Genomic DNA, 144,179 nt, shown 5'->3' on the forward strand with positions numbered 1-144,179 from the left:
GTAGTGAACCGGCAGGATAGTGACCACACGCCACTAAGAGCTATATAGATATTCTCCAAAAACCTGGTCCCAGGTACTAACTAAAGTCTTCAGGGCAGCAAATGATAAGGTGTTCCCCAATACCTGGGCAACCTCCATTATAGTGCCAATTTTTAAAAAGGGACAACGTAAGGATCCGGGGTGTTATAGACCCATTTCCCTCCTTGATTCGGCCATTAAAATTTTAGGCAGAGTCTTATTGGCTAAACTTAGTGAAAATTTGGAGGCTTGTGGAGGGCTTTCAAACATACAATATGGGTTCAGAGAGAAACGTTGCACCCTGGACCAATGTTTGAATTTGCACCTTTTAATTGCCAAATATGTGGTGGCCGGGGAGGGGTCTCTTTATCTGGCCTTTATGGACCTCTCCTCGGCCTTCGATTTGGTAAACAGGTCAAAACTGTGGTCAATCCTTCTTGAGATGGGGATAGACTCTTCCCTTGTTACTTTTATAGCCTCCTTACACCAGGATTTATTTGCTAAAGTAAGGGTTACAAATGAGGGGAGGTGCACGGGTACTTTTAGGTCAGAGAAAGGGGTTCGCCAAGGGTGTATCCTGGCCCCCCTCCTTTTCACCATTTATATAAATGGGCTGGAAAAACATCTAGAGGAGGGGGGGGCAGACGTTCCGCGTGTGGGAGGGCAGCAGGTCTCGGCCCTCCTATACGCGGACGATGCGGTACTGATTGCCCGTACGGTCATCGGTCTACAGACACTATTGGATTGTTTTGGCTCCTTCATGGAAAATCTTGACCTAAAGGTAAACGCGAAAAAATCTCATTCAATGATAGTGGGTAAGCAGAGAGGGAAATTAAGATCAAAAACCTTCATATGCAAGGGTGAGGTGGTTTCCAGGGTTTTGGTCTTCCCCTACCTGGGGGTCCTTTTTGATGAAAGGGGTTCTTGGGCCCCCCAGATAAAGGCGAAGAGCTTAGCCTTGGCCCGCTCGACAACTGCCCTGTTGGGTTTCACAAAAAGGCTGGGTGCTAGGCCAATGGAAGCCCTTTTGAAGGTTTATAACACCAAGTGTATTCCCATCGCCACCTATGGGGCCGCCTTGTGGGGTCACGTCATTCAAGATAAAATCCAAAGGGTAGAAAATAGGTTAATTAGACTATTGCTCTCAGTTCCAAAATTGACCCCTACGTTTTCCATCCACGAGGAAGTGGGTTTGTGTTACATTACAGATAAGCTGAACCTGGCACCCCTCTTATTTTGGGCAAGGACATGGCTGAACCCAGAATTAACCTTGAACCATCTTATTCTGGAGGACGTCATGTCTTTGGACCATGCCATGGAAATACCTTGGTTGAAGTATTTAAAAAACACATTTTCAGCCTTAGGTAGACCGGAACTTTTTCTATCTCCTTGTAATATTAGGAGAGAGGACGTAAAGTGGATCAAAGTCCATTTTACAGATATGGTCCGCCTTAATAGAGAGGGGAAGGAAATAATGAAACCTTCTGTAAGAGCACACTCTATGTTAATCACTACCCCAACCCTGGAACCATACCTGAATTTTGTTACAAGACCCCTTCATAGATTCTTATTATCTAGATTCAGGTTTAACTTGATTCAATTTTCTTTGGGTTACTATCCATCTTGGAACCATTCGAAAGATGCCCCCCCTTGTGAATGAGATAACTTTTCTGAGCAAGATACCATGCATTTTATGATGTTTTGTGGGTTTTATACTGCTGCTAGGAAAAAACATCTGTTACCTGTGCTGAGGGAGGCGGGCTTCATTCAAGTGAGACCTGCATTAATCTACCTCCAGATGTTGGGCAATATTCACATTACTTTTAGTGTTGCCAGTTTCCTAGCAGAAGCTTTTCGTACCAGGAATAAACGTGTACCACTGAACATTTTATTGTAAATTAGGTATCTTTTTAAAACAGTGTCAGACACAATGTAGTTTAATCAAATATTGGCTTGCCTTGTTTTTGTATAAAATATGAAATGTGATTTTAACGTATATGTACTGTATGTGCTTTTTATGGGTTTTTTAAAATCGAATAAAGCGTGCTTTGACTGACTGACTGTCACTAAGAGCTTCATTCCAGCTGGTCATACCGGCCGCCACCCTCTACCAACCCATTGGGGAGTCAAGTGGGGAGGAGACACACACTGTCCTGCGGAGAATCAAGTGGACAGATAAGACAGAGGGGAAACTTCAATCATGGCTGGGCCAGAAACAGCAAGGGAGTCAGGTTGTATCTGATTCCCCCATAACAGGATGGGAGCTAATCATTGTGGATATACAAAACAAACTTGGTAATTCTAACCCACAAAACTCAATGATAAAAGTGCCCCCCAAGAATCGGAATGCCTGCCCCAAGGAGATTCGGGAATACAAACGACTCCTGCGCAAGGCTTGCGCAGCAAAAAACAGTAGGCCCATCAATATCGGAACTGAGGGCCACCCTAAGGAAGAAGCTATGGGAACTTAAAAAAATAGATAAGGAAAGCAAATGGCTAAATGTTTTCTCCCTCCTCAAACAAAAGAACCATGCACGACTTTGGAGATTCATCAATCAGCTGAGCAATTGAGGGCCAACGAGAGAAAATGGCGTAGCTGAAAAAGACTGGATCCAACATGTGAAACGGCTATACGAAACAGTCCCCAGTAATAAATTCTCATCAACGGACAAGGCGGAGCCAACCGAGGACTCCCCCCCCCAGTCCTTCCTCCAGTCAGAAGCAGCCATCTCAAGCCCAGGCAACACCCCAAGGGGCAGCAGCTCCCCGGCCGACGTCGATGAAACCACATCAACCTGGACAAACATCAGACAGGTCACCAACACCATCAAGCGAATGAGGAATGACAGTGCGCCGGGGCCCAACGGGATACCAGCGCCGGTCTTTAAACAGGCATCAGAGTACTGGGCGACACTCTTAAGCCCGCTCTTCAATTTCACCTACCTGACGGCTACAATCCCCGACTCTTGGAGGGGCTCCATACTATTTCCAATCTTTAAACAAGCATTGGTATAGCTAATAGGTCTCGCCTTTGGGACCTTATAAGTGTTTACAAAGAATATTGTGCTGCATAACTAAATACTTGTAAGGTCCCAAAGGCGAGACCTATTGGCTATGCCAATGCTTGTTTTTTTTAGCTAACTGCTACAAATCGATTCTAACATAACGCCCTTTGGTCAGTGTTAACCTGCGTGGGAGCTCTGGCTCATTGCTAAAGCATTTAATTTATTTATAAAAATATGGATGGAAAATTCTTCTTCCTTTTATCTAAACGTCTGTTCGTCATATTAGAGCTTCTGGTCTCGTTGTAGAATCATCTTCTCTCTGATCCTAGAATCAGGCTAGTGTCACATTACAAATGGAACACTCCGTTTCTACAAATTGGAGAATTGCCACTTCATATCCTGCCGGACCTAGGCGCTCCATTAGGCTGTGACAGCTTTAGGCTGAGCTCCAGGAACGTGGACAGCAACCAAAACGTCTGCTCCAGGTATCAGTAATAAACAGACGGTGACAGAAGCCAAACAGCGCTTGCAGTTCACTGCCAAGAGCTCCCCCCATCCCCTTCCTTTGTACCTCCTAGCCTGCCAGACCAAGACAAAAGTGTTACGGAAGGATACGAGTAAACTCAGCTCAGGTAGACAGTCTAAAGCTACCACAAACACTGAAGAAAAGACACCAAACAAGACAGCTTAGACAGGGGCATGTGTGGATCTCATAGCAAATCAGCACTTCCCAATTCTCTACGTCTCGCTATGATTGGCTGATGTACTCTTGCTATTCCAATCGTAGGACACTTTACATCTCCCACTCACAACTGACTACATTCAGTCGCTTGATTGATTGGCATGCGACCCGGTAGTGCCCACGTGATGGACTAATGACAGAAGCTGAAACATTTGGCGGGTAGAGCAAAGATGGTTTTACAAAACAGCAGACGACGTAGAGAGGAGCCCAGGGGGGATAAAGAAAATCAAAAGTGAGTACTGTCGTAGATTGTTTCTATTTTTATTCAGCCCCATGCCCAACTCTAAAGCGAAACAAGCGTGCGCGCTAAAAGTTGAAAAAAATGCTTCTCACTGTTGGCGTAGCAACAGAAGCTGAAAGATTTGGTGGGTATAGCAAAGATGGTTTTACAAAACAGCGGGCGGCGTAGAGAGGAACCCAGGGGGGATAAAGAAAACTAAAAGTGAGTACTTTCGGTGATTGAATTTATTTTTATTCAGCCCCGTGCCCAACTCAAAAGTGAAACCAAGAGCAGGGACGCGCAGCATTTCCCTTGTGGGAGCAAGCGCAATAATTGCTACCAGATGGCGCTGCTCACTCCCGCAAGGGAATCGCCAAACATGCACGCTTTGCTATTGAAAGCAATGCAACGCGTGCACGTTTTTAGAGCAAAAACAGAATCGATTACATGAGGTCCCCTCCTAAGCAGCGCATGCACACTGCGTAGGCGAGACCTGAAAAACGGACCTCCTGAGCGACGGCACAAAACAGAGCCCGATAGAGACCGTTTCGAGGCCTCCTTAAACAAGCGAGACCTATTGGCAATGCCAATGCTTGTATTTTTAAACTTCCATGGTAGGAATCAAACACCTTCACCAGCAGACACCATAGTCGCCCACATACTCCCTATGCTAACTAAAGGACTTTGCTCCCATCTGGGTTAGTTCCCTAAGCAACAAGGGTGCGAGCAATACCCTTCATAATTGGGCCGACTACCAGAGAAACAGTGCCAGAAGCAGAAGCCCCGCCCCCTTTTGCATGAGCAGGCCACCGCATGACGGCCGACCATGCTTCGATCTTGCTACCCGCCGCAGCCCCCAAGCGCCACAAAGCACAGGACTTGTCCCCCCTGCACAAGCCTGTCACTGAATACCATTGTGGACACCGGCTTAAGAAACAAGAACTTACCATACTATCCTTAGACACTCGGTACAGAGCATACTATTGAGAGTAAGTGAACGTGAATTGGAGAACATAAGCAAAGTTCATGCACGCAAATTACATTTGGTACATGGCATCCACGGCGTGTTATTTATTGGGAATGTAAGTGCATCAAAGCATAAACATGTATTCCCTCTAAAAAGAAACAGGTTTTTAAATAAAAAACGTTTAGTTTTGTGAAAATGCACTGCCATGCGACATGTGAACACATTTTACGATCGCTAATTATTCTAATTTGTTTAAATATTTACAACACTTAATTCAACCTACTAGCCTAACAAAGTCAGTACATGACGTGCCATTTTAGATGACAGGGAAGAACTGTAAGACTGCATAATGCGCTGCACCGATGTACACCATAACAAGTGTTTTTCAACCGAGTGCATGCAACGCGCACGCAGCCACTTTGCATTACCCTTCAATTGGGAATAAGATGTTAAAGAATGAAAAAAACAAGAAGACAGAAAGTCTGGTACACTGTGAAGTGTCAGCTTGATGTACCAGCTGAGAAACGAAACCAGGCAATGATAATTAAGTGCTTGAAGATCGGCACTAAAGATAGTAATCTCTTCGTTCCCAGCATCAATGAGATGCAAATAAGCAAACAGCATGACGCGAAAACTCTTTGTTTCATTCGTTAAAAAAACAAGGAGGGCGTGGGAGAATGGAGGGGGGAGTGAGAGCAGAGATCGGGGTGGAGGAACATGGAGAGAGACAACAATGAAAACATTAAAGCATGGCGCTCGTGAAAGGGCTTCATGCTGATATTGTATGTATGCGTGTAAATTAAATAAAGAAGCATTTGCAAAAAATTACTGGTGGCACGTAATGTAAAATAAGAGTGTCAGGGAAACTGAATATTTAATTGTTGTTGATGGTCCCAAGGCAACAGCGTGAGCAAGGAAGTCACCGCAGCTGCAGCCGGGAAACTGAAAGTACGGGAATGGAGGGGGGGAGTGAGAGCAAAGATCGGGGTGGAGGAACATGGAGAGAGACAACAATGAAAACATTAAAGCATGGCGCTCGTGAAAGGGCTTCATGCTGATATTGTATGTATGCGTGTAAATTAAATAAAGAAGCATTTGCAAAAAATTACTGGTGGCACGTAATGTAAAATAAGAGTGTCAGGGAAACTGAATATTTAATTGTTGTTGATGGTCCCAAGGCAACAGCGTGAGCAAGGAAGTCACCGCAGCTGCGGCCGGGAAACTGAAAGCACGGGAATGGAGGGGGGAGTGAGAGCAGAGATCGGGGTGGAGGAACATGGAGAGAGACAACAATGAAAACATTAAAGCATGGCGCTCGTGAAAGGGCTTCATGCTGATATTGTATGTATGCGTGTAAATTAAATAAAGAAGCATTTGCAAAAAATTACTGGTGGCACGTAATGTACAAAAATAAGAGTGTCAGGGAAACTGAATATTTAATTGTTGTTGATGGTCCCAAGGCAACAGCGTGAGCAAGGAAGTCACCGCAGCTGCGGCCGGGAAACTGAAAGTACGGCCGGCCGGCCAGCCATGATTAATTAGTTAGGGGAGGAGAAGCCGCAGAGCGCACGCTGGGCAAAGCCCTTTGATGTGCTGTGCGGCCGTGAATGCGCGTGCTTGTTTGCTCACGTGATTCACGTGAACTTAATGAAAACCGCAGCGCAAGAAGCCCTTGGTTTCACTAGGATTTCGAGCACTTGAATTCTCGCTCCGCTCAATGCGCTTGCGCGCATTGATAGGTCGCGAGACCTAAAAAGGTGACCGCACAGAGCCCTCGAACTACAGACTCATCGCCCTGCTCGACTTGGAGGCCAAGGCATATGCACACCTACTACTCTGTGACCTAGAAAAATGGGCAGAAGAGGAAAACATAATACCTACGTATCAGACTGGCTTCAGGTCCAAGGCATCTACCATGGATAATGTCCTGGCGTTAGCACATCTATCAGCCAAGGAAACCTTGAAGAACCATCCCCCACTATTCTGCTGCTTTGTGGATTACAGTACAGCATTTGACAAAGTGGACAGAAAACGCCTATGGTGGAAATTAGAAAAGTGGGGGATAACATCGAGACTTTTGAAGGAAATCATGTCATTATATGAGGCCACCTGGGTGCGGGTGAAAACAAGCACTCGCACTGTCACTCGCAAAATTGCCACAGCAAACGGGCTGAAACAAGGGTGCGTGCTGGACCCCATCCCATTCAATCTATATACTGCGGATCTGGGTGAGGCCCTAAAAGGTGCCAGTCTAGTAGCCCCCAGATTAGGAAGACTGAGGCTACCAGTCTTACAGCACGCCGATGATACAGCCATAAAAGATCATACGAAGATAGGCCTACAAAGAGCTCTAATTGCCCTAAACAGCTTCAACATCGCCAACAGCCTGACAATCAACAAAGGGAAAACTAAGGTCATAATCTTCGGATCCTTCCCCCAGAAACGGCAAGCACTGTGGCATTTGGGAAATGCTAAAATATACTCTGTGGCCTCCTATAACTACCTGGGGGTTTGGTTCTCGGAACGAGCCAAAGCAAACGTCCATCTCAATCAGCTGGGTTCCAAAGCCAACAAGGTAATACATTTGCTAAGACAACTAAGCAAGAACCTTATCAGCACCTCTGCAAGTCCAATACTGATAGCCTTAAGGGCAAAGCTTCTTCCCGCAATCTCCTACGGACACCTGGCCTTCCCTGGGAAGCTGGATGCCCTTCTTAACTCTGCCCAAGTTAAGGCCTACAAGTCGTTGCTACAAATACCAAGGTCTGCAAGAAGAACCAGGCTGAGACTGGAGCTTGGCCTAGCAAGGCCTGACGTGATCGGCCAGGGGGAGCTTATCAAGCTGTACCTAAGGATACTAAAGGCCCCAGCTAACTCCTTGAAACAGCACTTGATCTGTATCTTTGAAGACCCAGTATCGACCTGGCACACCTGGCTGGGAAATGCAACTAAATCTCTTAAATTAGTGGAAGAAAATCTCGCGCGGCAGGACATCCCGCTGAATGTCTGGAAGCGGGCCATTAATAAACAAGTCCATGAAATCTCCTTTGAACTTGATTACAAATCCCTTCACCGAAGCTCCAATTTGGAACCCCTAAATAACTCATACACAGTGGGCAAAGCACAACCTTATCTAAGCGAGGCCATTACAACGCAGGCCCGAAGCAAAATTCTATCCATGAGGCTGATTACGCTCGTGATAGTAGATTTCAACCCCGCTTGGGCCCAAAGAGGGGAATCCATATCCTGTAGGCTATGTGCGTACAAAAGGGAATCCTGGCTGCACCTTCTCTGCTGCTGCCCTCACTTCAAGAACCAACGCCGGCGACTGCTGCGCCCGATCTGCCTTAATCGGAGTATAACAACCTGCTCGGAAGCATCAGCCCTGTGTTTGTCAACCACTACTACTATGACACTAGCGAGATTGGCCAAATTTGTTCACCAAATCAGACTAGCACTAAAAACCTACAACGATAAAATGTTATCATCTGGGAGGTCACCCCTAATACAACGGATCAGAGTTGAAGTGTACCTGTCACGTAGCATTATTGATAGTGCCACCTGCACGTCCCCCTATGAAAGAAAGCGAAGATTCATTCCTACACTTTCAATGCTGGGAAAGGCCAATCAAATGGGACTAAGACTGGTGGAGCTGTACCCTTTTTTTTTTTTTTTTTTCTCTCGCTCTACTTTGTTTGTTTCTATACAATTCTTTTAACCAGTACAGGCGTACATCGTTTGTTTCAAATAATGCAAAGAAGTTTTAGAATTACTGTTTTCTGTACTTTATTTTTTACTGTAAAGATTTTAATTAATCGCACAGTTAATAAAAAAACCTTGAAACATGTTCCTCCACCATCGGGTCACGCACTAACACCGCCGGTCCCCGACCATTCAGCGCTGAATAATGCCAGAATCGCGGGTTGTTTACGCTGTCACTCGTCCGTATAGCACAATTCTTCCTTGTTCGACATACCGCATCCTACTATAAATCACCATTTTGGTCGATTATGTCTACTTCATTGGAACCCTTTTAATAAGATAATTTCACTCGCATGGACCATTATGGCTACTTCACTGAAACTTTTTTAATATGAGTAATTCTCCCGCATGGACCACTTCATGTAGCATCAACAATTGCTCGACCTCTTCACGTGCCCTTCCATGGAGCACTACAAATGTGCCAATCTTGTCACAAAGTAATAACACATGGATATAAAGGAAATGTCCAGACATGCCTGTGATATATGTTTATATGTATAACCCCTTGTAAATATAACATTAACTCCTTGTGTATATTTCCCCTCTCTCTCTTCCTCCCTAATTGTGTTTTCCCTCGCACTGTTGGGCTTGATTTTATGATACGATGTTAGAACTGTACTTAAGCCATGGATCACAATGTCCTGAAGATGATCCTACCATTATAATAAGGATCGAAACGCCGTCGACACCTTGCACTACATGCTAGACTATATTATATATAAAGTCATAATAGTGTATTCAAGAATTATCAGTCTGCCAAATGTGATTTGTATGAGGACTTTTTCCTCTTGCCTAAATTGACACCCCCTGTGTATGTCACAATTGTCCTAGTGTGGTAGTTGGACACAGGTCGTGTCCCACTTGATACTACATGGATTAATGACTATACGAATATACTTGTTGTTAAACACTATCCGGCTGGACAGACAAATAGAACCGATTCTTGCTTTATATTTATTACCTCACGTTACCTTAACTGTCTAGGGACCATTGTCTTTGTAAACACCCAAGGTCCCTGACAATTGCTCTTTTGGGTTTCCCTTGTTCTTTATAACCCCTAATTATAATTTCAAACACATACTAAACCTTAAAGTCTAACCACCACCAAAAGCAAAATTCAAAAGGAAAGGAAAAAAACAATAGTAACACCCAAAGTGTGCATAAAGACGAAGAAAAAAAGGGATACTATCCCATAAATGATGTCATCCTTAAACATCATTCTGATGTGTGCCACTTAGACATATGCTGGAATTTATGCCGCATAGGCCCATCATACCAATTACAAAATTCATGCACATATGAACCAATCAACCATGTTCCTAAACACCATTATGAAATAAGAACTCACCCTAGACTGAACTTCTCGTTATTTGAAAATGTACTCAAACTTTCCTACTCCTTAGTACAAAATAGTCACACGAGAATATATAAACAGGCTCTTCATGGCCCATTATCTCATTACAACTATACTTCCCTGAACCCTAAAAATACCCTTGTAACCCAAAACCCAAACCTAGCCCTGAACCCTAAAAATACCCCTGCACCTAAAAACCCAATCCTAGCCCTGAACCCTAAAAATACCCCTGTACCCCAAAACCCAAACCTAGCCACGAACCCTAAAAATACCACTGTACCCCTAAACCCAGACCTAGCCCTGAACCCTAAAACTAACCCTGTACCCAAAACCCAAACCTAGCCCTGAACCCTAAAAATATCCCTGTACCCCAAAACCCAAACCTAGCCCTGAACCCTAAAAATACCCCTGTACCCCAAACCCCAAACCTAGCCTGAGCCCTATAAATACCCCTGTACCCGATAACCCAAACCTACCCTGAACCCTAAATATACCCGCCACTGACCCCCGCCGACTCCGCCCCCCCTGCCCATTGGCAGCCCCGCTCCCGCCACCCAGCTGACCCGCCCTCCCGGCTCCTCTCTTATGACGCCCCCAGAACAAACGCGCAGCGGAAGCGCGCAGCGGGAGCACCGATTGAGCGCCGAAGGTGCGCCAAAGGTAAGCCCGTCTGCGCCCGTCCGCGTCCGGACCGCGCCCAGCGCCAGGACCCCTGGCCCCCGCCGACCCCCGCCCACCCGCCGGACGAACGACGCCGCCACCCTCAACGCACTCAACGCCGGCCGAATCCCGGGATGCTACCGAGCCACCCCAAGACGCACCCACGGACCCTTCTGCTGCAACTCCTGCAAGTTCACCTGCATCCGAACCTGCACCACTCCAGCAGGGCCCAAGACCTCGACGAGCAACAGCAGCAGCCACCTGAAGTGCATCCTGCTCAACACCCGCTCCATCCACAGACACGCCGTCGAGCTCTGGAACCTGCTCGACACCACAGCCCCAGACGTCGCCTTCCTCACGGAAACCTGGATGAACGCCTCCTCAGCGCCCGACATCGCCATCGCCATCTCAGACGGCTACAAGATCATCCGGAGGGACCGCGTCAACCAGACAGGGGGAGGCATCGCCATCATCCACAGGAACTCCATCCGCATCACAACCAACACCAACGACATCCTCGCACCCGCCGAGCACCTGCACTTCCAGATCCACATCAACCCCAAGACCACCCTCAGAGGCACCCTCATCTACAGACCCCCGGGACCACGCACACAATTCAGCGAGGACATCGCCGACTTCGTCAGCCCGCACGCCCTCCCCTCCACCGGCTACATCCTCCTCGGGGACCTCAACTTCCACCTGGAGAACAACAACGACCGCAACACCACCACCCTACTGGACAACCTCGCCAACCTCGGACTCAAGCAACTGGTGACCACCCCCACCCACGACGCCGGACACACACTCGACCCCGTCTTCTCTTCCAGCAAGGACATCGCCTTCAGCCACGCCACCGCACTTCACTGGACGGACCACAGCTGCATCCACTTCAGCTTCAAAAGGACCACGATCCACCACCAACAGCAACAGGTTGCACGCAGAAGCTGGAACAAGATCACTGCCGACCAGCTCGCGACCTCCCTGAGCAAGAACCCACCCACCAGCGCAACAAACCCCAGCCAAGCGGCCACCAACCTCACGAAGTGGATCAGCGACTGCGCAGACGACCTCGCCCCTCTGAGGACCCCGCCTAGCAGACCCGGCAGCAAGAAAGCCCCATGGTTCACCGACGAACTCAAGAGCTCCAAGAGGAACTGCAGAGCCCTTGAGAAAGCCTGGCGCAGAGACCCAACTCCGGACAACATAACTGCCCTCAAGCTCGCCACCTGAAAACACCACCAATGGATCCACACCACCAAGAAAACTGCATTCAAGGAACGACTGGACAACAACGCACACAACAGAAGGAACTCTTCAACATCGTTAAAGAGCTCTCCAACCCCAACGCCAGATACAACGACATCACCCCTTCGCAAGACCTCTGCAACTCCCTCGCCTCCTACTTCCACAACAAGATCGCGGACATACACAACAGCTTCAGCACCCAACCGACGCACGCCACGTCCGAACCACCGCCCCCCACCACCACCCTCCGCGCCTGGACCCCGATCAGCATCGAAGACACCGTCCGCACAATGAACTCCATCCACTTCGGATCTCCGACCGACCCCTGCCCTTACCACGTCTTCAACAAGGCCGACGCTGTCATCGCACCCCACCTGCGGGACACCATCAACAGCTCCTTCGACACCGCTACCTTCCCGGAGAGTTGGAAGCACGCCGAACTCAGCGCCCTACTAAAGAAGCCATCAGCCGACCCCACCGACCTCAAGAACTACCGACCCATCTCGCTGCTCCCGTTTCCCGCAAAAGTCATCAAGAAGACTGTCAACAAGCAGCTGGCCGCCTTCCTCGAGACGAACGGATCCCTCGACCTCTCGCAGTCTGGCTTCCGGGCGAACCACAGCACCGAGACCGCCCTGATCGCAGCAACCGATGACATCAGAGCCCTGCTCGACAACGGAGAAACAGCGGCCCTCATCCTCCTAGACCTCTCCGCGGCCTTCGACACTGTCTGCCACCGTACCCTAGTACAGCGCCTCAGCAACATCGGAGTCCAGGAGAAGGCACTGGAGTGGATCATCTCCTTCCTCGCCGGAAGGACACAGAGAGTCCACCTTCCCCCGTTCAGATCAGAAGCTACCGAAGTCATCTGCGGCGTTCCTCAAGGCTCCTCGCTCAGCCCAACCCTCTTCAACGTCTACATGAGTCCCCTCGCAGCCATCGCACGCCAGCACAACCTCAACATCATCTCCTACGCCGACGACACCCAGCTGATCCTCTCCCTCACCAACGACCCCGCCACCGCCAGAGCCAACCTACACGAAGGGATGAAAGAGGTAGCCGAATGGATGAAGGACAGCTGCCTGAAACTGAACGCGGACAAGACGGAAGTCCTCATCCTGGGATCCTCACCCTCCGCCTGGGACAACTCCTGGTGGCCTCCAGCCCTTGGCAGCGCACCCAAACCAACAGACCACGCTTGTAACCTGGGCTTCATCCTGGACTCCTCCCTCTCCATGACCAGACAAGTCAACGCCGTCTCCTCGTCGTGCTTCAACATCCTACGCATGCTACGCAAGATCTTCCGATGGATCCCCACCGAGACCAGGAAGACGGTCACCCAGGCCCTCGTCACCAGCCGACTGGACTACGGCAACTCCCTCTACGCCGGAACCACCGCCAAACTCCAGAAGAGACTCCAGCGGATCCAGAACGCCTCAGCACGACTCATCCTGGACATCCCCCGCCACAACCACATCTCCGGACACCTGAGAGACCTGCACTGGCTCCCGGTCAACAAGAGAATCACCTTCCGCCTCCTCACCCACGCACACAAAGCCCTGCACAACCAAGGCCCAGGATACCTCAGCAACCGCCTCAACTTCTACGCTCCCAAATGCCAGCTTCGATCAACCGGCCACGCCCTCGCCGCCGTCCCCCGCATCCGAAGAGCCACTACAGGGGGAAGATCCTTCTCCTACCTCGCCACCAAGACTTGGAACTCCCTCCCGACCCACCTCCGCCTGACCCAGGACCACCTCGCCTTCAGGAAGCAGCTCAAGACCTGGCTGCTCGAACAGTAGCAGACCCCCCCTCCCCAGCGCCTTGAGACCCTCCGGGTGAGTAGTGCGCTATACAAATGCTTTGATTGATTGATTGATTGAACCCCTAAAACATATACCCCAACACCCCCAAACTAAAACCATATAATTATCTTAAACTTAAATATTAAAAACATATGCTTTTACCATTCATGCTTTTACAACGAATTTCTTTGTAAAAGCATGCGTGGTAAAAGCATATAAGATGTAATGGCATGCGTTAAAATAGTATTGCGGAGTAATGGTACTTTCGTTGTAATGGTATGCGGAGTGAAGGTATGCGGAATTAAAGTTGCGTTGTAAAGGTGTTTTACCCTCATAGTCAGGTGCAATTTATTCATGGGTAAACAGCACAACTACACACAATTGGACCAGGGAATGCAACAACTGTGGTTGCAACAGGCCTCACTGAGCAGGGATGACCGGTGGGCTGGAATTTGGAGCCCAATGCGTACCCAGCGTAGGAGCAGGTACAGATGGGTCCCAACATACCAGAGAGTGGGCCATTTGTGGGGTAGGTCACAAGCAAATAAATGCAGCATTCAGCCAGGTGTGTCACAAGCAGGCACAGCCACAGACTGTCATGAGCAGCAGCATTAACAAAGAGGGAGCATGCAATGCGATAGGGTGCACTTGCATCAGGACCGGTGATTAATGAGGCACAGAGCTATGCAGCAGCTTGGAGAGGCAAAGTTCACACAGAAGCATGGTTCTTGAGGGCATAGTCCCAACCTTGGTAGATCAACCAGCAGGTGGATTCAAGAGGCCAACGCCAGGCAAGCAACCGAGAATGTCCAAGATGGCGCCGGTGGGTAAGGAGAGTTCCTGGCATAATGAGTAAATTGACGATTCACACTACTAGAGGTGCAACAGATGGGTTCTGATTTAATTGTCCAGGAGACGGAGAAAGTGGATAAAAAAAGAGGAACAGATTCAGAAAGGAGAGGAATATTAAGAATTGCCTGGAAGCTTTCATGGTAATTGCATGCATTATCATAGATGATTTCTCACATGGAGCAAACACATGCTGGCTCTATGAGAATACATGAAGCATAGAGGAAGGTTCAAGAGATGCAACATGATTAAAAGTTCAGGCAGGAGATGCAGCCCGAGCCATACATGGGATGGGATGATGAGGACCTAGAGGAGTGTGCACACAAGATTGCAGCAGCCAGAGCAGGAGTGAGCAGCCCTTTACCCAACCCATCATCAAGGTTAGGCAAGAGAGGCAATGTGGAGGTAGCAAGGCCAAGGGGCAGAGGAGCAACAAAGGCCACAAAGCCGCTGCAGCCATCTGCTGAGAATTCGTAAACTGAGACCGCTTATGGAGAGCAGCAAGTCAGTTAAGGCAATGAATGTGGTACACCAAAGGGGGGCAGCTGAGATGACAGAGGCTTCTAAAAAAACAAAGGAAGATCCACCCATCTGAGGCGGGTGGGTGGACTGGGACAGATTGGGGTTGCAGGCACAAGGAATCGGTGGAGGGAAATGAAGGGCCCCCCACAACTGACAGCGACTCCAATACTGAAGGGGTCACTAACAGTACTTGTCGGTGGTCGGAGTAGCTGCCGGGTGGTGAAGTGGGGAGGGGGAAGGGCAGGGTAGTAAACTATGGATTTCGGCTGATTACAGGTAAGTAAACATATAAATAAATAAAACTAATTTCGTTGCCCACACTGCATCGCATTTGGGGATGTTTGCCATGTTTGCCATATAAAGAAAAGGTGATCAAGGCAGCCTTTGGGCTGTCTTTCTTTGGGGCTGTGCGAGTGAGTGAGGTAGCATCCCGATCAAAGCCGGGTGCAGAGAAACACCTGTCTGCAGAAGCAGGATGTGCACATGCATGAGAGGCACATTGTGATCCGGCTGAAGAGGTCCAAGTCACACCAGGAGGGGAAGGGAACATTCTTCTGCTTGAAAAGAATTGAGGGGAGCTGCCCAGGGGACTGGTAAACTTAACAGCAGGAACAAGGGACATAAAAGGGTGCCTGGTAACCCGGCAGGTCCTGGAATGCCAAACAGCAGTGCTACTTGGGAAGGAAGTGGGGACAATGACACAGCATCTGCTGCCCAGTCAGTGGACCACCAGGTCTGTGAACAGGCAATTGGTAGCGGGATTAAGGTTCAGAAGTGCACACAGGGCTCCCCATCCAAGCTATGTACTGAATATAGATATGATCCAACTGTCTGGTACTTCTTTAACTTTGTTGGTCTATGGGCGGACGCAGCAAGGATCATGTTAAAATGTGTAATAAAGGATGGCTCCCTCTTTTCTCCAAACAGCGACTACGCATGGTCTATAGGAACTGGGGGTCGCCGTGGGGGATATCAGAAGAGGCTGAGCGACAAGAGTGGTCAGGTTATGAACATTGTTCTGTAACACATTTCATGGGTTGCTTAAAGACCGGGTTGAGGTCCTTCATATGGGTTATGTAGGGAGCTCTGTACGTGGTGTTCCCTCCTCTATACAGACCCATAATAGGGACTAATAGGGTACTCCTGTTCACCACTAAAGGATTCACTGTGCCTGGGGCTGTCTTAGTGAGGGCAGAATATTACTCCCTACCCTTTGACCCTTGAGCAGCAGTGAAGGACGGGGATGTACTATGAGTTAGACTGTGGCAGTATGCTGATACCACCATTATTGCAACTTCAGCTAATGCAGCTGCTCGGGGTGTTTTTTTTCTCTTTCACCTATGGTTGAGATTCTGTATTTTTGAAATTCTTCCAGTGGGAATGGCCGCAGCAGACACCAGCCATTACCCATGAACCAGGAGCATCATCTGGGTGTGAGGGACATATACAACTATAATCAATTATTGTACCAATTAATGCAGTAAGGCGATTAGGAGTTATGGAGTCTTTTTTTGTATATTTGAAGGTGAAAACTCAGCATTACGAAAATAAACACCACCCCTCTCAATACCTCCCGTATACCTTGTCATGCAAAGGAATGATGAGACCAACACACCTGAGAAAACAAAACAGCGGGGCAATGAGGACTACTGAAAGGAATGCTGGGACTTCAGATTCAGCATATTAGACCTAGTGCACTAACAAAGGGTATAAGTACGTAAGAAGATGCATACGTTAGAGAGCAAACAAGCAGTATGTTTCTACACATTTCAGAGGTCATGCCCCTACCCTCTGTTTTGAAGTTTAAGGCCCTAATGTACTAAACAATTTTGCAGTCACAACGCAAACAAACGCAAGGGCATGAACAAACCACCTTTTAAAGTCCTGTTAATGCCTTTCTAATTCACAAGAAGGGTTCTGCGGCCCATTACAAATCACAAATAGAAGGTGGCATGAAAGGGGGTTCCTCTCCTGTTTGGGAAACTGCATGGAAGGTATCAAGGCTTTGTGCGACTGCAGTTGGACTTGTTTTTGCCCCTATGGTGGCCACAATGCATTGCAGGAGAAGCGCATTATGCTGCTTCTAGCTCAAGTAGTTCAGAAGTTACTAAAACCCCTGCCTCGTGAATGGCCACACAGCGCAAAGGTTCAGTGGCGGCTCCTCTGATGAATAAAGGAAAAACAAAATTATAACTTATTGTTATCATTGTATTTGTTCATGCTGCTGCAGCTTTGCAGGCGGGGCGGGCTGCTCTGCTCTTAGAGCAGTGGGAGGAGTGGTGGCACTTTATCTAAGTGCACATTAATATTTGGCCAGCCATCTTGGGCTGGCCCGTCATGCGCACTTTGTATGTTCCGCACCCAGGCTGCATTACAGCATGGGTGAAGAACATGCCCAGGCTCCCAGTCCCTGCTTGAGCGCCGAACCGCGGTACACAGACCAATCACAATGCTGCATTACAGCGTGGATTGGCTTAGGGGAGCCTGGGTGTTTCCTGGGGGCTCTATTCCTGAGCTGGAAGAGAAAAGGGTGGAGAGACGCTTCGAGGAGGTACTTTTTTATTCTTTACCTCCTCTCCCTCTCCCGCCTGCCACCCTTATATGTGCCATTTGCCACTGCAAAGGTTAACTGGTCATCTTTCAATTGATGACTGCTGCATCTAGGTAGTACACTGATACCGTTGAAGTTAAACGTTTACCCACATAGCGTTGATGTGAAAAAATGCCAATCATGTAGTAAACCTGCCACAAATTGTGCCACATTGCATGTCATAATTTGCGTTTTCCTGACACATAATTTTGTCACCCCTGCTGCATAATTTGCTCCTCCTCTGCTGCATAATTCCAGTGAACTTTCTCCTACTGCTTGTCAGTGCTCTCTGATCACCGAGAATTGTGTCAGTTCTGAGTGTTCTATGTTAGTAAATCTCTCAGACTTGTACCTCAGTTGTCTGACTCCAGGCTGGCTCCGTGCCAAGTTCCCAGAGTGCCAACTTGCTAACCAGGAAGACATGCATGTCTGAGTTAACAGCATCGATCCTACTATTCTACAGAGACTAATGCAGCCTCTTCATTCCACCCTTAATCTCCCACAGCTTCTAACATGTCTGAATGATCTATATAACTGTCAATCCTCCAAATACCAAGACTTGTTAGGTTTGTACTTGATATGCAAAACGTTTAGCTGCAATTCCCATAATCCAAAGTGCTGTTGGCTAAATAGCCTCAAGTGGGTAAAGGCAGGGTTACTGGAATTATGTGTCAGGGTTGATTAAATTATGCGGCAAGAAATGGCAATTTATGCAGCACATTTTGGATAGGTTACTTCATTATTTTTCCATTATTTACACACTGTACCACTGCCTGGGCAAATATTAGCCCTTATTAGTACCAGTTAACACCAAATAGCTTATGTTACATTAATGGTAGTCATTAGGATGCTAATCACACATGAGGGTATCCAGGCATTCCGTAGCAGGTGTGTGAGGTCAGCCATGGAAGGCTTACTCAAAAAGCCAGGCATTTAGCTTCTTGCAAATGTCAGATAGAAAGGAGAAGGCTATGATGTGTTGCAGAAGTGTGTTCCAGGCTTTAGGAGCCAGGTATAAGAAGGTGCGCCCCTTCTCTTATTTTGTGAATGCATGAGGTGTGTGCTAATGAGAAACCAGCAGAGCGGAGGTGTCTGGAAGGTTGGTGAAAGTGAATGCTGCTGTTCAAGTAGGGTGGGCCGGTGTTGTGGAGTGCTTTGTAGGTTTGGGTGAGGAGTTTAAAGTGTGCACACTTGTGTACCAATGTGGGCTTGGTTCAGGAGGTTAGGTATTATTTTGGCTGATGTGTTTTGGATGGTCGGCAGTCTCCTTGTAAATTGGTTGGATATCTCTGTGTACAGGGCATTCCCATAGTCTATTCTGCTGGAGATGAGTGCTTGAGTGATCGTTTACCTAGTTTGTCCAGTACCCGCGTGAAGCTTTTCTTCAGCATATTTAGGGTGTTGAAGTAGTACGAGACCATTCAGTTGACGTGAGATGTTGTGTCCAGTTTTTTGTCTAAGATGAGTCAGAGGTTTCTTGCTTGAGAGCAAGGCATGCGGTGGGTCCAAGGACTGTGGGCCACCAGGTGGAGTTCCACGGCAAAGTGTTGTTCCTGAAGACCACCACTTTGGTCTTGTCCGAGTTCAGCTTGAGATAATTGGATTTCATTCAAGTGGCCACTTTGGTCTTGCATGTGGGGAACTTGTTCCTGGTGATGGGTGTTTTGTCCGAGAGGGACAGCATCAGTTGTGTCATCAGCATAAGTGAGAATGCGTATGTTGTGGGCTTGTATGACATCAGCCGAGGAATCATAAGCAATAAGCAATTAAAAGAGGAACAGTCAACTTTTGTGAAGGGTGTTGCACTGCACAGGGACACATTGCACATTTTTAGCAAATGATACATTTGGGCTAGTACACATTTTTGTTTTTATTACAATCTACAGATTATGCAGCAGGTGCTGGATTATGTGGCAAATGCAGAAAATCCATAATTATGTGGAAAACGCAGTGAACGCAAAATTGCATACTTCTAGTGGCTCTGGCTAAAGCCATTAGGCAATTGGTTGCACTGCCAACCTATGGTAAAGGCCCTGGTCTGAAGGCAAGTTCAAGGCATTCCTTGTATTTCATGCTGCAGAAATCAAGGTGTCTTTGCAGAACAGAAGAGCGACCTCTACTAAAATGATGGAGCATTGCTCACTTGCATGCTCCTATTCTGATAATGTTGCAGGTATTCTGCTCTGGAGCAGAATTTTTCTTGGAACCATAGAACGTCAACATGTAGGGACTGAGTCACCATACCGCCTCAGTATCTATGAGCCCAAGTCCGACTAGCTATAGTGCCTGACTTGACCTTCTAACCTTCTCTGGGATTACTGGCATACCCCATACCTTAGCTTACACAGATGGATGCTCTACATCTCAGCAGACGCAGTGCTCTTGTTTTAGAAATCTCGTTCAATGTATACGTTTTTGTCTCATGTGCTCATCTACATGATAGGACATGTGTGCACACAAACAGCTGCATTCTTGTGTTATGTCTAGGTGCTAGTGTTTGGCCGGAAAGATTAACAATGGACAGTGTTATTTTACTTTGTCTATGGAGTTCAGACTAAATCCCAGAAAAATAACAGAACGCAAAAACATATGCATGTTCTGTGTGAAAATACCTGTCACAAAAGTAAGCGTGTTTATCCGGTAAAGTGTGCAAAGAAAAAGTGAGGCCTACAACGTGTACAGGTAGGCTAACAAAGGGAAAACTACAATGGGCAATGCAGGAAACACACAACGCCCTACCTTTGGACAGGATAATAGCACTTAGAAAGATACGGGATATGACAAACATAGTTTTAAAGTAAACACAAAGTCTTGATTCAGAAGTGTGAATGATTAAAGATTATAAAAGACAAAAATAGTAAATTAAGAAAGATCATCTAATTAAGGTGCTTCGGAGGAATCCATAATGTTACTCGCCATCTCATAGGTCAAAGACTCCATAAAGGAATCCCACTCCACACATAATGATTGGTCAACAGCCTAGGTCATGTCATAAGTTCCAAAGAAGAAACAGGCTCACCTGTCTCAGCCGATACTGAGACAGGCACCTGGCAACCTGAAGTCATGTTAACAGAACCTGTACCTTGCGATACATGCACCAATGCACATGGTTCCTTGTAGGCCAAAGGGTCAGACTTTGCTTTGTGTAGAAGTCGCAAGCTCAAAGGACAGTTCTGCGAAGGGGTCGCTAAGGTACTCAATAGCTGTCCAAAGTCCAAAGAAGCGGTGGTCTGAGAAGCCAGACATAAGTCCAGTGCCCATTCGAAGGGACACCAATTGTAATGGAACGTGGGTTGCATGCAGGTTAAACAGGCATTTCAAAAACATGATTCATGCACTCACTGTAGTGTTGGAGCAATTCCAGTTCCAGAGCCCCTCCAAAAGGAGCATCCACTATGGAGAAGCAGGAACTGGATGAAAATGCTGCAAATGAAGAATAACAGGTCCCGGAATTAGCCAAACACACTAGAGAAAATGGAGTGGATAAAAGCCGCATTCCTCCAAAGATGGTCTGGAAAGAGCAAACCAGGCCCGAGCCTACAACTTTAAAAAAAGTGTGCAAGGCCGGCCGTACTAGAGGCATTAAAGATTTGATGCACTAATTCTCCAAAATGCAGGGGAAGGTTAGTGTTTAACAATGACTGTATTTCACTAGAAGTTCTAGCCACCTGCAATTCAAAGGTCTCGCAAGCAGATGTAAGAGCTACTTCTTGATGAAACATTAATACTTTGAGTCTGCTTAGTTTGTTGAAGTCTGTCTTCGAAGTTGGAACGGAAGGCAGTAGTGAGCTATTACAATCCCATGCAGAGAGAGAAACAAGACATTGTTGAAACAAGGGACTAACTAGGAAACAGAAAAAATATACAGGACTCCAGCCCGCAGGCTTGATCACTAAGCATGAGATAACTCCAGTTAGAGAGTACTGTAATGAAAGGAAGGATTGCGGGATCTGGGATTTCCTTTGGAATAACAAGCCAAATTTGGTGCTGAAGTGTTACATGGCCATGAATTTTTACATGTTTACAAACAAGTGAACGTCCCATTCTTCACCAGTGATAAAAACTTCGTTGTCACTACGTTCACAACGATAAGCAAAGGGGAGTGACAATACTTCATGTATGTTACTGTTACCTATGGGTTCGTATATACCCACAGGAAAATGTTTCAAGCAAGCTGGGAATTGAAATGTCAAAATCGGTAGTACCGTCAGGGGCCAAGGACAACAGGTCCGCAACAGGTCAACACGGGCTCCTTGCTGCATATCAAGCCTGGGCGCAGGGTTGCTTTGGAAGGCAGGAGACTCCCAGCCGCCCCAGGCCGCCTGCTGCAGAACGTGGAGAGCTTCGTGCCAATGCCATACTCGAGAGCGGCACCAGGGGCATTGCGCTCCCTTTCCGTCCGGCCGCCTGGTGAAGAGCATGGGCCAGTGGACCCATCACACTAGCCAGCGTAAGCATCAAGAGAAAGTGTGCTCGTGCCGACATGCAGATCTCCTCCCAGGCTGATCCCCAGGAGGGAGATCCTTTGGCGCCCTTTTGCTCTGTAGGGTGCCCCGGTACTTCCTGCCATTCTCCTGCTTCTAATGGAACCAGTGGAGGGTTTCCAGGTGGAGAGTGAAGTCTGGTGGACACAAGCAGCCATAGGTGGTGCGCTCGCCCCGTCATGCAAGGGAGAATCCATTGGCCTTTTTCGTGCTTCTAGTGCGCCTCACTGCTTTCTGCATTTGTTAGACTGGGGATGCTGACTCTAGTGACAACACGTGCAACAAATTGGTGTAGGCTTGATTGCACAAATGGTAATGCTGGACATTATATCATTAGTGTGGTGTTTACGACATGTGCCCTTATAGGGGTCTTTTACTCCAGTGCTCCGTTGGGCTTATGACCATTGCCTTATGGCAAGATGATTTATGTATCTTGATGACCAGTGACTAGGGCACCGTGATCAATGTAAAAGGGGTCTAACATGTTTTACTTACTATTAAGTGATTTATGACCTCATGTGCCCCTTTACGACAAGTGCCTAGTGTCCCAGTGTTTTATGTTATGTGGTCTAAATGCATTTTCCATTTACTCAGTGATTTGTGGTCTAATGTGCTTTGTGTATGTGTAAATAATACAAAGGCTATTTTTATATATATTCGTGTATGCAGTCTCTTTTGTTGTGTGCCTAGTGTGTCACTGGTATGTGTGTTAGCAGCGCACACGCTTTACGCATTGCCTCTGGGATATGCCTGACTGCTCTGCCAAGATACCAAGGGTGTGAGCGGGGGTTATCTTGGGTGTGTAACTTCTTTACCCTGACTAGAGTGGTGGGTTCTGCCTCACTTAGGTGTATACCTTAGCCAACCAGAACCCCATTTCTAACAAAAGGGATTTTGGACCCAAAAGAAAATCCGATAAATTAATTCCAGTGTGAAATGTTTCAACGATTGTTGACATTACTTTCTTCTGAATAGGTGGTAACACTAGCAGAATGTGTTGACTGAGAGTATCGGGGATCAGGTCTACTTGATTTAAACCCTGGTGTGGAATTGGAAAAACGATACTGACAGCCATTTATGTACACTGGCCACAACAACCACCCGCCAGGACTCCAAAACAATGAATTAAATGTACCATTTTGCTCCATGCTATTTAATTGTTCTTCAGTGTAATTTGTAAAACTCTCCCAATTATCAGAACAGGCAACAAACTGAATAGTCAGGGCATTCATTTCTTTAATTTTAGCCAATCGAAGACAAGTCGTTTGCTGGATTGTTTTGTTCAGGAAAATCGTTTGCGTGGGAATCAAACAGGCTCGAAATGTTTGCGTGCCCTGAACCTGCCAAAATCTCATACCACAAATCGATTTCAAATCAATGGTGTCCTTCCAGTAATCATGACCTTTAAGGGTCAAATGATTTATGAACAAAGTAGTATATATAAGCTTAGTTTGAGTAAGCATATAATTCTTTGGTGGTGTTAGAGTTAATAAAAAAAAATATGACATGGTGTCTGAAGCGACATGTCCCGTAAAATAAGTTTTATCTTTTTGCTTTTTGGCACTTTCTGGAGGGGGAGTTGGATAATGTTCCCATTGGCTATAGTTAAAATTGGTGTTCTGTCTTCCAGTTCTATGTTAGAAATGGTGTCCATAATGATGGGAGCAGAACATCTCAGCGTAATTGGGAAGAGGAGTTGGCCTAACGGCTAGGGCGGTCAATCTCAATTCTGGGGAACCGGGTTCAAGCCTCGACAAGGACGCGCAACATCCTGTGATCCTGGGCAAATCACTTAATTTCCCCGTGCCTAACAGAAATGAATATGTCCTCATGTAACACAGCTGGTGCTTGTGTAAAGAGCTCTGATCCTTGATACCTTTGAGTCACGTTTGCGCTACATAAAACTTCATAAAAATAAAATGGCAGAGTTAAGGTATAAATTAGCAGATTCAAAAACAGTATAATAGTCTAATTCAGCAAGCATTGAATTTTTAGTATAATCATCCCAATCATCTTAATGTAACCCAGGTACTAATACATCACCCATAGGAACACATATGGTATCTGCAGGATCTCTGTTGGACTGAATATGTTGAAAGGAACGTTGTCCCAAACAATTCCATCAGTCACAGGAACGGCTGAAATGTTAACGTGGGACAAGTCTCCTTTCATTTTATGCGATGAAGAATGGGGAGTAAACATCCTGTCAGCCAGTTCTGTAGCAGAATGTTCCAGGAGGTAATGTCTGTTGATCAGTAAGAAGAAAACAGTCAAAAATGGTATCCACAAGAACAAGTAAACCAAGGAAAGTATGATCCAGACATATATGCAAGGAGGGACTAGATAAATGCGTTTTAACCTTGAAATAAAAACACAAATCCAGCTGGAGGCATGTACAAAACAGAAGAACAGTCAGAAGAAAAATTATCCTAGGCCAAATAGTTTGTGGAAGTACTCAGCTGAAAAACAGGAGGGTGGGACTCAGAAGTAGGACTTGAAAAGGCCAACTCAGGTGGACTTGCCAATGGTGGATCATTAATAAATGACATCTGTTGTAGAAGACATGATATTAGAAGCATGCATCATGTCAGGGAACGTTTCAGTGGAGGATTCAGCCTCCCCTCCCTCAGCCGGGGAGTATCAATATCAGTGGTGCTCACAGGCTGCAAAGAAAAGTCTTGCAGAAAAGAACTGATATTCCATGGCATACTATGAAGTATCGGCCACATGGTGTAGATTGACATTTTAAATGGACATAAAAAGATTGTCTTTATATGCAGGAAGAGATGACAAAATCACAGTTCGGGTACCTTGAAGTCCATGGACTGGAACAGGTGCATGGTACGTTGGGTCGAATTCCTTTTTGATGGCTACCTTCTCTCGAACCACATCACCAATTTTTGGAAGCCAGAGAGAAACTGGAAGATCAGCTTCAGAAACAGAAGGATGAGATGCAGGAGAATGTTTGCATGAGTTAGCATCACAAAACTCTTATAGGTCCTGTAAGACAGCACAATGGTTATCTACATCAAAGGTTGCGGCAGCTGCCACCAAGGTCTAGAACATATATCTTGATGCCAAAAAGTACTGTGGACGGAGTCTGCCCACCCAGAGATCTTTTAGGGAGGTTATTTAATTCTTGTTGAACCATTCCCAGTACCTAATACTCTAGCCTTTCAGGACTGCTTTAAGTCATGGTTCATTCTCTCCACAACAGAATTAGCTTTGGATCTATATGGAGAAGAAAAAAGCACTTGCACACCCATGGACTTCCTTGAATCACAGTATGCTTTAGAAGAGCATGCTGGACTTTGGTCTAAGTGGAATGTGCAGCAGGGATATGTCCCCATAAAGTCTTGCAAGTCTTCAATAACAGTTCGAGCGTCAGCTGAGCCCTGCAGCCAAACCCAGAGAAATCTACACGAAGAATCAAATGCAGTCAAAATATATTCAGAAATGAGAGGACTGCAGTGATTTAAATAAATACAGCCAACAGGTGAGCAAAAATAAACAGTTGCATCTGTGGTGGATGAGACACAGTAAAACAGTTAACTCGTTGACATATGTCACAACGTAAAACATATTTTTTGGTTTGTTGCTATAAACCCTGACACCAATATCTTTGATGTAAAAGTGAAATGGTGGAAGCCACACCAGCGTGCACATAAGCTATACCTTCATGTGCAGCCACAATTTAATCCTGTCTCCGGTCCGCATTGCGACTCACACAATCACCAACACCAGGAATGTTTACAGTAGGAGCATTTTGTCATTTAAATGACAGGAATATTTAAAACAAAAGCCATTCAGTAAAGGGGTGCAGTTTTTAAAAGCACTCACGGCAGCCAAGGTATCATTGTCGATACAAGTTTTAGAGCGGATTACTGCTGCAATTTTAGCTGTGGCTACTGCAGATTTGGCTGCTTCATCAGCCAGAGAATTCCCTATGGCATGTGCTCCCACATGTTGATGACTCAAAATATGTATTGCATGAGTTTGTGGCAACAGATCCTCAGAATCTGCCACCTTAACCCAAAACACTTTGTACTTCCTTTATAATCTCTGAAATAATTTTGTTTTCAAAAATGTAAATTATCATTAAAAGATTATACGCTATCATACGTATCACACACTATAAGTGTGGGGAATTTAGGATCCGTATTTTCAAGTGCAAGAAGTAATGCTTCTAATTCAGCCACCTGCTCCGAGCAATCTCCAAGAGACCACGTGCGAATATTCAGAGGTTGAAAGATTCCATCAGAAATAGTGCCTAGAATGATGGTGCATGCGGCAGTATATTGCTGCTTTAAACCTATGGCAGGTTGTGCAGAACCATCAGTATAAATGATGGACTTATGTCGGTAAAGAGGCAGAATTTAAAAAGGCAAAGGATAAACATGCTCATATTGCAAAAATGCTTGTGTTTGCAAAGAAGGGTCTAAGACAAAGTCTACATCCACAGCTGTTACGGACGCAGCCCATTGTATCCAATAAAGGTGGAGGGCTTTTGAATTAGGAACACTGGCTTTCGTGACAGCCTCCAAGTCAGGCACAGGAAAAACACCAATAATGTGTCTACCTTGAGCAAGTGGCTGTTTCTTCAGAATGGGTCAGACTGATTTGCATATGGCCATGTCTGAACTGGGGTGGCTGAGTGAGCTAAAGAATGGTGATGGATTAAACCCAGATCAGTTGACTGGGGGTGAGTGTTTGATTTGCTCAAACGCTCCATCCATCATCCCCTTTTGTATCGCTTTGTTCCTTCAGGATGGCCATTTGTCAGCAGTTAGAATTTTTTAGTAGAAGCAAAACGTAGTTCTGCAGCAGGATACACATGTGATTTATATGCAATGGGTACTGTTTCACCTTCATTAAAGTTGATGTAAGTAAATACAATCACACCCAGCAAAGCCCTGATGACTAAGTTTGTAGCATTAGTTAAAAATAAAATTTCCTTGACTTTAAGTGAAATTATCAATACAGTAGTCAAATTAATTAATACGACTACTGTAATGATAATTTCCCTTTAAAGACAAGGGAATTTTCTATTTTAACTTAGATTGGTACCTTATTTCCCTTGACATTAGTAAGGGGTCCCTCTCTCATTTTTCTAAGTTCATAGCATTAGCACGTGTATGTAAATGGTGTGTTTCAAGCAAGTCAGACAGTAAAGATCTGAGTGTGGCAGTATGCTCAGACGTATAGCAGGAAGTCTTGCCAAAATTCAAAAATCCCAGCAGAGACAACAATTTTTTTTGTGTACCCTGAGGTTGCAAATGAGCACACTTTTCCAGAAAATGGGGGCAAGACTTTTTCCCTCATTTGATAGTTCCTAATCTAAAGAAAGGACACTGAGAAAAGCGAAGATTTCTTGAAGTTAAACTTATAACTAAGGTCTGCAGACAGAGATATTATGCAGTCTACCCTAGCTAAATGAGGGTTTCGTTTGTCGTCCATTAAGTAGATATCAACCACGTAGGACAAGGTGTCAGGGTCAATATAATGAAGAATTGACATAATTTGTTTCGCAAAGACTCCCGGACTGTTCCTGTATCCCATAGGAAGTCAGGCCTAGCTCCTCTGAAAACCAAGTGCACTAAATGCAGACCATTTGTAGCTCTCTGGAGCTAAATTGTGTGAAAAGAACATTGGAAATATCCAAGGTAATATTATATTTTTACGGACCACATTATTAATGAGTGCATTATTATGTGTATTTTGTACTGCAAAAGTGTGCATGTCTATTTAAATGTCTATAATGCAATGTGGATGATCTGACTTTAGAAAAGAAAAAAGAGGATTGTTCATTTGAGATACACAGTATGCATTTGTTTTTGAATTGTGGCATGAATACTGCATTTCAGAGAACAAAAGTTTAAATAAATATTCTAAACTTCCTTGTTCCTAGTTATTTTATTGTGGACAAGTACGAATGAGAGAGCGAAAATGTGTAGTCAAACTTATGTGCTTGTCTTGTGTTCCTGTGAGGGAAAACAAAGCTTTGAGTTTATCTATTTTTTTAGGTAATCCAGAAGGGTATTTCTTCACAATTTGAGGGTTGTTTACCCAGAACTGAATGAAGAATTACGAGACTGATAACATGACATGCAGTCACCTGAGGTTGTCCCTGTAGAGCAACCCTAACTGTTCCAGCCAGAAAGGCATCTGCAATAAATTGGGCGCTCCTAACCTAGAGAAACAAGTGAATTGACACCCCAGAACACAACACCCTTGACCCTCTCAGGGATTACAGTAACAGGACACACCCTTTCGCTCTCTCATTCGTACTTGTCCACAATAAAATAACTAGGAACAAGGAAGTTTAGAATATTAATTTAAACTTTTGTTCTCTGAAATGCAGTATTCATGCCACAATTCAAAAACAAATGCATACTAAAAATACAGTTAGCATGGTCACTAATCCATATATCATGGAAAGTCCTGTCATTTTATGAGACAGAGTAAGCTAACCCCCCCCTCCCCCTGCAACTAAAGCTGGATGATTATATATAAAAGATATCTTGGATTACTGGCAGACCCCGTACCTTAGCTTACACAGTTGGACGTACTACATCTCAGCAGGCGCAGTGCTCTTATCTCAGAACTCTCATTCCATGTGTGTGTTTTGGGCTCATGTGCTCATCTATATGATAGGATGTGTGCACTTAAACAACAGCTGCATTCTTGTGTTATGTCTGAACTGTAGCTTTATTCGATTTCAAGTATAAAATCATAAAAGCACATTACAAAATGTATGCACAATTATATTTCAAATCATATCAGAGTAAATAACCTCATAAAATAAAATCTTTAAAATCAAATCAATAGTATATCACATCAGAGACTGGTTATTGAAAACCCCTCACCCCGGAGCAGTTTTGGCCCACCCAAAGGTTAGTCTCTTCGATGATCCTGTATGAGGGTGAAGTGATTCTCTGGGATAGAAGTCAGATAAGCCCCAGGTGTGTATGAGTCCATCTCCTATCTGTGGTTTCCAAGACTGGAGGTAGGGGACAACATTGCTGTTTATGAACTTTATCAGCACCAGATCACCGGATCTCTCTTTTTGAAGCGGACCCAACCAACCCACCCTTCTGACACATTGTATTCTACCGTCGATGTCTGGGGGTAGGGGTCTATTCTTTGTTAGCCAAAATAGTGCCTTATTTCTCAGCTCCTGTTCACTTTCCGTTTTTCCCTTTATGAGTTCGGGCACCCCAGAAAGGACACCCACAAACGGGGCAGCCTCCGGTGGTAAATGGATGTGATTTGTTTTTCTTTGCGTGTTCATTCTCTTGGGGAGTGGCCCTTTAGGAGGTATGGTTACTTTGTTCAGCCCCGATTTAAAGGAACAACTGTGTGTAGGTTTTAATTTGGTGGGAGCTTTCTCGCTAGGTTGGGTTAGCATGCCTGGTGTTACCCGTCGGAGTTGAAGAACACTACTTTGTGGAGTTGGTAAAGGCTTTACAATGTCGTTTAAAGTTTGTGATTGATTAGGGTCTGCCATGTTTTTTAGGAGTAACGAGTTTGTCATGGTCATCTCCTCTATTGCCGTGATCCTTTCCCCAAGATCGGTCATTCTTTCTATTAAGGGGTGTAATGCGGCGTTAAACATAGATTGTATCTGAGCCAAAAATGTTGATGAAATTGGGGGTGCTAGCAATTTATTGTCCATGACTTGAATGCCTGTATGATTGTCCGCTGGTCGATTTCTTTCACCAGGAAAGTCCTGGAAGAATATTGTGGAGTTCGTGTTACCTGTTTCGGGTGGGCAGAGGGGTGTAGCCAAGAGGTTTCCATAGGGTGAGGATGATGAACTGGGGTGGGGGCTTGTGATGACTATAGGGCAAAAAGAGGCATTAGTGTGCTCAGATGTCGACTTAACGGCCGCGTACTTCGATTTGCATAAGCTGTTAAGTTCCTCCAGGAATGATAGGTTTGGTGATGCGACGGCAGACTGAGGGGGAAGGATGTCACTATAGGAACAGTCAGTAGACAATTGCTCTCGTGGTAATCTTACAGGTTGTTGGACAGTGGACGGTGTTGTCTTGGTTAAGTAATGGACCATCGACCCCTTGACCAGGTCCCTAGACCCAGTACGAATTTTCGGGCCCCCTTAGAAGACATGTTGTAAGTAGCAGCAGGTACCTACAGGGACTTGGAATGACTTAACACAAGATGTCTTACCTATTTTAGATGCACGGCCAGGGGGGGTGGCCCGTCCCGGCCTCCTCTGGCCTATGATGGCCTTAGATGGTCCCGCCCTTGTCCCGGGCTTCTCCCGGCGAGCTCCCGCGCGCGACTCGCGGGGCGGGAGGCGTTCCGGTGTTTTCTAGCGCCTCGGGGCGCATCCGCGGTGACCCTGTTGCGCCGGGGCAGCTGGGAGCTGTAGTTCTCCCTCAGCTGCTGCTGGATCCGGCGTGTGCCCCAAGATGCGGTGTCCACCCGTGCCGTTGCCCTCACGGCGGAGTCAGGTGAGTGGTATGGCCGTTGCCCTTCCGGCGTGCCTGCAGTGACTTTAGTTTGGCCCCCCCAACGAGCGCTCGGCGCTCCGGTGTTTTCTAGCGCCTCCGGGCGCGTCCGCGGTGACCCTGTTGCGCCGGGGCAGCTGGGAGCTGTAGTTCTCCCTCAGCTGCTGCTGGATCCGGCGTGTGCCCCAAGATGCGGTGTCCACCCGTGCCGTTGCCCTCACGGCGGAGTCAGGTGAGTGGTATGGCCGTTGCCCTCACGGCGTGCCTGCAGTGACTTTAGTTTGGCCCCCCAACGAGCGCTCGGCGCTCCGGTGTTTTCTAGCGCCTCCGGGCGCGTCCGCGGTGACCCTGTTGCGCCGGGGAAGCTGGGAGCTGTAGTTCTCCCTCAGCTGCTGCTGGATCCGGCGTGTGCCCCAAGATGCGGTGTCCACCCGTGCCGTTGCCCTCACGGCGGAGTCAGGTGAGTGGTATGGCCGTTGCCCTCACGGCGTGCCTGCAGTGACTTTAGTTTGGCCCCCCCGTTTGACTGGGGGTTAGTGGTTGATTTGCTCAAAGGCTCCGTCCATCATCCCCTTTTGTATCGCTTTGTTCGCCCTAAGAGTGGCAGGGTATGCTCAGACGTGAGTCCCTTGCTCACTTGGCCACTGGATTCAAGATAGCCTGGCTGATGAGGATTATAAATCCGAAACCGGGCCCAGGATGCTTGTTTCCGGTCTAGGGAAGACATGGCTTGGCAGTTCGGGCTGGACTGTTCCCATGAGGCACAGGGTCAGACTGATTTGCATATAGCCATGTCTGAACTGGGGTGGCTGAGTGGGCTAAAGAATGGTGATGGATTAAACCCAGATCAGTTGACTGGGGGGGAGTGTTTGATTTGCTCAAATGCTCCGTCCATCATCCCCTTTTGTATCGCTTTGTTCGCCCTAAGTGTGGCAGGGTATGCTCAGACGTGAGTCCCTTGCTCACTTGGCCACGGGATTCAAGATAGCCTGGCTGATGAGGATTATGAATCCAAAACCGTTCCCAGGATGCTATTTTCCGGCCCAGGGAAGACATGGCTTGGCAGTTCGGGCTGGACTGTTCCCATGAGGCACAGGGTCAGACTGATTTGCATATAGCCATGTCTGAACTTGGGTGGCTGAGTGGGCTAAAGAATGGTGATGGATTAATCCCAGATCGGTTGACTGGAGGTGAGTGTTTGGTTTGCTCAAATGCTCCGTCCATCATCCCCTTTTGTATCGCTTTGTTCGCCCTAAGTGTGGCAGGGTATGCTCAGACGTGAGTCCCTTGCTCACTTGGCCACTGGATTCAAGATAGCCTGGCTGATGAGGATTATGAATCCGAAACCGGTCCCAGGATGCTATTTTCCGGTCCAGGGAAGACATGGCTTGGCAGTTCGGGCTGGACTGTTCCCATGAGGCACAGGGTCAGACTGATTTGCATATAGCCATGTCTGAACTTGGGTGGCTGAGTGGGCTAAAGAATGGTGATGGATTAAACCCAGATCGGTTGACTGGGGGTGAGTGTTTGATTTGCTCAAATGCTCCGTCCATCATCCCCTTTTGTATCGCTTTGTTCGCCTTAAGTGTGGCAGGGTATGCTCAGACGGGAGTCCCTTGCTCACTTGGCCACTGGATTCAAGATAGCCTGGCTGATGAGGATTATGAATCCGAAACCAGTCCCAGGATGCTTGTTCCCAGTCCAGGGAAGACATGGCTTGGCAGTTCGGGCTGGAATGTTCCCATGAGGCACAGGGTCAGACTGATTTGCATATAGCCATGTCTGAACTGGGGTGGCTGAGTGGGCTAAAGAATGGTGATGGATTAAACCCAGGGGTGGCTGAGTGGGCTAAAGAATGGTGATGGATTAAACCCAGATCAGTTGACTGGGGGTGAGTGTTTGATTTGCTCAAATGCTCCGTCCATCATCCCCTTTTGTATCGCTTTGTTCGCCCTAAGTGTGGCAGGGTATGCTAAGACGTGAGTCCCTTGCTCACTTGGCCACGGGATTCAAGATAGCCTGGCTGATGAGGATTATGAATCCGAAACCGGTCCAGGGAAGACATGGCTTGGCAGTTCGGGCTGGACTGTTCCCATGAGGCACAGGGTCAGACTGATTTGCATATAGCCATGTCTGAACTGGAGTGGCTGAGTGGGCTAAAGAATGGTGATGGATTAAACCCAGATCAGTTGACTGGGGATGACTGTTTGATTTGCTCAAATGCTCCGTTCATCATCCCCTTTTGTATCGCTTTGTTTGCCCTAAGAGTGGCAGGGTATGCTCAGACATGAGTCCCTTCCTCACTTGGCCACTGGATTCAAGATAGCCTGGCTGATGAGGATTATGAATCCGAAACCGGTCCCAGGATGCTATTTTCCGGTCCAGGGAAGACATGGCTTGGCAGATCGGGCTGGACTGTTCCCATGAGGCACAGGGTCAGACTGATTTGCATATAGCCATGTCTGAACTGGGGTGGCTGAGTGGGCTAAAGAATGGTGATGGATTAAACCCAGATCAGTTGACTGCGGGTTAGTGTTTGATTTGCTCAAATGCTCCGTCCATCATCCCCTTTTGTATCGCTTTGTTCGCCCTAAGTGTGGCAGGGAATGCTCAGACGGGAGTCCCTTGCTCACTTGGCCACTGGATTCAAGATAGCCTGGCTGATGAGGATTATGAATCCGAAACCGGCCCCAGGATGCTTGTTTCCGGTCCAGGGAAGACATGGCTTGGCAGTTCGGGCTGGACTGTTCCCATGAGGCACAGGGTCAGACTGATTTGCATATAGCCATGTCTGTACTGGGGTGGCTGAGTGGGCTAAAGAATGGTGATGGATTAAACCCAGATCAGTTGACTGGGGGTGACTGTTTGATTTGCTCAAATGCTCAATCCATCATCCCCTTTTGTATCGCTTTGTTCGCCCTAAGTGTGGCAGGGTATGCTCAGACGTGAGTCCCTTGCTCACTTGGCCACGGGATTCAAGATAGCCTGGCTGATGAGGATTATGAATCCGAAACCGGTCCAGGGAAGACATGGCTTGGCAGTTCGGGCTGGACTGTTCCCATTAAGGCACAGGGTCAGACTGATTTGCATATAGCCTTGTCTGAACTGGGGTGGCTGAGTGGGCTAAAGAATGGTGATGGATTAAACCAAGATCAGTTGACTGGGGGTGAGTGTTTGATTTGCTCAAATGCTCCGTCCATCATCCCCTTTTGTATCGCTTTGTTCGCCCTAAGTGTGGCAGGGTATGCTCAGACGTGAGTCCCTTGCTCACTTGGCCACTGGATTCAAGATAGCCTGGCTGATGAGGATTATGAATCCGAAACCGGTCCCAGGATGCTATTTTCCGGCCCAGGGAAGACATGGCTTGGCAGTTCGGGCTGGACTGTTCCCATGAGGCACAGGGTCAGACTGATTTGCATATAGCCATGTCTGAACAGGGGTGGCTGAGTGGGCTAAAGAATGGTGATGGATTAAACCCAGATCAGTTGACTGGGGGTGAGTGTTTGATTTGCTCAAATGCTCCGTCCATCATCCCCTTTTGTATCGCTTTGTTCGCCCTAAGTGTGGCAGGGTATGCTCAGACGTGAGTCCCTTGCTCACTTGGCCACGGGATTCAAGATAGCCTGGCTGATGAGGATTATGAATCCGAAACCGTTCCCAGGATGCTATTTTCCGGTCCAGGGAAGACATGGCTTGGCAGTTCGGGCTGGACTGTTCCCATGAGGCACAGGGTCAGACTGATTTGCATATAGCCATGTCTGAACTTGGGTGGCTGAGTGGGCTAAAGAATGGTGATGGATTAAACCCAGATCGGTTGACTGGGGGTGAGTGTTTGATTTGCTCAAATGCTCCGTCCATCATCCCCTTTTGTATCGCTTTGTTCGCCCTAAGTGTGGCAGGGTATGCTCAGACGGGAGTCCCTTGCTCACTTGGCCACTGGATTCAAGATAGCCTGGCTGATGAGGATTATGAATCCGAAACCGGTCCCAGGATGCTTGTTCCCAATCCAGGGAAGACATGGCTTGGCAGTTCGGGCTGGACTGTTCCCATGAGGCACAGGGTCAGACTGATTTGCAAATAGCCATGTCTGAACTGGGGTGGCTGAGTGGGCTAAAGAATGGTGATGGATTAAACCCACATCGGTTGACTGGGGGTGAGTGTTTGATTTGCTCAAATGCTCCGTCCATTATCCCCTTTTGTATCGCTTTGTTCGCCCTAAGTGTGGCAGGGTATGCTCAGACGGGAGTCCCTTGCTCACTTGGCCACTGGATTCAAGATAGCCTAGCTGATGAGGATTATGAATCCGAAACCGGTCCCAGGATGCTTGTTTCCGGTCCAGGGAAGACATGGCTTGGCAGTTCGGGCTGGACTGTTCCCATGAGGCACAGGGTCAGACTGATTTGCATATAGCCATGTCTGAACTGGGGTGGCTGAGTGGGCTAAAGAATGGTGATGGATTAAACCCAGATCAGTTGACTGCGGGTTAGTGTTTGATTTGCTCAAATGCTCCGTCCATCATCCCCTTTTGTATCGCTTTGTTCACCCTAAGTGTGGCAGGGTATGCTCAGACGGGAGTCCCTTGCTCACTTGGCCACTGGATTCAAGATAGCCTGGCTGATGAGGATTATGAATCCGAAACTGGTCCAGGGAAGACATGGCTTGGCAGTTCGGGCTGGACTGTTCCCATGAGGCACAGGGTCAGACTGATTTGCATATAGCCATGTCTGTACTGGGGTGGCTGAGTGGGCTAAAGAATGTTGATGGATTAAACCCAGATCAGTTGACTGGGGGTGACTGTTTGATTTGCTCAAATGCTCCATCCATCATCCCCTTTTGTATCGCTTTGTTCACCCTAAGTGTGGCAGGGTATGCTCAGACGTGAGTCCCTTGCTCACTTGGCCACGGGATTCAAGATAGCCTGGCTGATGAGGATTATGAATCCGAAACCGGTCCAGGGAAGACATGGCTTGGCAGTTCGGGCTGGACTGTTCCCATTAAGGCACAGGGTCAGACTGATTTGCATATAGCCTTGTCTGAACTGGGGTGGCTGAGTGGGCTAAAGAATGGTGATGGATTAAACCAAGATCAGTTGACTGGGGGTGAATGTTTGATTTGCTCAAATGCTCCGTCCATCATCCCCTTTTGTATCGCTTTGTTCGCCCTAAGTGTGGCAGGGTATGCTCAGACGTGAGTCCCTTGCTCACTTGGCCACTGGATTCAAGATAGCCTGGCTGATGAGGATTATGAATCCGAAACCGGTCCCAGGATGCTATTTTCCGGCCCAAGGAAGACATGGCTTGGCAGTTCGGGCTGGACTGTTCCCATGAGGCACAGGGTCAGACTGATTTGCATATAGCCATGTCTGAACTGGGGTGGCTGAGTGGGCTAAAGAATGGTGATGGATTAAACCCAGATCAGTTGACTGGGGGTGAGTGTTTGATTTGCTCAAATGCTCCGTCCATCATCCCCTTTTGTATCGCTTTGTTCGCCCTAAGTGTGGCAGGGTATGCTCAGATGTGAGTCCCTTGCTCACTTGGCCACGGGATTCAAGATAACCTGGCTGATGAGGATTATGAATCCGAAACCGTTCCCAGGATGCTATTTTCCGGTCCAGGGAAGACATGGCTTGGCAGTTCGGGCTGGACTGTTCCCATTAGGCACAGGGTCAGACTGATTTGCATATAGCCATGTCTGAACTTGGGTGGCTGAGTGGGCTAAAGAATGGTGATGGATTAAACCCAGATCGGTTGACTGGGGGTGAGTGTTTGATTTGCTCAAATGCTCCGTCCATCATCCCCTTTTGTATCGCTTTGTTCGCCCTAAGTGTGGCAGGGTATGCTCAGACGGGAGTCCCTTGCTCACTTGGCCACTGGATTCAAGATAGCCTGGCTGATGAGGATTATGAATCCGAAACCGGTCCCAGGATGCTTGTTCCCAGTCCAGGGAAGACATGGCTTGGCAGTTCGGGCTGGACTGTTCCCATTAAGGCACAGGGTCAGACTGATTTGCATATAGCCTTGTCTGAACTGGGGTGGCTGAGTGGGCTAAAGAATGGTGATGGATTAAACCAAGATCAGTTGACTGGGGGTGAGTGTTTGATTTGCTCAAATGCTCCGTCCATCATCCCCTTTTGTATCGCTTTGTTCGCCCTAAGTGTGGCAGGGTATGCTCAGACGTGAGTCCCTTGCTCACTTGGCCACTGGATTCAAGATAGCCTGGCTGATGAGGATTATGAATCCGAAACCGGTCCCAGGATGCTATTTTCCGGCCGAGGGAAGACATGGCTTGGCAGTTCGGGCTGGACTGTTCCCATGAGGCACAGGGTCAGACTGATTTGCATATAGCCATGTCTGAACTTGGGTGGCTAAGTGGGCTAAAGAATGGTGATGGATTGAACCCAGATCGGTTGACTGGGGGTGAGTGTTTGATTTGCTCAAATGCTCCGTCCATCATCCCCTTTTGTATCGCTTTGTTCGCCCTAAGTGTGGCAGGGTATGCTCAGACGGGAGTCCCTTGCTCACTTGGCCACTGGATTCAAGATAGCCTGGCTGATGAGGATTATGAATCCGAAACCGGTCCCAGGATGCTTGTTTCCAGTCCAGGGAAGACATGGCTTGGCAGTTCGGGCTGGACTGTTCCCATGAGGCACAGGGCCAGACTGATTTGCATATAGCCATGTCTGAACTGGGGTGGCTGAGTGGGCTAAAGAATGGTGATGGATTAAACCCAGATCAGTTGACTGGGGGTTAGTGTTTGATTTGCTCAAATGCTCCGTCCATCATCCCCTTATGTATCGCTTTGTTCACCCTAAGTGTGGCAGGGTATGCTCAGACGTGAGTCCCTTGCTCACTTAGCCACTGGATTCAAGATAGCCTGGCTGATGAGGATTATGAATCCGAAACCGGTCCCAGGATGCTTGTTTCCGGTCCAAGGAAGACATGGCTTGGCAGTTCGGGCTGGACTGTTCCCATGAGGCACAGGGTCAGACTGATTTGCATATAGCCATGTCTGAACTGGGGTGGTTGAGTGGGCTAAAGAATGGTGATGGATTTAACCCAGATCAGTTGACTGGGGGTGAGTGTTTGATTTGCTCAAATGCTCCGTCCATCATGCCCTTTTGTATCGCTTTGTTCGCCCTAAGTGTGGCAGGGTATGCTCAGACGTGAGTACCTCGCTCACTTGGCCACTGGATTCAAGATAGCATGGCTGATGAGGATTATGAATCCGAAACCGGTCCCAGGATGCTTGTTTCCGGTCCAGGGAAGACATGGCTTGGCAGTTCGGGCTGGCCGGTCCCCGTGAGGCACAGGGTCAGACTGATTTGCATATAGCCATGTCTGAACTGGGGTGGCTGAGTGGGCTAAAGAATGGTGATGGATTAAACCCAGATCAGTTGACTGGGGGTGAGTGTTTGATTTGCTCAAATGCTCCGTCCATCATCCCCTTTTGTATCGCTTTGTTCGCCCTAAGTGTGGCAGGGTATGCTCAGACGTGAGTCCCTTGCTCACTTGGCCACTGGACTCAAGATAGCCTGGCTGATGAGGATTATGAATCCGAAACCGTTCCCAGGATGCTATTTTCCGGTCCAGGGAAGACATGGCTTGGCAGTTCGGGCTGGACTGTTCCCATGAGGCACAGGGTCAGACTGATTTGCATATAGCCATGTCTGAACTTGGGTGGCTGAGTGGGCTAAAGAATGGTGATGGATTAAACCCAGATCGGTTGACTGGGGGTGAGTGTTTGATTTGCTCAAATGCTCCGTCCGTCATCCCCTTTTGTATCGCTTTGTTCGCCCTAAGTGTGGCAGGGTATGCTCAGACTTGAGTCCCTTGCTCACTTGGCCACTGGATTCAAGATAGCCTGGCTGATGAGGATTATGAAACCGAAACCGGTCCCAGGACGCCTGTTTCCGGTCTAGGGAAGACATGGCTTGGGAGTTCGGGCTGGACTGTTCCCATGAGGCACAGGGTCAGACTGATTTGCATATAGCCATGTCTGAACTGGGGTGGCTGAGTGGGCTGAAGAATGGTGATGGATTAAATCCAGATCAGTTGACTGGGGGTGAGTGTTTGATTTGCTCAAATGCTCCGTCCATCATCCCCTTTTGTATCGCTTTGTTCGCCCTATGTGTGGCAGGGTATGCTCAGACGTGAGTCCCTTGCTCACTTGGCCACTGGATTCAAGATAGCCTGGCTGATGAGGATTATGAATCCGAAACCGTTCCCAGGATGCTATTTTCCGGTCCAGGGAAGACATGGCTTGGCAGTTCGGGCTGGACTGTTCCCATGAGGCGCAGGGTCAGACTGATTTGCATATAGCCATGTCTGAACTTGGGTGGCTGAGTGGGCTAAAGAATGGTGATGGATTAAACCCAGATCGGTTGACTGGGAGTGAGTGTTTGATTTGCTCAAATGCTCCGTCCATCATCCCCTTTTGTATCGCTTTGTTCGCCCTAAGTGTGGCAGGGTATGCTCAGACGTGAGTCCCTTGCTCACTTGGCCACTGGATTCAAGATAGCCTGGCTATTGAGGATGATGAATCCAAAACCGGTCCCAGGATGCTTGTTTTCGGTCCAGGGAAGACATGGCTTGGCAGTTCGGGCTGGACTGTTCCCATGAGGCACAGGGTCGGACTGATTTGCATATAGCCATGTCTGAACTGGGGTGGCTGAGTGGGCTAAAGAATGGTGATGGATTAAACCCAGATCAGTTGACTGGGGGTGAGTGTTTGATTTGCTCAAATGCTCCGTCCATCATCCCCTTTTGTATCGCTTTGTTCGCCCTAAGTGTGGCAGGGTATGCTCAGACGTGAGTCCCTTGCTCACTTGGCCACTGGATTCAAGATAGCCTGGCTGATGAGGATTATGAATCCGAAACCGGTCCCAGGATGCTTGTTTTCGGTCCAGGGAAGACCTGGCTTGGCAGTTCGGGCTGGACTGTTCCCATGAGGCACAGGGTCAGACTGATTTGCATATAGCCTTGTCTGAACTGGGGTGGCTGAGTGGGCTAAAGAATGGTGATGGATTAAACCCAGATCAGTTGACTGGGGGGTGAGTGTTTGATTTGCTCAAATGCTCCGTACATCATCCCCTTTTGTATCGCTTTGTTCGCCCTAAGTGTGGCAGGGTATGCTCAGACGTGAGTCCCTTGCTCACTTGGCCATTGAATTCAAGATAGCCTGGCTGATGAGGATTATGAATCCGAAACCGGTCCCAGGATGCTTGTTTTCGGTCCAGGGAAGACATGGCTTGGCAGTTCGGGCTGGACTGTTCCCATGAGGCACAGGGTCAGACTGATTTGCATATAGCCATGTCTGAACTGGGGTGGCTGAGTGGGCTAAAGAATGGTGATGGATTAAACCCAGATCAGTTGACTGGGGGTGAGTGTTTGATTTGCTCAAATGCTCCGTCCATCATCCCCTTTTGTATCGCTTTGTTCGCCCTAAGTGTGGCAGGGTATGCTCAGACGCGAGTCCCTTGCTCACTTGGCCACTGGATTCAAGATAGCCTGGCTGATGAGGATTATGAATCCGAAACCGGTCCCAGGATGCTTGTTTTCGGTCCAGGGAAGACCTGGCTTGGCAGTTCAGGCTGGGCTGTTCCCATGAGGCACAGGGTCAGACTGATTTGCATATAGCCATGTCTGAACTGGGGTGGCTGAGTGGGCTAAAGAATGGTGATGGATTAAACCCAGATCCGTTGACTGGGGGTGAGTGTTTGATTTGCTCAAGTGATCCGTCCATCATCCCCTTTTGCATCGCTTTGTTCGCCCTAAGTGTGGCAGGGTATGCTCAGACGTGAGTCCCTTGCTCACTTGGCCACTGGATTCAAGATAGCCTGGCTGATGAGGATTATGAATCCGAAACCGTTCCCAGGATGCTATTTTCCGGTCCAGGGAAGACATGGCTTGGCAGTTCGGGCTGGACTGTTCCCATGAGGCACAGGGTCAGACTGATTTGCATATAGCCATGTCTGAACTTGGGTGGCTGAGTGGGCTAAAGAATGGTGATTGATTAAACCCAGATCGGTTGACTGGGGGTGAGTGTTTGATTTGCTCAAATGCTCCGTCCATCATCCCCTTTTGTATCGCTTTGTTCGCCCTAAGTGTGGCAGGGTATGCTCAGACGGGAGCCCCTTGCTCACTTGGCCACTGGATTCAAGATAGCCTGGCTGATGAGGATTATGAATCCGAAACCGGTCCCAGGATGCTTGTTTCCGGTCCAGGGAAGACATGGCTTGGCAGTTCGGGGTGGACTGTTCCCATGAGGCACAGGGTCAGACTGATTTGCATATAGCCTTGTCTGAACTGGGGTGGCTGAGTGGGCTAAAGAATGGTGATGGATTAAACCCAGATCAGTTGACTGGGGGGTGAGTGTTTGATTTGCTCAAATGCTCCGTACATCATCCCCTTTTGTATCGCTTTGTTCGCCCTAAGTGTGGCAGGGTATGCTCAGACGTGAGTCCCTTGATCACTTGGCCACTGGATTCAAGATAGCCTGGCTGATGAGGATTATGAATCCGAAACCGGTCCCAGGATGCTTGTTTTCGGTCCAGGGAAGACATGGCTTGGGAGTTCGGGCTGGACTGTTCCCATGAGGCACAGGGTCAGACTGATTTGCATATAGCCATGTCTGAACTGGGGTGGCTGAGTGGGCTGAAGAATGGTGATGGATTAAACCCAGATCAGTTGACTGGGGGTGAGTGTTTGATTTGCTGAAATGCTCCGTCCATCATCCCCTTTTGTATCGCTTTGTTCGCCCTATGTGTGGCAGGGTATGCTCAGACGTGAGTCCCTTGCTCACTTGGCCACTGGATTCAAGATAGCCTGGCTGATGAGGATTATGAATCCGAAACCGTTCCCAGGATGCTATTTTCCGGTCCAGGGAAGACATGGCTTGGCAGTTCGGGCTGGACTGTTCCCATGAGGCACAGGGTCAGACTGATTTGCATATAGCCATGTCTGAACTTGGGTGGCTGAGTGGGCTAAAGAATGGTGATGGATTAAACCCAGATCGGTTGACTGGGGGTGAGTGTTTGATTTGCTCAAATGCTCCATCCATCATCCCCTTTTGTATCGCTTTGTTCGCCCTAAGTGTGGCAGGGTATGCTCAGACGGGAGCCCCTTGCTCACTTGGCCACTGGATTCAAGATAGCCTGGCTGATGAGGATTATGAATCCGAAACCGGTCCCAGGATGCTTGTTTCCGGTCCAGGGAAGACATGGCTTGGGAGTTCGGGCTGGACTGTTCCCATGAGGCACAGGGTCAGACTGATTTGCATATAGCCATGTCTGAACTGGGGTGGCTGAGTGGGCTGAAGAATGGTGATGGATTAAATCCAGATCAGTTGACTGGGGGTGAGTGTTTGATTTGCTCAAATGCTCCATCCATCATCCCCTTTTGTATCGCTTTGTTCGCCCTATGTGTGGCAGGGTATGCTCAGACGTGAGTCCCTTGCTCACTTGGCCACTGGATTCAAGATAGCCTGGCTGATGAGGATTATGAATCCGAAACCGTTCCCAGGATGCTATTTTCCGGTCCAGGGAAGACATGGCTTGGCAGTTCGGGCTGGATTGTTCCCATGAGGCGCAGGGTCAGACTGATTTGCATATAGCCATGTCTGAACTTGGGTGGCTGAGTGGGCTAAAGAATGGTGATGGATTAAACCCAGATCGGTTGACTGGGAGTGAGTGTTTGATTTGCTCAAATGCTCCGTCCATCATCCCCTTTTGTATCGCTTTGTTCGCCCTAAGTGTGGCACGGTATACTCAGACGGGAGCCCCATGCTCACTCGGCCACTGGATTCAAGATAGCCTGGCTGATGAGGATTATGAATCCGAAACCGGTCCCAGGATGCTTGTTTCCGGTCCAGGGAAGACATGGCTTGGCAGTGCGGGCTGGACTGTTCCCATGAGGCACAGGGTCAGACTGATTTGCATATAGCCTTGTCTGAACTGGGGTGGCTGAGTGGGCTAAAGAATGGTAATGGATTAAACCCAGATGAGTTGACTGGGGGGTGAGTGTTTGATTTGCTCAAATGCTCCGTACATCATCCCCTTTTGTATCGCTTTGTTCGCCCTAAGTGTGGCAGGGTATGCTCAGACGTGAGTCCCTTGCTCACTTGGCCACTGGATTCAAGATAGCCTGGCTATTGAGGATGATGAATCCAAAACCGGTCCCAGGATGCTTGTTTTCGGTCCAGGGAAGACATGGCTTGGCAGTGCGGGCTGGACTGTTCCCATGAGGCACAGGGTCGGACTGATTTGCATATAGCCATGTCTGAACTGGGGTGGCTGAGTGGGCTAAAGAATGGTGATGGATTAAACCCAGATCAGTTGACTGGGGGTGAGTGTTTGATTTGCTCAAATGCTCCGTCCATCATCCCCTTTTGTATCGCTTTGTTCGCCCTAAGTGTGGCAGGGTATGCTCAGACGTGAGTCCCTTGCTCACTTGGCCACTGGATTCAAGATAGCCTGGCTGATGAGGATTATGAATCCGAAACCGTTCCCAGGATGCTATTTTCCGGTCCAGGGAAGACATGGTTTGGCAGTTCGGGCTGGACTGTTCCCATGAGGCACAGGGTCAGACTGATTTGCATATAGCCATGTCTGAACTTGGGTGGCTGAGTGGGCTAAAGAATGGTGATGGATTTAACCCAGATCAGTTGACTGGGGGTGAGTGTTTGATTTGCTCAAATGATCCGTCCATCATGCCCTTTTGTATCGCTTTGTTCGCCCTAAGTGTGGCAGGGTATGCTCAGACGTGAGTACCTTGCTCACTTGGCCACTGGATTCAAGATAGCATGGCTGATGAGGATTATGAATCCGAAACCGGTCCCAGGATGCTTGTTTCCGGTCCAGGGAAGACATGGCTTGGCAGTTCGGGCTGGCCGGTACCCGTGAGGCACAGGGTCAGACTGATTTGCATATAGCCATGTCTGAACTGGGGTGGCTGAGTGGGCTAAAGAATGGTGATGGATTAAACCCAGATCAGTTGACTGGGGGTGAGTGTTTGATTTGCTCAAATGCTCCGTCCATCATCCCCTTTTGTATCGCTTTGTTCGCCCTAAGTGTGGCAGGGTATGCTCAGACGTGAGTCCCTTGCTCACTTGGCCACTGGACTCAAGATAGCCTGGCTGATGAGGATTATGAATCCGAAACCGTTCCCAGGATGCTATTTTCCGGTCCAGGGAAGACATGGCTTGGCAGTTCGGGCTGGACTGTTCCCATGAGGCACAGGGTCAGACTGATTTGCATATAGCCATGTCTGAACTTGGGTGGCTGAGTGGGCTAAAGAATGGTGATGGATTAAACCCAGATCGGTTGACTGGGGGTGAGTGTTTGATTTGCTCAAATGCTCCGTCCATCATCCCCTTTTGTATCGCTTTGTTCGCCATAAGTGTGGCAGGGTATGCTCAGTCGTGAGTCCCTTGCTCACTTGGCCCCTGGATTCAAGATAGCCTGGCTGATGAGGATTATGAATCCGAAACCGGTCCCAGGATGCTTGTTTTCGGTCCAGGGAAGACATGGCTTGGCAGCTCAGGTTGGGCTGTTCCCATGAGGCACAGGGTCAGACTGATTTGCATATAGCCATGTCTGAACTGGGGTGGCTGAGTGGGCTAAAGAATGGTGATGGATTAAACCCAGATCCTTTGACTGGGGGTGAGTGTTTGATTTGCTCAAGTGCTCCGTCCATCATCCCCTTTTGCATCGCTTTGTTCGCCCTATATGTGGCAGGGTATGCTCAGACGTGAGTCCCTTGCTCACTTGGCCACTGGATTCAAGATAGCCTGGCTGATGAGGATTATGAATCCGAAACCGTTCCCAGGATGCTATTTTCCGGTCCAGGGAAGACATGGCTTGGCAGTTCGGGCTGGACTGTTCCCATGAGGCACAGGGTCAGACTGATTTGCATATAGCCATGTCTGAACTTGGGTGGCTGAGTGGGCTAAAGAATGGTGATGGATTAAACCCAGATCGGTTGACTGGGGGTGAGTGTTTGATTTGCTCAAATGCTCCGTCCATCATCCCCTTTTGTATCGCTTTGTTCGCCCTAAGTGTGGCAGGGTATGCTCAGACGTGAGTCCCTTGATCACTTGGCCACTGGATTCAAGATAGCCTGGCTGATGAGGATTATGAATCCGAAACCGGTCCCAGGATGCTTGTTTTCGGTCCAGGGAAGACATGGCTTGGGAGTTCGGGCTGGACTGTTCCCATGAGGCACAGGGTCAGACTGATTTGCATATAGCCATGTCTGAACTGGGGTGGCTGAGTGGGCTGAAGAATGGTGATGGATTAAACCCAGATCAGTTGACTGGGGGTGAGTGTTTGATTTGCTCAAGTGCTCCGTCCATCATCCCCTTTTGTATCGCTTTGTTCGCCTTAAGTGTGGCAGGGTATGCTCAGACGTGAGTCCCTTGCTCACTTGGCCACTGGATTCAAGATAGCCTGGCTGATGAGGATTATGAATCCGAAACCGGTCCCAGGATGCTTGTTTCCGGTCCAGGGAAGACATGGCTTGGCAGTTCGGGCTGGCCGGTCCCCGTGAGGCACAGGGTCAGACTGATTTGCATATAGCCATGTCTGATCTGGGGTGGCTGAGTGGGCTAAAGAATGGTGATGGATTAAACCCAGATCAGTTGACTGGGGGTGAGTGTTTGATTTGCTCAAATGCTCCGTCCATCATCCCCTTTTGTATCGCTTTGTTCGCCCTAAGTGTGGCAGGGTATGCTCAGACGGGAGCCCCTTGCTCACTTGGCCACTGGATTCAAGATAGCCTGGCTAATGAGGATTATGAATCCGAAACCGGTCCCAGGATGCTTGTTTCCGGTCCAGGGAAGACATGGCTTGGCAGTTCGGGCCGGACTGTTCCCATGAGGCACAGGGTCAGACTGATTTGCATATAGCCTTGTCTGAACTGGGGTGGCTGAGTGGGCTAAAGAATGGTGATGGATTAAACCCAGATCAGTTGACTGGGGGGTGAGTGTTTGATTTGCTCAAATGCTCCGTACATCATCCCCTTTTGTATCGCTTTGTTCGCCCTAAGTGTGGCAGGGTATGCTCAGACGTGAGTCCCTTGCTCACTTGGCCACTGGATTCAAGATAGCCTGGCTGATGAGGATTATGAATCCGAAAACGGTCCCAGGATGCTTGTTTTCGGTCCAGGGAAGAAATGGCTAGGCAGTTCGGGCTGGACTGTTCCCATGAGGCACAGGGTCAGACTGATTTGCATATAGCCATGTCTGAACTGGGGTGGCTGAGTGGGCTAAAGAATGGTGATGGATTAAACCCAGATCAGTTGACTGGGGGTGAGTGTTTGATTTGCTCAAATGCTCCGTCCATCATCCCCTTTTGTATCGCTTTGTTCGCCCTAAGTGTGGCAGGGTATGCTCAGACGTGAGTCCCTTGCTCACTTGGCCACTGGACTCAAGATAGCCTGGCTGATGAGGATTATGAATCCGAAACCGTTCCCAGGATGCTATTTTCCGGTCCAGGGAAGACATGGCTTGGCAGTTCGGGCTGGACTGTTCCCATGAGGCACAGGGTCAGACTGATTTGCATATAGCCATGTCTGAACTTGGGTGGCTGAGTGGGCTAAAGAATGGTGATGGATTAAACCCAGATCGGTTGACTGGGGGTGAGTGTTTGATTTGCTCAAATGCTCCGTCCATCATCCCCTTTTGTATCGCTTTGTTCGCCCTAAGTGTGGCAGGGTATGCTCAGACGTGAGTCCCTTGCTCACTTGGCCCCTGGATTCAAGATAGCCTGGCTGATGAGGATTATGAATCCGAAACCGGTCCCAGGATGCTTGTTTTCGGTCCAGGGAAGACATGGCTTGGCAGCTCAGGTTGGGCTGTTCCCATGAGGCACAGGGTCAGACTGATTTGCATATAGCCATGTCTGAACTGGGGTGGCTGAGTGGGCTAAAGAATGGTGATGGATTAAACCCAGATCCTTTGACTGGGGGTGAGTGTTTGATTTGCTCAAGTGCTCCGTCCATCATCCCCTTTTGCATCGCTTTGTTCGCCCTAAGTGTGGCAGGGTATGCTCAGACGTGAGTCCCTTGCTCACTTGGCCACTGGATTCAAGATAGCCTGGCTGATGAGGATTATGAATCCGAAACCGTTCCCAGGATGCTATTTTCCGGTCCAGGGAAGACATGGCTTGGCAGTTCGGGCTGGACTGTTCCCATGAGGCACAGGGTCAGACTGATTTGCATATAGCCATGTCTGAACTTGGGTGGCTGAGTGGGCTAAAGAATGGTGATGGATTAAACCCAGATCGGTTGACTGGGGGTGAGTGTTTGATTTGCTCAAATGCTCCGTCCATCATCCCCTTTTGTATCGCTTTGTTCGCCCTAAGTGTGGCAGGGTATGCTCAGACGTGAGTCCCTTGATCACTTGGCCACTGGATTCAAGATAGCCTGGCTGATGAGGATTATGAATCCGAAACCGGTCCCAGGATGCTTGTTTTCGGTCCAGGGAAGACATGGCTTGGGAGTTCGGGCTGGACTGTTCCCATGAGGCACAGGGTCAGACTGATTTGCATATAGCCATGTCTGAACTGGGGTGGCTGAGTGGGCTGAAGAATGGTGATGGATTAAACCCAGATCAGTTGACTGGGGGTGAGTGTTTGATTTGCTCAAGTGCTCCGTCCATCATCCCCTTTTGTATCGCTTTGTTCGCCTTAAGTGTGGCAGGGTATGCTCAGACGTGAGTCCCTTGCTCACTTGGCCACTGGATTCAAGATAGCCTGGCTGATGAGGATTATGAATCCGAAACCGGTCCCAGGATGCTTGTTTCCGGTCCAGGGAAGACATGGCTTGGCAGTTCGGGCTGGCCGGTCCCCGTGAGGCACAGGGTCAGACTGATTTGCATATAGCCATGTCTGATCTGGGGTGGCTGAGTGGGCTAAAGAATGGTGATGGATTAAACCCAGATCAGTTGACTGGGGGTGAGTGTTTGATTTGCTCAAATGCTCCGTCCATCATCCCCTTTTGTATCGCTTTGTTCGCCCTAAGTGTGGCAGGGTATGCTCAGACGGGAGCCCCTTGCTCACTTGGCCACTGGATTCAAGATAGCCTGGCTAATGAGGATTATGAATCCGAAACCGGTCCCAGGATGCTTGTTTCCGGTCCAGGGAAGACATGGCTTGGCAGTTCGGGCCGGACTGTTCCCATGAGGCACAGGGTCAGACTGATTTGCATATAGCCTTGTCTGAACTGGGGTGGCTGAGTGGGCTAAAGAATGGTGATGGATTAAACCCAGATCAGTTGACTGGGGGGTGAGTGTTTGATTTGCTCAAATGCTCCGTACATCATCCCCTTTTGTATCGCTTTGTTCGCCCTAAGTGTGGCAGGGTATGCTCAGACGTGAGTCCCTTGCTCACTTGGCCACTGGATTCAAGATAGCCTGGCTGATGAGGATTATGAATCCGAAAACGGTCCCAGGATGCTTGTTTTCGGTCCAGGGAAGAAATGGCTAGGCAGTTCGGGCTGGACTGTTCCCATGAGGCACAGGGTCAGACTGATTTGCATATAGCCATGTCTGAACTGGGGTGGCTGAGTGGGCTAAAGAATGGTGATGGATTAAACCCAGATCAGTTGACTGGGGGTGAGTGTTTGATTTGCTCAAATGCTCCGTCCATCATCCCCTTTTGTATCGCTTTGTTCGCCCTAAGTGTGGCAGGGTATGCTCAGACGTGAGTCCCTTGCTCACTTGGCCACTGGATTCAAGATAGCCTGGCTGATGAGGATTATGAATCCGAAACCGGTCCCAGGATGCTTGTTTCCGGTCCAGGGAAGACATGGCTTGGCAGTTCGGGCTGGACTGTTCCCATGAGGCACAGGGTCAGACTGATTTGCATATAGCCATGTCTGAACTGGGGTGGCTGAGTGGGCTAAAGAATGGTGATGGATTTAACCCAGATCAGTTTACTGGGGGTGAGTGTTTGATTTGCTCAAATGCTCCGTCCATCATGCCCTCTTGTATCGCTTTGTTCACCCTAAGTGTGGCAGGGTATGCTCAGACGTGAGTACCTTGCTCACTTGGCCACTGGATTCAAGATAGCATGGCTGATGAGGATTATGAATCCGAAACCGGTCCCAGGATGCTTGTTTCCGGTCCAGGGAAGATATGGCTTGGCAGTTCGGGCTGGCCGGTCCCCGTGAGGCACAGGGTCAGACTGATTTGCATATAGCCATGTCTGATCTGGGGTGGCTGAGTGGGCTAAAGAATGGTGATGGATTAAACCCAGATCAGTTTACTGGGGGTGAGTGTATGATTTGCTCAAATGCTCTGTCCATCATACCCTTTTGTATCGCTTTGTTCGCCCTAAGTGTGGCAGGGTATGCTCAGACGGGAGCCCCTTGCTCACTTGGCCACTGGATTCAAGATAGCCTGGCTGATGAGGATTATGAATCCGAAACCGGTCCCAGGATGCTTGTTTCCGGTCCAGGGAAGACATGGCTTGGCAGTTCGGGCTGGACTGTTCCCATGAGGCACAGGGTCAGACTGATTTGCATATATCCATGTCTGAACTGGGGTGGCTGAGTGGGTTAAAGAATGGTGATGGATTAAACCCTGATCGGTTGACTGGGGGTGAGTGTTTGATTTGCTCAAATGCTCCGTCCATCATCCCCTTTTGTATCGCTTTGTTCGGCCTAAGTGTGGCAGGGTATGCTCAGACGTGAGTGCCTTGCTCACTTGGCCACTGGATTCAAGATAGCCCGGCTGATGAGGATTATGAATCCGAAACCGGTCCCAGGATGCTTGTTTTCGGTCCAGGGAAGACATGGCTTGGCAGTTCGGGCTGGGCTGTTCCTATGAGGCACAGGGTCAGACTGATTTGCATATAGCCATGTCTGAACTGGGGTGGCTGAGTGGGTTAAAGAATGGTGATGGATTAAACCCTGATCGGTTGACTGGGGGTGAGTGTTTGATTTGCTCAAATGCTCCGTCCATCATCCCCTTTTGTATCGCTTTGTTCGGCCTAAGTGTGGCAGGGTATGCTCAGACGGGAGCCCCTTGCTCACTTGGCCACTGGATTCAAGATAGCCTGGCTGATGAGGATTATGAATCCGAAACCGGTCCCAGGATGCTTGTTTCTGGTCCAGGGAAGACATGGCTTGGCAGTTCGGGCTGGACTGTTCCCATGAGGCACAGGGTCAGACTGATTTGCATATAGCCTTGTCTGAACTGGGGTGGCTGAGTGGGCTAAAGAATGGTGATGGATTAAACCCAGATCAGTTGACTGGGGGGTGAGTGTTTGATTTGCTCAAATGCTCCGTACATCATCCCCTTTTGTATCGCTTTGTTCGCCCTAAGTGTGGCAGGGTATGCTCAGACGTGAGTCCCTTGCTCACTTGGCCATTGAATTCAAGATAGCCTGGCTGATGAGGATTATGAATCCGAAACCGGTCCCAGGATGCTTGTTTTCGGTCCAGGGAAGACATGGCTTGGCAGTTCGGGCTGGACTGTTCCCATGAGGCACAGGGTCAGACTGATTTGCATATAGCCATGTCTGAACTGGGGTGGCTGAGTGGGCTAAAGAATGGTGATGGATTAAACCCAGATCAGTTGACTGGGGGTGAGTGTTTGATTTGCTCAAATGCTCCGTCCATCATCCCCTTTTGTATCGCTTTGTTCGCCCTATGTGTGGCAGGGTATGCTCAGACGTGAGTCCCTTGCTCACTTGGCCACTGGATTCAAGATAGCCTGGCTGATGAGGATTATGAATCCGAAACCGGTCCCAGGATGCTTGTTTTCGGTCCAGGGAAGACATGGCTTGGCAGTTCGGGCTGGACTGTTCCCATGAGGCACAGGGTCAGACTGATTTGCATATAGCCTTGTCTGAACTGGGGTGGCTGAGTGGGCTAAAGAATGGTGATGGATTAAACCCAGATCAGTTGCCTGGGGGTGAGTGTTTGATTTGCTCAAATGCTCCGTCCATCATCCCCTTTTGTATCGCTTTGTTCGCCCTAAGTGTGGCAGGGTATGCTCAGACGTGAGTCCCTTGCTCACTTGGCCACTGGATTCAAGATAGCCTGGCTGATGAGGATTATGAATCCGAAACCGGTCCCAGGATGCTTGTTTTCGGTCCAGGGAAGACATGGCTTGGCAGTTCGGGCTGGACTGTTCCCATGAGGCACAGGGTCAACCTGATTTGCATATAGCCATGTCTGAACTGGGGTGGCTGAGTGGGCTAAAGAATGGTGATGGATTAAACCCAGATCAGTTGACTGGGGGTGAGTGTTTGATTTGCTCAAATGCTCCGTCCATCATCCCCTTTTGTATTGCTTTGTTCGCCCTAAGTGTGGCAGGGTATGCTCAGACGTGAGTCCCTTGCTCACTTGGCCACTGGATTCAAGATAGCCTGGCTGATGAGGATTATGAATCCGAAACCGGTCCCAGCATGCTATTTCCGGTCCAGGGAAGACATGGCTTGGCAGTTCTGGCTGGACTGTTCCCATGAGGCACAGGGTCAGACTGATTTGCATATAGCCATGTCTGAACTTGGGTGGCTGAGTGGGCTAAAGAATGGTGATGGATTAAACCCAGATCGGTTGACTGGGGGTGAGTGTTTGATTTGCTCAAATGCTCCAGCCATCATCCCCTTTTTTATCGCTTTGTACGCCCTAAGTGTGGCAGGGATGCTCAGACGGGAGTCCCGTGCTCACTTGGCCACTGGATTCAAGATAGCCTGGCTGATGAGGATTATGAATCCAAAACCGGTCCCAGGATGCTTGTTACCGGTCCAGGGAAGACATGGCTTGGCAGTTCGGGCTGGACTGTTCCCATGAGGCACAGGGTCAGACTGATTTGCATATAGCCATTTCTGAACTGGGGTGGCTGAGTGGGCTAAAGAATGGTGATGAATTAAACCCAGATCAGTTGACTGGGGGTGAGTGTTTGATTTGCTAAAATGCTCCGTCCATCATCCCCTTTTGTATCGCTGAATTCCTGACACTGTCCCATTCAAATGCAAAAAGAACCCTTGATGGACAGACTACAGTACAATCGCATACGTTCACCCCAGTACAGAGATCTGGGCCTAAACCATTGTTTTTTTGCTCATCATGTCATTCCAGTTTGGACCCAGACATATGCAAATCAGTCTTGACCCTGTGCCCAATGGGAATAGTCCAGCCCGAAAGGCCAGGCCAGGTCCTCCCTGAACTGGAAACAAGCATCCTAGGATTGGTTTCGGGCTTTCAGCCCTCATCAGCCAGGATAGCTTGACTCAAGTGGCATGGAGAGCATGGGACCCACGTCTGGGCATACCCGTCCCACTCAGGGTGACAAATGCAAAAAGAACACTTGATGGACAGAATGCAGAACAATGTCATACATTCACCCCAGCACAGAGATCTGGGCCTAAATCCATAGTTTTTTTGCTCACCATGCCATTCCAGTTTGGACCCAGGCATATGCAAATCTGTCTTGACCCTGTGCCCAATGGGAACAGTCCAGCCTGAACTGCCAGGCCAGGTCCTCCCTGAACTGGAAACAAGCATCCTAGGACCAGTTTCAGGCTTTCAGCCCTCATCAGCCAGGATAGCTTGACTCTAGTGGCATGGAGAGCACGGGACATAAGTGCGCCAGGTATGCCCAGACGTAGGTTCTGAGCTCACTGTGCCACTGGAATCAAGCAATCCTGGCTGATGAGGGGTGAAATCCCGAAACTGGTCCTAGGAGGTTTCAGGTCCAGGGAGGACCTGGCTTTGCAGCTCGGGCTTGACTGTTCCCATGAGGCACAGGGTCAAGACTGATTTGCATATGGCCAGGTATGATGGATTTAACCCAGATCTTTTGACTGGGGGTGAATGTTTTGATTTGTTCTGCATTCCGTCCATCAATTGTGTGTCTTTTCCTGTCCCATTCAAGGCATGGCAGCCATATTGCAAATTATTGGACTTTTTATGGTGGCAACTTGATACGTTCCTGAATACATTTCAGCTTATTAGCCTTTCACCTGCCTCACTGATGACCAAACACCTCTGCCCTGGCCCTAGAAATACTCAGCCTCCCATGTTGACCTCACGTTGAAGTAAATGTTTCCAATTTCCACCACCAGTGGCTTCAGCAGTTACAATGCAGTGGAAGATGTTGCCTTCATTCATAACCCGCAGGTGCTTGTGTGGTTGAGGATGGTACCAACACAAATGTATTGGGGGGTTAGAGGGGTTAGGTAGGATGTGGACAGGTGCTGTTTGCTTCATGCAAAGCAGACGGTTCTTTTTTTCCTGGGCAGATGGATCTTTTTCTCCATTTTAATTTCACTTTGCGGCACCTGCCCAAAGACGATGCCACACTGAGGTAGCAGCAGAGAGAGAGATAGAGAGAGAGGCCAGCACGGAGCCAGTATCTGCAGTACCTCCATTCACTGCTGGTGGCTTGGGCTCTGGTTTGCGCCTTCCTGTCCGGCTGTAGCTCCTGTGACTAGAGATGGTGCCATCACCACATATCCAGGCCACAAGCCCAGGGCTGGACAAGCCGTAATGGGCACTGGGTTTTTCCCCGGTGCGCCACCAGGGTGGGGGCAGTTTTAGGCCCTGGGGGGGCGTGTTTGTTACCGGGGGCCAGCAATATCACCCCCTGTAACAAAATCGGCTGAAACCGGCCGTAGCAAGCAGCTCAGCCGCACCCCCCTTCCTCCACCACAAGGGGTCCGGCTGAGCAGTTGGCCAGGGCCGGTTTTGGTTCCCAGTCCGGCCCTGCACAGGCCTCCCCCGGAGCCCTTGAGGTACTCCCAAAAAGCATACACCAGCCCAGTTTACCTGTCCTGCTGCAGCAGTGGCGAGGGTCTCTTCTGCGGGGTCAGGTCTATGAGGGTGAGTGGGCTTGCTTGTGTTGGTGCTCATGTGCCAGTTATCAGGCGGGTGATTTTAAACACATTGGGGCATATTATCAAGGGGGTTTATCTCCGCTTTTTTGGCTTTAAAAGCCAAGAAAGCGGAGATAAAATTATCTCCCTATTACCTAGCTGTCGCTAACACCAGTTAGCGACAGCTAGTAGGAGATAGCGACCATCTTGGGCCCCGCTTTGCATGTCAGTGAAATTTATCACTAATGACATGCAAACTGGGCGTGCCAAGATGTTAGCGACTGGAAACAGTCGCTAACATCGCTATCTCCTATTACCAACTTTTGGAGATATTCGCGCTAAGCGCGAATATCTCGAAAAGCTAACACCTGCCCCATAGCAGTTCTTAGCCATGTTATCCAATGGTAGGTGGATAACATGGCTAAGAGCATTAGCTCGGTAATTCATGAATATCGCTGACTTTTCAGCGATATTCATGCATTTCGGCCGATTTTTATCGCTTAGGAGATAAACGTTGATAATAGCAAGGTTCCTAAGCGATAAAAATCGCCGCAGATCGGCGATAAAAATATTGCCGCGACGCCAACATAGCGATAATTATCGCTAGTTGTTGGTACTATGCCCCATTGTTCTCAAAATTCCTTAACGAACAGCCCTCTACCCTTCTGTAAAACTGAATGTGAATCCTGAAGTGCTCTAAAACAGACTGTTCGACCCGAAATTTACCAGATATACATAGAGGAAAACCCCACGACCCCCTGCCAAATTATGTCCAGTTTTAACTAATGTTTTTTAAAAACGAGAATTACGAATAATTTTCCTAAATGTTCGATGGGGAGGAACATAATTAATAATAAAAGAAACTGCTCTTAATGAAAGGGAATGCAGTGTGGAAAAATTGCTGTAGTGCTTGAAGGGCAAGACAAAGGACAGCATCAGATTTCTTTTTTTTTGTTTTTATAGCATGAACACGACCTGAGCAAGTTCCGTTACAGATGGATACATTCATTTTTGTTTTTTACGGGGAGAATACGTGATTTGCCCAGAATCACAGGATGTTGAGCATCTCTGTTGAGACTCGAGTCCCGAGCCCTGTTCCCTAGCTTTGACGTTGACTGCTCTAGACGTTAGGCCACACCCACGATGTAGGTGCCTGCCGATTACCTCATCAGTAGCTCTTGCAATAAATCCAGCTGTTGTGTGTAATGTTTACTAGCGTTATTGCTTACAAGCAATCCAGCAGTGTCTAGTATAGGGTTTGAACGTGAGGTACTGCCTACAGAATACATTCCTAGATGCAGGCAATAGCATGGAGGACAGACATGAAGGAGCTATGATCTAGGGTAAAGCATGCATCATAACAGGCGCCCATTGGGCAGGAAGGGCTTCAGAACCCCCCACCCACCCCTCTCGTGTGTCTCAGCCCAGGCTACCGCAGCTCAAGCTGCTGTGGGTTCGGCTTCACAGTGTCTGGAGTCTTATCTCCAGCACACCTGAGTCTTTCACAGGTCTTTAAAGATCATTTGCATATTTAAAATACCTTTGTAAACTGTTTAACATGGCTTGGGTTTTTTTCTGGTTCGAGTATCCCCTGGGCCCCCACCTTGCCTATTCCTTATATTTTGATTTTAATTTTACTCCCGTAGTGTGAGAATGCATTTCATGAAAAGAAATCTAAAGTAGGGTTGCCAAAAGAAAAATACCAGCCATGTGTTGTTTAAAGAGCCTGCAAAGGCCGCGTATTGACACTAAATAGGGTTATAAATAAAATAATATGTATTCATTTGTAATGTGACTTTTCTGTCCTTGTTCCCTTTAATTGTCAGTCATGGATCATTCAGGCAGCCCTAGAACACAATTAAAAATGCTTTTATTTATATTTGCTGCTTCAAGTATGCACACATAAGTGCTGAAAATAGGCTCTAGGTAACTGATTATTTTTGTAATGTCTGGGACATTAATATAATGAGCTGGCAACCCTGATCACACAACTGAAAGTTTGTTGCAGGATGAGTACAGTATTTATTTCCTCCACCCTCGATCCCTGAACAGAGCCGGACTGTGAATGTAAACTGGCCTTGGCAACTGAGTCGACCAGCCGCGGGGGTCGGTGGCACATGGAAAACACTGCAGCTGCTTTTGGTACCGGGTGCCAATATTGCATCACTGCTGCAAAACCAGCCCCCCTGTACCAAAAATGGCCAACACCGGTCCAAAACTGGGCCCCACCCTTCCGGCCCACAGAGAAAATGCCTGGTGCCCGCTACGGCCAATCCGTCCCTGTCCCTCAATAATGCCATAATAGCAATAGTTGAACTTTTATCTGAAAACCTAAGCCGGCCTTCAGTAACATGATGAGTTCCTTCAAGCGTCTGGGAACGCACCCTGCATTCAGACAACTCACTCCTCATTCTCGCCCTTCACTTTTACCCTGCACTCACAGCAATCACCATGCACTCACACTGATCACCATTTACTCACACCATTCAACCTGCACTCACAATGACCACACAGCACTTATGCCACTCGCCATTAACTCATACCATTCTCCCTCCACTTACCCTGCGGTCACATGAGCACACCGCTCACTCTGCACTCACAGTGATCACTCTGCAACCACAATGCACTTGCACGGTTTACCCTGTACCTCACCATGCAGTCACAGGTGCACACTACTCACCCTAAACTCATGGTGACACCTCACACACCTGTCCCCCTCACTGCTCAATCTGCAATCTCACTCAAAAAGGCCCATCAATAACCATACAATCATTCATCCCACTCTGCGCTTACATCCGCACCCAAATTCATATGGTCATCTCACTCACCCTGCAGTCACTTCTCTCACCCTACTCTCACACTGATGCATCCCTCGCCGTGCACTCTCATGGGCAGTCCTGTCATCCACACAGTGCAGAGGGTTAATGTGCCGGCTACAAAGACCGTGTACCATGCTAATCACAGAACTGAGTGTGAGTAAACTACGAGTAGCCCTATAAAAAAAATGAAATGTTTGTCAGAAAGGTGCCAGACAGAGATGAGGTGCATTGTTGGCGAGTGGTAGTGAAAAAATTCATGGAGAAGGAGGAAATGGGGGAGAGGGACGCCCCAAAAAAATGTTGCACAGTTCGCAACCAGTTCTAGGGACAGCCCAGGCTGGAAGTCTTACCCCCAATTATTCCCCACCCCACCCCCACCGAAGAGTGGGTCTAGTTGCGCCCCTGAGTTATACCATGTAAATATATCAGGCGATATATGCCTTGAGTCCGTGCTTGGTTTTACTAGGCTTTAAGATTTGGGGTAAAAACATATCGTGGTGTGGTTTTGTGCCAAAATCGATTTTTTTCCCAGCTTTCTTTAAAAGGGGGATAGTGCAAGGAGGATTTGGGACTATGTAAGGGTCTCCTAGGTGCAAATTAGCTTTTGCGTCTGAAAGTAGATTTGTCACTGCTGTTTATACTGCTTTGCCCCACACGAGCACCGGCGCAAGCCTTTAGTAAATCTAGATCACAGACAGTGTGTTATTTAACATTTTAATGATTGTGCCAAACTAAGAAAAAGTATTCCAGATGAAAATCCCATACATCAATCTTTTTCTATGGCTTCTTATGTTATCGTTATGGGTATATTTCCCAAAAAAAAAGGTTTCTATACCTCTTGCGACCCCTGATTGACCTTCGTGCCTTTTGTACTTTGAAGAAAACATGGAAACAAATAAAAGGCCTCTCTGGCATAAGATAAATAACCGAGTAGGTCTCATTTTTTATGTGACCCGTTTCCCATATATTTTAAGCACCCTTCCCATATTCTACCTGTATTTACTCTGCACCAGGGGGTGCTGGGGACCGGGAATCCAGTCCATGCTCAGGCAGCCTGAGACAATGACGGCTCTTGTACTATCTCACTCTCCTCCCCCACCCTCCTGCTTCTACGTGGAAAGACACCGAGGAGGGAAAACTACTGGAGGCCGTAACGCCGCGGCCCTCAGCACATCCAGCAACATTACTTAAACAAAACATTTCTGGCAAGGCCAGGGCTGCGCTCCACCCCGTGTCAGAACGTTTCAGCAGACAAGGCTATTGTTCCCGCCGCCCTGCGTCATGCAGGCCGTGCCTTTGCCCACTCTGAACGACGATAACAAGTCCTGACTGTAATACAAATTGCACGCTAACTAGGACAGGCTCCACTGACCCGGGTCCAGCGGCTCGGCTTTTGTTTGGCCGGTCGGCGGCTTTTTAACTCTAGAGGGTCCTCGGACCCATTGGCAGTAGAAAGGGTCGGATTGGGATCACAATTTGGCCCGGACACTGGCGAAAAAAGTGGCCCACATTTGCGGGGAGTTGCCCACATTTGCGGGGAGTTGCCCACATTTGCGGGGCGTGGCCCACATTTGCTGGGTGTGGCCCACATTCGCAGGCGTGGCCCACATTTGCGGGCGTGCCCTTTAATGAAACACACAAGGAATGTAAGTGGGAGGATATTGTTCTTTGGAAGGACACAGGGCCAAGGTGACAATGTCCTACAAGCTGAGCACCTGCAAAAACAGCCAGGCCCCTTTCTGTTACCAAATTATTCCCAGCCCTCCAGCGCAGAAGCATCTGAAAACAGCGAGGCCCCTTTCTCTTAAAAAATTACCCCCCTGCCCTCCAGTGCAGGAGCACCTGAAAACAGCGAGGCCCCTTTCTATTGCAAAATAATTTTCCAGCCCTTCAGCGCAGGAGCACCCGAAAACAGTGAGGTCTCTTTCTATTAAAAAATTATTCCCCAGTCCTCCAGCGCAGGAGCACCTGAAAACAGTGAGGCCCCTTTCTATTATTCCCCAGCACTCCAGCGAAGGAGCAACTGAAAACTGCGAGGGCCCTTTCTCTTAAAAAATTATTCCCCAACCCTCCAGCGCAGGAGCACCCGCAAATAGCGAGGCCCCTTCCTATTACAAAATGATTCCTCAGCCCGCCAGCGCAGGAGCACCTGAAAAACAGCGAGGTCCCTTTCTATTAAAAAATGATTCCCCAGACCTCCAGCGCAGGAGCACCTGGAAAATAGAGGGGCCCCAGCTATTTGTTAATTACTCAGCCCTCCCAGCCCTTCAGTGCCTCAGGGCAGTGGCGTCACTAGGGGGGTGGGGGGGTGCGGACCGCACCGGGTGACACCGTCACATGGGGTGACACCGTGAGCCTCTGCTTTAAATAATTGTATTGCTTTGCTACATATCAGGAAGCGACCTCGCTTCCTGATATGTAGCAAAGCAATAAGATTATCTAAAGCAGAGCCACACAGTGTCACCAACCCATTACCCGGCCGCAGGGCAGGCCAAGATTATTATTAGGCTGTTGTACGAGTCAGCATCCGGACGTCAATGACGTTCAACTTCCAAACGTCACTCACGCAAGGAGCGCCAGAATGCTTTTGCGTGACCCACTACACTGAACCCAGGAGTACCGCGCAGCCGATCCCCGAGGGTTTAGCTCCCGGGGCTCGGGGTTTTACCCCATATTTTCCTAATTGTGCCCCCACACCATGGCTCACAGGCGGGGGCCTCCGAGACCGGCCGGGGCCCGCGGGACCTCGTGTGCAGACTGAGGTAAGGAACGCGCCTGTGCTGGATCATATGCTCAAAGCAGGTGGTGAATTGAGGAACTGAATTCCACCTCATAGTGAAGTGATGTTCTTTTAGGCTGCCGTACATCATTTCTTTTTTTTTGCTTTCCTTAATGTATTATAATATAAACAGGATGACCGTCCCAGAATGCAAAGCAAACGCTGTACAGGAGTAGCTACTTAAGCATAGAATCAGGAAACTTTAGGATTCTGATGCCAGTGACTTGTGTCCACTTTCAAAATCGATGGGGCTCAGGTGCCCATCTCTAGAGGCAAATCATTAAAAAGATCAAATTCTTTAATAATCACCATTATTTGAATGAGCACGTTTTCTTGTACAGGGCACTAAACCGCTTCAACGTGATTGGCAGAAGGTGGGAGATTGTACAGTATTCTGTCCCCTGCAGGCGCTGGTTTGTTTTTAACATGATTTTATGGAACACATAATCTGAAATTAACTAAATTGATGGAGTCTTCTGTTATGTTGTATGGCTTTCATAATGAGAACAATTACAGTCACGCCGGAGCAGCACATTATCTTTTGGTGTTACCTCTAAATTATTGGTTTCACGACCAGTGAATCATAAAAACCCCAAAAGGTAACCATGACCTTATCGGAAAATGGCGGGTGTCTGTCCCACCTGGCGAGGTGTAACAGCACGAAACCAGTATTAACAGGTTTGGAGTTAACACGGTGCCATCACCATGCAATTTATGAACAAGGACCCATATAGAATATCATAATGAAATGATCGCTTGGAATATGTGGCAGAAACGTACGTATGTGAAAATTCTTTATAAGCATCTCAGCATGTAGAATCTTTATTTCAACATTATTAGATTCTGCTATGAGCAAGGCCGTGGAGTCCATAGGTTGCTTGGTGGCAATCTTTGGTACTGGGGACCAAATTGTTGATGGGTGGTTTTTTATTCAATTTGCACATGAACGTATTTCGGTTTTGGATGTGTTTTGTGTCAGGTGGGTCAGTATATATTATTCAGGATGGGCATTGTGGAGAAGTCTTATGGTGTTAGGAGGTTGAAAGTTAGTAATTTTGACAGTCGTCCTATTTTTTATGAGATACTGTGATTTAGTTTATCATCTTTAGTGCTTCTCTCAAAATAAGAGTCCCTTACCTTGGATTTTGCAAGAAAGTGGGTTGACAGAGAGTGGCATAATTCTTGGGAGAATGTCACTTTGGAATCAGTGCAGCCTGGGTTCTGATTTTTTTTTTTAAATGAGTAGTTCTCTATGTGGGTTGAATATTTCTGAGATGAACTGAGAGAAGTGGGACCATATGCTTTTTTGATGGAGGCTTTGGTAACTTTTTTCAGGAGTCCCAGGGCAATTGGAAGTTACTGCACCCAGTTTGTGTGAATCAGAGCTATTTACTAATTTCCAACCTAGATCTTATTCCTACTATTGCATCCAAAAGTGACTGCAAGTACATCCCTGTATCACCTGACTCTCACGGCAGCAAAGTTAAGCAGTCCAAGGCTTACTTTAGAGGGTGGTGTGGGTTATAAACTCAGCAAGCATCAAACAGCAGTTAATAAATTACTATCCAGGCACTACTTTGGTTTATAAAAAAAATTACCATTCATTATTTCTACTCACACAACTAGGAATACTGAGAGTAATCAATAGAAGGCCACACATTAACCATGCAGGCCTCTTGGCGCTACAGAGTAAATGGAACCATTACAATAAAGCGATCATTTTAGTTTGCTTAGTGGGCAGTGGGTTGAGACACAGAAAACTGCCTGGCAATGGTTGTATCAACACAGAGTTAGTGGTTATTAAAAGTGGCTTCAGGAAAGGCCTGAACCAGAGAATAATTCAATACGGTGGAAACCAGTGAACTAAGTATAACTCCGCCCAGACGCAGAGTGAACCAAACTGCAGTCAAGTGAGTTTATATTGAGCAAATACAGGCACAAATGCTCGCAAAATACAGGGGACAACGCTGGACACGCAGATGAGCGTCCTGAAACTCGCGCAGGGTACCCCTAGGTAAACAGTGGAAAGGGTGCAGACTGGAAGACAAATCCGCTGATGGCACATGAGGTCCATGCGGTAAGTGGTGAGGGGGTGACACCATGAGTTACCCGCACCGGGTGACACCAACCCTAGTGACGCCACTGCCTCAGGGCAATGGCGTGGCAGGAGAGGGGCTAAAGCAAAAACACAGCTTCTGGGCCATGCATGGGGATGGGAGGAAGCTAAGGTGAAGATGGTGCGAGTTCCCCACATCACCTGGCCCCCATAGTGAGACCCATTCTTCCTCGCCCACTATACCCTAAATGAGAAGGGCTGTGGGAGAGGACTAATGCAAGCACTGTTCAGGGCTGCGTGGGTCCCAGGGGGGCCGAGGTGAAAATGGCTCATAGGCCTGAGCAACACCTGGCCCTCTGGGAGGCCGATTCTGGCACACAATCACCCCTCCCCAGCCTACCATCAGCATGATTGCTTGGCAGGGCAGGGGGTCAAGGAGAGGCCACAGCTGATCATCGCTGAACGGCAGCACAACGAGGCTGCTTTCCTCTCCCTGTCAGTGCTCTCTGTGGATTGGTAAAGGGGGAAAAAAACGGCACACAGAGTGCACTGAGACACCGGCCCTTCGGCCCATGCCAGAGTGTCCGCAGTGCCAATCCATCTCTGGCAGTTGATGGGTTTAGGCCCATATCTATACTGGGAGGGGTGAGTGTTTGACATTGTTCAGCATTCCCTCAATCAATTGTTCTATTTGCATTTGTCACCTCGAGGGGGATGGGTATGCCCATTCGAGGGTCCTGTGCTCGCCATGCCACTGGATTCAAGCTTTCTTGGCTGGTGAGGGGTGATACCTCAAAACTGGTCTAAGGAGTCACTCACCCCCCTGTGGGAATCTGCATGACTTGGTACCTTAAGTAGATCTCCGGGGTTCGATAAATTGTCTTTCCTCGGTAGGGGACCTATGGAAATGCAGTGGCATGGTCTCATTCGTGACTCTTCAAAAAGAATACCAACTTGCTGATTCGGAAACGTACTGATACCTACAAGTTAGGCATGCCCTCACCTCTGTGATCTCTAGGGATGAGGCCTTGCCCGAGGCCGCCCCGTTGGAGGATAGACTTTTGACTGACCCCCTGACAAGTAAGGCAATCTTGCTTACTTATCGTAAACTCATCAATAACCAACCTCACCCCCTGGTCCGACTCTGCCAACAGTGGGAAACAGATGTGGGTTATTTAGAGGACGACGACTAGCAGGAAGCCCTCTCCTCTCCCCGGGTTGTGGCCATCCCTATGCGCCTACGACTGGTCCAGCTCAAGGTCTTACACCGATCCTACTTACCTGCACACACTGGTCAAAATTGGCCGCAGGTCCGATGCATGCTGTCTCAGAGGGTGCCCTTCAGAAGGTACTTTTTTCATACCATGTGAGAATGCTCCCAGCTGCAGCCCTACTGGGCAAAAATAATAGCAGAATTGGTGAGGGTGGGGGGAAAGTGATCAAGTTGTCTCCCCAGCTTTATCTATTGGATGTTTGGGAGGCCACGGACTTGACCCACACCAAACGGACGTGGGCATCATTGGGATTCGCACGGCCGAAAATAAATATTGTTCCGGTTTGGGGTACTGCTGTCGCACGGCCTGTTCATGCACTGTGGTTGCCCGTCAAAATGGGCAAAATGGAAAGTCTGCAGAGGCGGACTTTGTATCTACCACGCAGTGGAATTGCGCAAAAATGCACCAGATATCGCTGCTCTTATTAGTTGACGGAGTAATGTGTAGTGCTGTTATATGTATAGCTATGATATTGTCATTTTTGTGTCCTTCTGCAGCTATATGTGCCTGTGACAGGTTAATGTATCATCACAACTGTTTAATAAAAAAGAGAATAAAAAATAAATAAAAAAAACTGGTCCAAGGCTGCTTGTTTCCTGTCCAGGAAGGACTTGGCCTGGCAGTTCAGGCTGGACTGTTCACATGAGGGGCAGGGTCAAGACTGATTTGCATATGACCTGGGGTGGAGTGGTGAGCAAAAAAACAATGCATTTAGTCCTAGATCTCTGTACTGGGGGTGAGTGTTTGACATTGTTCAGCATTCCGTCCATCAACAGTTTTTCTGCCCTGCATCTTGCAGGCCGTGCCTTTACTCACTGAGAACGACGATAACAAGTCTTGGACTGTAATACAAATTGCATGCTAGCTAGGGCAGGCTCAGCTGGCTCTGGGTCAGCAGCTCGGCTTTTGTTTGGCCAGTCAGTGTCTTTTAACTCTAAAGGGTCCACTGTCCCATTGCAGTTCTCTCGTACCCAGTGCTTTAAATGGGCCGGCACTGTCCGGTACGGGGTACCGGCACTTTTTTATTTTGAGAGGGAGAGTACCAGCACTTCTCAAGAGAAATGCAAAACTTTTAATTCGAGAGTACTGGCACTTCTCAGAAACAAGTAGGGACTCAGCTACAGAGTACCTGCACTTCTATTTTGCTATTTCAAGCACTGCTCGTACCCTGTGAAATAAATGCCCTGCAGCTGTTCTCAATCAGGGCCGGCTTTAGCAGTCCCTCCACAGATTCCTTTGCTACCACCCTCCAACAGTGCCCCTCATAGCTCCAAAGCCCCTCTCATGCTTTTAATTTGCTTTATAGTGCTGTTCATATCAGTATAGAGTGTCGGAGCACTTCACGTCACACACACATTATACAGAGACAATAAATCATACATGTGTAAATCAGTCTGTAAGAAATGTCATTGACGTCAGTTCACCATAATACCAGGGTAGCGGTAGTGACATCACAGGTCATGTGTCTCCAATGACATCCCAGGAAGTGGTCACGTTAACTTTGACCTTAGTAATATCACAGAACGTGATATCCCATGACCTCTTACCCTAGCAGCATCACAGAAATTACACAACCAAAGTTAACAACATAGCAATAACTACCAGATGTGCCACCATCAGCTACCAACTTATAGCCCTCATATGCATGTGCCACTCATCAATTCGCAGGATGGCATGCCCTGGCACTACCAGTCCTGGTAGCCATTTGAGAACCATACGTTCAGGGATGCATAGGTAGTGACACGTCACAATTAACCTGAGTTGGCATTGCTGCGGGAACTGACAGACTTAACTACATGGAGCATGTGTGTCACTGCCTGTGCTAAGCGATGTTGTCACTACAAAGATCTGATGGTGGCGATGTGCTGCTGTCTGCTGGAGCAGCAACCGGTGACACATGACTTTATTTACCTTGCTAGAGTAAAGGGCTCTGATTCTCAAGCACCAACGTTATCCAGCAACCAGGTGAGCCATTCCACCGTCAGGTCACTGGGTTAACTGTAGCAGACATTTATTAACTAATGGGAAAGGAGGCAAGCAAATAATTAATAAAAAAGTGATAGTGTTTCGGCTTTCTTGGGCCCTGTCTACACAACACAGACTCGCTGCTGACAGGGTGGACATTAGTCCTGAAGAAAGTAAAAAACACAACAGTGACATTACCAGGCCCAACCCTCGAGGGTTATGGGCCAGGCAGCAAGGGTATTGACCTGAAAATATGCTCCTGTAGACAACAGAAAAGAAGGGTAATCATCACTAATCTTTGGTAAAAAGTTTAAAAACAACCTGTTGCATACATTTTCTTATCAGCAATTATTACTTGGCAAACCCTTTCTGATCCTGGTTGCTGAACTGAAACCAGGGGTCACGGGGGTACCCCAACTGAGGTACATGGGAAATGTTATATAAGACAGTGAGGATTAGAAGGAGTAGGAATCACGTCATACATACTAGTAGGCAGCATATTTTAACAGTGTTTGGTCCAGAGAAGCACAGACTCAGTACTTAAAACATACCACAGTGGTTGGGGTTGGCTTTGTTACTAAGAGCGGGGTGGAGGACCTTCACCCCACTCAAACTCATTTTAGGCTGCAGCACAGCACCAAAACGGCACCTCTGGCGGCAGTAGAAGCACTTAAGATGCTCCTGGACCAAGGAGGCTGTGCAGCAGTTATACTTCTAGATCTCAGTGCTGCATTTGATACTGTAAACCGTGGAGTTTCTAATCAGAGAATTGCTAATATGGGTGTAACAGACAGTGCAATAAAATGGCTTGTGTCATTTCTTGAGGATAGGACCTTTCAGGTTCAGGCTGGACTGGTGCGATTGGAGCAGGGTCAAGACTGATTTGCACATAGCTGGGTCCAAACTGAGGTGACATGATGTGCAAAATAACGATGGATTGGGATGCGGCCCGAGTAATCACCAGTGGCTGAGATTAATTGAAGCATTCCATACATCACTTTTTTGTATACATTATTGCTTAGAGCCTGGTAACAATGAGGGTTGTACAGGTTTGCTTAGCTACCAGCTAATCAACCCTTCAGAAGCTCACACCTTTGTCATTTTGTGGTCTGGGTGGACAGCACAGCTGTCTGCATGACGGATATTGTTAATTAACAATTACAATATACGGAGTGGGCTTTGGCTCCACCCAAAGTAGTATTACCTTCTCACCTTTTGCTGTTGGCTTTTTGGTGCATCATTATGCTTTCTAGGAAGGGCTTTCATTAGAATACATGAGGGACTGTTTTATATCTGAAAAGAACATCCAACTAGCATGCTGTTTTTCACATTCCATTCTAAGCTGATATATGTTTTCATACTGAAAACAAAAATGTTTTGCTATTTTTTTCACTGCACGGACCAAGCCAATGTAATTAGGTTTAATGTGCTAAGCAGCATTTGTGCATGCAACACATTTAAATAGCATTTGATAATGAATCCGTTTAGATGGGTTGGTATATTAAATCCAGTCCTATTGGCTTTGCCAATACTTGTTGTCTTTGTGTACCATTCATGGCAATTGATTCTTCTTGCTGATTTTTTGGTCCATCTGAATACTCATTTTCTGTTCCGCCTTGCTGCAGCTTGTTCAACAGCTAGAACTTTATCTGGAGATCTTGAACATCTCTGATTGAGGTAACGGGTTTTTAGGAACCCGCTGGTGCCAGGGGATAACACCCGAAGACCTCTGAGTTCTCCCTTGTTCCGGACCACAGAAACACGGAGTCTTCTAGTCACAGTCAGAGATCAAGTTTTATTGGCAGCTACCAAGTAACATGTGTCCTAGAAGCACGACAAACGCGGATCGTGTGTTCTCAGGAGACTGTTCGTTTTTACAGAACCAGCCGTCTCCTTATATACAAAAATAATAGCTGCAAGCAAGAATTCCTGAGTTTATGATATGGCTATACACATATTTCTACAATAATACAAAAGAGCGAAGTCATGTAGGCAAGCCCCTATTTTAGACGTCCAGTTCGTGATAGATTACCCGGCCAGGCCCGGAACTCCCATCAGATATCGACGAAACCCCAATAAAGAAAGGCACCTCCTAGTCATAAAACTGGCCATAAACAGGGTGCGGGGACAGGTGTGTGTGTGTGTAAAAACATGATCTGGATGTAGTGAATGGTTTGTGGTATGTCGTGCATTGATGCTATCGTATTCGGCCACTGGGTGAGGAGCTGCCCAAACAGGTTTGGCTGGAGGCAATGGAGTCAGTTGGGACAGGTCAGGGGGAAGTCAAGGAAAGGTGGACGTGTCCTTTTAGATCAGACTCGGCCTTACTTAATTGACTTATCATGAGGGCAAGACACAAGATGGATGCCATTCACAAAATGGAGTCTAAGGGTTCGGAACGGAAACTATGATTTAAGGGTGTTGGCATCCCCCAATCATGACGCAAATGCATAGGGATGATGTCCTAATCATTATCGGTCTGTTGACACCAAATTCGTCATGGTACGTTGATATTTTGTGGCACGGGTATTGGATCTCGATATCGTGATAACAGTAGGGTCCAGAATTTCAGAACCACATGATTGGCTATCCTGCTTCTCGTATCCAGTAAGATACTAATAGCCTGGTGTATCACTAGGCGGGATGCCATTGCACTGGCTTTTCGTTGACTTGTCCAGCATTTGGTGATACAACTGCACTACTAATCATTCACAATACAAAATGGATCGTACATCACAATATTGAGGGCAATACTTTTGACCTGCCCAAATATCACATCCACAAAATCAAAAAGCTGCATATCGTTGAGGTGAGTGTACCAATGGAAGAATAGATTTGATATTCGTAACTCCACATCCTTTTACAAGGACAAAATGGTGCTATTTGATATTGGGAATTCAATTTTGTTAAGATAGATATTTTGAAAATAATATGGTACCTCCACCCCTCCCCGTGGGCAGAATGTATATTCATGGAGGGTCATCAAAACCACAAGTGTTCTGAATATCAAGGAAGCAGTGTTGCATTATTCGACCCTATGAAGTGTTGTTAAATCCCGGATCCAGTTTAAGGCCATGTGTTTAGTCTTTAAGGCTCTTAATGGTCTTGGCCCTGACTTTCTTAAGCAATCTATTCAGTGGTATGTCCCGAGAAGAGCCCTGCGTTCCATGCAGGCTAAACAAGTCTCACTTCCCCGCTTCAACAAACAGAATTGGGGCGGCAGGAGCTTCCGGCACTGCGCCGCTAAAGCTTGGAACGGACACTCTTTTTCCATAAGGAATTCGACAGATTTGCTGTTGTTTCGGAAAGGACTAAAAACCTGGCTTTTCAGTTAACTGACTCCTGCTCACGGGGTTTGCCACAGTTTCTTCTGTAGGTAGTGCATAGCACCAGGACACCTCAGGGTAGCAGTGCGCTCTAAATATCTCATTAACATTAACATTGACATTAACATTGTGAACACAGGGATGAATGATTCTGAGGTATAGTAGAGCTACATCACTGCACTCACAATCCCAGTACATCAAGGGACAGGAGCTGCTTCAAAATTTTTTGAAATGCTGGGTAGACATTGGGCGTTGAGGCATAAACTGTTGGTTCCCTCCCAAAGCCAACCAATACAATATTCAATACCACCCCAAATCTGCTATCGGCATCTGATCAATGGTATGCACCTTTCAGTGATACCCTTGTACAAAACATTGTAACCAGCTCCCTATAAGTTCAGAGATACTTTAAACGCGACCAATTACCTGCAAAGGCAGTTTTGCATTCTGAGACTTGTAGTCCCTTTGACCATGTTATATAACGAGCTGTGCGATAGTAAATCTGCAAAGGTATCTGAGCACAACACTTTTAGAAAAGGGGCTTCTTTGCATTTTGAGATTCGCATCTCTTTTGATCCCTCCATAAAATGAGTTATGCGATCAGTCGTAGACCTGAATAGGTATTTGATCACAGCAATCTTAGAAAAGGATTTATTTGCAATCTGGGACTTGTAGTCCTGTCAATCCCATTGTAAAATGAGCAATGCACTAGTTCATACACGCGCACAGGTAGTTGAGTTAGAAAAATACCTTCTTTGCATTCTGGGACTTGCAGTCCTGTTTATCCCATTACAAAATGAGCTGTGCTAGTCTACAATGCAAAGCACATAAATCTCTGATAGAGATGAGCTACTCATGTCGTGACCAGGGAAACCTGAAGGTTCTTAATTTCAATGTGTGTTGTCTTTAGTTTACTGTGAGGTTACCAGATGCGTGACAATAGAAACAGAGTAGGCCTGCAGTTAGCATTTATTTCCCAAAATGGCCCGACTTTAACTAAACTGACTGCTTACAAGTGTTTGTACAAGCAAAACTCTGAAATTTCTAAGGTCCAGGCAGGACTGGCATATTCAGTGCAGGTTTTCATTAGCATTTTGGGACGTGTAGTCCCGTCACTTTATAAAATGAGGGCTACAAGTTCAAGAATGCAAAAAAAAAAAACCATAGTCAGAGCTAATAGGTTTAGTGTTAGCTGCCAGCCACCTGACTTTGTCAATTCTTGTTCTGTTTTGCCATGGCGTTTGTAAATCTTTACTGTGGGGGAGCTGCCATGCATTTGTCATTATATAAATAGAAAAATATAGACTAAAAGCAAGCATCATTTTAAATCTCAAAACTCACATTTTGCTTTAGTAATTCATGGCACTGAAAGGAACTAATTTGTGTGGGTGTGCTACGTGTGAAAAAAGTAGAATGTCAGACCTACACTGAGTTTAGTCAATGGCTGAAGTGTGCTAACTTACTGCTGTATGCTGTAGTGGGCAGAAGAACGCGGATGGCACAACGATAGTCCAATAGATGGAAGAGGACTAGCCGATACCTCCACTTAGCCAATTTCAACATCCTACAAAACCTAATTCTTCATCAAAAATACATGAAGCATGGGCTATGTTGGGATTGGAGCTGCAGTTTATTTAGCATGTATGATTAGCACGTGTGCCTATGACATGGGACCATAAAACATTCTACATAAATCAGACGCTGGTTGGTTGTAACTCATATCATAAACCATTTCTAACACAATTATTGTTAACCCATAAATCATACAGGTCAGCATGGGAGGTACATAGAGTTCTCAGTGCTGGGTTTTCCTCAATCAGCGAGGGGGTAACTCTTCAGCTGCTGTTAGGCTCAACTTGCTACCATTTCTGTCCACTTGTGTGCTTTGTTGTGCAGCTGCTCTGGGCTGCGAATGACGTACTCCGAGTACTGGCCATGTCAGCCGACTTACCCTGCCGTGAGGCATCTTCGGTTAAGAAGCCTCCATCCTCCATCCCACCCTGCTAGGCTATGACCTTTTCCAACAGTTGCTCCTTGTCTTAACGCCACGCTGCCTGTGAGACTTACATCCCCAGGCGGCTCCCCACAAGTGCAGGTTTCCTCTTAGGAGCAGCCAGCCTCCACCAAGGATGCTCATTGATTATCCCAGAACACCTCATTCCCTTTGCCTGAGAGGTGCACCCCATCGTCTGCACAGTACTCAACCCGTGCCTGATACTTTCAAAAGCATTTGCTCAATGCTTTCTCCATGATCTATCCATTGCCCACTACAAAAGGGCCCCCCTCCATTTGAGCGTTAAGATTATATCAGACCACGAAAGTGGTGGGGCGAAAAAGTCTTGCTTCCCCCTTTAGACCCACCCGTATGCCTTTAGACCCACCCGTATGTCTCGAAGGAGGTCCCTTCTGCCCATCTGGGTGAAGTCATTGCCCCCCAGGTGTATAATCAAGATGTCCGGGTTGCGGGCCTCTGCTTCTTGCAGTTTGGGTAGTGCTGTTGCCAGCTGACCCCATCTCATTCCTGGGATACCGTTCCATTTTATCATTGTTTTTTGTGGCTGTCCCATTTAGGTGCTTCCTCCATGGTACCACTATGCCTGGGTCCAGTTGATGAATGGTTGCCTGACCACCCAGCCCGTCCTGATCTTATCTCCTGCTAGGACAACAACCCTAGCTGTCAAATAGGACGCCGCGTGGCTGGAGTGAGGTCATAAGCTGTGGACCCTCAAGCAGGACTTGTATGCAATGGAAAGCCATCTGCCATGGTCTTCATCTCCACTGCCAGTATCCCGTGCTGGGCAGATGTTGTTGCTGCCACTATCCTAAATGAGTGGGAGCTGAACTGAGATGTTTGCAGCCCCGCCCGTACAAGGGCCTTGCGCATGACTGATGTGAACTGGAACTTGTTCAGCAGCTTGCCATTCCTGTCATTTAACAGTGGCCTACCTCCTTCGGCCCGTGCTGCCATGTAGCTCCGCAAGCAGCAGACAACGCAATACTATTGCTTCGCTTGGCAATGTTATTTTACCCAGGCCCCCTTTCCTTGTTGGTCTGTCTTGGATCTTTTCAGTAGCAACTGATGAGATGCCTGCAGGCATGTTGTTCCCACTTCTCCTTTTGATGATGCCACCAGCTCGCTTACCCTGAACGCTCCAAAGAATGCTGTGGAAAACGCTGCCTTAACAAGCATTGGCAAAGCCAACAGGTCTCTCCTGCGAGTTTTGTTTTGTTTTTGTTCTATAGTAGTGTGTGTGAGTATAGTAAGTGTTTATTGTAGGTGTTTTTGATAATAAAATAGCTTCTAATGTTTTGTCTTTGTTTATGCATGTTGGATGTTATGACTTTGTTAATAAAATGTGAAGTTTAAGGTCGATTGTAATTTGAATAATGTTAGAATTTAAAGGCAGTATGCTGTACTTTTTTTCAGAACTTCAAAATTTTGTTACGGTGGGTGGTGGTGCTTAATAGCTATGCGTTATTAAGTGTTGTTTACGTATGGTGGTGTTGATTTTGTTAGTGTGTAGTGGGGCAGAGTGGTGTAAATTGTATTGGGGTGTATTTGGGTAGAGTGAGTCTGTCTGGATTGGGGTAGTTTGTAGTGTGTTGTAGACTATGTGAAGAAATAACAGAAATAACCCAACCCATGGGTGTGGCTTGGATCTAAGAGCCCATACTTAAGCTGAGCCAAGAAAATGTTTGGTAATTAAATTGTGCAAAAAACAACATGCAAAAACATGATAAATTCAATTAAAAAATAGAAATATATATAGGTTTTTAACATGAGGAAGTGTTTTCAGTGGTGGCTCCGCCACTAAGGGGGGGAGTAGTGTCGCCCCACTGCTTTTTGTGTAAATAAGGAAAAAATAAAATGATAATAACTTTGTTATTATCATATTATTTCTTCCTGCTGCAGCAGCTTTATGGGGCAGGGGGCTGCTCTGCTCTCAGAACAGGGGGAGGGGTGGTGGGCATTCTGTAGGTGAGCATGAATGTTTGGCTGGCTGTCTCCGGCTGGCAAAACAGTCATGCACTCTTTGCATGGTCTCCACCCAGGCTGCATTACAGCCTGGGTGGAGAACATTACCAGGCTCCTAGTCCCTGTCTGAGCGCCGAACACTGGCCCTTAGAACAATCACAATGCTGCATTGCATCATTGTGACTGACTTAGGGGAGCCTGGGTGCTTCCTGTTCCCACAGGGAGACACTGAGGAGGAGAGACGGAGGAGAGATGCAGCAAGGAGGTACGTTTATTTTTTTTTCTTTACTCCCTCCCCCACCAGCCCCAATCCATGCCACCCACCACTGACTGTTTCACTTTAGTACATCAGATTATATCACTCTATTGTGGGTTATCAATTAAAAGTGATCATTTTAAACACAAACGATTGACCCAGGTTTTTTGGTTTCAGATTGTGCAGTTTAGCAGCAAAATTGGTGTAGATATTCCTCTCCTGTTTTACATCAAGGACACTGATTCAAAGGAACGCGCCATGTGAGCAGACAGTGTATAAGACTCTTCACTGCTGGCACAGTGACACGAGGCATGGCGAGCACAGCCTTTTGCTAAGAGAACACGTCATGGCTCATACCAGCACGCATACCAGCACACATACACAGAAACTCAGCGCGGTTCCAAAACCGCTTGACCCTACAGGCCCAGACCACTATTAGGGCTTCGGCAATGCGGTGCTTGTGTCAGTGATGTTTCAGAAAATAGTTACTAGAAAAGAGAACAAAAATAAGAACTAAAAGAATTTCAGCCTCAATTGCTTCAGTCCTCAAAGTAACTTCCTCCAGCTTCTGAGCCAACATCTCACATGATGAGCGGATTGCAGCCTAATTCGCCTCAGATACAGAGAACCTGTTAGCCAACTCAGCTTGATTAGTTTCCGATACGATAAACCTGCTGGTCATTTCTTCTTTCATTGCCAGAAGTAAATCAGTTAATGAATGTGTACTTGAAGCTGCAGCCATATGATCCTTTACCATATGTTCCTGGGGGCCAGAAATATTTCAACTATTACTACTGCCTTATTGAGCGCTTTCTATCCCACGTGCATGTTCATGTCCCCGCTCCTGCCCTTGCTCTGGTTCATCTGAGTATCTATTAGATGGATTAATCACCGGATGGGCCACAAACTCAGTTTCAGTATCAAGCAGTGTGTTGGTGCTGGAGGGGGCCTAAGATTCCATTACCATGCGGCTTATCTGCGTAATGTTATTTGAAGGCTCACTACCTTTAGAGATTGATGCCTTCTTTCAATCAATCAATCAGGTCATTTGTAGAGCGCACTACTCACCCGTAGGGTCTCAAGGCGCTGGGAGGGGGGGGGTGCCGCTACTGCTCAAACAGCCAGGTCTTGAGCTTCTTCCTGAAGGAGAGGTGGTCTTGGGTCAGGCGCAGATTGGTCGGAAGTGAGTTCCAGGTCTTGGCGGCCAGGTAGGAGAAGGATCTTCCTCCTGTTGTCGCTCTTCGAATGCGGGGGACGGCGGCGAGGGCGTGGTTGGTTGATCTGAGGAGGCGCTTGGGAGTGTAGAAGTTGATCCGGTTGTTGAGGTAGCTCGGGCCTTGGTCGTGTAGGGCTTTGTGCGCGTGGGTGAGGAGCCGGAAGGTGATTCTCTTGTTGACCGGGAGCCAGTGCAGATCTCTCAGGTGTCCGGAGATGTGGCTGCGTCGGGGGATGTCGAGGATGAGTCTCGCCGAGGCGTTCTGGATCCGCTGGAGTCTCTTCTGGAGTTTGGCAGTGGTTCCGGCGTAGAGGGCGTTACCGTAGTCCAATCGGCTGGTGACGAGGGCTTGGGTGACCGTCTTCCTCGTCTCGGTGGGGATCCATCGGAAGATCTTACGTAGCATGCGCAGGATGTTGAAGCATGACGAGGAGACGGCGTTGACTTGTCTGGTCATGGAGAGGGAGGAGTCCAGGATGAAGCCCAGGTTGCGTGCGTGGTCCGTCGGTTTGGGTGCGGTGCCCAGGGCGGGGGGCCACCAGGAGTCGTCCCAGGCGGAGGGCGTGGAGCCCAGGATGAGGACCTCCGTCTTGTCTGAGTTCAGTTTCAGGCGGCTGGTCGTCATCCATTCGGCTACGTTTCTCATCCCTTCGTGCAGGTTGGCTCTGGCGGTGGAGGGGTCGTTGGTCAGGGAGAGGATCAGCTGGGTGTCGTCGGCGTAGGAGATGATGTTCAGGTTGTGTTGGCGTGCGATGGCCGCGAGGGGGCTCATGTAGACGTTGAAGAGGGTTGGGCTCAGCGAGGATCCTTGGGGTACGCCGCAGATGACTTTGGTGGCCTCTGACTTGTACGGTGGTAGGCGGACTCTTTGTGTTCTTCCGTCGAGGAAGGAGGTGATCCATTCCAGTGCCTTCTCCTGGATTCCGATGTTGCTGAGGCGCTGTACTAGGGTGCGGTGGCAGACAGTGTCGAAAGCCGCGGAGAGGTCCAGGAGGATGAGGGCCGCTGTTTCTCCGTTGTCCATCAGAGTTCGAAGGTCGTCGGTGGCGGCGATGAGGGCGGTCTCGGTGCTGTGGTTCGCTCGGAAGCCGGACTGTGAGGGGTCGAGGGATCCATTCATCTCGAGGAAGGCGGCCAGCTGTTTGTTGACGGTCTTCTCGATGACTTTGGCCGGGAACGGGAGGAGCGAGATGGGACGGTAGTTCTTGAGGTCGGTGGGGTCTGCTGTGGGTTTCTTGAGGAGAGCGCTGAGTTCGGCGTGCTTCCAGCTCTCAGGGAAGGTGGCGGAGTCGAAGGAGGTGTTGATGATGTCCCGCAGGTGGGGTGCGAGGACAGCGTTGGCCTTGTTGAAGACGTGGTGAGGGCAGGGGTCAGTCGGAGATCCGGAATGGATGGAGTTCATGGTGCGGATGGTGTCTTCGGTGCTGATCGGGGTCCAGGTGCGGAGGGTGGTGGATGGTGGCGTCGTTGCGGTTGTGGCTTGCGTTGGTTGGTTGCTGAAGCTGTTGTGTATGTCCGTGATCTTGTTGTGGAAGTAGGATGCGAGGGAGTTGCAGAGGTCTTGCGATGGTGTGATGTCGTTGTTTCCGGCGTTGGGGTTGGAGAGCTCTTTCACGATGTTGAAGAGTTCCTTGCAGTTGTGTGCGTTGTTGTCCAGCCGGTCCTTGTATGCATTTTTCTTGGTGGCGCGGATCAGTTGGTGGTGTTTCCTGGTGGCGAGCTCTTTATTAAACTCGCTGAACCTGCGGGCATGGAGGAGGACGTGGACGTAGATATTGGTGTGGTTGTGGACAAAGACATGACTTGATAGAAGGATTTTAAAGAGGGGGTGATTTTGGTTTTTGCAATAGGTGTTTTCTTGACCCAGCCTTTCCCCTTGCCCTTGGTCCCTCTAGTTTTTGCTGGAGTATCGGTGTCAGTTATATTCCCACCCTGCTTACGTTGTTTAATAAATGCTCTGACTTCAGAAATGGGGGGGGGGGGGGATCCAAGAAGGGAGGCTTGACTGAGTTTTCACTGTATTAGATGCTAGATGGGCTGCTTTGGCTCGCAGGGCATATCTGCTTATTTTAGGGGGGAAATACCCTCTTTAATACCATCACTATACTCCATACAATTTAAAGATGACTCCCTCTCCTGAATTGAGGGTACACCCCCTTGACAAGACGCTTGAGAGTTACCGCTCATGAAATTATCTCTCCCAGTCAGCCTTCCCAATACTTATCGTCAGGTAGGTAGTTTATAAAAAAACTGGTGTCCTTGATCTCCTCAACAGGAGCCGGCTTCTTAGGTCCCCCTACCTGCTCACCGTCATCATTGAAACACCGTTCAAACCGGCATCCCGGACATGCTCCTGGACTGGTACTGACTCTTCCTTCCACAAACCGGAGCGATAAGGAAGCAATACCCCGGCGTCTCCGCTCATGCGCGGCCTCTCCCAACCTCCACCTCCAGCTCTGAGCTCCCGACTCAGCTCTGCCACCACCGGCACCACGAACGCCGCAAGTGTTGAGGGCGGCTGGAATTGCCAAACCGTCCCAACACAGAAAGAGCGGGGCACCCCACATGCCACAGAAAACGGGGAAGCAGAAAAAAGGGAAAAGTAGGGTAGGTAAATAAAAATGTAACTTATTCCGGCTTCAATTTCGGCCCCCTATATGGAACCCGAGGGAGTACGTCCGCGGCCGTTAGTCAGCGGCCGCCATATTCCGGAAACTCTGGAGGGGGAAGACATAAAGGAGTTTCTGATTTCCCTATTAAAAAACTGTATTTGCAAAATATTTCCAAATATTGACCTAACATATGAGATTCAAACAGCCCATAGGGATCCTTTCAAGAGGAACCCAGGGAGACAGAAACCCCGGAAAATCCTTGTAAATTTTCTGTCCTATTCAGTTAAGGAAATGATCTTGACCGCTGCACTTAAGGAAGGGAGAATATCTTCTCCATTTTCGGATATGACCCCCTTCACCTTCTCCATCAGATCCGATATCTCACACACTATGGCTACAAGACAGTGGGATTTGGGGAAGAGGGTAGCAGAGTTAAATAGTCTTGGGGCAAAGGCCCAACTGAGGTTTCCTGCCACACTACGTGTGATGTGGAATAATCATATGTGTATAATTCGTGCAACTGAAGAGGTGGGTGCTCTCATTGCTAGGATTCAACACGAAAAGGAGGAAGGGAAGTAGGGGTAGGATTAGAGGTTCAGGAGGGCTCGGTTTCAAGCTCCCAAGTCCCAAGAGCTAAATATTAGCAACATATAACCAGAGGGAGAGGCGCACGAACAGGCTTAGCCTATTGGAAGGGAAGGTTCCTCAGGGGGCAGGGGGTCACAGGGAGGGGGAGGGGTGGATGGGGGGGTCACTGGGTGGGGAGCAGAGGGTGAAAACACAAAAAAGACTCCTCATCTCATCAGTACTTTAAAGAACGCCATAAAATTCAAAGAAGGGGTGCATTAGCTGATGGCAGGTAATACTAAAAACATTTGTTTTATTTCTTGGAATTTGAATGGTTTGAGATGCCCACGTAGGCAAAGGTTGATATTCAAGTACCTAGAACTCTCCCCTGTCCAGGTCTGTCTTTTACAGGAAACGCATCTGACCTCTATTGAATCACAAGCAATTTTTTCAAAAATTCCCTGGATAAACTCTTTTTGTTATTCACAGCAAACGATCAACAGCAGAGGTGTTGCAATTTTTGTTGAAGAAAGGGACATCCTGTGTGGTTAAATCACTACTGACAGACCAAACAGGGAGATGGATTGTGGCCCAGATGGATTTGGGGGATTGGCCTTGACTTGTTGATGATCCCTCATATACAAGTAAATTACAAGATACATTGATGGCAACTCCTCCCTTAATAATAGGAGGTGATTTTAATGTCCGTCTAGCTCCACTTAAAGATAGGTCTAATGTGAGCCATGTAGCAGGGACCCCTCGACCTCACTGGGCCATGAAAAATATGTTACTTGATATGAACTTAGTAGACCTTTGGAGGGCCAAGAAGGGAGATCTCCCAGGATATACTTTTTATAGTAAAACACATTACCATTCATCCAGAATAGATTATGTTTTAGTCAATAGGGAAGTGTTAGATAATCTGTGTGATGTATCTGTCCTACCCAGTCACCTTTCTGATCATGCCCTGGTTATGTTTTCGTATTCTAGGGAAGGCAACGGGCCAACAACTAGATGGACCTTGAACAGATTAATGTTGTCAGATCCTGGTATTGTTCAGTCCATCAGATCTTCTACGTTAGAATTTTTTTCATTTACTTTGGGTTCAACGTCTATAGAGTATGTATGGGATGCTTATGGAGCTAGTTTGAGAGGCACGCTGCATGGTATAATAAGCTCTAAAAATCGAGCCAAGGCTTTGGAACTACATTCCATCGAGAGTAAGATAACTGAACTAGAAATGGAAAGGAATAGTCGTAATCAGGAAAACTGACACAAGTTCAGAAAAACTTGGAGGAGGCTAGGCAGCCGCTTAGGAACTTGTTGGACCAGAAATGTAAGGCACAACGGTTAGCAAAGAACATGGAAAATGTTGATTATGGGGAAAAAGCAGGTGCTTTATTAGCCTGGAAGGTCAGGACCGATTGTTCAAAAAACAACATTAATGAACTAATTAATAACAGCAATGGAGATAAATCTAGCAAAACTGAAGACCTCTCTTTTTTCAGATCTGTATAAGGAAAATTTGGTTCCTTCTCAGGATAAAATATTTTCCTGGATAAGGGACAAATCTTTACCCACTTTAACTGAAGCTAGGAGGGTCTCCCTTGATGCCCCTATAACTAAAGAAGAAATCAGGGATCAAATAAAGAGGTCTAAAAATAATAAAGCCTCCAGTTTGGATGCTCTTCCGAATGACATTTATAAACTTCTTTCGGATTAATTGACCCCGGTACTCCATACTCTATTTAACACAGTTTACAGTTCAACAGGTGTGGTACCAAGATCCTGGAAGGAAGCCACTATTGTTTTGATTTTGAAGCTAGGGAAGTATCCACTAAAGGCTGATTCTTACCGCCGGTTCTCCCTGCTAAATGCCAATTATAAGATCTTTGTTGGCATTCTGGCAGGGAGATTGGTGAAACTGGTTCCGAGTCTGATTAACACCGACCAGAAAGGTTTTATGGTAGGGAGGTTCATTCAGGAACAGACCCAAGTCTTGATTGGGAATATTGACTTGGCTATGGTGAGAGCGGACCAAAAACCAAAAAAGATAAGTCTGCCCTATATGTTTTAATTAAAGGCCCATAAAGAGAGTGGACCCTTTAGCAGTAGTGGCCTTGGGCGCAGCTAAGGCCTTCAACCAGGTCTGTTGGAGGTATCTCTGGGGGGTCCTTGAGGGACTGGGCAGGAGCCCTCTTTTCATCCAGACTTTAAGGAATTGCTACCAGGGAGCCTGCACAAGGATCCTGTTGAATGGCACCCTGACCTCCAGTTTTGACATCCAGAGAGGGACTAGACAGGGGTGCCCTTTATCCCCCCTTTTGTTTAGTATTTACATTGAGCCCTTGGTGCAAGCTATTAGGTTAGATGATTTAATCTGTCCTTTTAAATCATTAAACTATCAGTGTAAAATAGCACTGTATGCTGATGACGTTATTATCTATACCAGCGACCAGGAGGCAACTATCCCATGGCTTGGAAATCTGCTAGAGGAATTTGGCTCAATTTCTGGGTATCTAGCCAATTCCGCTAAAACGAAAGTGATGTGCTGAAACATCGATTATAGGGAAGGCCCCTTTAGTAATGAATTTAAGTATCTGGGTATAAAATTTCTTAAAGACCTGAATAAAATGCCCCTGATTAATCTGGAGCAAACCATAAAGGAAATCGACCACCTCTTCACCAGATGGAGAAATCTCCCCTTGACGATCTATGGGAGGTTCAATCTGGTGAAGATGACTATTCTCCCTAAACTGACGTACCTGTTTGATGCTATTCCCTTAATCTTCCCCAGTAAGAGCATTAGTAAAATCCAGGGAAAAATTGGGAGTTTCATCTGGGGGCATAAAAGTGCCAGGATGTCCTGGAAAAAGCTGAGGAGGAAGCTCTTAAAAGGTGGGTTGGCCCTCCAAAACATCAGTTGGTATCTAATGGCCTTTCAATTTAAGGGTATTAGGATGCTACTGTCTATACTAGAGGATACAACATGGGGTAGGCTCCTGGGTTATATGGCAATGGTCGAGGGGGGAAGTGGAGGTGAAGGCTTTCTATATAAGTTTGGGGCCCCAAGGTACTTTAAACGTGTCCGTCTCAAGGTCCTTAAAGCCACCCTAGAGACATGGCATAAAGTAAGACGTAGATGGGGTATTGGATACTTCTCTGATTTTGCTCCCATATGGGATTCCCCTGGGACCCCACTCTGCCTGAGAGGTAGCTTAGCAATACCAATCAGGAGAGCCGGTGTTAATAAATGGTCTGATCTGTTGGATGTAGATGGAATTTTTCCATGGGAGGTCTTAAGAGCGAAGATAGGCCCCACACTCACTAAGTTCAAGTATCTCCAACTCAAATCATGGTATGAGGCAAAAGTGGGTGAAATATGTGGGAATTGGGAACTACAATAACTACTACAAAATGTCCAGCCAAAAAAGAAACAAATATCCATGTGGTATACAAGGCTTCTTGATGCAGATGATACAGACATTCCACCTCAATCATCGGTTTGGAACCAATCACCGCTTGATCATAATATTGAAGACTTCTTTGAGCCATCTTTCAAATTACTTTATAAATACATCAAACCAGCCAGCTTAGAAAAGAATCATCTCTTTGTACTCAATAGACTCTATTACACCCCGGCCAAGATAGTTAAGTTTGCTCTGCTTCCCCCACCAAAATGCCCTAGATGTAAAACACCAAATGCGGATGACATCCACATCTTTTTTGAATGCTCAGAGTTAAGATCGTATTGGAAAGATGTGGGTATCCCTTATCGGACATTTTTTAAACTAACGCGGACTAATCTTCATCTGGTGTTTTTTGGGGGTAACGACTCTAACAATGGGGTGTTATCTCAGATTCACAGGGGACTGTTGTTATATCTTATACTGCTTGCTCGGAGAGAGATTTGTATAAAGTGGAAAGATCCTATCCCTCGGAATAGAGAGAGCTGGCTTAAAGCCTCATTTGTTATGGCACGTACAGAGCAAGAAGGAAGCAAGGAAACTTTGCTTAGCATTTGGCATCCTTTGCTAAACTGCGGCCGGGATTTGTATTTGGTAACTTTGTTGGAGAGCTGGTCTCCCCTCCTTCGAGTCCTACGATTACACCAAGCCTCCACAACCCGGGGCAGGTCGGCCGACCTAGAAAAAAGTAGTGAGCCGTGAGGCGCCCAGTGTGACGGCTTGTTAAATCTGCAGATGTCTGCTGGTGATATGAGGACAAGAAAAAAAAGAAAGAAATATAAAACAAATGACAACAAATGTCATTGCTGCAAATATAAATGAAGAAAAATGGACGAAAACATACAATTTAAAGACGTGCTTTCACATTATTGGTCGAAAGAAATTGTCTTTTATGTCCGCTTGAGACTGCTTCCTTCAGTGCTCGAAACAAGGGCTCTCTAGAAAACTCCATCTAGATGTAATCAAATACTATAATGCCGTTGCTACCATCTCATGGCTCACATTGGTATTATTATTTGCTAATATACCCTTTATCAGCAGTTTAACACCTTCGATGTTGATGATGGAACCGCTCCGTTATCAGCTGCGGTGGCGCTGTGCTGATGACGGAGCGGTTCCATCATGGCCCGCTCGCCGCGCCTGCGCGGCGCGGATTCCGCGCCTGCGCTGGGCGTTCCATTGAGCGGGCGGGGCCATGACGGAACCGCTCCGTCATGAGCACAGCTCAACCGCGGCTGGTGACGGAGCGGTTCCATCACCAGCATGCGGCCGCCCCGCCCCGTTAGCGCTGCGACGGAATAGCCGCCACAGCGAAGGAGTTAAAAAACTGGTTTAATTAAAAAGAAAACAACAAGGAGACAGAACAAATGCTATAGAAAAAATTCAGAGCCCTATTTCATCAGAGAACACATTTAATGCAAATATACGAAGGAATTGGTAAATTTAAGCAATACAACAAAGCTTGTTGTTAGCTTCACTAATTTAACAAAAAAGCTCCCATCAGGTTAATGTGTTTTAGGTGAATGCATTTTGTTCAGAAAGCGCATTCAAAGGAATTTTACAAAGCTTTTTTAAATTACTTTTATTAGAACAATGGCAATCCTTGCTGTTACTTCAAATCCCGTAGGGTGAACACGGTTGGATCCAAAAACAACCAACTAGACCAAGCAGGAAGAAAAGCAGACAATCCAAAAACAGGTGCAGAAACAAAAGACAAAGATGATGCACTTAAAAAAAACCTACAAAAACAAAAGAGCAAGACTACAAGTAATAGGGCCATGCTCCATGGGAGGGGTCAACACACAAAAAGAGGGACAAATATAACAGATAGAGGCAAGGCTTTTCGAAGGGCACGTAAAGTAACTAATGAAAGGTGATGGGTGGGCTGTAAGCCTACAGGGTAGATACCACGTCTAGAAGAGACAGTGCATGCGTTGCCTAGGCAAGACCTAAAAAGAAGATCTCAAATGGGTTTTATACCACCACCTAAACTGCATCAATGAGTAGGGTCACATTTCTGAAATCTATAGGCAACCGTGTGTCCTTTCTTTTCCCTTCCAAGCATTCCAGCCCTTCGTTGCAACCGTATGTAATGGGAGGTGTGACCAATTTGGCAAAGTGGGCCACTGCTGATAGATGGGCTTAGGACCATGATTTTGACTTCTTCTGTTGGTAAGCCCATTTGATGAATTGCTCCACAGCTCTGGCTGTAGTTTTTGGTGTTACCTAGTGTTTGTAACCCTGTCCCTCACATCAATGTGGCTCTGTTTTTTCATTACGCCTTGCTGAGCTGCACGTGAGGGCGTGTTTAATCAGACCCGACAGGTCCGCTCTCCCAGATCTCACATTGCATCCAGGAAGGGGGTTATCTGTTGTTCTGCCTCTGGTGTTAGCTTCCTGAACCTGCTCATCTTGAATTGAGAGAGTGCACCAGCTTGTGAATTGTCTACCCCTGAGAGATACTGTGCTCTTATGTCCAAATTACTTTCTGGTTGTAACCTGACCAAGTATCTTATCAATCTTAATACGTTGGGGCACCTGGTGGCCCCATTGTTAATTGCATGCACCACCCCCTGATTATCAGACTACAGTGTCAGTTCTTAGTCTCTCCTTCCTGAACCTCAGGGCCACCACTAGAAGGGAAAAAACTCCATAAACGTCATGTTCTTGGTGATGCCTAGTTTCCCCATCTCTTGGGCCATCTGCATGCACACCAGACTTTAACCAGTATTGCCCAAAACCCTGGCTTCCGGCCACATCCATGAAGAGGGCTATTTGTTACCCACCCTTTTCTCCATTTGAGCGGGCTGTTAAATTCCTGCTGTAATGAATGCCACATTACCAAGCCATGTTTTACCATCGCTCCTAGCCTGACATGGTGGTAGTTTTCTCTCAAGCATTCAGTCAGTTGGCTCGGGCACCTCGCAAACACTCGCCATGCTGGGATCACTTATGCAGCAAAGTTTAACTTGCCTATCAACCCTTGGAGCTTCCTCAGTGTTCCTTTCTCCTTGCCACACAGTACCTTTATTTCTGACCTCACTGTGCATACCTGCTCTTCTGGTAACCTGGATGTGCCTGCCATGGATTCGAGCTCAATCCCCAAGAATCCTAGTTTCATTGCTAGGCCGACTGTCTTGTCAGCTGCTAGGGGGACGCTTAAATCTTGGAATGCCCTCAGGGTGCTCTCGTTTGACCTCGACTTCCCCACAAACAGGAAATCATCTAAGCAGGGTAATTTGCCGACCCTAGTGTGCTGTTTGTGTAGGGCCCATTGTAAGACTGTGCTAAAGTGCTCGAAATATGAGCAAGATACTGAGCAGCCAATTAGCATTGCCTTGTCGAAGTAGGCTTGCCCTTCGAACTGCAAACCAAGGAGGTGGTAGCTTTCAGGTTGTAATAGGAGGAGGTGGAAGGCAGACTCAATGTGTTTCGCCACCAGGGAGCCTTTTTCTGTTGCCTTTATCAAGTCTATTGCATCATCGATGATCAAGTAACCCACTGAGCAGGCGTCCGGATAGATCCAGTCCTTCACAGACTCCCCCTCTGGGAATGATAAGTGGTGTATGAGTTGGAATTGGCCAGGTTCTATCTTGGAAATGAGACCCAGTGGAGATATTACTAGTACCCTATGGCCTTTCCCTTTCCAATTTTTTTGACACACTAACTCTGAGTGCTCCTGTGCAGTCTTTAGCGCAGGGTCAGACTGATTTGCATATGGCCATGTCTGAACTGAGGTGGTGGAGTGAGCTAAAGAAGGATGATGGATTAAACCCAAATCAGTTGACTGGGGGTGAGTGTTTGATTTGCTCAAACGCTCCGTCCATCATCCCCTTTGGTATCACTTTGTTCGCGCTAAGTTGGCAGGGTATTCCCAGCGGTGGGTCCCTATCTCACTTTGCCACTGGATTCAAGCTAGCCTGGCTGTTGACAGCTGAAAAGCCAGAAACCGGTCCTAGGATGCTTGTTTCCAGTCCAGGTAAGACATGGCTTGGCAGTTCGGGCTGGACTGTTCCCATGAGGCGCAGTGTCAGACTGATTTGCATATGGCCATGTCTGTACTGGGGTGGTGGAGTGAGCTAAAGGATGATGATGGATTCAACCCAGATCAGTTGCCTGGGGTGAGTGTTTGATTTGCTCCAACGCTCCGTCCATCATCCCCTTTGGTATCACCATGTGCAGTCTTTAGGCTCTTAGCTATATTTTAGGTGAATGGTGCCCTGAAATGGGATCTTGAAGCTCTCCTCGAAGCCCCTTATTATTATGTAACTATTAGCCAGTTTTCTGAGTTTTTGTATATTAAGGAGGGAGCTGGACAGCAGGAAATCGCCCCACTCCGAACAGCCTTCCCTACAATGGTGCCCCTGCTAACCCTTCTTTTTTTGTCTCTGTGACTTTTCCCATGCCGGCACTCTGATGCCCGATGCCCCCCCTCCCCGAAATTGGCATCACATCAGAAATTGCAAGACTGACCCCAGGTGCATTATGTTGACCCATATTTCCAGCATACTGCCACAATACCCTTGTCCGCTGCCGGCCTCCTGTTTGAGTATTGTTTTGCATTGCAAAAGGATCTCTGTTTCTCTTGCCTCCCCCCCTAAAGGGGTTGCTCCAAAAGGGCTGCTCTGCCTTCTCTACCCATGCATTGGCTTCTTGTGCTGCCATCATCTTACGTAGGAACCCAGATTCATCTTCTTTATCCCATTCCATGTTAGGGAGTGTCTACATTTTTAGTCTAAAACCTTTGTCGTATTCTAGCCATGCATCTCCTGAAAATTGCCCTCATTCCTCATATGTCCTTTACTTGTATAGCCATAGCTCCTATGCGCAGTGTGGGAATTTCTCCACAATGATGCATGCCATATTTCTAAATACATTGATCAAATTAACAAAGTTTATTTCTTTCCTTATTCTCCTCCTCTCCTGTACTCCTTTTTTTAGTTGCACGCTGTTAAGCCTAAGTCTTTTACCGGGACCTCTAACAGGTTAAAGATATCTATAAACTCTTTCCTCCATATCCTTTATTTCACTGCTAGGGGAATGAAGCTCGCCAATCCTGTGGCCCTTGCAACCATTGAGGGTTGGTCTGGTGTGTAAGTCTCTGAGGCTGGGTTTCTTGCTCTTTGACCCCTGCCCCCTTCATGTTTCCAAGAGTAATGTGGTCCCATTGTAGTTGTTGTGCTCATGCTCTGTATTCTCTGCTCTTGGGGGTCCAGCCTTGACACGCTGGATATCCCTGGTATTGGAATTGGAATTGAAAGGTTCTTATATAGCGCATGGCTACTCGGAAGCATCCCAGCGCTTAAAGAAAGCTGAAAGTTGATGCAGAGACTAGGAAAAAGAGAAGGATGGTTTATGGCCTGGGAAACAATGATGTTTTTAGTTGTTTTCGGAACATCAGAAGGCTGGGTTCTAGACGGAGTGATAATGGTAGGGCGTTCCATAGTTTTGCTGCATTTCGGGAGAAAAGGCGGTCCCCAGACCGGACCTTATTGGTCCTGGGCGTTATGAGGAGGTTCTGATGGTTGGACCGAAGGTGCCTGGTTGGAATGTATGGTCTAATCATATCCTTCAAAATGGGGGGGCCGTTCCCCTGAAGTGTTTTGTGGACCAGGCAAAGGGTCTTGAAATGGATTCGCTCCTTTATTGGGAGCCAGTGTAAGGCCCTTAATGCAGGGGCTGCGGTGATACGACGGCTGGTTCCGGTAAGTAGCCTTGCTGCAGAGTTTTGAGCTATCTGCAGTTGACGGATAACTGAGGTGGGGGCTCCTAAGTAGAGAGCATTCCCATAGTCCAGCCTAGATAGAATGAGGGACTGGACTATGGTTTTCTTCGCGGTTTCCGGCAACTGGGGGAGAATTTTCCGGATTGTTTTTATTAGACCGAAGCACGTAGCCACTGTCTTTTTCGCCTGAGTTTTGAAGGAGAGCTCTGTGTCGAGCCAGAACCCTAGGCTTTTTATCTCCGTTTTGGGGGTGGGCCCGGGTCCCATGCAGGGAGGCCACATGGAGGGGGTGTTAAAGGAGGCCTTTCTTCCGAGCAACATCAGCTCCGTTTTTCCTCCATTCAGTTTTAATTGGGAGGCATCCATCCATCCTGCGACTTCAACCAGGCAGCTACAGAGATTGTTTTGAGGGGAGTCTGCCTGGGTGAGTGAGACTACTAGCTGGGTATCGTCAGCGTAGCTCACCAATTGGATTCCGAAAGGGGCTACTACCTCTGCCAAAGGTGCCATGTACACATTAAACAGTGTGGGGCTGAGGGAAGAACCCTGTGGCACCCCACACTGTAATGGTATTGGGAGGGAGCAGTTGGTGTCTGAGAAGACTTTAAAGAATCTGTTACTGAGAAAAGATTCAAGCCATGCGAGAGCTTTGCCTGTAACTCCAATTCTCTCTAGGCGGGCGAGTAGGACACGGTGATTAACCGTGTCGAAGGCGGCGCTGAGGTCCAGGAGGATAATGGCCGCACTGCCACCTGCGTCCAGAATCCTCCTGGATACCTCAACCACCCTCAGCAAGGCTGTTTCCGTTCCCTGTCCCTTTCGGAAGCCTGTTTGTGTAGGATGGAGCAGGTTTTGAGACTCCAAGTATGATGCCAGTTGTTTGTTGACCCACTTTTCAGCCAGCTTGCTAATGCCGGGGAGGAGGGAAATGGGACGGTAATTAGAAAAATCTTCAGGGTTGAGGTTTGGTTTTTTTAACAAGGCCTTTACCATGGCTAGTTTCCAATCTTGAGGGACTATCCCAGAGTCCAAGGAGATGTTAACAAGATCAATGATGTTTCTACTGACATGGGGAAGGACCAGTTTCAAGATGGACATAAGAGCGGGATCAAGAGGGGAACCACTCTTTATGGAGTTGAAAAGGGAGGGGAAAAGTTCATCACTGAGGGGGTGAAAAGATGCTAAACGGGGTGAGGTGGAATTGGTATCGTCCCTCGATGGGTGGTTGGGCTCTACTTCTGGGGGTGGGGGGAGGGAAAGTAGAATTTTTTCGATTTTCGTGGCAAAGAAATTTGCTAATTCATTGCAACGAACACCGGATTCTTCCGGGGAAAAAACGGATGTAGGGGGGTCAGGGGCCTTGATCAACGTTTTTACAATTTGAAACATTTCTCTCGGAGCATTGGCGGATTTCTCAACTTTTTCGGCATAAAAGGTGGATTTGGCTTCGTGGGGGGCCCTCTTGTATTTCTTGATAGTGAGTTTGTACTTGATTTTTTTCTCCTCATCGAAAAGTTTCCGCCATTGTCTTTCTTCTCGTTTACACTCCTGTTTAAGGAGTCTCAGCTCTGGATTGAACCAGGGCTGTTTATTCGGACCTTTTTTCTTAGCGATGCGTGTTTTAGGAAGCACACTGTCTAATGATTGTTCTATCCATTGATTAAAATCAGTGTTGGCTTTGTCGATATTTTGACCATTTATGGGTTCGTTCTGTTTCAACGAGTCTATCCAATCATTAGGCTCTAACTTTGTCCAGCGCCTGCCTAGAATTTTATGAAGGGGTTGATTGGTACAAGGTCTGTTAATTTTCCATAGGAATGGTACTACCATATGGTCTGACCAGGGGATAGAATAAGGTGCGGATGTGGACAGATTCGCGACATTGGAGAAAATTGGGTCCAAAAGATTGCCCTTGGAATGAGTGGGGTGTTGAACAATCAAGTTGAATTGGCATGCGGCTAAGTCTTTAGTTAATTCCATAGCGATAGTGTCCGAAGGGTTATTAAAATGGAGATTCAAGTCTCCTAATAATATAAAATTAGATACCTTAGTGGCCGAGTCCAGAATGGTTTCGGTTAGTCCTTCTATGAATTGGCCAATCAGGCCGGGGGGGCGATAGATTAAAAGTCCGGAGATAGATTGTTCAGGAGAGTGAGAGATGGAGAATAATGTGCTCTCACAATCTTGGATAGACGTGTTAGTCAGGCGACAGGTTAGGTGTTCCCTATACAAAATGGCGATCCCTCCGCCAACTTTAATTTCTCGGTCTTTATGTTGGATCAGGTATCCAGCGGGTAGGGCCTGTGTGATATCGGGGCCAGAGGACGGGCCAAGCCACGTTTCTGTTAAAAACAGAACATCCACGTTTAGATCTTCAATCAGAAGAGCTATTTCTGTGGCGTGCCTTGGTAAAGAGCGGCAATTAACTAGTGCCATCTTTAGAACAGTGTCTGCTGTCTTCTTTTCTTGTACTGGCGTAGTTTTGGTGACGGCCTCGGTGGAACTGAAAGTGCAGTTATTACAAGAGGAGGGCCCGAGGCCAAGGTCGATCGAATGGCTGCAAGATGATGGAAGCGTCCGCATAAGCGTAAGTAACTGTGAGAGGGAGTATGATATAGGACCTGAGGAAATAACAACAGGAGATTTTGGCCCTGAGCCCGACTGTGCGCGAACGGGCGCAAACGGGCATGACTCTGGCACGACTCCGGCGCAGATCCGGCGCGCCCGCTGACCGCGTCCGCTGCGCGGAGTCATCCCTGCCCGTTTTTATAGTGTTGGGAATCGCGTCACGAAGTGAGACCGACCCAAGATGGCCGCCAAAACCGGTGCTCTGCTCTCGGCATCAATACTCGGCCGAGAGCAGGTCCGGATCAAGGATAACGGGGGAAACAGGGGTCTGAGGCGCCACTGAGCGCAAGGGAAGTCACAGGGGGGTCATGAAACAGCTATTCCGGTCAGGTGTAACAATTGAGCAAATACACAATTTTAATTTTTAAAATCAATTAAAACAGTAGAAGGGTAAGAGACCTCCCGGCTTCCGCCTCAGGAGGGTGAAAGTGCGTGCAAGTAGGAGTTACTGGCACTCTCCCTACGCGTCCCTTTTATAGTGCTGGGAATCGCGTCACGAAGTGAGACCGACCCAAGATGGCCGCCAAAACCGGTGCTCTGCTCTCGGCGTCAATACTCGGCCGAGAGCAGGTCCGGATCAAGGATAACGGGGGAAACAGGGGTCTGAGGCGCCACTGAGCGCAAGGGAAGTCACAGGGGGGTCATGAAACACCTATTCCGGTCAGGTGTAACAATTGAGCAAATACACAATTTTAATTTTTAAAATCAATTAAAACAGTAGAAGGGTAAGAGACCTCCCGGCTTCCGCCTCAGGAGGGTGAAAGTGCATGCAAGTAGGAGTTCTGGTCAGGTGTCCCCCAATATGGTGGGACTCTCTGTCCCTCCTGCCTGCTTATGGTAGAGAGGCCTTAAACTCTTGGGTACCATGGGGGCTCTGCTACCCCTACTCCAGTGTTGGCACTCCCTGCCTTGTGTGTGCAGACTCATTGATTTTCCCCTCTCTTCTTTGCCCTTGCACATTCCCTGAGCCAATAAACAACAATGATGGAAATGATTTTAAACACTATTTCACCGTCGCAGTTATATGCTCACCATTTGCTGCTTTGTTGGTGGCCCCTTTGGTGGATCTTGCTGTCACCATGTTGGATGCAGGCAGCAAGTCATTGACTTCTTGCCCTTCTTATCATGTACCTTCTTTGTCCCTCTGCTTGTGTTACTTTGATGTTTCTTGGGTTCTTGCCTCTGGTCCTGCTCGTCGCTTAGCTCTTCTGTGCCTCCTCTGGCGACTGAGGACCCATTGTCTTGCTGGCTGCTGGACCCCTCACCCGGGACTTTGCCCAAATGTCGAAGCAGCAAGTCTTTACTATGCTTGGCTGCTGCTGCTCTCGCCATGCTTAGCATTTCCTCCATCTCGCCTGTAAGCCCATTGCATCTTGGTCCCCCATCCATAAGACCATGCAGGGACTAGTCTTCTCTGTTTGTCTGTATTTTAGGGTTGAGTCAAGTCACCTGCAGGATATCTGCGGGTGTAATTAACTGGGTTGCATCGACTTTGGGCTGTCACTTATTTAAGCAGTGTCTGGTTTCGTTTAGTTTCTGCATGGGCGAGAGAGGGGTTCTGATTCACACTGCTCTTGGTGAGCTGTCCCTAGCCCCTGGTGATCTCTTTCGTCTGGTTGTGATGGCGCTGGTTGGTTTGTCCCTTTGAGAGATATAGGCTGCCTAAGAAAAGGATGAAAGCAAAAAGATTGCACTTGCTGTTTTTTTAATGTACTCAAATTCAGTTCTCCAGAGGTGGAGAAGGGGTTATCTAGGTTTTGCATCTCTTATGAGCAGTCCCTAGCTCCTTATCTTGCTGCAGCAGAGTTATGCATAAGATTGGTGATGTCCCATAATATGAGGAGCTTGACTAATGCATGCTAGGCTGTGAGTCGTAAAAATGTCAGCTCTCAGTAAGATTGCTGGTTGCAGCCTGTACTCGCCTTAAGCTCAAATTCGCCACTTCTCTGAAGCTTCTCGATTGATAGTCACCATGGGCAACCAAAAGGAGACCCGGATGCGGGGTTCTGGCAGTAAAATCTGTTGTGCAAATGTGCTTGAGGGCGTTAAGGTCAGACCATTACATGCAGCAAAAAAACTCACTTTGGGCTGGCTCTGCTGCCTCACCCGTCCCTTAAGCGCACCGGCATAAATCAGTCATTGGTCAGCGCCTTTCCCTTTAAACACACACCTCCAGCCTAGTCGCCATAATACCAGTCTGGTCATAGTGCACTCTATAAATAATATAAATAAATAAACAAATAAATAAATAAATACTTTCTCTCGGAGCAGGGGTGGGGCTTAACAGAGCACTCTCCGGATGCTCGCGCTCACCATTGTTTGATGTCCCTGCCAGCGGTGGCGAGTCCTGATGGTCTGATGCAGAGTTACTGGACCTGGGCTCCCGCTCACCACTGATGGCGGTCCTTGGAAGTCCTGGGCCGTGGCAGTGAGTCCTGTTCCCTTCCTTTGTTCTACGTGCCGCAGTGGTGCTATACCATCACTCTGTCGGATCACGGGAACTTCCTCACTCTCTCTTTGGGCTGCCGTACACGTCCGGCCAGCTGTATCAGTCCCGGAATGGTGACCGTGGGGGCTACACTCTCCCAGGGATACTGTGCTCCTCCGTGGACTATAGTTCATAGTGCCAACATCGGCCCAGACCCCAACCTGCTCATGACAACTTCCCAAATAACAGACACCACACAATGTTTTTTGTTGGAGAAAGTTGTTGCAGCTTTATTTGCATAAACATTATGCCAACATGTTGGGTTATCCTACGGGCGATCCAGGGTCAGGCCGCCCCTCGCGACCTGCCCACCTGATGAGCCATAAACCCCCCGTGGTGCTATCCGCGGGGGCTTTATCAATATTAGGGGAAGGTCTAACCCCTTCCCCGGCAAACCTCCAGTCCACCCCTTACTCACGCCCCTCCCCCTACGGGGGGGGCTGAGCGTTGCAGGCAACCCCCGGTTGCTCAGGTCCACAACCGCCCGAAGGACTAACGGGGCGCCGTCACTCCTCCAGGATCCCACCCAGGATCTCCCTGGGGATCATTTGCTCTCACACCCTTCCTGTGCTCCTGTAGAGGGTACCCTTCTGCACCTTCCTGCATTGGATCTGGGTGTGGCCGCCGCCGCCCCAGAGCCCCCCACCTTCTAGAGTTCTTTCTTTACGACCTGCTGCTACTAGTGCTTCCGCTGAATCTATCAGAATGAGGGCCATCTTCACTTCTGATAGGTGTATAACATATTCATCAAAGCACCCTGTGCATTCTGCATGAAGCAACCCCTATCTTGTGCTCCGCACCGGTGCTAACTGGGACGCCATAGCCGATCTTGGCGCGGTCCCCCCTGGGGTGCTTAACTACATGAGGCCGGGGATTTGGGTGCGCCTCTGGGCCTGACGCTGCGGCCTGTGCGGTGCCCGGCCAGAGCCTGCGGGGCCTGAGGGGGAAGGCCGGATGGCCCTCTGGACCCGTGCTGCCGACCGGCCCTGCTGAGCGGCTGTGCCCTCCTTCCCTGGAGCTAATGTGGACGATGGTGGTGGCAGCGGAGAACTGGTGGTGATCGAGGCCCCGGGCGGGGCCGCGGCTCGAGGTGGCGGACTGAGAGGAGGCGCGGGATGCGGTGACCTCAACGCCTATGCCGACAGCTGCAAAGACGAGGTACCCGACTGCCCTGCGGTGCTGCCCACCGCCATCGGTACATAGAGGAAGCGGAGTGTTGCCTGGGATCGGGCGGCGGCCCCCACACACTGCCGCCACTTGGGACCCTAGATCGAGGCGCTGGGCCTGGGGATGCGGCCTGTCTGGCACGCTGCTGAGCCCTGAGAGGTCTGGGGGCACGGACTGAATGATATCCCCCCTCCACTCCACTGATCGACAACAGACGCGGCGCTCCCATCCTGTGACGTGGCGTGGACTTTGCCTCTTGACGCCGAGGGGGACAGACGCCGGAGGGGGAAAGTGGGACACTACGGCTGAGTGCCACTCGGAGCGCACTACACTTCGAGAGCTGCGGAGAACGGGGGCTCGAAGGCCCAAAGCACGAGCGGAACCGCCAACGGCGGGAGAGAGTCTGCCCACCTCCTGGCACCATAAGATAGCGCTACTGGGTGCTGGGGCCCCACCGCTCCGCGCCTGGAGAGACGCCGCGCCACGGGAAGCCCTGGAGAGGAGGAAATCTGCGAGTGGGCCACGGGAGCTTCTGAAGGTGAACTGGGGGCCCCCCTAGAGACAGTTATCCATCTGCACCCCGCCTCATGCCACGGACTCGGGGGGTTGCCGCGACGAGGAGGCCATCGCAGAATAACAACGCTGCCCGCGACTGCACGGGCGCTCGTTCTCCGAGTGCTGCGGAGGGGGCAACCCGCACCGGCTGCCGCAGAGGCCTGATAACTCGCCGGAGCCTCTGTGGTGCACCTTCATCGCTTGCCCTGCCCCGATACACATCCCAGTGTGGGCATTGATGATAGAACTGGCACGCGAGCGCTACCTGACACTAATGTAGCCCACGCCTGAAATCTGGAGCTGCACTTTGGGACACCCCCCTTCGGCCATTGCGAGGTGCCCCCGCTGCCTGCCCTGCTCATCTGTGCATCTGCGGGTGGACGCTGGTGCTAACGATACCTCCACGGCCACGGAACCGTGTGAACTGTGGGGTGCCACTGCCATTGCCGCCACCTTAGACCCGGACTGTACTTGAGGCCGCCGACCTCCCAGAATCCTGCATACTGGTCACCTGGAGCTACGTTTTGCACTGTCCCACTTGTGTGCAAGCATTCCATAGTCGCCGCGCCTGGCCCATGTCTGGAGGGGTGAAGACACGGACCGGTACCGGAGGCGCGACGATAAAGGGGAAGATATCCAAGGCGGCATCTAAGATGGATGATGAACAAGTGACGTCCAAACTGGACCATGTGCTGGCCGTCATGGAGCGGCTGGAAGAATCCCTACAACAGACTCGCACCTCCACGGAGACCAAGATTGACAGAGTGGCGATTGACTTGACCCACCTCAGAGCCGACCATAAGAAGCTACAAGACCGCACTTCGACCTTGGAGGAGGCGGTGACGGCGCTGAAACCCACGGTGAGCCAGGCAGACAAACATATCCGGGACCTGCTCAACCGGGTGGAATTTTTAGAGGAACGTGCTGAGGACGCAGAAGGGCGGGCACGGAGAAATAACATCCGACTGGTAGGCGTCCTGGAGAAATGGGAGGGGATGGATCCAGTTCGACGAGTAGAAGCCTGGCTACAAGACCTGCTGCCGGAGGGCGCACTGTCGCCTCACTTTGTGGTGGAACGGTCTCACCGGGTGCCCACAAGGCCCCTCCTTACTGGCTCCAACCCCAGGCCTCTAATCTTCCGTGTCCTCAACTTCAGGGACCGCGATACGATCCAGCGGGAATCTAGGAAGCTTGGCGACATCCAGATAGATAACGTCACGGTGATGTTTTTTCCTGATTACACAGTACAGGTGCAAAGACAACGTCACTCCTTTTTAACAGTGAAGAGACGACTGCGACAGGCGGACATCAAATATTCGCTGCTCTTCCCCGCCAAGTTAAGAGTGGTGGCACAGGACAAAACACACTTCTTCACTAGCCCTGAGGAGGTCGAGGCCTGGCTAGATGGAGGAGTAGCTGATGCACCTCGGAGGGCACAAGGGACCACCACGACTTCGCGCACACGAGGATCGAGACGGCGCCATAGGCGCAGAACACCCACGCCCCCCCCCGCACCCAGGAGGCGCCAACACGCTCTCCACCAGCGGACCTGATCCTACAGGAACAACAGGATGCGCTATGCAGGGTCACGGAGATCAGCAGCTCCCCAACCCCGTCCATTGCCCCAAACGCCAGCCCGACCACGTTTCCGAGTGACGATGAGGCGATCTACAGCCTGCCGGACTCCCAACGGTCTACGGATCCCCCGGACGTCACGCCACAGACAGTGGACCTTCTCGGCTGAGAGGGACCCGAGGGCCTTCCTCCCCTGCGGCGCGGGGATGGCGCAACAGTGCTGGTGTTGTTCTGGCTTGCCCTGAGGTGAGCGACCTGCAGTATTGACTGATGCGGGGATTTTCCAGCCCTGAGGGGTCGACGACGAAGAGACACAGTGAGTAACGTTTTGATATGTACACATGGTCCTGTCCTCTACCCTGGTGAGACCGCCACTTCAGCTGTGACCACACGCCTGCTAGAGATTTCTGTTCTGGCCCCTCTGAAGACAAGGACTCCTTCTGAGCTCTCCCTCTGCTTTCTGACTTCGGACCCCCCGCCCCCCTTCTTGTTTCCAGCATCCTGGGCAGGCGGACTCATGGGCCTGCCTGTCAGTCACGGCCTCTCCTTTTCGGCCCGGGAGAGGCGACATTTCTCTCGTGGACACCATTGTACTTCAGACTTTTGTTGCATAAGCCACTTACTACCCCCTAGAACTGTAAAGTTTACTATAGCTTATTTGAGTGTTTGGATGGCGACATGTTGTGCAGCCGACCTTTTGCCATTATCTATAATGTTGCCTTTTCCTGGCTTTATATGTTCCTTTTCTCCCCTACCCTTAAGCACCTGTGGAGGTCACTGCGTATTTTGTTAATGACTGGATATGGTCTGGGGGCGAGGATGGGACCGGGGAACCTACGGGGAACCTCACCTGGAGGGCTGGACCTGGCTGGTGAGCGTGGGACTTGCATGAGTGGTGATTATGGCTGAAATCCGGATCTGTACTTGGAATGTCAGGGGCATGCACACACCAGCTAGACGGTATCAGATTTACTCCTATCTAAACGTCATAAGATAGATGTAGCGCTGCTCCAAGAAACACATCTGAATAAGGCGGAGGTGCGTGCTCTGCATCGTAGGTGGCGTGGAGAGCTCTATGCCACGGACTACTCCTCATATGCACGCGGTGCCCTATTGTGGGTCCGTCCTGGGACCCCCTGGGTGGTCACGGACACACATATAGATCCCGAAGGCAGGTACGTGGTGGCCCAGGGCAGGCTAGATGGGCAACAAGTGGTGCTAGTCTCCTTATATTCCCGAAACACAGACCAGAGCGGCTTCCTTGCACGCCTCTCTATGACAATGGCGACCTGGCATGCGGTCCCGTGGATACTGGGGGGTGACTACAATTGCGTATTAGACACGACACTTGACCGCTCCTCCCCGCCCCTAGCTGGCGCACCGACACACGGTGCCTCGAAGGCGCTGCTCGCGCAGTGGGATCTCCATGATGCTTGGCGAGCTCACAACCCCACAGCACAGGTGTACTCCTATTACTCTGGCGCGCACAACCTGCACGTACGCCTGGACAGATTCATGGTGTCCGCTGACCTTCTCCCACTTGTCACTGACACGCGATACATGGGACGCACTTATTCGGACCACAACCCACACTTCCTGACCATCACTTGGGAACGCCCACACCCACCCATTCCCACCTGGCGATTCCAACCGGCGCTGTGACTGGATGCGGCTTTCCGCGACTCCCTTCTCACGCAAACAACCCAATATTTCGAGGAGAATTCTGGTACGGCGTCCTCTCCCCAGGTTGAGTGGGACGCCTTTAAAGTCGTGATTCGTGGCCACTGTTTGGGCATGCAGGGACACATGCGGCGGCAGCTAGAGGGCGACCTAACGCGACTGGAAACCGGCCTGCTCGATCGGGAGCAAGACGCGGTCGGTGGCACAGCTGACCCGCTGACGGAGGCGCGTCCAGAACATGCACGCCTCCTGGAACGGCTACGCACTCTTAACTACGCTGCCCACTCGGCGCGGACACACTATCTGAGTGATAGGCCTGGCAAATTATTGGCATGTCTGATCTCACAGGAAGACCGGACGGCCCCGGTGGCAGCGATACACGTAGACGGGAGGGGCCTGCTATACTCACAGCGCCACATTCATGAAGCATTCACGACCCACTACGACGCTTTATATCGCTCCCAACTCCGCGACCCACACCCTGACATAGCAGGGTATCTTTCCCCCCCCCTGATGCCACAACTGACTATTGCACAACAAGACGAACTCGGGGCCTCGCTCACATCTGAGGAGCTCCGTGAAGCCATCTTTAATTTATCCAATGGCAAATCCCCCGGCCCGGATGGGTTACCGGCGGAATTTTACAAGGCTGGCTCAGACATTCTCATTCCGAAACTCCTAAAGGTGTACGCTGCGGCCGCAGAGGATTCCTCTGTTCCTCCCACGTTGAATGAAGCCAACCTGATATCCATACCTAAGCCCGGCAGGGATAATACACGGGTGGGCTCTTATCGCCCCTGGCCCTCCTGAACACGGACTATAAAATACTTGCTTCCACCCTAGCCTGGAGACTGGCCCCCCTGGTCCCCCTCCTGGTGCACCATGACCAGAATGGCTTTGTTCCAGCACGCCACACCTCTTATAATATCCGTCGTTTGTTCCGTGTACAGGAGTATGCCGTTCGTCACTGGCCTCGAGCAGGGTTTCTAGTGTTAGACCTCGAGAAAGCGTTTGACTCTGTTGAGTGGCCGTACTTGGGGTCGGTAATGGAGAAGTACAAACTGGGAGGCGGCTATGAGACCATGGTAGATCTACTTTACCGCAGACCCACGGTCCGGGTCCGCACCGGCAAATTGCTTTCTGACACCATCTGTGTGCGAAGAGGTACCAGACAGGGCTGCCCCCTTCGCCTCTGTTGTTCTCCTTGGCCATGGGACCCCTGGCCACGATCCTCCGGACGCAGGGAAATGAGTGGGGAATCCCAATGGCAGATGGACTTCATGTGGTCTCACTATACGCAGACGACCTGCTATAATATGTCCGAGATCTGACCAATGTCCCAGAATCTCTCACCGACAGTTTCCGAACTTTCGAAGACATGTTGGGATTGCGGGTCAACTGGTCCAAGTCGGGAGCCTATTCCTTCAGCCCGGATACGCCTGAAAGCGATATCCGCCTGGGCGGCGAAAGGCTGCAATGGTACCCCACTACATTCCGCTATCTGGGAATCCATATCTACTGGAACCCAGCAGATGTCCTGGAGGGGAACCTGATGAGAGCGATTGCTTCCATTCGTGCCCAAATCGGCTTTTGGAAGACCCTGCCCCTAAATGTGCCTAGTCGTGTGGCGCTGGCCAAGATGATAGTCCTACCATGGCTATTGTACTACTTCTCCAATATTCCCACATATGTCCCCAATAAAGTATTTCGGGAACTTAAGGTCCTGCTTCGCTGCCTTGTCTGGAACATGGGCCGGCCCCGCGTGGCACTGACTAAACTATACATGACCACTGCCTCGGGAGGCCTAGCGGTCCCCAACATGGAGCTGTACTACCTAGCGGCACAGCTACAGTGGGTGTCGGGATGGCTTGGTGGTAAAAACCTAGGAGACACTGCCTCGGATGCCACCGCCTGAACCCAGACGCAGGTCTGTGCATTGTTCCATCCTCTAGCTCGCCCCCCCTGTCCTGCTCAACTGCACCTAGCAGTGGCACGCAAGTGCTTCCTTCGATGCCTACGGCTCACCCGGGCAACGAAGCCATATGCCCCGATACTCCCTCTCCAAGGTGCCCCCGGGGCAACAGGAGCATTGACGGAGGCCCAACTGACCAGCTGGACACGGGCAGGAGTGGAAACGCTGGGTGACCTCTACGCTGACGGTGCGCTGCTTTCTTTTGCGGACCTCGCCGCAAGTACGGACCTCCCAGCCGGGTAATTCCTATTGCATGCATCCATTGTACGTATGCTGACCGCCTCCTGGCGCGATATGTCGGAGGAGTTGCCGATGCATCAATTCATGCAGTATTTACATGTCATGGGCAATGGCTACCATGTAATACACTGGCTGGCGCAAGCCCTGCTGGCCCACACGCAGCCTTCCACCTTACCGCTAAGGGAGAAGTGGGCAGCCGACAGAGGAAGGGACTGGACTGACAGGGAGTGGGCGATGGTATTAGTTGGGCCAACTAACATCCCACGCAATCCCCTTTTCAAGATCATCCAATTTCACATCCTACATTGAGCATATCTCACGCCCGACAAAATTAACAGATACTTCTCAATTACTGACACTGCCTGCCAGCGCTGTTCCCTGGTGGGAGCGGATCTCCTACATATGCTCTGGCACTGTCCCAACATTCAAACGTACTGGGATGAAGTCACAACAATACTCACACAATGCACCGACGAACAAGTGCCGCGAACGTGGGAAGCCTGTATCCTGGGGCTCTACAAACGCACGAAGCTGAACAAGGTGCTGGCACGGTTCTGGGATATGGGTCTAATCACAGCCAAACGCTTACTTACCAAACACTGGAAGCCCAGCAACCCCCCACATATCCGACACTGGCACACATCCTTCATTAATTGGGCACGGGCAGAGTACGGTGCTCCTACGGGAGGAAACAGCGGGCCTCCGGAAGTTCCCCATTGCACAGTTCTGGGACGATCTCCTTAAATCCTTTCAGCAAGCCTGCAGGGAACAAGACATAACTTGAGGTGACATGACCCACTGCTACCGAGCTGACGAGGGACACTGTGAGGCACCACAGCACTCACTCCCCCCCCCCCCCCCCTCTGGTCAGCACCGTACTCATGCCGATGCTAGCGCTCCTGCCTTTTCCCCACACCGCGCACGCTTGAGCCGCACCATACCTGCACCCATGTTCTCGCCCCTGATTGCCTACACCACACACCCCGCCGCTAACGATAGACGGACTTCTCCTCTATACCCTGTTGCGTTCCCCGCGCATCAGACCCTGACCATGCCCCTCGACACATGACCACTGCCCTGGCTGCACTCTGGACATATCGTTCGAGGGTCCCTACTTGGACCCCCCTCATGCTCACGAGGTGGCCCCGCCGCGTCCCGCCCCGAGACCACTGACCCCTTGCTGCGACTGCAAAGACCCCCCACCCCATAACACGCTGACAGGCGCTACCGTTCTCTTACTTCCCACCCTTTGTTATCCCACCATTATACTGGTTCATGTATTTGTTCATTCACCGGTCACGTTCCACGACCAGGCCTTTTATTGCTGTAGACAAAGACATTCTACATGCCGTGACAATGTTGCGGGACGTCACGTACCTGTTGACACAATGCACTCCCGATGCAATGACATGCCACAACCTTCTGCACACATGGCCGCGGACCACGGCTGGGACAGGTGCCCTCCGGCACCGGAGGCCCGAACCTGGGCGTTGCCTCTTACCTCTGACGTCCACACCTACGTGGCCGTCACTGGGGGGTTCCACACACATCAAGCCACCAGGCGTCTCGGCCTTGGCTGCAACAGTCACAACCTGACGTCACCGCCTATACGAGCCTACTCCCCTGCCTTAGTGAGCTATACCATTATACACCTGTTCACGTCGTAGCGACATCTCGAACACAGGATTTTCAGTCCCTCTATTACCTGTCCACACAGTACCTAACAAACATTGCTACTACTTGATATTCCTTGTGGATATGGACTGTTGCTCATATGGTGCAGATGCCGGAGATGCATTGATGTACCTACACTAACGAACGAAGAAAATGAAAAATCTACAGACCTACTTGTTTACCGTGCTGTGTATTATAAAATGTCTAAGAGTTCTATCTATACTACGCCGCCGGACCCCAGGGTTGTCGGCTGAATGGCTGTGTCATCTCGCCCATATTTCCTTTGATTGCCATCTTCCGCTGCCGGCCCCTGCGGGTTGTAGGCTATGCGCTGTGTGTAAACAAAACAAAATGTCTTGAACAATAAAGGTCTTTAAATATAATTTTTTTTTTAAAATGAAGCAACCCCTATCTTATAAACCAAATCCACGTTGTTCGGTGCATTTGTGCATAGCGACTCCAGGTCGCACAACAACCGCACATCAAAATTGAGGTCTGTGCCTAAATCTGCCTCTTAAGGACGTATGTAATACCCTTCGAGTCCCCAAACACTAGACCGCTCTTTTGGGTCTGTGCCATCATGTGGCACTAAGGGTGGCCGCCCTCTTAGGTGGCCACCTTCGGTGGCCCGGGACAGCCTGTCAGAGAAGACATCTTGATGATTCTAGTCGCGCACTGCCTCCGTTTTTCCAACAATCAGCATACCTTGGGGCAGCGCCACTTATGTTGCACACCATCCTACCTCTTGTCGCCCCTTAATAGGGCTGCTCAAAATATGTCACTAACTGGCCTGTGGGAGGTCGCGCCCTTTCAGTCCCTTTTGGCGCTTTCTTACTGACCCCAATTTCCTGTGTGGGGAGGAGTCCTCCCTAACTTGTGGTGACGTTTCGCCACAAAAAACATTTTTTCCAGGCCTTTGGTCGCCTCTTAATGCCCTCTTCGGGGGAGGCCTTTGCCAAAGCCCCTGTAACTAAGTATATTATACATAAGTCTAGTAAAATCAAAATGTCTTAGCCAGAGGTCGAAGTGGACAGGATCTGAGGGGCATGACTTGCTTTTAGAAATGGGGTCTCTGTTTGGCAGAGTATGTGCCCTGTCCTAGTGCAGACCCACAATCCTATTCAGGAACAGTAAGTTACAAACTAAAGATAACCCGTGCTCACCCCCTTGGCAGCTTGGCAACTTGGCACAGGGCCATCAGGCTTATCCCCACCTGAGGTAATGTGCAAAGTATTTGTACAAACACTCAGTAACACAGTGAAAACATGACAAAGTAAGTCCACATCAGTTTAGAACAATAGCCAATATTTATCTGAGTGAAATAAGACCAAAACAATAAAAATCCAATATACACAAGTCAAGTTATGAATTTTTAAAGATTGAATAAAATTGCAGTGTTTAGAAGTATATAGCTCCAACTGGGGCCATCTGGTCAGCTTGACTAGGACATATCCAAAAGTTCAGTTCGACCGGGATGGAGCGCGAGCCAGATACAGGAATCATGCAGATCCCCTTACAGTACCTTGGATGCGTCGGAAATCAAAAATGGTGCGTGGCACAGAGGAGATGGGGCATTGCGGATGCAGGTGATGTGTCGGTTCCTTAATGCAGTGCAGGGTCGTTGAAGCTTTGCCGCTCTGGGACAATGTGCTGCACAGAGAAGGTGAGGCATCTATTGCTTGTGCAGGACCTCAGTTCCTGTATACGATGCCATGTCAATGATGCGTTTATGTCAAACCGCAGGACCGACAGTGCTGCATGGGTCGAAAGTCACACAGGGCCATGGCTGCGTCTGAGTCGGAGCAGCGTATCACAAGTTTCGGTGAAGTGGTGCTCGAGACTCCCACAGCGGTGGTTCTTTGGATAAGCTACGTCGGCAAAGTTGGGGCTGCTTTGTAAGTCTTGGTTGTTGCATCGTGCACTCAGCAAACAGGAAGCACGGCTTTCGTGCTGGTCAAATGTCACAGTATTTTGCCGATTTCTAGCTGATGCTTGGAGTTGCGTCAGTTTCTTGCAGCACCCAATTCTCCTCCAGGGGCCCAGGGCTGGATTTGGCCCCACTTGGCCGAATAGGACTCACAGCAGAGGAGTCTAGGTGCTGGTTGCAAGATGCAAGTGAAGTCTTTGGTATCCCTGAGCCTTCAGTAATAGGAGGTAAGCTAAGTCAAGCCCTTGGGGAACATTAGAAAGCCGGGTGAGGAGAGTCTAGTCCTCTTAAACCCAGGCAAGAAGCACGCAGTGGGCCACATACAACACAGCAAAGCAAACAGCAAAGTATAAGTCCCTCCTGGTAGCACAACAACTCTTCTTCCTGGCAGAAGGGCCTCAGTCCAGAAGTGTTCTGAGTATATAGTGTCAGAGGTCCCATACTTACACCCATTTTAGCCTTTGAAGTAGGGAGACTTCAAAAAAAGGTCTTTGTAGTGCTCCAGACTCTGCCCCCATACTCACTGCAGGGGAAATGCAGTATTAGTGTGGGGACAGGGACAGCCCTATTCAGGTATAATTGTCAACTCTCCCACCCTAGCCCAGGAAGGCCCATCAGCCGAGTGATGGGCCATCAGGATATGCAAGGCACACCTCGGCTCCCTTTGTGTGTGACTGTCTAGAGTGAATTCACAAAGCCCAACTGTCATCCAACCATGACATTTATTCTAAGGACAGGCAGAGGCATATAATGGTTAAGTAAGAAAATGCTAACTTTCCAAAAGTAAGAAAAATATATATGAGACTGCACTCCTTCCCTTAATGTGAAACCATGCTTCGAAACCTCTTTTGTAAGTGCGTGCGTCCAGTGTCCGTGGATCACCCCAGATCACAGTCAATACTAATGTATTCAATAAGAGGTCTCGTCTCAAGCTCTACACTGTCGCACTGCAAAAAGTGGGAATCTATCCTGCTTGTGTGTTCCAGTAATCCAAGTACTCCAATATCAACTCTTGTAATCATAAACGTTTTGTGGGCCATTACTTCATCAATTTGCTGCTTCTTTACATCACAAAGGAGACAGTGTGATTGAATTTGCAATCTTTATTTGATACTTCCAATATCAACTGCATGCCACTCCAGGCTTTATACAACGGTACGAGCAGATCAATCAGTTTGAAGTTGACTTGATGTAAACCCCAATGCATTTCGAGCCCTCTTGGCTCTTCATCAGGGGTTGCTAAAACAAATATAATAAACAGCTTAACTAATCATGAAGCTATGCACAGTGTTTAGTGTTTTAAACAAACTGTCAATAACAAAAACCGCGTAACCACCTCCATATCCCTGAACGTGATACAACATAATTTAAATAATACTTATTTCTACCCCTGCACCTCACCCTGCTCTTCCCAGAACTGTAGTTACCCTACTGATACACTCGTCCTGACGCCATACCACAAAAGACCCTTTCCCCCTCTTGTTATCCTCGCATGTTCAACTACCACTCTGTTTGCCCTCATGCCCTCTCCCTCACTATTTTACCTTTAAACAAACATCACCACCAGCAATCTGACCTCCTCATACTGGTCTCTGTGAGTTAACTCGTTTCTCACTCTTCCTGGCTGTTAATCCGTAATTCCAGCTGCACTCACTCTCATGCTCTTAAATGATCGCGCTGCGTGATTCTAAACTAGAGCCTCGTGACTGTTTTCCCAGTGACTGCATAGAACTGTCTCTGCAACTATGGCAAAAAACTCCCTCTCCCATAATGCACCATCAAATTCATTTCCCCAGTAAATCTTTTGCTTATAAGTATAACAATGAGATTTGTTACTTCCCCAAACATCCTTGCTGTATCTAACTCATCTTATAGCGTAACATCATTACTGTGTCAAATCTAAATACATCAAACTCCATGATGCAACTCAGTGTTAATAATATGCTGAAAAAAGAAGAAAATATTGCAATTCCTCCAAATTACGTGCACCTAATTAATAATGTGATGAACTAAATACATTGCGTGTAAAACAAGTAACTTAAAATGAATACAAATACCAAGCTCCCACTTGTGGGACACCCCCGCGCCGCACGGCCACCAGCTGCTGCGTGTGCCCCCAGTGCCTGCCTCTGCCTCAGCGCCGGCCTCGCTGCCGCCCTGAGCGCTCTCCTTTGGTTTTCGCCCGTTTTTGTCAGTAATTTGTGCTTGTTTCTTCCTGTGCCCAAGATCGTGTGCTTACTGTTTTTTCCCCCGTTTTTGACTTGAATTGTTGCCTGTTTTTTTTTTTGTATGTGCCGTTTTCTCGTCGTGTTTTGAACTCCTCTGTACATTGTGCCTGTCTCCTTCCTGCTTCCCCGCCTACCTCGCCGCCCTCCGCTCCCGCTTCCCGCCACCGCCATTAGCCCCGCCCCTTTTCTCTTCTGTTTCCCTCCCCGCTCCCGCCTCCCAGCTGCTCCGCCCACCCGCGCACTTCGCCTTAAATGGCGACCGTGCGAACGCGCAGCGGTCACGCGCAGCGGGTGCGCCGAAGGCGCGCCAAAGGTAAGCCCGTCTGCGCCCGTCCGCGCCTGGACCGCGCCCAGTGCCAGGACCCCTGGCCCCCGAAGAGCCCGACCGACCCGCCTGACGTACTCCGCCGCCACCCTCACCGCTCTCAACACCGGCCGACTCCCAGAATGCCATCAAGCCACTCCACGACGTACCCACGGACCTTTCAGCTGCCACGCCTGCAAGTTCTCCTGCATCCGGACCAGCCTCGCACCAGCACCCGCCAAGTCGAACACCAGCAGCACCCACCTCAAGTGCATCCTGCTCAACACCCGCTCCGTCCACAGACACGCCATCGAACTCTGGAACCTCCTAGACGCCACAGCCCCTGACGTTGCCTTCCTCACGGAGACCTGGATGAACGCCTCCTCAGCGCCCGACATCGCCATCGCCATCCCAGAGGGCTACAAGATCGTCCGGAGGGACCGAAACGCCAACCAGATGGGAGGAGGCATCGCCATCATCCACAGGAACACCATCCGTCTCACGACCAGCACCGACAACACCCTGACCAGCGCCGAACACCTGCATTTCCAGATCCACACCAACCCGAACACCACCCTCAGAGGCACCCTGATCTACCGACCCCCTGGACCACGCACACAATTCAGCGAGGACATCGCCGACTTCGTCAGCCCGCATGCCCTCCCCTCCGCTGACTACATCCTCCTGGGAGACCTCAACTTCCATCTGGAGAACAACAACGACCGCAACACCAGCACCCTGCTCGACAACCTCGCCAACCTGGGACTCAAGCAACTGGTGTCCACCCCCACCCACCTCGCCGGACACACACTCGATGCAGTCTTCTCCTCCAGCACAGACATCGACTTCAGCCACGCCACAGAACTTCAATGGACGGACCACAGCTGCGTCCACTTCACCTTCAAGAGAACGACGACCCACCACCACCAACAACAGGCCGCCCGCAGAAGCTGGAACAAGATCACAGCAGACCAGCTCACCACCTCCCTGAGCCAGCACCCTCCTGCCAGCTCAGCAGACCCCAGCCAGGCCGCCGACAACCTCACGAAGTGGATCAGCAACTGCGCGGACGAACTCGCCCCACTGAGGACCCCGCCCAGCAGACCCGGCAGCAAGAAGGCCCCTTGGTTCACCGACGAACTCAAGAGCTCCAAGAAGAACTGCCGAGCCCTCGAGAAAGTCTGGAGAAGGGATCCGACACCGGACAACAGGACCTCCTTCAAGCTTGCCACCCGGAAACACCACCAGCTGATCCGCGCCGCCAAGAAAACAGCATTCAAGGACAGGCTGGACAACAACGCACACAACAGCAAGGAACTCTTCAACATCGTGAAAGAGCTCTCCAACCCCAGCGCAGGAAACAACGACATCACCCCATCGCAAGACCTCTGCAACTCCCTCGCCTCATACTTCCACAACAAGATCGCGGACATACACAACAGCTTCAACAACCAACCAACGCACACCATGACCGAACAACCACCCCCCACTTCCACCCTCCACGCCTGGACCCCGATCAGCACCGAAGACACCATCCGCACGATGAACTCCATCCACTCCGGATCTCCGACCGACCCCTGCCCTCACCACGTCTTCAACAAGGCCGACGCTGTCATCGCACCCCACCTGCGAGACATCATCAACACATCCTTCGACACCACCATCTTCCCTGAGAGCTGGAAACACGCCGAACTCAGCGCTCTACTCAAGAAACCAACAGCGGACCCCACCGACCTCAAGAACTACCGCCCCATCTCGCTCCTCCCGTTTCCAGCCAAAGTCATCGAGAAGACCGTCAACAAGCAGATGGCCGCCTTCCTCGAGACGAACGGATCCCTCGACCCCTCACAGTCCGGCTTCCGAGCCAACCACAGCACCGAGACCGCCCTCATCGCCGCCACCGATGACATCCGAGCCCTGATGGACAATGGAGAAACAGCGGCCCTCATCCTCCTAGACCTCTCCGCGGCATTCGACACGGTCTGCCACCGCACCCTAGTACGGCGCCTCAGCAACATCGGAATCCAGGACAAGGCGCTGGAATGGATCATCTCCTTCCTCGACGGAAGAACACAGAGAGTCCGCCTACCACCGTACAAGTCAGAGGCCTCCGAAGTCATCTGCGGCGTCCCTCAAGGATCATCTCTGAGCCCCACCCTCTTCAACGTCTACATGAGCCCCCTCGCGGCCATCGTACGCAAACACAACCTCAGCATAATCTCCTACGCCGACGACACCCAGCTGATCCTCTCCCTGACCAACGACCCCGCCGCCGCCAGAGCCAACCTGCACGAAGGGATGAAGGAGGTAGCCGAGTGGATGACGACCAGCCGCCTAAAACTGAACTCGGACAAGACGGAGGTCCTCATCCTGGGACCCTCACCCTCCGCCTGGGACGACTCCTGGTGGCCTCCCGCCCTGGGCACCGCACCCAAACCAACAGACCATGCACGCAACCTGGGCTTCATCCTGGACTCCTCCCTCTCCATGACCAGGCAAGTCAACAACGTCTCCTCGGCGTGCTTCAACACCCTACGCATGCTACGGAAAATCTTCTGGTGGATCCCCACCGAGACCAGGAGGACCGTCACCCAGGCCCTCGTCACCAGCCGACTGGACTACGGCAACGCCCTCTACGCCGGTACCACCGCCAAGCTCCAGAAGAGACTCCAGCGGATCCAGAACGCCTCAGCCAGACTCATCCTCGACATCCCACGAACCAGTCACATCTCCGGACATCTCAGAGACCTTCACTGGCTCCCCGTCAGCAAAAGAATCACCTTCCGCCTCCTCACCCACGCACACAAAGCCCTACACGACCAAGGCCCGAGCTACCTCAACAGCCGAGTCAACTTCTACGCTCCCAAACGCCACCTCCGATCAGCCAACCACGCCCTCGCCGCCGTCCCCCGCATCCGAAGAGCGACTACAGGAGGAAGGTCCTTCTCCTACCTGGCTGCCAAGACCTGGAACTCCCTCCCTCCCGACCTGCGCCTGACCCAAGACCACCTCTCCTTCAGGAGGAAGCTGAAGACCTGGCTGTTCGAGCAGTAGCGGCAACCCCCCCCCCCCCCCCCCCCCAGCGCCTTGAGACCCTACGGGTATGTAGCGCGCTTTACAAGTGTCATTGATTGATTGATTGATAATTATCACATGAATTAGCTTGAACTGTTCATACTAGATGTCCAATGATGATTATTCATTCCATTTCATCCAACCATGACTTTTATTCTAAGGACAGGCAGAGGCATAGAATGGTTAAGTAAGAAAATGCCAACTTTCCAAAAGTGGCATTTTCAGACCTACAATTAAAAAAACCATCTTTACTAAAAGATGAGTTTTCAAACTGTAGTCCAGAGACAACAAACTCCAAATTTCTACCTTTTCTGAATTGAAAGATACACTTGTAAGATGTTACAAAGCAGCTCCGATGCTAAACCTATGGGAGAGATAGGCCTTGCTGTACTGAAAATGAAAGTAGAAGTTTTACGCTACCAGCACATGTAAAACTTAAAAGCACATATCCTACCTTCTAACTACACTGCACCCTACCTATGGGGCTACCTAGGGCCTACCTTAGTGGTGCCTTTCATGTAATAAAAGGGAAGGTTTGGGCATGGCAAGTGGGTGAACTTGCGGGTCGAAATGGCAGTTTTCAAACTGCACACAGACTGCAGTGGCAGGCCTAAGACAGATTTGAAGGGCTACTCATGTGGGTAGGACGATCAGTGCTGCAGGCCCACTCATAGCATTTCCTTTACAGGGCCCAGGCACACACAGTGCAGTGTACTAGGGACTTATTAGAAAATCAAATATCCCAACCATAGAAAAACCAAATGCCATTACAGTTTAAACACAGAGCACATGCACTTTAACACTGGTCAGCAATGGCACAATATACAGAGTCCTAAAACCAGCAAAATGACTGGGGAAACAGGTCTAACAAGTGCCTACACTTTTTTATTTTAACAAAAACAGTTCCCCTATGTTTTGCTTACAGAAAACAGTCCCTGCGACAGTTAATTGCAACACTTGAGATGGCTCACATATAGTTGAAGAAAGGGAGTCTCCTGTGCTGTGATTCAGAGGGAGAGGCAACAAGAAGTGGCCTTGTTGCCAGGAAATGCCTTAAAGAAATATATATGTGGGCAATTGATAAATCTGCAAACGTAAAGGCTGCTCGTAAGCTGGTATTGGCTTTAATGGAGTCACTTGAAACTTGCTGACAACGTGTATTTTTCATGTTTTTATTTTTTTTAGAGGTATTGTAGGTGTGCTATTAACTAAGCTGTTAAGTGTGTGTTTTTAATGGACAATTCTATCTTATACAGTGCGTAATGCAGGTTTAAAATAATTACTTATATAGTCACAGTACTTTCACAGACTTTGAGATCGTTGAATTAAAAATACACAAGTGACTATTCCCCGATCACTAATCAGACTTCAATTCTGTGGTTCTATTGTTACACAGACATGTGCAGAGATTACATATGAAGTTAACCTGAAAGTGAAAGACAAAAAATATTTTTACTGAATATTTTGGAATTTTTTTAGCCAGACCTAAAAACGTGGAATGAATTACCTGTTTAACCCTTTAAATGCGGGTGAAATTTTCCCGCAGTGTGGGAAAATTTCATGCGTACACAAATCGGACGGCTCCCGGCCGTCCAACGCACACATCACCCGTGACGCTGGACGGCCAGGGTCCGTCCGACGCATCCAAAGGGTTAAGCATGGACCTGGCAAACATGAGAGCCTTTTGACTATGGAAATCTCAGGGCTGGTGAAAGGGTGCTCTTATGACACAGAGCAATTTGGTGCCTTTATTTCTAAGTGTTTGCTGCATCACGTCAGTCCTGGCTGTTAGCTGCGTTGAATGCTAGGATTTCTGAATCAATAGTATTGTATTGTATAGCATTGCAATTGCATTTATATAGCGCTTACTACCCCTGACGAGGCGTCAAATCGCTTTTTCGGCGAGTAGCACGCTACTGCGGTGCCCATAAAGGATTAGTGTTGAATTAGTATAGTGAAATATGAAAGTAATTTGAGTGGTGGATAGGTTAGTCAGGTATTTGGATTCAGAAGGGTAGCGGAAGGACAGAAGAGGGAAAAAGGTTTGCATTTATATAGCGCTTGTTACCCCTGATGGGGTGCTGAAGCGCTTTTTTGGCAAGTAGCACGCTAACAGCGCTGAAATAAAAACTACAAGTCCCAGAATGTAATCTGCTATTGGCTTAAAAACAAGGATCAGCTGAAGGGATGCCTTACGCTACAAGACCACTTAAAAGTTATGCATGGACACTGGGACAAGACATTTTTTTAAAACATGTTCCTGGTTGCCCACCTGGCAGTGTATCTCTTGCTCCCGAACTTCGTGGCCTCCACAGCAAACACAGCAGGTTGTGCCCTGCAGAATCTGAGGAGCCGCCCCCAGTCTCCCATATCTTGAAGACATTCCTTGGCCTGATTGGGGGCTGGCTGAAGGGTTAGGGGGCCCCGAAAAGGGGTGAGGGGTTTGTTACACCCCTGGCGTGATCAGCTGCCTTGGGAGCGCCTGACAATGTGTTGTTTTTCCCCGTAGCTAGCTCTGCCCTGGCTCCCGCTGCATGAGAAAGGACACCGTGTGCCAGAAGACGGGAAGTTCCGAGAACACTGGCTGTTTGTTTGCGACTCGCTAATCAGGACCATGTGAACGGCGGCCGCGCAGCAGGGAAAGGAGCAGGGGACGAGGCACGCTTCCCATGATTGCAGCGCAGGCTGTGGTGCGGCGTGAACGGGTGACGTCACGGACAGGGACGCCATGTTCTAGCCTCGGCCTTCCACGAATGTTGTAATCCGCTGTTTTTGTCAAGTTATTTTAAGGTTACTCTTCTTCGGGGGTCAACGAGAGGCAGAGACCATTTAGGCTGCATATTTAAAGATATCTACCCTTCTCTGTACTTACGCTCCTGGGTGGATTTAATGAAGTCTCATTATTGGCTTTGAATACTCAGCTGATGTAGCAATTGTGGGGATGCTAAAAGAGATATGTTTCTTGGCAGGTGCAGGAGTAGTGAAGTCACAAGAGCACTGGCCTTGGCGAAAGTCTGGAGGCTTCTTGAACACAGCGGTACACTGGAAAGGCAGGGGAAGAGGCATTTCACATTAGGCCCCCCAAACGATCGATGGCGGGGTGGGAGTCGAGTTGATGACTTGTCTGGTATCAGTTACGTTTCGTCGACTTTAAAATATGCCAGTTCGCCCAGACAGCAATGACGAGTCGTACATGCATTACATAGAATGTTTTGGAATCTGTCTAGTGAGACTCAGTTTGCGCGATAGTGCTGTAAATTCGCGTTGTATTCAGACCACAAACACGGGATGGGGCAGGATTGGAAATATACCTTGGCATAAAAATAAAAGTGGCCCCGAATATCAAATCAGATAGCTAAAAAAGTGACCGACGTTTGCAAACTGTGACCTTTTTGAACTTTAAAGACAAGCAATAGAGGTGTTTTATAAGGAACGTGGGAACGAATGTATGTGAAATGCTTGTGTTATAATATCAGGGACATCGACAGGAAAAACCAATATCCACAAAAGAATAAAACATGCCCACAGACAGACAAAAAACAGGTCCCCACACACACACTGACTATTCAGACCAGCCTATTGGGACTGCCTGATTGCCAATTCCAATTCCAAAAATTCTTTATTTCGACCATTTAGGCCATAAAAGATACAGTAAAATACAATACATACATTTAAAACACAGTATATTTACATATAAAAAGTCTCTACCGATCCAGCAGGGAATAGGAGGTGCAAGGTGGTAACAGTTCAAGGGGACATTTTCTTCCTAATTATCCACACAGCCATTAAAAATTTTGAAACAGCAAACACAATATTGCCCAGAGTATTAGTTTTCATGACCCTGTAAGCCTGTAAGTAATTCCTGAAGCCCAGGTTCCGACAGAGCGGTGCAATCCAGCGCTTCCTGGGTCTCTGGTAGGCATGGCATACGAACATTATATGTAGGTCATCTTCGTCCTGTGCTTTACAACATGGGCAAAGTTTGTCACCCCCTACAGACCATTTGCAAGTAAATACTTTGGTAGGGAGTGTACCGAACCTCCACTGCACAAACAATTTCCTCGCCAGGACCGGAAAGATAAAATCCATAAAAGGTTCGAAAACATAAGAATTTTTAGATTCCATAAAACGTGCCGTCAGGGTGCCACTAATACAAGCATTTTCCAGGTAGGACAAATTTTTGTTCTTATACAACTGGACCAGAGTTTTACGTGTAATCCTTTGGCAGCCCTGTGCTGGATCATCCCATAAGTCTGGCAAGTTCATACTGAGCAATTCCGTCTTGATAAAAGCCAGCCAGGGAATTTTGTTATTACCATTCAGGCTCATTACATGAGTAATGTCCTGTCTATAGTGGTGCAGTTCCTCAGTAGTCCATAACCGGTGCCAGAACTTCACAGGTTTTGACAGGAGATCTTCAGAAATGGAGGGAAGACCCATATCTAGTCTTAGGGGCAGAAGTGGCGTGCCTTGTGGGAGGCCAAGTAGGCGTCTTAAAAAATTATTTTCCACTCCTGCCAGGGCCTTCCCTGCTTTGTGTCCCCATAACTCGCTACCATACATGGCTGCTGCCTTGGCTTGGGACCTATATGTTTCCAGGGCCGGGCTTACAGGCTTAAAAGTGGACTTATTTGCCACCTTCAGCATTGCACCCGATAACTGAGACAGTTTTAGCCTGGATCTAGCTATCTGACAGTCCCATGAGAGATTTTCCTGGAGTGTTACCCCTAAGTATACGAAGGTCGAGACCCTCTCAAGACTGACTTCCCCCAGCGTAGGATTTGGTCTAGTCTTGGTTGGGGGATTGAAGATCATGAACTTGGTCTTTTCCGTGTTCACCTCCAACCCATGTTGGCGACAGAAAAGGCCAAAACCGTTCACGATCCTCTGAATCCCCATGGGGGATTTGGAAAGCAGGAGGGTATCGTCAGCAAACATTATTGCCGGGACCCTCCTGCCTGCCAGGAGCGGGGCATCGTTATCCTTAACGCTATCAAGATGTAGTATGACGCTATTGATGAAAAGACAGAACAGGGTCGGCGCCAAGACACAGCCCTGTCTGACTCCTCGATGGACCGGAAATCTGGACGAGAGCTTGCCCTCCCTCCCACACCTCACTTGTGCAAAGTTGTTCTCATGCAGCCTGATGGTAATGTTGAGTAACTGAGGGGGTACTCCTAGCTTTTGCAAAACCTCCCAAAGTTTCCTTCGAGGGACCAGGTCAAAGGCTGACCTCAGATCCACGAAGACCATGTACAGTCTTCCCCCCTCTAACGTCACCGTCTTCCAATAAAGGAGGAGGAGGCGGAAGATCTGGTCCATGGTCGACGTGTTCTTTCTGAAGCCAGCCTGGAGGGGGCTCATGATGTCATTGTCCTCCGCCCAATCCAACAGATGGTTAAGGATAAGGCGCGCGAAGACCTTTTGGGGTACATCTATTAGGCTAATAGGCCTGTAATTGGCCGGGAGCAGAGTGGACCCCTTCTTGTGAATCGGTACAATCTCTGCCCCCAGCCAAGACCCGGGGATTGCCATACCTCCTAGAATGGTGTTAAAAAGAATAAGGAGGTACGGACCCCAGATGTCCGGGTGGTGCCTAAAAAGATCCCCGGGTAGTTTATCCAAACCCGGGGCCTTCCCCAACGATAAATGCTCCAGAGCAGCCTCCACCTCCCCAAGGGATAGTTCCAGGGCAGGGTCCTGAGAGCCTGTGGGCACTGGCAGGGCTATGTCAGGGCAGGTACTGGGTTCTTGATAAAGTGCCCCAAAATAATCCTCCCAGACCGCGGGGGCAATATTGGGTTCAATTGCTTCCTTAAGTTCTCCCGTCCCATTGTTCACCAGGGCCCAGAATTTCCGGGAATCCCTGGCTTTTAGGGCGTCATGAAGGTCCTGCCAGTGGTTCCAATCCCACTCGGTCCTAGCATTTGCCATCACTGTTTTGTACTCCTTCCTGAGGTCACGTACCTTGGTCTTGTTTAGCCCCTCCTTAATTGCAGCAATAAGCTCGGATTTGGCTGCCCTGCAGGAGGAGGTATACCATGAGGGAACGTTGGTCTTTTTCTTCCGGGTTGGCACCACAGGATGAAATACCTCCGCCAGATCCCTTACTAATTCCTGGTGTATGGTGCCCAGTTTCTCGTTAAATTCTGGGATTCGTGGTTCATTTAAAAGCACGTCCACCTCCATAAGCCTTGGGAGTGCCAACTCGTATAACTTACTAATAGCATCTTCTGAGCTCACGAGCTTTCCCCACTTAACCCGCCGCCTATTTGTTGTAAGAAGCAGCTCCCCCCTGTCTTCCCCTCCATTTTCTGTGGTCAGGCCTACTGGAGGCAGGGGCTGCTGGATGGTTAGGCAAAGGGCATTGTGGTCACTATCTAGCCTATTTATTACCCTGAAGTCAAGGACTTTTGGCCAGAGAGTAATATCTATCATGATGTAATCTAGCCTCGACTCCTGTCCTCTTCTGTTGAAGGTGCACACTGAGGGGGTATCGGAGGGGGTACGACCATTGCAAGCCCTCAGTGCGAAGTTCAAGGTGAGGGCCATGAGTTGTAGGGCTAGTGGGGACCAGGCTTTAGGATGGGGTGAAGACGAGGGTGGAACCCCCCAATAGTCATCCTCGTCAGTTGTGGCTCCCTCCAGTAGGCCTTTCAAGGGTTCAAAATGACAATTAAAGTCTCCTCCCAGCACTACCTTGGAGTCTCCTGGCAGTTGACCCAGGAAGGAAGACAAATCGTTTAGGGTGGGGGATTCGTTTGGCGCGGCTACTGGTCGCGAGTAGACATTAACAATAGCCCACGGTGGTTTGCCAGGCCATGTGAGCAATACACACTGGATGTCCTGGGAAAACGTATGCACCTGTTCCGCCTGGCACCCAGTGTGACTCGCAATCCAGATTGCCAAGCCTCCTGACGGCCTCCCCTTCCCACTCCATTTTGCAGGAATTTCAAATATTTCGAACCCTGTCCTGGTTTGGGATTCCCTTGCCCATGTCTCCTGGAAAAGGAGAATATCACTGTTACCCAATAGTTGGTCCCACTCCGGTGTGCCTTCCTTATTTGTGATTCCTGCCACGTTCCAGGAGAGAATTCTCAACCCAGGATCTGGTAGTAGCGTACCTTGCCCTCCAGTGGGAGCTTGCGTGGTACCTATCGGTGGATAAGTGTCTGACAGAACAATGTTACAACCCGTGGTGGTGGGTGCGCCATCCACCTCCACCTCCTCAGATTGTAAACTATGGTCAGACCCATTGTTCGGTGGAAGCCCTTGTTGGCCCGGACTGTCATCCAGGATAACCGTTCGTTCTGTAACGATATCCTGTGGGCAGCATTTGGTTACAAGGGCAGCACTCAATCCCACCCGACTTTGCGCCTCACCCACCGGCTTTTCATGGATGAGAGGAATCTCCCCAGTTTGTGGTCAATCGACCTGGTCTAGGCAGGAAAATCTATTGTGATGTATGATATTAACCGGAACAGGTGGTAGGTAATGCCTTGGTCTATATTGTGAACCATCTACAGCAAAGCCTACTCTAGTCCACCCCTTCTCCCTCCCCACCTCCTTATTGCAAGCATTTGGGTAGAAGTGAGAGAGGGGTACTAATTCAATATTGGACTTGTCAGGCCTTACAAGCCAGTTGCAGATGTAGTTAGCAATATGTGGGCTTTTAAAACTTACAATGATGCAATCCCCCGCCCTGTTCTTTGGGGTAGGGCCAATCCATGGGATCCTCCTGACCATGAGAACCTCACCTCTCAGATTTGGAGGCAGCGGCCTATTAATACTAAGCCAACTTATGACCTTGTTGCGTAAAGAGTCCTGGGGCTCCCTTGTGTCACCTGTTAGCTCGGGTACTCCCATCATGATTGCTGTATATGGAACTGCTTCTGGGGGCAGATTAACCACCCTACGCCTGGCAAGGAGGGAAGTAGTATTACCAGTGGGGCCATTAATGGTATTCTCAACTCCCCTTAGTTGGGGAGCAGGAAGTGGCTTAGATCTCCTACGGGCCGGAACCGGGGGCCTAGGCATTGTAGCTGGCAGAGGGTGCGTTTGAGAGGCAAGCGCACCATTTGTACTCGGCGGGACCAAAATTGGAACCTGGGTCACCGCAGAAGACGATGATCTGTTCCCAGGTGGATCCCGAGGGACTAAAGGAACATTTGTAGCTAACAGAGGGCTGTTCTTTTTGTGAATGTTTTCCAAAGCCTTGAGTCTAGACTCTATGGCATCCAGTTTATCCGAAATGGGGGTTAACAAGTTCTTAAGGGTATCTACAAATGAATTTATTAACGTGTCAGTGCTATCGGAAGTAGCCCCACCAAATATAAACGGACCCGGGTGCAATGATAAGGCCGTGGATACTGGAGAGCCTGTATAATCCGTCCCAGACCCTGGTGAAATAAGCTCAGGGGAGGCCGAGATGTCTGTGCTGGCATCCAGATTGAGCTCAATTGAGTCCACTTTGGCCCTTTTTGCCGTCTTTGATTCCCCGGACCTTTTCCTTTTTGATGGTTGTTCCACTCCACTGTTCGCCTGCTCAGTGAGCAGGACAGCCTGACCCACTTCCTGCAAGTCAATTTCCGTATTGGCCGGAAGGGAAAGATTGTTAGTGGACCCAGTTGGCTGGGGGGAATCACTACCTCTCTGGGGGATTGATGGAGTTCTTAACTGCTGCAGGACCGACTCAATGGTCTGGTCAATGCTGTCCAATAATGACATATGAGTGACATCCAGTGGTATAGGCGTACTAGCATCCGTAATAGAAGTATCCCCGTTACCCAAAGCCACACTTTCAGGACCCAGCTCCAGGTGTGTTTCCGTAACTAACTGGCATTTGCTAGCTAGGGCACTCGCTTTGGGAAAGAATTTTTCCAGTGTACTTGAACACTGTTGGGCGGGCTTGCTCCTTAAAGCCCTGGTCGACATTTTGGAGTTAGTCGGGGAGGGGGTGGGGGACAGAGAGCGTCAGAGGGGTGGCCCAGTCCGGTCTCTACCGGCCTCTAACGGCCTAGAACGGCCCGCTCTTTGCCCGGTCTTCGCCCCGTTCTCCGCCCCGCGCGCGTCCCGCGATGCGCGTGCCCAGGGGCTCCTAAGTATAACAAGGGGGCGTGGCACTGGGAGGGGGCGCGGCGCGGCGGGAAGAGGAACCAGCTGACGGTGTTGTTCAGGAATGCTGGTCCTCGCAGTCCCGCTCGCCGCGCCTCTCACCTCCACTGCGGCCGGGTCCTCCTAGAAGCTGCTGCAGAATACACCCAAGACTTGTTGGCTCCCAGCTACTCCTGTAGCGAGCAAAAACGAACACCAAAGGACAGAGTCTGCTCTCGAGTGGCACCCGCGAAGCGGGGGCCGCGAGAGGTGATAAGGGCTCAAGCGAGGGGGCGTGGCACTGGGAGGGGGCGCGGCGCGGCGGGAAGAGGAACCAGCTGACGGTGTTGTTCAGGAATGCTGGTCCTCGCAGTCCCGCTCGCCGCGCCTCTCACCTCCACTGCGGCCGGGTCCTCCTAGAAGCTGCTGCAGAATACACCCAAGACTTGTTGGCTCCCAGCTACTCCTGTAGCGAGCAAAAACGAACACCAAAGGACAGAGTCTGCTCTCGAGTGCCTGATTGCGGTTTAAAGGCCAGTCCGACCCAAGTGAAAGTTCTCAGTATGTGCCTAGTGCCTGTATGCACATCGTCATTCGGATTGCCTGTCGAGCTAATCAGATTATCTGATTTCAAGAGAAAAACGCGCATCCTTTCTTTCTATTTTCTCTCACGTTTCCCAACCCTGTAGCCTCCAATTAGGTCAGCCTAACAGGTGTTCAATAATGCCAGGCCAATAATCGGCAAACGCGACCAGTGTTCTCAGCGGAAGGCCATCAGGGCTCAGCACACAGGGGTAACAAAGAGCACAGATAGCTGAGCTCGGGGTCAAGGCAGGTCAGGACTCTCTGCAAGAAGCAGGAAGCAACAACCCAGTAATGACTAATGTGTAACCCAGCTCTTGGGAGGAGCACAGCAAAGAGGACCTGAATTATAACAAAAACAGCGAGTTTGAAACTGCACCAGTTTAAGATTAAGGATGGACTGGCCCTACTAGGCATCCGACTTTCCCTGGTATTCTGGATGGGTTGGGGCCAGTTTTGTAGTAGTACACAGTCCTGCCAAGTGTCACTCATCAGGTGTGACACTCACGCTCACGCATTTCAGTGCGGTGTTGCGCATCACCGCACTGAAATGCATTGTCACGCATTTTGCCGACTTGCGCCTCCGGTGGCGCCTGTGCACGGCTCCTGCTGCTCCGAGTCCGAGAGACGTGCTGCAGCCAGTGCCAGCAGCTGCTCTTAGTTAATAAATAATCATGTATGTTGTAATAATGGCAGCTCTCAGCTTGTGGGCTGAGTGAGAGCGCGGCAGCGCTAGGCGGCTACAAAGTAACGATCCTCGGTGCTGGCTCCAGGTTGGCGCTGTAAGTTCCTGCCGCGCCAGGCTTAAGTTTGACACTCAGTAATTAATTACGACGGGCGGGGCCGCCCTCTCAGCACGATACTGGCTGACACTGCTAGGCACTCACTAGGGGCCGGGCGCCAACGTTGCCCGCCGCGGTATTCACTGAAGAGAGGACAAGTTTAATAGAGGAGCTGCACGGCCACACGAGGCGCGGGCGTACGAAGGTGGGTCAGACAGTGATGCCTCACATTTGTGGCCTAATTTTGCCTAATTTTGCGAGAACAGTGCCGAGACCGGACCAACACCGTGGCTGGAGGGGTGCTGCACTACAGTTTAGCAGCTATGAGATTTATGGGGCCGGAGCGAGTCATGCACCCACCGCGGCCGCTGCCAGGAGCCCCAAAGCGGGGCTGCATAAATAAAGTGAGGCCTGCCCTCCAAGGGTAGAAATATGTGGCCCCTTATCCTCACGCACATCCCAGTGTTAATAGGGCACCGCAGACCCGCCGCTTGTAACCCACCGAGCATCCCCGACTCAGCGGGACACAGGAGTACTTCACACCACTATGCACATGTCTGGGTCCGCATGGGACCACTCTACCTTCCACACAGCAGGACGCATCCCTTTGTTTGCGGGGCACTGCAGCCCCGCCCATCCACACACGCCCGAGAGCCGACGAGGCACGGCTGAGTCAGAAGGGACTTAGCCTGGGACATGTGTGTAGCTGATCAGGCTCGATCTGACAGACACGAAGGAAACATCTCGGGTCTGAGCAACAGCAGAGCTCAAAATGCAGGTGCACACTCTCTGCCTTTTCGGGACTTTCCTTCATTTCTTGCAGTGCATGCCCAGGCTGCATGCCCTGGCTGTACTGGCACACACCGTATTTTGGTATGCACAGCAATGCCCTTCCAATGTGTCTGGAATGTTTTACGGCATTTTTTAGGTCTCGCGACCTATCGATGCGCTTGCGCGAGAATTCAAGTAGCCAAAATCCTCATGAAACCACCAGCTTTTTGCTGGCGTTTTCATGAAGTTCACGTGAACCACGTGATCAAACACGAACGCGCATCAGCCTCCCTCCCTCGTAATTGCATTTGCCGCACAGCACATCAAAGGGCTTCGCCCAGCGTGCGCTCTGCGGCTTCTCGGCTTCTCCTCCCCTAATTATTCTTGGATGGCCGGCCGGCCGGCACACAGCCTTCCTTGCATTTCTCCTCCCCCTCCCCAGCCAGCTTCCCCCAGGCCGTGTTCCCTCATCCCTCGCACCCCCTCCTCCTTCAGGCCCCCACCATTTGCTTCCATTTGTTCTCTTTCCCTTTCACTCTGTATTGTCGTGTTCGTTCATCATTTTCCTTTCTCTCTAACTTTTCTTTGTCTGCGCCCAAACCCCTTTGTCATGTGCCTTCTGTATAAACGCTTCCCCCACCGCCCCAATATTACCGTACCCAGTAGCCCCCCCCCTCTTCATAGGGATTACATCTGATCCTTCCAGCACTGGAGATTTCCAGTCCGCGCTAGCGCCGTGCACACGCTGTACTCTGCTGCTGCCTGCGAGGTACAGTCTGTCCTGCCTCAGAGCACACTCGAGTCCGCTCTAGCGCCGTGCACACACTATACTCTGCTGCTGCCTGCGGGATACATTCTGTGCACTGTTTATTTTATTTATTTATGCGTTTTTTTATAGCGCGGACTTTACCCGAAGGCTTCAGAGCGCTTCACAATAGGAACAGTAATGATACATGAGGAGAAAATTACAAGTGAACAAATTACAAAAGCAAACGTTAAGTCACATGAAACAAAAGTGACAATTGTGAGCAAACAAAATACAAGAGGAGCAAACGGTGCAAAACAGGAGGAACAAGCATTGGCATTGCCAATATGTCTCGCTTGTGGGACCTTATAAGTATTTAGTTTTGCAGCACAATATCCTTGTTGCACCAATGATATTGTGCTGCAAAACTAAATACTTATAAGGTCCCACAAGCGAGACCTATTGGCAATGCCAATGCTTGTTTTACATGGATTACATTTGCAGCTGAAGCTTTTATTGTTTAACTGTGCGTAGTTTCATAAACAGTTCAAACATTTTCCCAATGCTTGTATTACAACGCCAACGCACTCTTACACCGTGTAAAAAACGGACTCCATGATACACCCTTACAAAGTCCTGGGCGATGCCTTAACTAAATAATTGTTCTAACTTGCATTAGTCGATTAATTCACTTATTACGATCTGGAACTACAATTCCCAGAATGCACTCATTTGTAAAATGAAAGCCCATGATGATCTAAGGGTCTCTTAGTGGCACGGAGTAAATACGTCAAAATCTAGTGTGAAACAATGACTTATTCAAGACAATTGCCTACTCAATCAAGATACCTCTTGGGAGGAGAGAACCAAAGGGGAGAAATGTGAGGCCTGAGGTTATAGGGAGGGAGATGGTGTGTTAGAGAGATCCTTATGGCACAGATTTGTTATTTCATTGTTTTGTTTCGTTCAAAATTATTTGTTGACAGGAAGCCAAACTCTTGCTAGTTGCCCCCAACTTGTTGTCCAGATGCAGTTAATAATCCCAGCATTTCTCCCTGATCTTCAGAAAGCTTTAGAAGCAAGATTTCAGATTTGTGAGATAATGCATTTATGGAGAATTTTCCATTCTCACTTGTGGACAATTAATTGGATTAGTCTGCACCCCTGTGATCCCGTAGTATGGCCCCAGTTTGAAAATGATTACAGCTATCGCCTCGGTCAACCCATTCTGGCTGTCATGTCTGGTCAGCATCGGTGTTCCCAGTGCCCAAGTGTAAGGTATGGGCACAGTTCACTTTAAACTGCATATAAAATAATAGTGCACACACTTTAAAATGAAAGACAAGTAAAACATATATAATCAGTAGGATTATTTTTTTACATTACGAACTTCCATTGTGAAATGTTTTCATCACAGCTATCATACTACATAGAAGAGTTAAAAGAAAATTAGCATTATCTTTTGTTATCTATATTGTTTTACATCTGTAATATTATGTCATTCCGAATGTTGTGTAGTGTTACAGGCGCTACAGTCAAGTGCTGGCTGGCCGCAGAGTGTCCTGTTCATATTGGCGTTTCTCTGTACTTTCAGTTAACATTTTTAATAACACTAATGTGCACTCTGGTATTGTTGCGAGCATGGAAGCTGAGACTTCCTAGCAGAAACAAGTGGCCTGTTTGGGGGCAGGGCTCTCTGTGTCATATTGGTTAGTGCCCTTCCATTTCTGGTGTATAGGAGCAGTTTAAAGATTTTTTTTTAAGAGTTTCTTGTTCCTCACATGGGTTTAACTTCTAATATTTATATGTTTTAATCGTCTTCCTTGCTTGATTTTGTTCGTGAAAAAGTGCCACTCACAGTCATTGAAATGTCACTCATAATAATACTGAAATTATGAAAATGTCACACATAGCAATCTGAAACCTTGGCAGCTATGAGTACACCGGTTGCACTTCAAAGTTCTCTGTAGTTGTCAGACGCACTCACTATGCACTGTACGGGGGTTGGTCTGACAACATTTGCCAGGGCTGGTTTTGGTTCCCAGTCCGGCCCAAGCAGCCCTGACAAGTTTTGACAGATCAGGCCCCGTACGTTGCGTAGCCATCGAACCTGACCACTAACAAGAGGGACGTGAGCATCTGCCCCCACCTACCAGCAAAGAACATTTGGGGGAAAATGGTGCATTCTACAATACATTTTTCAAAATATATACAATATTAGCTTTTAAAGCACAGTAAATGAAAGGCTTAATCTGCAGCAGGTTACACTCATCTTGGTTGGGCCCCTTCAATGATTTCCTCACTGTCACCCTCTAGCAGTACTCATCTCTCCATAACCCCTCTCTCACATGTATTTAATTTGTTTTATAGCACCTCTCATACCAGTTTAGAGGGTCGGAGCACTTTGCATCACACTTTTTTTAAAAAAAAATTTTATTTATGCGTTTTTATATAGCGCAGACTTTACCAGAAGGCGTCAAAGCGCTTCACAAAAGGAACAGAAAATTACAAATGAACAAATTACAAAAGCACACAATAAGTTACATGAGGTAAAAGTGACAATTGTGAGCAAACAAAATACATGAGGTAGCAAACAGTGCAATACAGGAGGAGAGAGTGACACGTGTGCAGGTTCCAAGAGAAAACAGAGTACATTTAGAGGTAATATACTGCAATATATGCTAGACACAGAGGCACAAGAACAAACGTTACGTAGGCAATGGTGGCACTTGTGCAAGTATCAAAAGCAAACAAAATGTGAGAGGTAGCAAACAGTGTGTTACAAGAGAAAAGTGGCGTGTGCATGTTACAAAAGAGAACCAAACACAGATACAAGGATAATACTGCACTAAATGGCATACACTCCAACCACACGAACGCACTGGGAAGGCACTTCCATAGTCATGGGGAATAGAGTTTTCAGTGATGGGAGGTCTTCCTTCAGATAATAGAGAGGGCGTGAATTACTTTAGGAGGTGTCTTTGGAGGAGGAGAACTTTGAGGTCCGTTTTCAAGACCTGGGAGGAGGTGGTGGTCCGGAGCTGAGGCGGAAGTGAGTTCCATATTCTCACCGCGTTGCCTGAAAAGGATTGGGCCATTGATCTTTCCTTCTTGAAAGTGGGAGGTTCAAGCAGTAGATTTTCCACTTTGCATGAAGGTCTAGAGCCTCCAGAGAGTTTCAGCTTGTTCGCCAGGTAGCGAGAGGAGGAAGAGTGCATTGTCTCTACTTACATAGAGACAATGAATAATAAGTGTGTAAATCAGTGTGAAGAATTTGTTACATAAGATAAAGGGGACTACCAAGTGCAGAATTCACGTCATCCATACTAGTAGGCATTTTTTAAGAGTGCTTGGTCTGGAGAAGCACAAACTCAGGATTCAAAACGAAACACAATGGTTAAAGTTGGCGTAATTACTAGGAATGTATTTCTACCCAAACAACCCATTTTTAGAAACATTAGGATAATGAAAGACTGGAAATATCATAACTGTCTAACATGTACCATGCAGTTTGAATGCAGCTCTTTGATGGCAGCTCATAGCTCACTGTGCTAAATTACAATTGTAACTTATGAACTGCACAGTAACAAAACGATCTGTGTGACAAAAGCAGTAACCCACTAAGCTTGAACTTTGTAGCAGGTATAGTAACCCTCTGCGCTACCTTAGGTGAGTCAAAACTGCCACTAGTCAAAAGTCAATCTCTCACCAGTAGGAAGATTAATCACCAGAGATATCGTGCCACTATGATTGTTGCTGAAAACAGCTGGATATACAAGGAACTCTGCAGCGGGTACTTTTAAAACCAGAACGTATTTTGAAACACCACTGAAAGCTCATGCCCTGCCCCCTTCCTTGTGTGGCACTCGCACTTCCCCCTGCTTAATCCTGAGAAACAAGAAAAGGAAGCATTGGAATATAGGCAACTATCCTTGCTGAATGTCCATTACAAAATACTTAGTGGAATCCTGACTCAGAGGCTACTGCCTCACATGCCGGGCCTTATTCACACTGATCAATCGGACTTTATCTCCAAATGCAATATTGTTCTGAATATACAAAGATTATTGGCACTTTTGCGGGATAGCCCTGCTATACTGGAGTGGATTGGTTTCATGTTTGCCATCATCTAAAAGGCTTTTGACAGCCTTGGAATGGGAGTATCTTTGAGCCTTCATGACCCAAATAGGGCTCGGATGCAGGTTTGTGGAGTGGATTCAATTGCTTTATGCATCTTCCACTGCGAGGGTTCACACAGGCTGGACTATCTTGGGGCAGTACAGGGTGGAGAGGAAACCTAATCCTGGGTGTCCACTGTCACTGCTGCTTTTCGCCACTGCGGTGGAACCAATGGCAAGCAGAGCTGGACTGGCATACTCTATGCAGGTATTTCGTCTCGTGGAGTCACTCACTATATCTCTGCGGACGCAGATGGTATTGTTCTCTTTCTTGGAAACATGCAGACCGAACCTGGGAAGACGGTGCTCTTCCTCAACAGCTTAGGAGAGACGTCTGGCTCTAAACCAGCTTGTTCCTTGCCAGGGCGACCTCCTGCGAGCCACCGGTTATGGGTGGAATGAGATGTGAGCAAGGGGAATTGAGTAACTGGGAATCAGGGGCGTAACACAGGCCCCTTCATCCCCTGCAGTGCGGGGGGGGGGGGCCGAGCTGCAGAGGGCCCCTCAGCCCAGAACTTAGACCTGAGCGCTCCGTATTAAATCCAGAGCAGGGCTCCTCTGTATACATCGCAGGGGAACCCCCTTAAACTTTCGTTACGCCACTGCTGGGAATCTGCGTGTATCGGACAAACCCAGAAATCTTAGAAAGGAAATATAGGGGCGGCTGTGGCAGCATTTTGGGCTAGTGTGGTTTTCTGGAAGTCACATCCGATATAGGTGGCTGGACAGATAGCGATAGCAAAAATAGTAGCCTTACTCCACCTTCTCTGTTTTTTTGCTGTACTCCCGGTGGTTGTACCCTGGGGTATCTTTTTCAATAGTAATACACTATTCTGATTGACCTAATCTGGAGTAATGGTCGGCGACGGGTGGCGCCGGCCAACTGCAGCGCACATCCACAGACGGAGGGGGGAGGGTGGGACAGGGCTTGGGTTGGATGCCCCTCACTGTAAGTCCTATTACCTGGAGGCCCAGCTGCATTGGTGTATGGGATGGTTTAAGGGCCTGGAGGCTGCAGACGAGGTTTACTCTCCTGACGCACCTGAGAAGGTCTTGCTTTGGACCCTTTTGCTTCAGCCATAGAGGGCAGCGACTGCAGACCAGCACGGCATAGCTGTAATCCAACAGTGTTGGTTGAGGGTGCTCCGAAGATGCAGATATGCACACCATACTCTGTAAGAACGGGACGTTTGTTTTTTCTGTGTTATGTCAGAAAAATGTTCAATAAAATAAATAAAAATAAAAAAGACCTGCACGTCATACTCCCCGAGACTGCCGCTTCAGGTACTGCTCACATGGGATCGAACAGGGTCACCTTCAGAACTGGATTACAGCAAGTATAGATACTGTAGATGCGTTTTATGTCGATGGGATGCTACGCTTCTTTGATGATCTGTGGGTGGAATCTGACCTTCCGGCGGGGCAATTCCTTCTTGGTGTACCCTGATTGCAGCAGTGAGGAAAACTGGGGGTGGCGGGATACTGAACCCCAGATGCATTGCAGTTGCCAATTTATATGCAATGCTGCCAATACTAGCAGTCTGGTATCGGAGCTATGTGCGGGCCTCTGGGCGAATGCGCTGTTGCCACTTGCTCAGCTGAAGTAGAAGTGGGAGGCAGATCTGGGGTCTCCTTTGACTGACAGTGAGTGGATCAAAATGTGGGAGTTTGCCCCCAAGGTGTCCCGCAATGCATGCTTCAAACTTATTCACTGTTACATGTTACATCGTGCATACCTCACACCCCAAAAACCCAACACCTACTTCCTGCTCACTACTCATGCCTTCCCCAAGTGCAGCTTAGAGGGAGAATGTTTTCTCCACATGCTCCAGGGAGACCAGATTTCTAGAAGTACAAGCATTGGCATAGCCAATAGGTCTTGCCTTTGGGACCTTATAAGTGTTTAGTTGTCCAGCACAATATTCTTGGTGCAGCAACATCAAGTGTTGCAGGGCTAAACACTTATAAGGTCTCAAAGGCGAGACCTATTGGCTATGCCAATGCTTGTTTTTTATGTTTCCAAGATATTTCTCAGAAGCCTACTACAGTTGGCACCATCTGCTATCCCTGGCAGCACTGCGAAATGCCAATACCGACGCTACTTGCAAACAATCACACTCATGCAAAATTGACAGTTTAGTCTATTTCAGGTTACCCAAAGCTAAAAAAATAGCCCTGGAGTTCTGGTGTTGCCTTTTTAAGATATATTGAGGTTTATTGATTTGTTAAAGCTGTTGCTGGTCTAATCTGTTTAAATTAGAGAGACAGCGCCACCATGTGTTTGAATGGCATACAAACGTACCGGTAAAAAGAAATAAGTGTTGGGGCCAAGCCCAGACAAACACCGGTACAAATTAAGCACTGGAATTTATGCAACTAAAAAGTATTTTTTCTATTTACCCAGGGAAATGGCATCTGCAATCTTCGATCAGTAAGTACACATAAAATGTCCCATGCATCATTCTGCATATGTCATCACTCATATCGTTGCCTGTGGAATGACCAGGTCTCCATGAGCGACTGCGCCATCACACCTTTCTTTGCATATTTTGTGTATTTCAGAAAAAAGTACTGCCAATGGCAGAAAAAGGGGAGACATATTGTCTTTGCCAATGCTTGGTGGTGGATGGAGAGACCTCAAATAACCTGAACATGCTTGTTACGTTGCAATGTTTCTGTAATACGACCCGCCAAGAACGTAGATGCCATTAGGACCAACCCAAAGATCAAATGAACTCATCTGACAGTGAGTGAATAACCACAGAGAGAAACCGTAAAACACCGAACCCCATGACTTCACACTCGAAAGCACGTACACATACATAAAGGGCAGGTCACAGGGACCAACCAAGACACCACCTTCGTGCAGCTGACCTCTGGAGGAATATGCTTTTCATTATTACAGTATGGAAAAGAAGGTTTCAAAGTCGTGCTTCTGTGATGTGATTATTATGAATTCAAATTTCCAAAAAGTAGCATTTTAATAGCGAAACCTGATATTTAGATTGTTAATGTACTCCTTGTTCTGCCAAAGGCTGCAGGAAATGGACAGAAATCTGAGCAATGTGCAGTGGTGGCAAGAGAAGGGCAGGGTGCGGTAGGGCATTGGCCTTGGGTGTCAGTGGCATAGAAGACTCAAAAGAGACAGGCAAGGGTGGTAGGAGGTGGGCAGATGTGGAAGGAGATGGACAGTGCCAGGCAGAAAGTGGCAGAGGATGGTAGGGAACGTCATTAGGTGGGTAAAGTGGAACAAGATGGGCAGAGTGGAAGAAGGTGGTAGGAGGTGGGCAAGAGTGAAGCGATTGGAATGCTGTTAGGGGATAGGCGGGGAGTTTCAAGAGATGCCAGACATCCTCCTGAGATGGAAAGATGGGTGGGGATCAGAAAGAAAAATGTGGCCATAAATGGAAGTAGGTGGCAGGAGGTGGGTGGGCAGAGCCGATACTTGCATGAGTTGGGCAGAGTGGCTAGACAGAGGGCCATACAAACTTTACAAGGAGAGGTGGTTGTTTAATACAGAGCACCTGAACGGGGCATTGGGGCCTAGGGGGGCAAAGTTTGACAAGGGACTGGCAAATCTGGCAGCAGATGTCAGTAGGTGAAATGATGGGCAGAAGTGACACGTCACAGGCATAGATATCAGGAGGGGCAGTGGGTGAATATGTTCTAGCAGGAAATGGGCTGTGGTGGGCAGCAGCCTGACAGTCTGACAGGACCCAGGCAGAGATTAATTGGAGGTGGGCAGGGATGTACAGGACATGGGAGGGGGTGACTAGAGAAGGTGGGTAGATGTGGCAGCATAAGACAGAGGATGGCGAGTGGGGCTGTGAGAACTCGGGGAGTTACAAAAGGTGGGTAGGGATGCCAGGAGATGGTCAAGGTGTAGAAGAGGCAACTGGGAGCTGGGGTGGGGGAGATGGAAATAGGGTGGCCATAGATACAAAGGTGGTCACAGCCAATGGTGGAGGGAAGCATGTACTGAGGGGCAGAAATGGGAGATGGGGTACGAAGAGATGAGTGTGGGGTGGCGATATGAAAGTGGGAAGGCTGAAGATGAGCATGGGTGTGGTAGAAGATGGGCAACCCAGGGTGGCAGGGGTTGTGCTGGTTAGGGCAGGGAATGGGAAAAGGGTGACTACAGGAGTGATGGTGGCATTACAAGAGTAAAGGTTGGCAGTTACTGGTAGTGCCAGGGAGCAGAGGCGAGGTAGCAAGAGCTGGGCAAATAGTAAAGGAGGACAGGTGCGGCAGAGAATGGGTAAGGAGGACAGGATCGGGACGGGACACAAAATCGGCCCAGGCACAAAATAAAACAAGGTGCTTTGCATTTGAATAGCGAGAAGTAAAAAAAAAAGACGCCAAAAGTGAAAGCAGGGTGCGCACGCACGCCTGCAAACACACAAGTGGTGCGCATGTAGCATGGCGCCTCGGGCGCTGAAAGCTGGCAGCTGTGCACATTCACACTCGCGTGAACGCAAGCTTTAGGCCAGCAAAAGCCGGTGGGTAGCACTTTTGAAACCCACTTACTTAATGTCTCCGTGAGCAGCGCATGCATGCGCTGGCTCAGCGAGACCTAAAAAAAAAAAAAGGACAGTACTAAACATAGAAATAGGACTAAACATTGCCATCTACCATCAACGCTAAAGCATGCAATGACAACACCGAAACATGGGACTACAAAATAATAATCTACAACTCTAAAAAGGCAAACGATATAGATATAAATATATATATATATTACCTACTGGCGATAGCCAGTAGGTATAAATAGTTAGGATTGTTTTCCATAGGGAAATCGCAACATTCTATTGGGAATAACTTTGGTGCCGGTTGAGGAATCTTCCTGATATTTTCCTTAACTTTGCCTCGCGGCGCTCCGCTCCTTCCCTGAAAGTTTGGGGGGGATTCGTCAAGCGGGGGCCGAGATAAAAGGGGGGTCCCAAAACGTGTTTTCCCCATGTTAATTTCCATTGGGCGGTTGGACTCACTTTTAGCCCGAACGGCTGAATGGTTTTCCACTGGAGCACATATCTTGAGACATAGCAAAGGCACATCGGGCTACCAGTCCCTACAATTTTGCCAAGAATGGTTTTCCACCAAACTTGGCAAAATTGTAGGGACTGGTAGCCCGATGTGCCTTTGCTATGTCTCAAAATATGTGCTCCAGTGGTTTTTACGAAAATTAACTTTGAAAAAATATATATTGGGCTACATTGGGCTATATATATGTTAGAGCCCAAATGTAGCCCGATGTAGCCCAATGTAGCCCAATGTAGCCCAAAGATGGCCACCAGAGACAAAAAAAACAAATGTAGCCCAAATATCAGCCAGATGTAGCCCAACTATAGCCCAATGACAGAATGTCCCAGAGTGTTCTAAAGAACAACTAGAGCGCTAACAGTCTTACTTATGACAAAAGTATGGCACACCTGAAGTCATCTTGATTGGAATAAAGTGTTAACACTTAAAACATTTAATTTGCAAAGGAACAAAATGAGGGGGTTCATTTTGCCATAGAAATTATGATTAGTGCTGAAGAAAGAAAAATTAGGGCACATTTTGAGTGACTTCTCAAATCCTCTTATATTTCATTAAAAAAATTCTGATATGCAGTCTCCCAAGATGGCCACCAGAGACAAAAAAAAACAAATGTAGCCCAAATATCAGCCAGATGTAGCCCAACTATAGCCCAATGACAGAATGTCCCAGAGTGTTCTAAAGAACAACTAGAACGCTAACAGTCTTACTGATGACAAAAGTATGGCACACCTGAAGTCATCTTGATTGGAATAAAGTGGTAACACTTAATACATTTAATTTGAAAAGGAACAAAATGAGGGGTTTCATTTTGCCATAGAAATTTTATATATATATATATTCACTGAAAAAAACATAGGTTACACACCAGTTATAGTTAGGAATTAGCATTTAACAAACCTTTGAAATTCACTGAAAAAACCACAGGTTTCAGGCCTTATATAGTTAGGAATCAGCATTTAAAAAACCTTTGAAATTCACTGAAAAAACCATAGGTTTCAGATCTTATATAGTTAGGAATTAGCATTTAAAAAAACTTTGAAAGTCACTGAAAAAACCATAGGTTTCAGGAGTTATATAGTTAGGAATTCGTTTTTAAAAAACCTTTGAAATTCACTCAAAAAACTATAAGTTTTAATGGTGTTATAGTTAGCTGGACATTTTACTCATACAAAACCAATGAAATTGCTCCTATATAGTTAGTTGTACTAACTATATTTCGCGCACCCGCAATCCACTGCTGATGATGTCACATATTAGATCATTCATGACATGTTAAGTGACATCACTGATGACATCTCAAATGACACCACTGATAACTCCTGAAACCTATGGTTTTTCAGTGAATATATATAAATAATAGACACATATATAATTCTAGTCTTTTATGTTAAAAAAAGATTACAAGCGCAGAAAACAAAGGGAAGAAATAAGAATGGCTAAGTTTCATTTGTGCTTTTGTATCTTCTGTATCCTAGACTGTATCACCTAGGATGCCTTCTTCTCATTGACACCCCTGGCCCCATCCACTGCCTGAATAACTTGGAGTGCTCCCAACTCTACCATTTATGACTGTACCATGCTGGAAGTAGAACCAACTCTGTCTGGTGCTCTAGTGCATTCTGATTTCTGAATCAGGCCTCTTCAATTCCTGCTGTGCTGTGAGACCGAGGAGGCACAGCAGGGGACACCTGTAAGCAAAGAACTTTTGTCCCTGATGTGAGAAGAGAGCCGGTGAAAATTAAGCGAGCACTGCAGTGTCATATACAGGCTCATTTCAACCTCTTCAAAAACTGGGATATCTATCTGCTCACCCTAGAATGAATGGCAGGATACCATAAGTCGTGCAAAAAACTGACATTGCAAGAATTTTTAGAATGTTGTGTCACTCACCTGGACTGATGCCACACCGTATCATCTCCAATAGTGAGAAGTGAGCATGCACACAGTGTTCTAACTCATGCTCAACCCAGACAGTACCCGAAAACCGGGACATTTATGCAATTTGGAGAAAAGTGTCGGGCCATTCGGACACTCTTCCAAAAACCAGGACTGTCCGGGAAACACCAGGACATCTGGTCACCCTATCTAGGGCTGTGCACATCTGGCCTCATATTGGTCAGAAGTGTTGCAATTGACGGCTTATGTCACAAAGTGCTCGCTGGACCTCTCCCCTAGGCTGTGTCTGTGGCGGATCTCATCCCGTTTAGCTAAACATAGAGTGACGTCCAGGATTTATCAACCTGGTCCTGGTGCTTGCCAGATGTCGGATAACGTGCAGTGAAACGACACTGCTGGTCCCAGGATTGAGTAGCGGAGAGCTGATATGCTTCAGTGGGCAAACTGGGAGGTGGGGGCGCATTGCTTAGGGAGGTTCGCCAAGGCAGGATGCTGATAGACTTTGCAAGGGCTTGGGAGGCGTTAATTAACAAATTGAGGGTGGGGAAAGAAAGTGACGGGGCCATTGAGTCAGACTAGTTACATTATACCTAGGCCTGGTCGGTAAATTCCGTTAGTGGAAATTGCGTAATTTGGGTAATTTCACGTTCTGCGGAGAACGCGAAATTGCCCAAAATTCTGCGTTCTGCGACTTCGTGAAATTTTTTGCCTGTTCGCGTTCTAAAAATGCGTGTTCACAAGATATTTCCCCCCGAGCACGCAAGCAGCGATTGCGAACAGTAAAAAAGCATCGCGAACAAGCAATTCCGCGTGTTTGCGTAATTTCTGCGTATTCGCGGAGATGTTTTACCATTTCGCGGAGATTTGCGTAACACGATTACGCAAATTCCACCCACCCCTAATTATAACCCCACCAGGATGATACTTGAAAACCGTGGGAGACTGGGGGGCTGTCTGTTTACAAAAAGAAAACATTTCAAAACACAGGGATGCTGGAGTGGATTATGCTGGCCTGCTGATCTTGTTCCTGGGGGCTGATATTGCAGCACTGCAGCAAAACTGCCAACCCGAGTAACCAAACTCACCCCAGTAACAAATTCGCCCCCCCCCCCCCACCCTTCCAGCCTCCTGGGGAAACACCCAATGTCTTTGTTGCCCACCCTAAGGAAAGAAACTTTCCATTCGATTCTGATTACCTCCCGAGAAGCATATATGTTCAGCTTTCAAGATTTACATCGTAAACAGATTAATTAAAAAAGTGTACAAACCAACCAAGCTGTAGTAATCCACACAGCTCCAATAGGGGTTCTTGAAGTAATTTATTGGAAGTAAATTACATGCCAGCAACCTTCAGCAATACATTTCAAATACTGGTAATTTCTGGAATCTTAGCTGCGATGCAGTTCCACCGCATCACAGTTACATCATAGCATTCCAGCTACTACCACACATCTTCCCCCCAATGAAACCCAATAAGGAGAAAAATTGTTAACACATGTAAAACATAAAGCATAGGAAATATATTAACCCCTCCCATGCTCATGACGAGCTCAGCTCATCATGAGCCACGGTGGGCGTGTGCTCATGACAAGCTGAGCTCGTCTTAACAGCCGCAAAGCTCGCACACGGGGTTAATTTCCCCGCTGTGCTGAGCGTTCTAAAGAAACGGGTGTGGCCGTGACAAGCTCAGCTCATCATGAGCACCGGGGTGCTGTGCGTGCCCCCCCAGCACAGCGGGGTAATTATCCCCGCAGGGAAGGGGTTAAAAAAAAACCAATGCGAGCAATAACCAAAAATAAAACAAGAAATAATAACAAGTTAATTATATATGGGATATTTTACACAAATCCCCAAAACTCCTTTCTTGCCATCATCCAATTGAGCTACTGATCCCATGACTGAAATGACTTTATGTGGCCGTGAAAACTTACTCTCACCCTTCTTCACAAAACCAGATCTTTTTACCACTGCCCAATCACCCTTCTCAATGTCCAGCTCCTTAACATGTTTCCGATTATCAAAGCTAATCTTATTACGCCACTGACAATCTGAAACCCTTGACCTCATCTCTTCTCTATCAACCCACACTTGATTCTTCTCTTACAGCCACATCGGAGACTCCTTAGTACCAATCTCTCTCCCTTTCAAAGCTATAAAAGGAGAAACACCTGTCACAGAGTGAGGTGTAATCCTGCGAGCCCACATCATTTACCGTAACTCCTTTTTCCATGATAATCCATTTGCTTGGGAAAGTTGTATGCGTTCCATTAAAATACGATTTACCCTTTCCACAAGTCCATTGGCCTGTGGATGAAACAAAGCCACCATATCATGTCTGATTCCAAGGCCACAAAGAAAATTTCCCATCTCGAAAGAAACCAACTGAACTCCATTGTCAGTCACCAGTACTCTCGGTACACCCTTTTCCAGAAAAATGTCTTCAAGAAATGTTATCACATTAGCAGTAGTAACTTGACCCATAGATTTACATGTAAACCATTTACTGTGGTAATCCACCAACACAACCAAAAAACTATTAGTAGTTCCTAATTTTTCGATCGGATCCAACACATCCAAAGCCAATTTCTCCCACGGTCTGAGAGGCAATTCCACACCTCAAAGGGGGCTCTCTAGTCACTTTCACCTTATCACTATTACTGCACGCATGACAATCTCGCACTAAATCCTCAACATTCTTGTCCATTTCAGGCCACCAAAAAGACTCTCTCAATCTTCTCTTCCTCAAGCTTCTTTCTAAATGCCCTTCATGTACGATTCTTAACAACTTCGATCTCAGCAAACCAGGAGGAATTATGCGATTCCTTCTCAAAACTGTATCTCCTTGCACACTAAGTTCATCTTTCACAGTCAAATATTGTTTAGCCATATTCACATCTCCATTGGAACCATTCCAGCAATTCATAATGAGCTCCTTCAACTCCTTATACTCTTTATCCTTCTCCACCACTTCCTTCCATTCTTCTTGACCAACAGCAAATTCACTATCCACACTTACTACCAGATCCTCCATAATTTTCATACAAGAATCATCGTCCACCGGCATCCTAGAGAGACAATCTGCAATAACATTCTTATTGTCATAAACATACTCTACTACAAAATTGTAATCTAGTACAGACCACAGCCACCTTGAAATCTGAGGCGTCACACTACCTTCTAAACCACGACCACCTTTAAAAATATGAATAAGAGGTTTGTGATCCATCTTCACAACAAAAGTCAAACCCCACAAGTAGTACCTAAAATGTACCATCCCCTAACAACATGCCAGAGCCTCCTTTTCTATAGTTGAATATGATCTCTCTGCTCCTTGTAACCTGCGTGAAGTAAAACCAATGATTGTCTCACCTTCTTTAGACATCTGCATCAAAACTGCCCCAAGCCCAATTTTACTAGCATCAGTAATCAATATGGATTTCTTATTTGGCTCAAAATGCCCCAAAGATGGAGCACTGGAAAGAAATTCCTTTACACTAGTGAACGCATCTTCACATTTGGAGTTCCATTCGAATACAGTTCCTTTCTTAAGAAGAAATCTCATTGGTTCTACTAAATCTGCAAATTGTGGGTTAAATTTAGAACAATACTCAGCAAGAACTAAGAACGATTTCAACTGTTCTTTGTTAGTAGGACAGGGTGCATCCTTGACAGCTTTTACAGTACTAGCTTTTGGTCTAATCCCATTGACAGATATTTGATTATCAAAATAATTGACCTTTCAATCTTATTTGACACTTTTCTTTTTTTTGATTGTCAATCCATATTTAGAAATTCTCTGTAAAACCTCTTCCATCAATTCATCATGTTCTTCAAACGACCTCCCCACAACCATAATATCCTCCTGGAAGCATAGCACTCTTTCCATTCCTTTAAATATATTTTGCATGATTTGCTGAAATACAGTGGAGGCTGATGCTAATCCAAAAGACATTCTACAATACCGAAACGCCCCTAAAGGTGAAATGAAGTCAAGGGACGAGACTTGGGATGTAGATTTACCTGATGGTAAGCTGAGGACATGTCCAGCACACTGAAAACACAGCCACCACCCATCATGCTTAACATTTTCCCGATATTTGGTAAGGATTGCTTATCGACCCATTTGTTCTTCTTTAGGTCTCTTAAATCAATACACAAACAAATTTTGTTACCCTCCTTGGGAGCAACGACAATTGGAGATAACCATTCTGAAGACTCTATTGGTTCTATAACATTAGCTTTCAACAACTTGTCTAATTCACTTTGAAGTGGTTCTCTCAACATATATGATATTGTCCTAACTTTATGTACAATGGGTTTGGCATTTTTTTCAATTATTCGATGAGAAAATCTCTTTAACATGCCCAACTCATCAGAAAAAACATGTGAATATTTTTTCATTAACATTTTTCCCCACTCATTGTCCATATCAACATTGGAAAATATATGCCCAATAATTATCTCAACACTCAAAACTGGTTCTGCAGCATTGGGGCTTAAGTATAATGTTCAAATCCTTCTGATGTCGCCATCCTAGAAGATTGGATCCCACATGTGTGATATAAACTCTTCCATGAACACCATTGATTTTAAAGAGGATATTCATCCACTGTATTCCCAGAATGTTAATTTTCGTTCCGCCATACCCAACAGCTCTTAGATCTGCTTGTAGAAGATCTTTCATCTCTCCACCCAGTTTCTCTTGAAAAGTTTCCTTCGAAATTAGAGTTAAAAGACTACCAGAGTCAGCCAATAACCCTACTGTTCCTTTATCCAAAGTGATCTCATAATGTGGTTTTTCTAATTTTTCTGTACTCTCTTTTTTTAGATTCTAACTATTGTCATCTATATTCATCACCAAATCAAGATTACATTTTTCAACAGTTTCTATCACTTGAGATGCATCCAACTCTGCACCTTCTATAGCCAAGAACAACTCCTCACACTCTTTTTTTTTATCTTCCACTTCTTTGACACTTGTAATTTGAGTGCTTCCTTTTGATCTGCATGCTTTCGCTAAATGACCTCTTTTGCCACAAACCATACATGTAGCATCCTTGCTCCACATGCAAAACTAGAACTTACATGCCCTGGACAACCACACCTTTAACAGACTATGGGTCGTCTCTCCCCAACCGTAACAGGTACATATTCACTGTTTTTATTGATTGCTTTCTTGATGATTTCTTTTTGTACTTCCTTCACTTCTGCAGGTGTTTCCTTTCCTATCAGTGGATTCTCACCTACACCTTTCCCTTTATCAATTTCTTTCATCCATACAGCAGTGTTTTCTATACTTCCAGCAATTTGAATAGCTTGTTCTAAAGTAGGATCCTTTGAAAGGAACTTTTCTTTCACCTTCTTATTATTTGTACACCTTACAATCTGATCCCTTATCAAGGAATCAAACAAACCTTGAAATTAACATGTAACAGCTAAGCCTCGTATAGATGCCACACATGTCATAATGTCTTCATCCATTTTTTGTACTTTGAAAAAAAACTTATGTCTTTCAAAAACAACATTGACTTTTGGAGTGAAGTATTTCTCCAACATCTGTAAGGACATGTCATAAAAATTCACTGTTTGACCATCACCCATGCCTACTGATATTTCAGGAAAATCATTATATATTATTCTTCCCTCTACTCCAAGACGATGTAAAAGTATAGCTTGTCTCCTTAAAGGACCATATTTGTCTCCTCCAATAGCTAATAGATATGTAAAAAAAAAAAATCCAATGTTACCAGGGAATAGATGGTTCTCCTGGAACAGGTAAAAAGCTAGGAGGTGCTGACATACTTTGATCAGGCATACCTGCAATGAAACACAAGTAATAAACTAAAACAACAATTTAATATAATAGTCTAAAATAATAAGCTGGAATAATTATCTAAAATAATTAACTAAAATACTTAATTAAATCAATTAAAATTATTAATTAAAATAATTAAAAATAAACTCTTCGAGCAGTTGTAGTATAAGCAATTCCTCATAAGTCTGTTTGTTTTAACGAACAGGAAGTCTGAAGCTCTATTTCCTTAGAGTCCTTTCTCCCTTTCCTTTTTTTTTTCCAGTCAGACTGAAGACTCCATGGCAAGAGGATCGAAGAAGGAGACATCGACAGCATTCCACAAAAGGTATTTTAGCGGGATGTGGAAGCGCTACCAGACAGATGCCACTGCGTTTATGAAGCTTTAAGCGATGAAATTGTCAGCGCGAGTACAGCGCGAGCTCTCAGTAAAAGAATCGCATTGCTAGGTAACGCAAACTCAGCGCGAGTATTGCGCGAGGCCACAACCAAGGATCACGTCGCTAGGCAACCAAGAAGGCCTCATTAGTTGAGCGAATACAGCAAGAGATTTCTTCAAGGGCTAAGGTTGTCAGGCAGCAGAAAAGCTTTGTGACACTCGCACGCAAGATTTAAGCGCGCAAATTGATAATTGATAATTACTTTTAGTAATGTTAATAAAACATTACCTAACCAATCCAAAACAGCAGCGCTTAACCAGAAACAGTCACTCACAGTTGGATGATTCTTAGAAGAAGTGAAGCGAAATTTCTTCAATAGCGCTAATTTAACAAATTAGCGGCGTTTCAGAGGTGAAGTTTGTGCTCTCCTGCCCCCTGCGTGGGACCTCCTCGCCGCCAAAATTTGTAGGAATCCACACAGCTCCAATAGGGGTTCTTGAAGTAATTTATTGGAAGTAAATTACATGCCAGCAACCTTCAGCAATACATTTTAAATACTGGTAATTTCTGGATTCTTAGCTGTGATGCAGTGCCACCGCATCACAGTTACATCATACCATTTCAGCTACTATCACTCAAGCTTCAAGTGGGCCAGGTCCCTACGGGTCTGAGACCCGGAAATAATTGAAAACAAACATTGAAGCGGGTCCATATCCAGCGCTATATTCATCTTCTTAACTTTACGGGCAAAAAACACCAAATGATTTCTGAACAATTAAAGTAAAAAGTGTTAAAGCAATCCATGTCACCTATTTAGTTCTTGTTTATGTTTCACATATTTTGATTAATCTTGCACTCCCTAACAGTGTTTGCTTTCTTCAGGATGTTGTGTTACATTTTATTTAATTTTTTTCTGGGAAGAGTATTACTCTTATAGTTGATGTGAGTCGCCTCCAGGTGTTAATAACCGGCTATGAGCCAGTGCGAGTTTGTCTCTGGGAGAAAATGTGTTCAAAATACATGGTCATTCAATCCTTGGGCTCCCTGCAGAGCGCACAGCGCAATGGTCACATTTTCCAGTTGCAATTGTGATTCTGTGCAAATTTCCGTGAAGGAGTTACACAGTTGTTAGAATATTGACAATGTGAGTGGGTGTGTTTGTACTAGGGTGGTGAAGTGAAGGAGATACGAGGAAGTGTATCAGGATAGGATGAAAAGAGGATGCTGAAGAGGAAAAAGATGAGGTGTAATATATGCAGACGGAGGAGATGCAGAGAGAAAAGTGGCATACATGCTTAACAGAGAGTAATTGATTGATTGATTGAGACACTCTGAAGACCACTACCCTTTCTACAGGCCTCAATAATGTTTAATTTTCAGTCTCACAATTTAAAAATAGAAATATTTTCAATATTATTTATTTTAAACAAAACCCTTGTCACTCATTAACCTTAAACAGGTAACAACAATTGCCAAAACCAACAGTCCTGCTTGGTTTTAGATGCATGTCAGTTGTTGTGTTATATATCTGGATGCAATAACAGAAATCATAGCTCAGAAATCCACCAAAATATCAGTTGGAGGTACACTATGGGAACCACAGACAGGTATTTTGTGTTTAAGCCATGCCCTTAACTAGATAGACCATGCCCCTTTTAGAGACCTCTCTAGTATCAACTTAAAGCCCTGAAAACAACCATAAATCAGTGTCCGACGAACCTGAGAAAATCATTCATTTGTTTTAATTAAGAACACAGATCACAGTTTTACCCTCATGAAGTACAATTGCAATGAGGGAAATGTGTCAGCTTGGGTATGGTAGATGTTCTGCATTTGTAAATAGCAAGTGCAGATATTTTGGCCTTTCAGAGAGTGTCACCTCTCTGAAAGGCCATCCGTGAACTCATGAGATGAAAGATGGCCACCGAGCTGGAGCTACACAGAGAAGCTCCTGGGGTTAGGATAATTTATTCATAAATATCCTAGTCATACCTTGCCATCCAAACCCTTCAATTTACACTATTGCAGCTAGAATTTCATTTTTCATCAACGATTACAAAGAGAACGAACCGGAGTCTACTCATGTGCTTTAAGACCGGCTGTAGTCCAGAGGATTCCATGCTGATCCCACTCCATGTAACTGCTGCGATCTTCCAGAAGAAGGCCTTTCGGTAAGTTGACCATGGCTTCACAGCTGATTTCTGCCAGAGCGACTCTGGGTCCCGAATGAACTTGATGACAATTTTTTGATTCCTCTTAAGGGTCTTCCCTCTTGCCTGCTGCTGGCCTGCACGGCACAGAGGGCTGGGTCCTGCTGGTGGTTGCTCACTCTCTTAAGGCTGATGAGTGCTGTTCAGATTAAACCTGGCTTTGGTGGATGTCCTGCCTGACGGCCACCAACTGATTTTATTGGTCTGCCTTGCTCTGGGCGTTTACCTGCATGATGTCCTCCGATCATATACTGTCTGTTTCACGATGCGGAGTCGCCCAACGTCTGGCGACCTGCCTGTGTGGAATCTGATCCTACCATGACAATATATAACCTGCAGTGACTGCGCCCGCTCTCTGGCTGTGAGTAATTGGCTCCCTTGGCACTTTCTATATTTTAGCTTTGCCCCCGATGCACTGGTAAAGGCCTGCTCCAGCCTTTGGAGCTCCGATGATAAGCCCAGTGGTGAGCGGTTGTGAAGCTTAGTGCTTGATTAGCATAGGGTTGCCTTTCGGAGGCTCTTAACCTCCGCAGTTTTGATCTGGTTACTCCCGCGGATCCTGCTCCCATTGCTCCCTGGGTTCCTCTGCTAATTGTTTTTAGGAGCTTCCTCCTCACCTGGGTCCTTCAGGCAACCTCTGGGTGAGACGTCGGAAGCGCCGGAGGGACTCGGCTGCGGTGACTCACATTGAGGAGTCTCCAAGACGGACTCGTGATCTTTTGACATGCCGTCCTTTTGATGCTCGACGGTATACCCAGTATTTGCGAGCACAAGGTTTTCAAATGGAGGATTAAGAATAAGAGACCCAACCATTTGCCCTGATGAAATTGCCAATGACAAGGCAATGAAACATGTTGGTCCAGTTACAACATCGAATGGTATCAATTTAACCTTATTTTTAAACAGTGCAGTTTGGCAGCACCAGAATAAAATCGATTCAGCCAGCCAAACCTCACTATTTTATATTTCATGTTTGTTGGTGTTGGGTGTAGGTACTTGTCAAATCTTTTTCTGAACACCTGTCTCTGTCCTACTAGGGAGTGCATTTATACCCTCCCTTTCTGTCTCTCTATCCTGTTTTGTGCACATCTTCTTGCACTTTTTCCATCCTCCTTGCAAGGAAAGTAACCGATGATGAGAAGTGGGTAGACCGGTCATTCACAGACCGGGAACCCCCTCGGGTGTCACGTCCGTGAGGTACTTTCCTTGCTCTCACACATATTTTCTTTATGTGTTATACCTTGTGCACAGTGTTGTTTGTATGTTTGAAGGCATGTCCGGACCTGTAACGCAGTACTGGCCAGATCTGGCCGCTTGGTGAGCCAATAGGAGGTATGGCCCCTTGAGTTACGGAGTCTGAGATTCACAACATGCAGGCGGAATAGGGCTTCTTGTTTCAGAACCTCTGGGAGGCTCCTGCTGGGAGGCTCCTTCTGGTTCACTATACGCCCAATGTGACACTGCTCGACCAGAGTGCAGTTCTTGTTGGGTGAAAGCGATTGGTCTGGGATGGCCTCTAACTTGTTACTGTTGACTCCAGTCCATTGTTCTCTTCTTCATGTGGTTGCACAGTTTGAGCACTGCTCGCCTCCAACATGGTAGCCCTCCTCATATTGACTTACAGCACTTGGGTTGTTTAGTTCTGAATCTGGCGATGTTTTGAACTTAATGCTGCCCTCGTCAAATATCCGTGTCCTCTTGTGTTTTGCTAACTGCGTCTAACTAGTTGTTAGCAATTTTGAGGCGCCCCCATTTTCAAATTTTCTTTGCTTAATCTGATGGGGTTCTCTCTGGGCTTGGTTAGGACTCCATTCTGAGATGCTCTCTCTATTTCCCCACATGAAGACCCCTTCCCAAGATGGCAGCCCACTACAGCAACTATAATAGAAAAAAGACTTTGCCTCTCCTAAACTCCAGAAAGGAAATAAGGACTCAACTTACACACAGCACATCTGAGCCTCCATCAGGGCAGCCATATCTTGATGATAATGAGTTGTTTTCTTATTGTTTCTCCTTAAGATTCTGCCTCCTTAATAGACTTTTATATTATGAGCTACTTTTATTAGATTAGTTTTCCTTATTGAAGACTTTTGCAGTGTTCCCATTATACTCGCTAACACCACTGTTGCATCTGTGTTAACAACATTGTGGGACAAATGAATCAATGGTAAATAAGCACATTTGTAATTTATGTGCTGCATGGTATATATTCATTGTGGGATAAATCAATCAGTGGTCAATTAAAATCCTTAAATGTTGTCATTAATAGTAATCATGGATCCAAACAAAATATGCACTAGAGATAATTTGCTGGCACTGGCTGGCCTCAATGCATTCAAGACTGAAGCAATCATCTCTCTTTACAGTAATGGAAACATCCTCATTCAGCCTTCTGGCTATAATCTTGAGCAGTTTGATGCAATTTTCCTGAGGGTCAAAAATATTGTGGCAGATAATGGCCCCTCCTCATATAGAATTCAACGTCCTTCACCACGCTTTGTGAATGAAACATACACTTCAGCTACCCCTACCCCTACCCGGTGTCTTATCCCTCTTTGTGACCTTTTCCTCCTCACCAACATTGCAACTGCTGTTGCTTGCCTCAGTTCTGCTCCTTCCAGTGATGATTCCTATCCCTCCCCCATAACCCATTCATCTGAACATTCATCTAGTCCTGCCCAAGTATCTCCTAGCACGCCTACAGGTCGTGCAGAATTCGGCTGCTAGAGCCATTTTTGGATTACCGCGAAGGGCTCGAGCATCGGAGTTGCTTGAGAGACTTCATTGGCTTCCAATAGCCAAGAGATTCATTTTTAAGATCTTGACTCTGGCTTTTAAAGCTCTCCACTCGACTGGCCCTTACTACCTCAGGAAGCGGCTGGCCTCCTATGCTCCCAGAAGGTCATTAAGGTCTGCATTACAGGCCAAAGCCGTTGTTCCTATCATCAGACGTGCTCGTACTGGAGGACGCTCCTTCCGGTACTTGGCACCTCGGTGTTGGAACGAGCTTCCCATTGCTTTAAGAACTACTTCCAACTTGCTTGTTTTTCGAAAGGAATTGAAGACTTGGCTCTTCTCCCAGTAATTCTGTGCCGCCGTGCGGAGGGCGCTGTATTGTGTACTTTTCTTCTATCTCTCTTTGCCAAAGCGCCGGGACACTCAATCGAGTAGCCGTGCGCTATAGAAGAGCACTTTATAACATAACATAACATTCGCCTCCTTCAGTTCATAGTTATGCACATCAGCCACTGAGTGACCCACTTGAACCCTATAAGCTCCAACTAGCATGCAATTACATTTTGGCAGCCCTTGAGCCCCGTAATAGACGTTCCTTGGAGTCCTCTTCCTCCCCCTCCCACAGTCATCACCCACAGTACACCTTCTACTGGCATACTTACTCCTACTATTTCCCCTTCCACATCATTTAACTCCCATGACCCTTCTTATCTACGGAACTATACAACTTTGGCCCCTGTGAACTTACACACGTCCTACATCCACTTTACTCTCCGCCTATTTTGGACCCTCTCTTCTTGGAGGACAAACTTACCCATCTATGCCAAGACCCTCACCTTGTTTAAGCTGACCTCGAGAAACTCATACTCATTACCTCAAAGCTTGAGAAGCTTTGGAATCTCCCAACGTGACACCTGAGGTTATCAGGACCCCACAGTCAAAGGGATATAAATCTCATACTAGAGGTAGGTAGAAATACCCCTAGCTGGAGTCATCGACTGATGAGAATGTTGCGATCTGGCATTGGAGTTTTCATACCAAGCTCAACCCTTCTAATAGACCCCTGAGAATTACTTAAGAACTCATCCTCGTCTGTCACCGTCTAGACTAGGGCTGGGCATAGTTTGCGAAGTAGCACTTTGCGAAGCTACGCAAAGTGCACTTCGCACTACGCGAGCTACGTGTAGCACTACGTGAACTGCGTAGTAGCATGTTTGCACTGTGCAAAATGCCATTTTCAATGATTGCACAGTGCGGACAAGCATCCGGCACTGTGCAATCATTGAAAACGGCATCTTGCACAGTGCGAGCTGTAGTTTTCTGCCGCTCGAGGAGATTTTTACTCGAGTGGCAGCTTTCTCAATGCGGACTGGTAGTTTCTCATCGCGAGTGGTCGCGAGCATACGCGACCACTCACAATGAGAAACCAGACCTCCCCGTGTTGAGAATCTCGCTGGGAGGTTTATTTTCCACACTCGCGATCGGCAACTTGATGTTGCTGATCGCGAACGAGGAAAAAGTCTCGCCAGGATGTCATTTTGCTTGCTCGTGGTCGCCAACTTGACACTGAGGACCGCGAGCAGGCAAAAAATGACCGCTGCACTACGCTACGCGTGTTCGCACTGTGCTACGTGCAGTTCGCGTAGTGCGAAGTTGCGCAAACTTCGTAAACTACGCAAGCGTAGCGTAGTGCTTTGCCCAGGCCTAGTCTAGACCATCTCCTCTGACCTGCTAAGAGGACCCAGTTTCAACTTTAGATCCATGAACAAGAATAATCTACTACATGTCCCAATAACTCATCATGAAGCATTAGTAACTATATCTCATAGAGTCTTTGCTTCTTAACTGCAGGTCTGTGGTCAAACACGCAGCTGACATCAAGGATCTCATCCTAGCACAAGAGCTAGACTTCCTAATCTTAAGCGAAACATGACTCAATTACACATTTTGGATATCCTAGTTCCTCTGACATCATTAGACTAGAAAGATCTGGAAGAGTTAGGGGTGGCATAGCATGCATTTACTGAGTTGTGCGCACCTTGAAATGAACACAAACTACTCCAATACCAGTGTGTGAATACTTAGTCATTGAAAGTTGTAACAAGGATAAGATTGTGTGTAAACTCCATATGATCTACCACCCTCCTGCAAACAACCTACCTTTCATCCAACAACTAATGGAGAACATTTCCTCTAACTCAGACCAACACACCAACCAGATCTTACTCAGCGATTTTAACATTCACTGGAATGACTCAAATAACCCCCTAATTAACACCTTCAAGGCTTTCCTTTCGGACCTCAACCATATCCAATCTTGTAATGGCCCAACTCACAACAGAGGTTCTACTCTTGATCTAATCATTGCTAAGGATGATGTAATACAACTTGAATGGATGTATGACATTACAACGCATGCATTTACATCGCATGCCTTTACAACGTAAGTATTACAACGCAGTCCATTACAACGCATAGTGCTTTGGGGTGCTGGATAGTAAATAGTTTAATTTACTATTCCAACTCCAGTCCCCGTGGACACTAGGGAAGGTTATTGGATAGTAAATTAACCTATTCCCTATCCTAGAGCGCCCCCCAGAGCAATGCGTTGTAATAGTTTGCGTTGTAATGGTTGCTTTGTAAAGGCTCTGCGATGTAAAAGTTGCGTTGTAAGTGTTGTTCACGAACTTGAATCTATGGCCCCATGTGACTGGTCAGATCACTATCTGATCTCCTTCCTCATCTTGGAAAGGGTGCTGATTACACTAGAATAACATCTTAACCCAGACAATGGTCAAGAGATCTGAGAAATATTAATCTAACGAACCTAGCTTCCATTAGCAACAACCTTCTACCTCCTCCCACAAATATGACTGATTTCAATGATCTT

General features: G+C 48.0%; 1 long non-coding RNA gene across 2 annotated transcripts; it reads right to left on the minus strand.

Annotated features, from left to right (window-relative positions):
- Window positions 1-24,232: 24,232 nt before the first annotated feature.
- On the minus strand, window positions 24,233-109,655 carry LOC144753051 (uncharacterized). 2 transcript variants are annotated; one of them, XR_013594183.1, is made up of 3 exons: window positions 109,337-109,655; window positions 25,034-25,153; window positions 24,233-24,468 (listed from the first exon to the last, which is right to left on the minus strand). It is a non-coding gene; the product is annotated as an uncharacterized LOC144753051 (long non-coding RNA). The 2 variants fall into 2 exon arrangements; XR_013594182.1 differs by lacking the exon at window positions 109,337-109,655 and adding an exon at window positions 89,212-89,298.
- Window positions 109,656-144,179: the final 34,524 nt, after the last annotated feature.

This window comes from Lissotriton helveticus, chromosome 5_1 (assembly GCF_964261635.1).
Source record: "Lissotriton helveticus chromosome 5_1, aLisHel1.1, whole genome shotgun sequence".
Taxonomy (NCBI): Eukaryota; Metazoa; Chordata; class Amphibia; order Caudata; family Salamandridae; genus Lissotriton; species Lissotriton helveticus.